We start from the raw sequence: 143,231 nt of genomic DNA, 5'->3' as shown, positions 1-143,231 counted from the left end.
TAACCATCTGTTACTTAGTAGCCATCTGTTTACTAAGCCCTGCAAGTAATCCTGTTGCATGCTCAAGTGTGAGAAACTTTGATCTTAGATAACCCCTTGAGCAATGTTGCTTGCGCATGTTGGTGCCATGTTTGACACAAGAGGAGCTTTAACAGACACCGATGCCTGATACCTTAAGAAGTGAGGGAACGTTACAGAACAATAGAAGTAGGTGTTGGGTAAGTGGACTGAGGAATGAATGGGACATAAAAAATGAGTATAGAGGACTCTTACTGAGCTTGGCTGGGAAGGGGATGAAGAAGTGAGTAGTTATAATGTAGAAGAATACAGGACTATAGGATGGTTTTGTGGGGAATAAGAGATAAATATATTTTATTTGCTGAGGAGGATAAAAAGATGATCACAAGAAATTGAAGATAGCAGAGAGGATGAGGGAAAATATAGCAAATGAAGTCAGGATCACCCATGACGGTATAGATAACCTCTATGAAGAAGCGCGGTTGCTCACGTCTTCCTTGGAGCCCAGAGGGAAGAGGTGAGGGCAAGTGCAGACCCATTTCTTGATGCAAGGGCGGGACCCTAGAGGAGGGGGAGGTTTGAGGGGTTTTAAATACTGATACCGAGTTTTCATTCCCGAGATTTAATTTAATTGGTCTTTTCATTGTTGTTGTTGTTGAAAGTATTACAGATGTCTCCCCTGTCCCCCTATTGACCTCTGACCTCCGCTCCCACGCCCCTCCTGCTTTCCCCAAACCATTCCTGTGTCCTTTGGTTGCACAAATATGCGTGTAAGTTTTGTGGTTTATCTCTTCCCAATGCCCACCCTCCTTCCCTCTGATAATTTAATTTGGTCCTTGAATGAGACCTGGGCATGTGGGTTTTTAAAAATCTTAAACATTTTTTTTTCAAATACAGTTGACATTCCATATTATATTAGTTTCATTATAATAGTTCATTATATTCAGTGTATAGCATAGTGGTTAGACATTTATATATCTCACGAAGTGATTCCCCCCAATATGTCTAGTACCCACCTAGCACCATGCCTACTTAATTACAATGTTATTGAATATATTCTCTATGCTGTACTTCACATTCCTACCCCTGCGCGTTTATTTCTGCTTTGTTTGTTCATTTATTTTGTTGTGTTTTTAGATTCCACATATCAGTGAAATTATAGGATATTTGTTTATCTTTGTTTGAATTCTTTCACTTAGTATAATACCATCTAGGTCCATTCATGTTGTCACAAATGGTAAGATTTTATTGTTTTATGGCTGGGATACACACACACACACACACACACACACACACATCTCACAACTTTTTTATTCACTCATCTATTAATGAACATTTAGGTTGCTTCTAAATCTTGGCTGTTGTAAACAATGTTGCAGTGAATATACGAATGCATATGTCTTTGTGAATTAGTGTCTTGAATTTTTTTGGAACAGAAGTGGAATTGCTGGTTCATATGGTAGTTGTATTTTTAAGTTTTTGAGAAACTTGCATACTGTTTTCCATAGTGCCTGCACCAATTGGTCATCACACCAACAGTGCACAAAAGTTCTCTTTTCTCCAGATCCTCACCAATACATACCTTTCTGACAGGTGTGAGATGTTATCTCCTTGTGGTTTTAACTTGCATTTTTCTGATGATTAGTGATGTTGAACATCTTTTCATATGTTTATTGTCCCTTTTAGAAAAATGCCTATTCATGTCCTCTGCCCATTTTGCAAATCAGATTGTTTGGTTTTTGTTTTGTGTGTTTATGTTAAGTTGGATGAGTTCTTTATATATTTTGGATATTAACTCCTTATTGGATGTATTGCTGGTGAATATATATTTTTAATCAGTAGGTTGCCTTTTCATCCTTTGTCATAAATTAATTGACCATATAGATCTGGGTTCATTTCTGGGCTCTCTATTCTGTTCCATTGATCTATGTGTCTGTTTTTATGCTACTACCATGCTGTTTTGATTACTACAGGCTTACAGTGTAGTTTAATATCAGGTACTGTGATACCTCCAACTTTGATCTTCTTTCTCAAGATTTCTTTGGCTATTTGAGGTATTTTGTGGTTCCATATAAGTTTTAGGATTATTTGTTCTAGTTCTGTGAAAAAATGCAATGAGTATTTTGATAGAGATTGCATTAAATCTGTAGATTGCTTTGGGTAGTATGGACATTTTAACGTTAATTCTTCCTATCCATGAACATGGCATATGCTTTCATTTATTTGTATCTTGTTCAATGTCTTTCTTCAATGTCTTATAGTTTTCTGAGTACAAGTTTTTTATTTCCTTGCTTAAGTTTATTCCTAGGTATTTTTTATACAATTGTAAATGAGATTCTTTTCTTAATTTCCCTTTCTGATAGTTAATTATTGGTACAATCAATTTCTGAATACTAATTCTGTTCCTTTATTGAATTCATTTATTAGTTCTAATAGTTTGTGGTGGACTCTTTAGGGGTCTCTCTATATCATGTCATCTGTAAATAATGACAATTTTACTTCCTTTTCAATTTGAATGCTTTCTTTTTTTCCTATATGATAGTTGTGACTAGGACTTCCAATACTATCTTGAATAGAAGTGGTGAAAGTGGTCATCCCTGTCTTGTTCTCGATCTTAAGGGAAAAGTTTTTATCATTTCACAGTCAAGTATGATATTTGCTGTGGGTTAGTCACATATGGACTTTATTATGTTGAAGTATGTTCCCTCTATTTCCACTTTACTGAGCATCTTTTTTTTTTTTTTTTTTTTTTTAAATCCTCACGTGAGGATAGAGTGGGAGGGAAGGAGAGGAAGAGAGAGAGAGAGAGAAACATTGATGTGAAAGAGACACATTGAGTGGCTGCCTCCCGCATGACCCAACTAGGACCAGGGACAAACTGCAACCGAGGTACGTGCCCTTAGCGGAAACCGAACCCAGGTCTCTCTGGACCACAGGCTGACGCTCTAACCGCTGAGCCAAACCAGCCAGGGCTTTTTTTAATTTTATTTTTTATCATAAATGAATGCTGGATTTTGTGAAATGCATTTTCTGCATCTACTGAGATGATCATATGAGTTTTATATTTTATTTTGTTTATGTGGTGTATCGCATAAATTGATTTGTGGATAGTAAAACAAACTTGCATCTTAGGCATAAATCCTACTTGCCCATGGTGTATTATCTTTTTAATGTATTACTGAATTTGGTTTGGTAATATTTTGTTGAACATTTTTGCATCTCAGTTCATCCGGGACATTGGTCTAGAATTTTCTCTCTCTTTTTGTTTTTCTGGCCTCTTAAAATTAACTTAGGAGCCTTCCTTCCTCATCAATATTTGGAATAGCTTGAGAAGGATAAGTACTATTCTTCTTTTAATGTTTGGTAACAATCACCTGCAAAGCCATCTTGTCTCGGGCTTTTGTTGGTTGGGAGTTTTTAAATTATTGATTTGATTTTGTTAGTAGTTATTTTTCTATTCATATTTTCTGTTTCTTCTTGATTTAGTCTTGGAAGATTGTATATTTATAGAAATTTATTAATTTCTTCCAGGTTGTCCAATTTTTTTGACATAGTTGTTCATAATATTTTCTTACAATCTTTTGTATTTCTGTGGTGTCAGTCGTTACTTCTCCTCTTTCATTTCTGATTTTATTTATTTGGGTCCTCTTTTTTTTTTTTTTTCTTGATGTCTGGTTAAAGGTTTATCACTCTCATTTATTTTTTCAAAGAACCAGCTCCTGGCATATAGATGAGAGCTTAGAACCAATAAAATAAGTAGATAATAATTTGATGTATCTAGAGAAGAGTATTGAGTATTAGTTTTGAGCACTTGGTTGACAGATAGGAATAAAATATGGATGAACAAGCAAAGTAAGTTTGAAAAAACAAGTAAATGTTGGGGTGGGGGGAGGAAACAGCTCCCAGTTTCATTGATCTTTTGTATTTTTTTTTTTTACTCTATTTTATTTATTTCTATTCTGATCTTTCTTATTACTTTCATTCTACTCACTTTGGTCTTTGTTTTTTTTTATTCTAATTCCTTTAGGCATAAGTTTAGATTGTTTATTTTAGATTTTTCTTGTTTCTTAGAGTAAGCCTGTATTGCTACAAATTTTCCTATTAGGACTGCTTTTATTGTGTTCCATAGATTTTGGGTCACTGTGTTTTCATGTTCATTTGTCTTAAGGTATTTTTTTTCCTGATCTCATTGTTAAACCATTCATTGTTTAATAATATGTTATTTAGCCTTCATATGTTTGTGTGTTTTTCAGTTTTCTTCTTTTAACTGATTTCTAGTTTCATAACATTTATTAGGGTTTGGCTGGTGATGCAGGATTGTGAAACAATTTCCAACAGAGAGAAGAGAGAGAAAAAGGAAGAAGTTTATTATTTTCCCCATAGTCATGGAAGGGACCAGTCATGCATTGCCTGGCAAGGAAGAAAAAGAGAGTTGCTCTTTTATTGGGGGCTTTAGGGAGGAAAGGGAAATTGGGGCAGGGAGGGGATCATGATGAAGTTGAACAGACGCCAGAAGGTTGCCTTGAGGAACTGCAGTTTGCTTGTTCTCCAGGAGACAGTCTGCAGATGCACCAGGGAGGTGTCTTTATCAGTATCTTTCCCATGTCTGTAAAACAAGCTTTAAAAGTTATAAAGAGTTCAAAAGGGAGAGGCCTGTCTGAAGGGGAAGGAGCGGTGGGGGAATGTAGCCCTGGTGCCTTATCTGTCCTGCTGTTCTGTTTGCACAGAGGAGGGTTCGAGTCACAGGAGCCAAGTACCATGTGCTTTTCATAAATTGTGGAAATATCATAACAAAAATAAAAACCTGTCTTCTGTCCTTATACCATTGTGACCAGAGAAGATACTTAGTATGATTTCAAACTTCTTAAATTTATTGAGACTTATTTTGTGGCCTACCATGTGGTCTAACCTGGAATATTTTCCATGTACTCTTGAAAAGAATGCATATTCTGCTGCTTTGCATGAAATGTTCTAAAAATATCAAACTTGTCTGGATTTAATTGTTCTTTAAGACCATTGTTTCCTTGTTGATATTCAGTCTGGATAATCCATCCATTGATATAAATGGGGTATTGAAATGCCCTACTATGGGCATCTGGATTTTTAAATCTATCCTTGGTGGTTTAAATTGAAGCCAAATTTGAGAGCCACTTACTTGTAGGATGATGAAGGAAAAGGATGAAAGGAAACTAGATCTCTGAATGACCGCATGGAGCAGAGCCTCCTGTTGACTTGTAACATTTGTTTGGGTCTTTGGTGTTAGAGAAAATTTTCTGTTCTTTAAGCCACATCATTGTTGTTGTCCTGTTAGAGCAATTTTAGCCTCACACAGGCTAAAATTCACGTTCGCGTAAGAACGTGAACCACAGTTAGTGGTTCGCCCTGCCATGCCCAGTATTATCTATCTTGATCACCTTAGATATACTGCTCCACTCCAGCTTAATCTTTGGATCCGAACTCTAGAGCAAGTCTAACTGATCCGTCTCAGCCACTATGAAAGGCCTTCTAACTAAGGGAGCAGCAGACACGCTGGAAGAAAAGGGATTGTTCAGGTCTAAGTGGGTGAAAAGTACGGGGAACAAGAAAGGAGTAGACTGGCCGAAGAAACTGGAGCTCCGGGTGAGAGAGTGAGGAGGTTATACTTCTAGGAGTGCGATAGCACCCGCTGGCTAACTTGCGGCAACAGCCATGGCTCTGAGCAGCCACCAGGTGGTGCAGGTGAGAGCCTTGGGGTCTCCGGAGTCTAGGAGGGTGACTGTTCCGGCCTCACCTTGCCCGGAGCTTTCCCGTTCCGTGCCCCACAGAAGGAAGGGCGACCACAAGCAGATTATAATAAAAAGGGACCTTTCCGTGACTTTGAGTTTCAAAAGCTAAGAAGGCCCTTAGGTGACATAGGCAATGAATTTGGGAGAAGAACATGATGAATAAGAGCAAGGATTTCGCCCTTCCTTAGGCTTGGGGTGTAGAGGGCACAATGAGAGTATGGCTCTGGATGAGCCTCAAAGAGACGGATCCTGCATGTTGCCTTCCGCGTCAGTGCAGAGAAGCCTGTGGAGTCTGAGCAGAGGCCAGCGATGAGGCCTCTTAGCACAGACCTGCCAGAAGCACCAGGGGTACTCAGAGCGAGGGGGTGAGTGGGATGTCTGAGCCAGGGGGGACCTTGGGTAGCTTCTCAACCCTCTGGATGAGGGTAGAGATGAAGTCCAGAGGTGGGGAGCAGTAGGGAGAGGAAAGCATACAGCAGAGTGGAGACACCTCCTGATCCCCACAGGGATAAGAGCAATCCGAGGTAACCAGCCAGGGAGGAGGGCGAGGACTTCCCGGGAGGGACAGCCCGTGCGAAAGGGAGCCTGCCCTTCAGACGCCCGCAAGGGTGGGGCCAGTCAAGACCATGACAGAAGGAGCCAGGAAGGCAGCCAGACCCTAAGAGACCGTACGACAGGGATGAAGGGCTCTTCTCCCTCGTGACCTGTACTCGTAAATGACACCGAGGACCAGAGTCTCTTTTCGCCACATTTTAGCCTGAGCTGTAAGAAAAGGAATAGAATCCGTGTTGACTAAGACTAGGATTCGCTCACTACTGCAGAGGGGGCTGGAATTAGGATAAAGAACATTCCTATCTCCTGTAGGCTCGAGCTGTGGACGGCAGTCCTGCCCACAGCAGGGGGCACGGGGGCCAGGAGAAGCAGATGGCAGAGGGTGGCTACAGGACTGCGCAGAGGGACAGGCAGGGACAGGGTGGATGCCACCCGGTCTTCCTGACTCCCCTGCCAGTGGCCTTGCTCTTGCAGAGTTATGTGCTTCTCACACCTCCCGGAGCCTGTCAGAGAGGGGTGCGGTGGGCAGGGAGGCACCCTAGAATCTGGCCGGCTGGCAGTGGTCTCTGTTCTGAGCTGCTTCCAAGATTCCTTTTGCTCTTTTCCTTCTTTTTTGTATGTTTTTTTGTTTTTTTACTCTCATGACCCAACAGCAAATCAACGGATCAACTCAGTGAAATAACCAGAAAGTGACCACCCCTGGCTAGTTCATTCATTCATTCAACCGACCTGTGTCCCAAGCAGCAGCAAGGGGGTGCTAGTTCTGCCGCCATCAGTGGGGAGATTCAGGGAGGAGGGCGCCACTGACAGGTGAGCCTCGAAAGGTGAAGATGATGTCATAGACGAGAGAGGGTAAGGTGGCGATGTCATCATCAAAGGAAAGGCCACCGGGTCAGGAACCTGGAGAGCCAGAGCATGGCTCAGCCGAGGAGCAGGGAGACACCTGGGGACATGGATAGGAAGATGAGTCCATGGATGAATGAAGGCACTGTAGCTATTTCAAACAAGGTAAAGAAGACTCGAGGAACCCAAAAGGAGCAAAATAAAATAAGAAGCAAACTCAAATTCATCATACAGTCAGCCGAGCCCTCAACGAATCCTTGTCTCATGCTGTGCCCTCTGCTTGGAATTCTGCGTCCTGAGGGGACGAGCTGCAGTTCAGGCTGACAGCCGGCACCGTGATGGACGCACAGGCCTCCCTCCCACCCTCTCTCGCCACCCAGCCACCGCCCTCCGGCCTTGCCCAGCTCCCTGTGGGCATTCCTACTCCTCAAGTGACCCAGACAAAGCAAGACATTTGACTCTGCCATTTTCACTCCAGCGACACTTTGACCAAATTGCCTGGGTCAGGAAGACATTGGTTAGAAATAGTCAACAGAAGCCTGGCTGTGTGGCTCAATTGGTTGAGCACCGTCCTGTGCACCAGGAGGTTGCTGGTTCAATCCCAGTCAGGGCACATGCGTGGGTTGTGGGGTCGATTCCTGGTAGGGGGTGTGTACGAGGCAGCTGATGTCTCTCTCCCTTCCTCTCTGTGAAATCAATAAGAACATATTTTAAAAGGAAAGAAAGAAAAGAGATTTTCTTTAGAGAATAGTCAACACAAAATACAATAGGTAAAACGGTATAAATAAAAATTTTAATTGACAAAAGAAATGGATGAATTAATGACAATAACAGTAACTCCTGAAGAAAAAGGTGGAAATCATCGTTATAGATTACTTTAAAACCCAATGGATAAATCAAATCTTCACTGAGAAATTTACAAGGAATATAATTTATCCCAGCTCAACACTTCGTGAAATAAAAACAGAGCCAGGGAATCGCCCGGCAGAGGGCAGCATGCCATTCCCCAGAGTGACCAGACTGTGGCAGCAAAGACCCGTCCTGGAATGGTCCAGGCCAGGGGCCCTCACCGCAGGCCAAGGAAGCCCCGCCTGGAACCTAGACATACGGATTCGACCCTGAACCAGAGCCGGCTGGTGGGGGCTCCTGTCCTGTGTGATTTAACAAGCCCCTCAGGTGACGCTGATGCCCACTCAGGAACCCCTCAGCCAAGCACGGGTCGGTTTCCTCCGAAAACAGTGGGCACTACTGCAGGCCTTGATTACGTTCCTTACTTATTTCACCGAACAACTCCTGCCTGGCCCCGAACCTGCGTGTCTGAAAGAAATACAACGCAGCTGACTCTGCCAGCCTGGGGAACTGCTACTTTCAACCTGTGCCCAGCTCTGAGCGGGGTGGGGGTGAGAGTCCTGCCAGAAGCGCTCCCAGGCTGGCCACCTTGTCCCCAGTGTCCTGTCGGGCACTGTGGCCGCCCGACGCGGGCCTAGCCCTCCCCCGCCTCAGTGCCTCTCACTCTGCCCACCTGAGGTGGCATGTTTCCTGTTCGTCTTGGCTGTCCTCCTGGAAGGGACCCCGGGGTCAACCCAGGAGCAGGCTAGCCCTGAGCCCTCCCTCCATCGTTCCTCGGCTGGGGAATCAGGGGGGAGCCTAGACCCGCCCCATCCTCCACAGTTCCGCCCTGGTTTCTCCTGGGACAGCCGGGGCTGCACCTCGGCCCCACCCCACGGTACCCTCCAGCGATGGCTGCAGGCAGGGGACCGAGCCCGGGCTCGCGGTCTGGGCGCAGCAGCTGCAAGAGCCTGGGCTGCAGAAGACAGGCCCGGTGCAGTGGGGGCTCCGCGGGCTCGCAGGGTTGCCAGATCCCAAGCCAGGCCGCTCCCACGGCTGTGAGAGGGCTGAGCTGCCTTCCTCAGGTGCACGGAACCACCAAGCTTACCGGCTCTGGCACGGCGCCTGGCACCTCGCGGGCTCGCGGCACACGCAGATCACCCCCTGACCCCAGGAAGCGGTGACCTGCGCCTGGCGGTGTGTGAGCCGAGACCCGTGCCGTTGTCAGGTACACGGCAGAGCAGAGGTTCCACCCTCGGGGGACTGACAGAAATGAGCAGGAGTGGATGGGGCCCGTGAGAGCTTCCTACCGCACGTTGTGTCGAAGGGGAGCTGTCGGGTGGAGAAGGGGGCCCTGGCTCATCAGACTTCATTGTTTTTCAGTAGAAATTGAGACGCTTCCGGGAAGCCCAGGCAGAGCCTGCCCCCGAAAGGCCTTCAGCAGGTGGGATCCAAGGCCCAGCTGCTCACAGCTGTGACTGCCGAGCCCATCGCCCAGGGCCACGGCAGGAGGCAGGAGCCACCCTGGCCCTGCGGCCCTGGCTCTCACCGACAGGTCGTGCACCACAGTGACCAGCGCAAGCCCCTCCCCATCGGGGAAGTGGGGCTGGTGATCACGCCTGCTCTGCTGGTCTCAGTGGGATTGTGAAACTGTGTGAGGCTTTGCGACTTGGATGTGGGTATTCCTGTTAATCAGGGATGACAAACCCCACTGATAAAGACCCCTAGAGACACACCACTACAGCCCCACAAAGTTAGGTTTGTGGACTTCTGCAGCAAGGAGATGGCACACCTGGGCAGCTGTGGGTCCCCAACCAGAAGAGTGACCAGGCCACTGAAGGACTGGGGTAAAGGCGGACGGCATAGGAACACGTTTCCATGAAAGAGTGTTTGACACAATCAAGACAGAGCACAGCTGTGTGTAAAGGGGGCTGCGCTGAGAGATGGACCCAGGGTCCTATTTTCTTAGCAGCTACAAAGGTAAGAGCGTGTGGGATGTTGTGTGTGACAGTCCCTTACCCAGAGCCCTACGCCTAGGTTAGAGATGGGGGCTGGTTCTCTGAGCCACCGTGAGCCCCGGCTCGGGTTCTCTCATGACGGTTGGGAGCCCCGTTTCTGGCCGTCTTTGCATTTGGAGGGCCCACCTCTCAGCACCATGCTGATTGCTCTTACCCACGTGCTGAGTTACCCAGGGCGGGGCCCCCAGGCTGCACAGGCCAAGAGCCTGTTATTGGAGCCGCAGAGCCCGCCCCTGAGCCCCAGTCTGCCACTTAGCTCTGCGATCTTTGCTCTGAACCTCTCAGAACCTGTTTGGAGACAAGTACAGACCCATGATCCCTAATCAGAAATTTCAAAATCTAAAACGCAATAAAAGCCAAAAGACTTTTAGTAACTCATGAGATTGTAGAACCTGTCTTGACCTAATTCATTTGGGGGTAAACCTGCCTGAACTGTGTAGGTCTATTTATGGTCTCTATTAATTCTGCAAAGTGAGCATATTTGCATATTTCTCTGCAGAAAATCCTGATGTAGTTGATTATGGGGACCTCCCCCAGACCCTGCCGGGGATTATAAAAGATACAGTGTATGCACTGTCTTATTTCCCTAGAAGATGGCAGATTTTCGATTCCCAAAGCCATGAAGCCCAGGGTTTCGGTAGGGATCTGCAGGCCGTTGGAAGCGCTCACAGGTGCCGGGAGTTGGTGCTGCGGAAGTTCTCCGCGTGGGGCGCATGCAGGTGTGCAGCAAATAGCATGCTATCTGCCCTCCCTCCTTGCCGGGGGTTCTGGGTGCTGCGCCCTCTCCCCAGCCCTCATGCCTCCTCCAGGCATCTCCAGTTTGGAAGCTGGCCTTGCAGGGGTTAGCCCCTCGTCCTAGGACAGCCCTATCACCAGACATGCCCCTCCCTCCCACCAGGACACCTCAGATCCCGCCCTCGTCTCACCCGAGCCCTCCTCCGCCTGCCTCCCAAATTCAGGAGTGAGACCAAGCCAGTGCTCTGCTTGGCAGCTTGCTCCCCCACCCCGGATCTCCACTCCCCTCCGCCGGTGCCGAAGGACTGGTCAGGAGGGAGGGCCTTCCGTGGGACTGATGGTTCGGCATCTCTGCCATCGTCATGCCAGCGCCCGCTGGCCCAGCACCTGACGCACAGGTTACTCGGAGTGGAGGCGGGAGGCTTCCCGGCAACGCCGGCTGTCTCCTGGGGTTCGGAGAGCTCTGTGCGGCTGCCGAGGACACCGCTTGCCACAGGAGTGAAGCCGAGCTGGTCATCTCCTTCAGAGCCCGTGAGGTGTGGCTCCTGATTTTCACCAAATCAGAGCCCACTGGGCTTCACACCCTGGCAGCGTTCAGCTCTGCTGGGCCGGGCCCTGACCCGCACCCTTCTCCAGGAGTGTGGCTGGCTCTGCTCACTGGGCCTTCCAGCCCTGCAGTCTTGAGCACTGTCGGGGAGCTCAGGAGGCGAGGAGTGAGAGCCACGAGCCCTAGAAAAGGTCACATACCCCCAGGCAGGGAGGCCATGGCGACAGTCTCGGGGACAGCTTTACAGAGGGCTGGCACCTGAGTGAGGTGTGGGGGACCCGTGGCCACGGGGTCAGAAGGTGTGGCTCGGGTCACCTGGATCATGCCCTGCGCATTCACAGTCCGCCGTGGGTAGATGTCATCAGTCTCCCCTTCTGTTTCCCTCTGAAAGTTCCACACCGTCTGCTCAGCTCACCCTTCGTCCCCACCTGGCCCTCTGGACCGCGCGCGACCCGCTTCCCTCGAACCCCACCTGGGCTTCCCAAGTCCTGACTTTCCCCAGGTGTTCCCCACCCTCCCGCTGGGTGTATTCAACAGCCCTCAAGGGCCTTGGGTTGCCAGCCCCTGCCACCTCCAGGACCCCACCAGGACCCCTTAGGACCCCCCATCAAAGGCCCATGCATTTAGCCCTGGCTGCATGTCATGCTTGTCACCCAGACTGGCCCAGTGACTTTCTGCATTAACACTGGGGGGCAGTGAGACCCCGGCCCCTCCCCAGAGCAGCAGAGGCTCAGACGCCAGGAGGCCTCCATTCTCCCCGTCTCTCCAGCCAGCAGCCAGTGCTGGCCTCTCCCCCATTCTGCACCTCGACCTTGTTCCCCTTGCCATGTGCCCTCCCAGGACACCTATTCGGGGGGAGACAGTCGGTGCATTTAGTCTGTGAACGGTGCACACGGCACACGCGCTGGGACAGCCTCAGGCAGCCACGGGGCCTGAAGTCTGGCGCAGCTCTAGGCCGGTGGTCCGAGGCTCTATGACAAGAGCACTGGGAGGGGGGGAGGGGCTGAGAGGCGGGCGGGCTGCTTTCCTGGCAGAGCCGGCACGAGGCCAGTAGGTGGAGCAGGCACGCCAGGACCAGCCAGGGCCGGTGAGGGTGGGGCCCCGCCCAGAGTGCCCCGCCCCCGGCTGGGGCAGGCCACCGCCTCCTCGTCGCCGAAGGGCAGCGATCGAACAGGACGGCACTGCTCCCGTTACTTGTTGTTGTGAAGGGAGCAGCTCCGGTGCTGCTGGGAGGGCCGAGGGCGAGAGAGCGCCTCCGTGGTTGGCGGGAGTGGACCCGGCCGCGTGGTTCGGGAAAGCCCGCGGCTGTGCGCAGTACATGTGAAGTGATTCTGCCCTTTGGACCAGTCTTTCCACATCTGGACTCTAACCTTAAGGAAACCCCCAAACATGGGGTCCTCCGACTCCCTTCAATCCCTGTGGAAAGCTAGCTGGCTCCCCAGGCCTGGCACACTGCCCCTCCAGTCCGGGGCTCTGCACTGCAGGGCCTCACGCCCCTGGGTTCGGGGCCAGCCTCCTCCTGGAGCACCAGCCTCCTCCTGGAGCGCCCTCCTCCTTCTGTCCGCGGACTTCCAGCCAAGGACAGCTCGGCCAGGCGCCACCCTGCTCAGAGAGAAGTCCTTGGAAACCCCCAGGAATGATCCTCTGCCAGGGCCTCTCTTAGTCCTCCTGCCGGGCTCGGAAGCTGGGCCAGCCTCTCCTCCTACCATGAATAGAGAATGTTATCTGGTGGTCCTCCATTAGGGGTACAGCCTGGGCTCTTCCTGGGTCCCCTGGGTGCTCAGTGGATCCCCGCCCACTAGGGACGGCTGAGAAGGGCCACTCAGGGCTTCTTGGCCCTGCGGTCCGCCCTCCTTCCAGACACTGGGGGATGGACAGAGGCTTTCTTAGCCCATCACCCACACAGGCCAAGCACTCCACAAGGGAAGCTGGGATTGCTCACTATCTCCGGTCAGATGAAAAGACTGTCCCAGGTCATCCGTTTGCTGCCAGACAGCATCCAAGAGGTTCAAGTGAGACAATGGCAACTGTCCACCTGTCACTGGTTCATTTGCAAACTCAGGGATGGTCCACTCTGCACCAGCCCAGCAGGGATGGAGCCCACAGATGCCAGGCATTCACTGAGCCCATGCAAGACAGACACATTCCTATGAGGGATGCAGACATGTGTCATCAGTATTAGTTTGAAACTAGCTTTAAATGAAGTTTAAGTAATCACATCTAATTTACCTGGAAAACAGTGCTGTGGTTAGTCCCCTCAACACCTGAAGCTGATCATGTTTGAGCTGAGTCAAAGTGCCCTGCCACTGACCTTCCCACAGCTGCCACCCCAACTGCTGGTCCCCACACACCTGTGGACAGAGACCACACCTGCATCCCCGTCTCCAGGTAGGACATCTCTGCCCGTGTCACCATCCGGAGCTCCAGGACTGGTCGGGGGTTCCCTCCCCCACTCAGATGGCCTTGAGCTGGGCCTCTGCGGAGCTGGGCTGCGGTGGCCAGGGTTAGGGTCAGCCAGGGTGTCCTGGGCCATCTGCTCTTTCCATCAAGAAATGCGCTTTGCCCCAGAACCTCCGACGTCACCAGGAGTTTGGGGGTCAGAATCCCCACTTTGCCGGCCCAGACTTTCTCCCAGAAACCTCTGCTCAGGGCTTCATCTCGCCACATGCAGGGTGCAGGCCCCAGGTTCTTCAACTGTGTTTTAACATCGTTCTAGCTGAGCAAGAAAGGTCAGGGCTCCAGTCACTGGCCTTCCTGAGGACACCCCCACAAGGAACCACTTTTTATCTGTTTGTCCCACATGTGCCAGGCACAGTGCTGGGTGCTGGGGACACGGCGGGGACAGCTGAGAGGGTCACTGACCACGTCTGTGAGGTGCTAGTCGTCGTCAGCAGTCACAGGCAGGGTGAGGGCATCACTGTCCCGCACTTTTCAGCCCTGCCGCGCACCCACCAGGCCTCCCGACACCCCTGCTCTGCCTGGTCCCGGCCTCGTTCCCCAGTACAGACCCAGGTGAGGTGAGGACTAATTGTGCCCCAGCTCTGGGGGCAGCAAAGGCAACACGCTGGCTGGAGTCCCCACAGCTGCAGCTGGGCTCTGGGGGGAGGGTGAATGTTCAGCTCTTTCTTCCTGCTGCCGCCTCCCCAGGGTGTGTGGGGGCAGGGAGCCAGCGCCACAGTGGGCTCTGCATGGCCTCTGTCCCACGGAGCCCCCCAGCCCCGGCCTGACCTATCAGCAAAGCCGCGTTTGTGGTGTGGAGCGTGGCTCCGGGGCCACTTGCCAGCCGGTTGCCCGGACAGAGCTCCGCAGCTGTGTCCCTGACAGGCAGGCAGCGGGTAAGAGAATCAACGTGACACGGTTGTGTGAGGAGCAAGCCGGCGCCCAGCTTTTCAAGCTGCAGGTGACCAAGCATTTGTTGGTTGTAAAATCAAGTTAGTGGGTCGTGACCAGCATCCAACAGACACAGCGGAAACGGGAGCAGGCCTTGCTCCAGGGGGTGGTGCTCGCATCTGTGTGCACGGGCCGACTGCTCCCAGCGGCTCTTCCGCCTGCGAGGCCCCGTCGTGGGCCTGGGCGCTGTTAGATGGAGTAGATGCAGGCCAGGGTGGGGAGAGACAGGCCGCCACACTGAGCCCCTCCTGGCAGTGCCAGGGGGGAGGCCAGGACGCACCCCAGCCGAGCACTGCGCTCGCTCGGCGGGGAGGGGGACACAGACAGCAGTGGGACCCGTGTGACAGCACCGTGCACACTGCCAGGGAGGGCTGGAGAGGGGCTGGGACTTGCCCCAGGCAGCGGGAAAGGAGGGCAGGAGGATGGCTGAGTTAGCAAACACCCACCGAGTGCGACTCTGAAGACATGTTTTACAGAGTTGACTGTGAGAGCAGTTCAGGGGTCAAGAGCTGGTGGCAGCAGAGGAGACAGGGGTCTACAAGAACCCACTGCCACGGTGCTAGCGGGGGACAGAGTAAGGCCAGAGGCCAGAATGTCTGGAGAAGGAGAAACAGGTGCAGCGCAGCCTTTGTACCTGGGGCTGGACGGTCCCCAACTCCAAGGGAAGGATTCCAGCCATGATCCTACCCACAGGTCGGGGGAAAGAGCAGGACTTGAAGGCCATGGAGGAATTCCATGGCCACCAAAACACAAATGCCACATGGTCAAGTGGATAGACCTATGGGCATGAATCAGACAAACAGGTGACCTTGGCACATTGCTCAACCCCTGCTCTGCCCATTTGTGAGATGGGGCCGAGAGGAGGACCTTGCTCAGAGGAGGGTTATGAGGTTGAAAGCTAATGATAATGGTAAAGCCTTCTACCGTGTCGAGGCAGAGCCAGGGCTCATGCCAGGACTGCTTCCTTGCCTTCCTCTTACATCACAGGTACACCCGGAGAACACACTGGCAGGCCGCCGGGAAAGGACTGACTTCCAGCCACTGAGACAGGGCAGCTGGGCTGACTTCGCAGTGCCCGGTGCCCTCCAGGCCCACAGTGCAGACCCGCCCACTAGGACTTGGAGCCCAGGGCTGGCAAGTGCAGTGCGTGGGCCCCGCCGGGCAGCCCTTCCAGCAGGAGGCCTCCTCCTTGCGTCTCCACTTCCATACCCGGGGCCCCTCTGAGAGGGAATCTATTTTTAGAGGCCCAAAGGCAGGTGATCTTGAGCCTGATGCCACATCATCCAGCACAGAGGGCTTCCACAGTTCTCGGGGAAGATGCTCACTACATCCCATCCAGAACAAGTATCTCCCTTGGATTTGCACTGCGCCCTTCTGTGTGCAGAGGGGCTGGTGCTGGGACGTAGGGGTGCTGTGGAGCGGGCTGCAGCCCCGCGCCGCGCACCTGCAGGGGACATCCGTCTGGGGCTCCAGGTTGGGCCTCCGAGATTTCCCCGCCCCTAAAAATGGAAGTGGCTCTCGCCAGTCATTGCTCCTTTCCTGATCAAGACAGGCCTCCCAACCCAGCAAAGACCCCTGGCAGCCCTTATCTCTCTTCTTGGGTCTCCCAACGGAGCCAGCCCTGCCTGTGCAATGCGGCTTCCCTTCGATATCTCTGCCCACTCAAATGGCCAATCCGGGGCGTTCCAGCGAGGCTGCGTGTCAACCTCAGCAAATGCACCCGGTGAAGCCAGGGTATTTGTCAGGAACGCTTTCATTTTCCTCTAAGTGTCCCTCTGTCCATCCCTGGCTCAACAGCATTTTGGCACAATGAGGAAGCCTTATTCTTTCCAAAAGTTCAAAAAGACTCATTCTTCGGTGGCACAGTGTTCTACGGGGCGTGTTGTGTCCCAGGCACTGAGCTTAACCCAGCCACCTCGGGCCTGTCTGCAGGGCGCACACTCTGGTGGAGGAAAAGGACACATGAACACATCCCCAAAATAAACTGTGACAAGCACAGTGTGAGACCCTTGGTACGAAGGAGAGAGAGCAGTTTTATTTGGGGGCCGTGAGACATGATCCGATCACAAAGGACGAGCAGGAGTCACCTACAGACAGGTGGGGCATAATTAACAATCACATCAACCGCAAAAGCATCTCATCCCATTGTCAGTGCACCTACTTTACAGATGTGCAAATAAGGTTTGGAGAAATTAAGTAACTTGCACGAGGTCAGAGAGTTAGAAGACCCGCCAAGAAGGAGATATTCTGTGTGCCTTTTCAAATGGCAAAACCTAGGTCCACAGAATTTAAGTAAATTTGCTCCAGTTAAACAGGTGGAAGGTGATGGAATCAGGAATCAAATCTGGGTATGGTATTGAGACCACAGAGGTAGATGGCTTATAGAGGCCCTGTTACATCAAGCTAAGGAATTTGGATGCTCTCCCACTGACGCTGAAGAGACTCTGAAGGTTTTTACTTGGTGTGGCAACTTTATATCAATTCTAATTTATCCTCCCCAACAGGTATAAGCCACAAATTCTAGTAGTGGAAAAAGTAATGACAATTTTTAGCTGGACATGTCTGGGGCAAAAATATTTTATTTAATGGTGTTATCCTATTTAATGATGGTGTTCTATCTAACGAGAATGCCTACAACTCAGGAAGAAAAAGACAAACAATCTAATAGAAAATGTTGCAAGAAAGTAACAGGCAATTTACCAAAATAAAAAATAAAAATAAAATGGCCAATGAACATAAAAAGTACTTAGCCAATTAAAACAATAATGAATACTATTTATCTCCCATGGGATCGACGAAGATTAAGAAAGAGATCGAGTCGACGAGGCAAGCGTTGGGAAGCGTGCCCTCTCATGCACTGCTTGCAGGGATGTGTATTTACGTAGACATTTTGGAAGGCAATTTGGAAATTTCTTTTAAGAATTTTTTTTTTATCCTCACCTGAGGACATTTTTCCACTTTTTGTTCAGATAGAGCGGGAGGGAGAGAGAGGAACATCGATGTGAAAGGGACACATCGAGTGGCTGCCACCCACACAACTCAACCATGGCTGGGGACAAACTGCAACTGAGGTACGTGCCCTTAGCGGGAACCGAACCCGGTCCCTCTGGACCACAGGCCAGCACTCTAACAGCTAAGCCAAACCGGCCAGGGCTTCTTTTAAAATGGAAAATGTGCGCAGATTGCTGGGATCCACCGAGCTGCTGCTGTGTCTCCTGGGGAAGTGCTTCCACACAAGCACAAGGAGCCCGCGCTACGCCCTCACACCTAAACGTGGGAGACAACCTAGATGTCCGCCACAGGACGATAACTGCAAACACGGCAGTATGTTCACAAGGAAAACCACTGTGGCAGCTAAGAAAATCCAGCTGTTCCTGTATAAACTAAAGTGGATACAGTGTTGCATGGAAAAGGAGAGGACTGCAGAATGATACATTTATAACCCTTTAAAATATATTTACTTAGCCCTGGCTGGTTTGGCTCAGCAGTAAGAGTGTTGGCCTGTAGACTGGAGAGTCCCGGGTTCGGTTTCCGCTAAGGGCATGTACCTCGGTTGCAGTTTGCCCCTGGCCCTGGTTAGGGTCGTGTGGGTGGCAGCCACTCGATGTGTCTCTCTCACATTGGTGTTTTTCTCTCATTCTTCCTCCCTCTCTCCCTCCCACTCTATCTGGGAAAAAAAATACACACACACACACATATATATACACATATACACATACATTTTCTATGGGTTTATTGATATGTTTGAAAAATCGTTTGAAAAAGGGCTTGGGCCTGGCCGGTGTGGCTCAGTGGACTGAGAGGTCCAGGTTCGAGTCCCGCTCAGGACACATGCCCAGGTTGCGGGTTTGATCCTCACTGCGGGATACACCGGAGGCAGCTGATCGATGTTTCCCTCTCACATCGATGTATCTCTCTCTCTCTCCCTTCCTCTCTCTAAAAAAATCAATAAAAACATTTTTTTAAAATGTTAAAAAGGGCTTGGAAAACCCATAAAAACAGTAACAGTGGTAGTTTCTTTTGTTTGTTGTTTCCCAGTGAAGAAAGACTGGCTATTTTATTGAAAATCCAGTGGTAGTTTCTGAGAGGTGGCAGAGGGGACCAGGGTTTGGAGCCACAAATGAACATTCATAATTTTCTAATTCCTATGAGCATCTCTATACACACTTTCTATTTGTGTATTACTGACATGGAATTTTCATATAAAAAATGTGGATTTTAAGACCAGTTCCTAGGGAAAGTGCCGTGGCCAGTGCCCCGCAAGCAAAGCCGAGTCCCACACACACAGGCAGAGCTTGCCCGCAAGGAGCCCTCAGGTCGGCGGGGGAGAGCACACCCACCGCACGCAGACTGCCTTCCTGGGAAGGAGTAGAACACGCACCGAGATCCATGGGGAGAGCGAGGGGAGGTTGTTCACAGTATTTCAGGAACCAGGAAATGCGATCGAGTCCTGTGGCAGCCGAGGAGGGGCAAGCTGGGCATGCGCTGAGGGAAGTGCAGGTCCCGGGGCCTGTTCGGGGGACAGGAAAGGTTGGGGCACACTGCGAAAAGCCGTGATTCGGGGAGAGCAAGCTGGACTCCAGCCAGGCAGCAGGGTGCTCTGTGAGGTCTGTGAGCATGTGGGAACTTGGCTGAAACTTTACAGAGAAAGGAAACTTGGTCTACCTGCAGGGTGGGTTGGCTGGGTCAGGGAGCACGGGGTAAGTGGGAGGTGATTGCCTGCCCCAGAGTGGGAGCCATTAGGGTTGGGGGAACATTAAGGGGCAGGGATGGTGTCAATGGAGGAGACAGATGACCCTGACTCGTTGGACTGGGATGGGAAGTGAGCAGAGGGAGTGAGAAACCAAAAATGTTGAGGCCCTGCTGCTACACAGTAATTTAGGGGAAATGTCAGGATTCGGAAGGAAAGCAGGAGGGGGTCCCTCTCTTGGACCTACAGAGAGGAGCTCAGATGCGTTCACGAGGCAGGTCCAGGCCCTGAGGACGGGCTGGCCAAGGGCAGGCGGGCTGGCACGTAGTACTCTGGCTTCCAGCCACCAGACTCACAGGCTTCCGGGAAGGCTGACAGGGAGGCTCTGTTCCTTTGAGTCTGAAAATATGTGGCTGGGGAAGCCTAAATTAATTAAGTGATGCTGAGGCCCCGAGGCCCTCTCGAAGAAGCACGAGGGTGAGCGAGCAGGAAGGCCAGCGTCCACTGCGCTCCCTTCCCCAGTGCTGGAACCCGAAGAGGCTCGGGGCTTTGTCGGAACTCAGCCTGCACTTAAGTGCTTCCAGGGAGACAAAGACATAATAAATCAAGAGCAGGTGCCCCGCCCACAGGCTGCCACCACCGTCAACCTGGTTTTTCACAGGAACATAGTCATTTTATGTCTCAGGGACCAGATGTCTCAGTGAAGCAACCATTGGCAGGGCCCTGGAACTGGCTGGGCCCATGACCCTCTCAGAAAACAGTCCAGGATCAGCTGATGCCTTCCTCCAAAGCAGTACCCCTCCTCACACAGCTCCCCCAAGACCACCCTTCCCGCACACACACACACACAAACCAGACCTCACCCAGGCACAGATGCAAGAAGGTTATCCTTCCCCCTTCCCAGGTCCCATGCACTGTGCCGGGAACGCCCACAACCACAGCAGGCCCCGCTGGCACTAGTCTAGCATGAAAGGGACTTTGCTCTAGCAGACTGAAGCCACCACTGTGTCCAGGATGAAATGAAAGCTCGTCATCTAGAAATCACTAAGGCATACAGAAGCGAAATTTAGCTAGATACTTCCAAAGAAGTCATCTCCGATTCTTCAGCACCCTGGAGCAGGACAGCTGGGGGGCTGAGGACTGGGTACTGAAGCCAGACAGTCTGTGTCTGAATCCTGCTTCCGGCACTTGTGAGCAATCTGACCTTGAGTAAATTATTATACCTTGGTGTCCTTGCCTGTAAAAAAATAATATGAAGGTTGGTAAGAGGATTAAATGAGTTAATGTTTGTAAAATGTTTAAAACTATGCCTGACACATTATAAACACTTCTATGTGTCTAATAAATAAATTCCTTCCTTTACTCATTTGACACATTTACTACCAGATAGGCACTTTGTAGCAACAGTTCCTATATCTGGCTGAGAAAGGAGAAGAAAAAATGCTTCCATTTTCTCCAGCAGGGTTGGAAGGGAAGTTCTCTTGTGCCTGTACATTATGCTCAGAAAAAGGAGTCTCCAGCAACTCATTTAGCAAGAGTCCGGTTGAAGAGGAAGCCACAGCTACAGGAAGAGCTGGAGGCAGGGCCCTTGTGGGAGGCTGGCTGGCAAGTGGTGGAGTCAGGGCCAGCACCCTGGACAGCTCCCCAAAGGCTAAAACAAAACAAAAAGGGGGTTGTTCCCTGAGCCCTGCCAGGTTCAGGCCCAATTCTTTTGCTGAAGCAGAGGGTCCTCGCTGCTCTGTAACTCCTGCACCCTAGCTCTTGGGGCTGCTAAAGGATGGCGGTGGGCAGTTGTGTTCTGAGCTTGAAGTTGGAAGGTAAAGGAGGTTAGTGTTTCATCAGGGAGCCAGCCAAGGACCTGCTTCCTTCCATGGATCTTCATCTGCCCCCTCCCCTGCACAGCCAGGCTGTGGCCACCTTGCAGATGGGCCAGCAGAAGCACACTGAGGTACAGGGTACAGGGAGGCAGTGTGAGGACCTCAAGAAAAGTCACACAGCCTGGGTTCAAAGGCAGGAGGAACAGCACCTACACTGCCCCAGGACAGAGTGAGAACTAAATAAAACAGCACACATAACACCCCTAGCATAGAATGTTTAATACACGAGTCTGTTTCCTGCCATTAAGGAATGGAGGACTGGGGAGTTAAGCATGAGCCCGGAGATAGCGAGGCTCCATGCTCAAGAGCAGCCTGAATTATGTGGGCCAGGGGGCTGGGAAGGGGGATATGTACCTTGAAGGCCTTGGGGGACTTTCTCTCCTCTAAGATTCCACCAAGTTCTACATTCTTCAGCCACTGGACAGAACACTTCTGCTTTATAGTTCACCTTTTAATAAGACAGGGCAAACAATGTGTACACAAACAATCATTGGTCTGCAGGCTGGAAGACTGCTTCTTTAAAAGCTTCATAAGGGGAGAGGCCTGGAGTTTCAAGCTCAGATGACTGGAGAGTCAAGCAGGTGACACAATGTGCAAAGCAGTTCGAGAGAGACTACCCGGAGCTGGAGAGTGTGTGCATACTGACTAAAAGTCCTCAAGTAAAATTTAAAGTAATTATCTCACCCCAACAGAACCCTTCTACAGCACCCATTTCTGGCCAAGGGCTTCAGTGAGAAGGCTCTCCTCGAACTCCTTCCCTTGCAGAGACCAGAACTGGAGCCCAGTGAGAAGCGATGACTTGCCCAAGATCATGCAAAGCCAGCCTCCCGCCTCTTTCTCTCCCTCACAGAGCACTGGGCTGCGGCTGGTGCTGGCTGCTCCTGGGTGGAAGAGATTCCCCTCCTTCCCTGCGGTGCCTGGGCGAGGAGAGATTAGACAGCAGGCTGCCGCCTCTCACCCGCATGCTCCGGTCTCCATCATCCCACAGCCGTCTCGGGGACAGAGCCAACCTTCCAACGGCCTCCAGCCTTCCAACAGCCAGGACAGAGCCTGGAGCACAGTGCTCGCCACGCTGGAGGGACTCGCCAGGGAGCGAGGCTGCCCTTGTGCCTTTTATGTGCTCTTCTCAACATGAAATAGCACATTTTACAGGTGACAATAATAACAAGAGCAAGCACTTAACATTTCTCCTATATGTGCCAGACGCCCTAGGTTCTATTACCCCGTATTAGAGATTAAAACAGACACAGAGGGATGAGATAATTCCCCAGCACCCTGACTAGTCAGTGACAGAGCTGAAAGCCACCCCAGTCGCCTGTCTCTAAAGCCCTAGAGACAGACACGGCATCAGGCGCTTCCTTGGGGTGGAGAGCATGGTAGGGGAAGAAGTGGACCTATGCTAGTTTGCTTTTGAGATGAGAGGAAGAGTCCTCTCTGACTCGAGGAGAGAGACAAACGATGTTCTCAACAACACAAGCCCCAGTCTCAGCTGCCTGGCCGGGGCTCGGACCAGATGTGCCATCCAGGGTCAACGCTCTTTTGCGGACGTACTGGATTCAGCGCGCAGCCAGCGCGTCTCAGTGGGTGCGGCCCTTTCAGGAGGTGAGCCTCCCTTAAGTCTGGTGAGAGCAAAGCGGCGGATCCAGGTCCGGGGGGTGGGGAGAGTTTGGGGCGTGGCGCCCAAAAGGTCTTTCTTACAGAGAGGACCCAGGTCACACCACTCCCGGAGCCCACCTGGGACTTGGAGGCAGCTCTGGAGATTAGGGGGTGAGGTGGGGTAGGGGGAGGGAAGGGGGCGGGACTCGCAGAAGCGGAGAAAGGGGATCCGCGGATGAGCACAGGGCTCGGGAAGAGTTCGAGGGAAGCGGGAGGAAGAGGCCAGAGAGAAGGGAGGAGCTGCGGGACCAGGACAGTTAGAGGAAAGGGGACTACTGGCTGGGAGAGGGTGGCGAGGCGGTGCGGGAGTGTGGGAAAGGCAGGGCTGATATTCCGAGCCCAGCGGGGACAAGGCGACTTTCCCCCTCCACCCCCAGATGCTCATAGTCAGGGATTCACTGCTGTGACATTTTCCCAAAGGGCCGGTCATCGGAACCCAGCCCAGCAGCCTCTGCGCTTCACCCTCCCTTCCTAGGGGTGGAAAGGGCCAGGGGGCGGGGTCAGAGGAAGGGTTGGGGTAGGGGCACTCTGCACCCCTCGGGTCTCGGCCCCACAGTCCAGCTGCCAGCACAGATGGACGCTGCCGCGGCTCACCTCGGGGGCTCCTTGCCCGCTGTGCGTGGAGATCCAGGCTGAGGCGGAGATCTGGAGCCCCCGGCGCCCCCTCTCCCGCGGGGCCGGGGAGAGCTGCGGCTGCTTGCCCTCTCCCCGGGAGCAAGGGGCTCGGCCGCGCGGGGTGGGGGAGGAGCAGAGAGCCAGCTCCTCTCGCTGAGCACCCGGTATCCTCAGGGGCTTGGCCGCGGCTCTCCGCACCAAGACCCCTTTCTGGGGTTTTCAGCCCTCGCGAAACTGGGAAGGAGACCCCCGCCGGGCCGCGCCCCGCCCCTGGCCCCCGCCCCGCCGACGTCGTATTAGCATGAGCGACGCAAGTGGCCGGGGCACCACTCGGGGGCCGAGACTCGCAGCGTCACAGCCCCGAGTGGAAAGGGAAAAGAGAGGAGGCGGCGGCGGAGGAGCAGGAGCCGGCGCTGAGGGAGGCAAGGCGGAGGCAGGGCGAGCAGCCGGCGGGCGGGCGACAGCAGCATGCCCCTCGGCCCGCGCGGGCGGGCTCTCGGCGTGGCGGCGGAGGCTCCGGGAGCGCCCAAGGCGCAGCGCGCTCAGTCTCCGGCCCCGACCCCCTGAGCCCCCGCCTTCCCTGACCACCCCTGAGTCCAGCGGCGGCGGGTCTGGAGTTCCACTCTGAACAGCAGCGGCACCTTGCGGAACAGGGTCCTTGCCTTTCCGGGGCGCAGGGCCATGAGCCCTACAGCCACCTGAGGCACAGGGGGCGTCGCGCAGCTCAGACCGCGACCCCGAAGTTTCGAGCTCTCGTCTCTGCCCTGCAGGGCGCTCGCGTCCGGCCCCGGCGAAGGCGTCCTCGTAAGAACGGCCGGGTGGGGGCAATGGAACCCGCGGGCCAAGCACGGGAGGCAGCCACCAAGCTGTCGGAGGCGGTGGGCGCAGCGTTCCAGGAGCCCCGGCGGCAGCGACGCCTATTGCTGGTCATTGTGTGCGTGGCGCTGTTCCTGGACAACATGCTGTACATGGTCATCGTGCCCATCGTGCCCGACTACATCGCCCACATGCGCGGCGGCAGCGAGAATCTCCTCCCGACTCCGGAAGTGTGGGTGCCCACCCTGCCGCCGCCGCCCACTCCAGCCAATGCCAGTGCCAACCCTGTCAACAGCTCAGAGTCCCCGACGGCTTCATGGCCGGCCGGGTCTGCCCTGCGGCCCCGCTACCCCACGGAGAGCGAGGACGTGAAGATCGGGGTGCTGTTTGCCTCCAAGGCCATCCTGCAGCTTCTGGTGAACCCCCTCAGCGGGCCCTTCATAGACCGAATGAGCTACGACGTGCCGCTGCTCATCGGCCTGGGCGTCATGTTCGCCTCCACCGTGCTGTTCGCCTTCGCGGAGGACTACGCCACGCTCTTCACCGCGCGCAGCCTGCAAGGCCTGGGCTCGGCCTTCGCGGATACGTCCGGCATAGCGATGATCGCCGACAAGTATCCGGAGGAGCCCGAGCGCAGCCGCGCGTTGGGCGTGGCGCTGGCCTTCATCAGCTTTGGAAGCCTTGTGGCGCCGCCCTTCGGGGGCATCCTCTATGAATTCGCGGGCAAGCGTGTGCCCTTCCTGGTGCTCGCCGCCGTGTCGTTGCTCGACGCGATGTTGCTGCTGGTCGTGGCCAAGCCCTTCTCCGCCGCGGCGCGGGCGCGGGCCAACCTGCCGGTGGGCACACCCATCCACCACCTCATGCTGGACCCCTACATCGCCGTGGTGGCGGGCGCGCTCACCACTTGCAACATCCCCCTCGCTTTCCTCGAACCCACCATCGCCACGTGGATGAAGCACACGATGGCGGCGTCGGAGTGGGAGATGGGCATGGTCTGGCTGCCAGCCTTTGCGCCTCACGTGCTAGGCGTCTACCTCACCGTGCGCCTGGCGGCGCGCTACCCACACCTGCAGTGGCTCTACGGCGCGCTCGGGCTGGCCGTGATCGGTGCCAGCTCGTGCGTGGTGCCCGCCTGCCACTCCTTTGCCCCACTAGTGGTCTCGCTCTGCGGCCTATGCTTCGGTATTGCGCTGGTCGACACCGCTTTGCTGCCCACGCTCGCCTTTCTCGTGGACGTTCGCCACGTTTCGGTCTACGGAAGCGTCTATGCCATCGCTGACATCTCCTATTCCGTGGCCTATGCGCTGGGGCCCATAGTGGCGGGCCATATCGTGCATTCGCTCGGCTTTGGGCAGCTTAGCCTTGGAATGGGCCTGGCCAACCTGCTCTACGCGCCTGTCCTGCTCTTGCTGCGCAACGTGGGCCTCCTGACGCGCTCCCGCTCCGAGCGCGACGTACTGCTTGATGAACCACCGCAGGGTCTGTACGATGCCATGCGCCTGCGTGAGTGCCCTGTGTCTGACCCGGACCGCGCGCCTCGCAGCCCACCTGGCCCGTTTGACGAGTGTGAGGATGACTACAACGACTACTACACCCGCAGCTAGCAGCCCCGCTCCTCCTCCACGCCACCCACCCCTTTCCCGCTCGGGTCAAAGTGGCTGCTCTCTGAGCGCACTCGCAGCGCAGGCTCAGGGCCCACCTCTCCTGCGAGCGTCCCCCTGCCAGCCCCCGTCTTGACTTCCTCTGCCCGGGTTTGCCCTCCATGACCGTTTCTGTGCCCCTCTCCCTCTAGTCCAGTGGAGTGCGGAACACTGGCACGCAAAGCGATGCTCTCCTTGCACAGAAGAGGCGTGCGGGCCTCCGCCTCGGGGCCACCCTGTGGAGGGCTGTGTGTGTGTCTATTTGTCTTCCCTTCCGTTCCTTCGCCCGCTACACATAGATGTCTTTGGCCCGAATCAATAAACCATATCTGTCCCAGACTGAGTCTCTTTACTGATGCGGGTGGGCGGCCAGGCACAGGGCCGGGACAGAGGGGAGGGTGAGTTTGGTCTAGATCCAATTCAGGTCTCAGCCCAGCGAACATGCGGAGCCCGCGGCTCTTTTGCTATCTGGATAAAGAGATATATACGAAAAGAAGCAAACCCAACAAAGGCTCGACATCCTAGGACTCTTAACCTTCTCGGCCCGCAACAGCCCCGCCCTCCTACGCCCGGCGTCGCCCCCCAGGGTGCGGCCCCGGGAGCCGGAGGACTCCCTCCGGTGCATAGGCCCCGCCTCCTAGAACACGCCCTGTATCGGACACTTACCTGGGAGGCTCTAGGGAGGGGTTTCCCTTAGAGCCCGGCAACCTACCCTGTTTAGGCTCGGAAAAGGAGTGGAGGCCCAGCTGTTCTGGGCAGAGGTCGGATCTCTGGAAACACATCGTGTGATGTGTGTGTTCGTTAGAGAGCCAGGCTCTGTCCTTTGAGGAGTGAGAAAAGTTGTGGTGTGTCTTGCTGTGTCCCTGCCATGCGGAACTGAAGAGGTGTACCCCACACCTCTGCACCCTCCCTTGTCCTGAGTGAAAGCAGTCGCCCAAGGCTGTCAGAGACGTCTCCCCGTCTTGAATGCGGTCCCCAGGAGTCCCAGGCAGGCATCTGTGTCCTGGAGGCTGTGGCCTGCTGACGGCCACAGAGTCCTTCCATTCCAGCGCGGAGGTGCCGCCTGTGCGTTAGTCACGGCCTGTGGGGATCTGCAGGGCTGTGTGTGCAGTCTGTCCTCGGTATGCGTGTCTGACTGTGTGTTTGTCTGGGCAGGGTCTGTCTTTGTGGGTCTGTCTGTGTGTTCGTGTGTAAGGATCTACATGTGGGGTGGGGGAGGAGTGTCTGCCTCTGGCTGCGTGTCTCTAAGCATCCCCAGGTCTGTATCTCCCCACACCCCAATAGTGCCAGTAGGGATGGGGAGGACCTGCAGCGATTAACAAACAGGTTGTTGTTGTTGTTGTCGTTGTCATTGTTGTTATTTTGAAAGGAGTTGTATGTAGTAGGGTTTGAGTCCGGCCTAAACTGTGGGGAGGGCATCGATTTCTCCCGACCCAACCTTCCCCAGGGTTCTGCAGAGGCAGCCGCGGCCAGGATAATGGGGTTGGGTGAGCCAGGCCTGGGGATGGCTGAGCTGAGGGCAATGGGCATGGGTGGGGCATGTTCTGCACGCCCTTCTCAAACGTGGATTCTGCTACCCTTGCACAAACTGGTCCGAGCCCGGGCGCGGGGCTAGGAGGTTGGATCCCGGAAGGCTGCTGGGAGTGGGGAGGTGGGGGGTTAAGGACGGAGAGGGGTGGGGCCGAGGACGGGAAGAAAAGGAGGGAGAGGAGGGAGGGGGAACAGGAGGAGAGGACAGGCGCGGCTGGATCGCTGGCAGCCAGCCGGTCGGGAGTCCGCGGGGACCCGACAACGTCGTCGGAGGCTCTGCCACCGACAGAGGTGGCAGCCCCCACCCTCGCTCTGCTGACGCGCCCCCACATCCCTTCAGCTCACATTCTCGCCCCCAGTCCTGCTCAGTGCGGTGCAGCGGCGGCTGAGCGCAGAGCCCAGGAGAGCAGGTGAGAGGGGTTGGGCGGGCGGCGCGGCCCGCGGGGAGCGGAGGGAGGCTCGGTCCAGAGACTGTGCCGGGACGAGAGGCCTCCGGACCCTCGGAGTCCTGCAAGCCCTGAACGGCAGCGGCCGTCGTGAGACCGCCAGCAGATGGAGGGACTCCGCAGCTCTGGTTTTTACCCACGCGGACTTAGGGGCAGGAAACTGGGGAGCTGGACGATGAGACGTTAGGGGGAAAGGGTTTGGGGAGGTTTGGCCATCAGGGATCCGCGGCTCCAGGTGCATGTTCTCACTTCTCCTGGACCTCCATCTGCTGAGCCCCAAGGGCTGCACTTTCGGCGCCCAGTCAGAGGGTCTGCAGGTCTCCCCCAGACCACCCTGCAGGGCCCCGAGCCCTCGCCTCTCTCCCACTGGAAGAGGCAGGAGGTGGGGAGAGGGCGACCATAGCAAGCAAGAGCCATGTCGGGGGGAGTAGCTGGAGCGCGGACAGCCTGCGGTGCTGGGGTCCAGCTGGGGGTGGGCCTCCAGGGCAGAGCGATCTCTGCCGGCAGAGTTCGGAAGCCAGGCCGGCGGGAGGGCACCAGACAGACAGACAGAAAGGTACATACACACATACACCCACCCTCTAAATGCTGGCCCGAGCCAAAGAGGACGAGCAGCTGGCTCAGGGACCGGGACTTCCCCTTGGGCTCCAGGAAACCACAGTGCTTTGATCTCCTGCACCTCTCTGCGACCTGGGGTCCCAGAGGTTGGACTAGTATCTTCGATCTATGGCGCTGGCCTGGGGCCAGAGCGAGACGGGGCATGCGCCTCGCGGTTTCTAGGGCCTTTACTAACCCAACCTTACCCTTCTTTGTCCCCTCAAAACCTCCCCGTGGTGAGAGTGGACCCTCACCTGGACACTGCTGCTTGGGGTAGGTAGAGGCAGCCCCTAAGCTCCAAGGTGCTGACGGTCTAGGGACACCCCTAGTCCAGAGGGCTCTGGTGCAGTGTCCCCGAGGACTCTACATTCTCTGCCTTCCAGGCAGCCCCAGGCTTCACTACCGTACTGGATTCATCCACCTTTCTGGATGCTTTGTCTTTGGTCAACTGTGCCCATGCCCAGCCCCCATCTGGACTGTCTGCCTGGGTTGTGGGTAAGGTAGGGGTGGAATGGGTGAGTAGAAAGCATGGGTGTGTGTCTCTACAGGCTTACACTTAGCTTAGAGGGATCTCTGAGGGTAGATGTTGGGCCCCACTAGCCTTAAAAACTGGCCTTTGCCCCCTGGGTGCAGGTTACTTCTACTGCCCCTTCAGAATCCATCCAGTGCTCTCCAGGCTGTCAGGTGGGCCCTAGGGCACTGGGCTGCCCAGCTTCCCTGGACCACCTCCCTCAGCATTCCCATGCCACCTACACTGGGAACCTGCTGACCAGAGACTGCCTAAGTCCCAGCCCATCCAACAGGCGCCAGGGTCCTGTTATGGCCACAGGCCATGCTCCCAATCAACCCAGAGAGCCTCCTGGAACCCAGAGCTTCGGACGGCCTAGCAGTCATGCAGGGTTGCATTCATCGATTGCATTCGCTGAGGCGTGCATTCATGCCTGCACACATTAACTCTCCTCAGGGCCCCACAATAACCCTATTGCTGCTGCTGGGGCGCAGGGGTGAAGCACTGAGCGTGGCAGGTATGGTCTTGCCCTGGAGAAGCTCACAGTCTAGTGGGAGAGAGATGTTTAATCTGCAAAGCACACATCTACTGGGCCCCAGGCAGGAGCATAGCGTGTGCTCTGCCAACGACCCCTTGTGAGGTAGAAGTGGGCAAGCCCAGCCCTGCTCCCTCCCACGCTGCCCTGGGGCAGTCAGTTGGTTCTGGGTGACAGTAGTCTGATGGAGCAGGTACCAGCTGGAGGCTCACTTCAGACCTCATCCTCTCTTTTTGGGCTCAGAGAGGACACTGGTCGGGGGGTTAGGCCAGAAGATTGGGGTCAGGCCTACAATGAGACCTACGTGCATGACTATACGGCTCTGGCCTCCTCCCAGGATGTAGGTGGGTGTCAGACTGTGGGAGGTGAAGGGTTCGTGGCAGGCCTGTGTGGCTGTTGTGTTAATGCCTGTCTGCTTCTTGGTCCCCAGATCTACACCTCTGCTTCCTCAGCCAGCAGTCACCAAGATACCCACCCTGGGAAAAACCCAGAAGATGGCAGCAAACACTCTCTGCAGTGAGGAGGAGGCTGTGAGTAACTCTCGGAGCCCTCTCCCTGCCCCTCTTCTCCCCACTCACACATCCTTGGCTTCCGGAACAGTCTTGAGTGGGACTTGCCCCCACACTTGCCTAGTCCCCAGCCCTTTCCTCTCCTGGGCTTGAGGACCAGGCTGCCGCTGTGCCCTGAGCCTGTTGGCCAACCCAGGAGGGATCGCGGGCTCTCGGAGTCGCTTCAAGGGGTGCTAGGAAATGCTGACAACCACATGTCCTAGCCCCAGAGTCCAGGGAGAGCCCCTGACCTGGGCCAGATACTCGTTTATCTCCCAGGACTCCCCCGCCCCCAGATTCCACGTCCAATGGCTTTGAGCCCAGTGGAGTTGCCTTGTCACATCCCAGCCCCAGCTGCTGTCACTAGTTCAGCCCTGGAGCCTTACACACCATCGCCCCCACTGGCTCCAGACAAGCCACCTCTCCCCGGCTGGGCCTTCTCCCCTCCACCCTACTTGCCGTCCAGAGAGAGAGCAACACGTCTGACCTCCGCAGTGCTGCACACGTCTGTCCCTCTGCCACACTTGTCCTCACGACACCTCCTTAACAACCACACCCCTCCATGCCCTGGACTTCATTTCACACCCTGCTCAGAACTTTCTGTCTTCCCCCCATGAAGGTGCTCACCACACTGTCCTGTTCAGGACACTATTGTTGCTTCTGCTCCATGGTATGTCCCTCCCTTTGGACTCTGGCTGCCTTGTCTCTCCACTGAGCCCGAGTCCATCCGAGGGCCTGGCTTGCAGGAACTGCCCAGGAAACATGTATTGACCTGAGACCCCAGGGCCCAAAGACCCTCATTAGTACTAATCCCTGCCTGTTTCCATTTTGGGCCAGAAGCGCATGAGGCTCTGGGAGGAGCCCCAAGGGGCGGAGACACACAAGCAGAGATGTACTGCCTCGTTCTTTTTTATGTATCACCAATTCCCCATGACCCAGGCTGAGTCCTGGGGCACTGTCGGGCCCCAAAGAAGGGTAGCAGGGGTTCCAGCCAGACCTGCTGGCCCTCTTGGCCAGGCCGCCAACTGGGCTGGGCTTTCTGTAGGCACCTGCCCACTCACCCACCATACAGATCCCCAGGCCCCAACAGAAGGAAGCGGGAACCAGAACAGGTGGGCAGGGGTGGACCGGGCTCTCTGGAGTGGGCTAGATAACCTGGAAGGCTGTTCAGACCCATCCTTGGGTGGTCCCCAGGGGAGCAACAGCACGTAGTCAGCACTGACGGCCTCCTCCCTCCAGGGCGTGGACTCTAGCTCGGGAGCATAGAGGTGGAGGATCCCCATTCATTCGGCGGTGCCCAGGGCAGCCGTGGGCTGCAGCCTGTGCAGCTGTCAGAGCAGAGTGGAGCAAAGCTTTCAACAGGCCCTTCACTCCGCGGCCTGCCTGGGACTGAAATGCACCGCCCCCCACACCCTAGAGAGGGGGACTCCTGAAAGAAGGCAGCCAGCTTCGTAAAATTAAGTGATAATATGAAAATCCCTAGTTTTCGATTGTGACTGGCTATGTGAGGGAGAAAGAAAGGGGTATAGAAAAGAGAGCGAGGGAGAAAGAAGAGAGCAGCCAAGGCAGAAGGAGCAGAATGAATATTGATGAAGACTGATTTCAGGTCCGGCAGGTGTGGCTCAATGGTTGAGTGTCGACCATGCATCAAGAGGTTGCCGGTTCGATTCCCAGTCAGGGCACATGCCCGGGTTGTGGGCCCGATCCCCAGTGGGAGGCATGCAGGAGGTGGCCGATTGGTGTTCTCTCTCATCGACGTTTTTATCTCTCTCTCCCTCTCCCTTTCTCTCTCTCTAAAAAAATCAGTAAAGAAAAAAAATTTTAAAAATAAAAGATTGATTTCAGGTCTCAGCTCTGCCACCAAATTGCCGGGTGACCTTAGAGTACCTCTCCACTCTCTGGACCTACATTTACAAGGCTAAGCTCTAAGTGGCTGCACACATATGTGACATCCCTGGTGACACAGCTGGGACCCCGGGAAGCATGGGGCCCAGATTCTCTCCACACTTTGGGGGCCCTCAGAGATATGAGTTTCCTCTTAGGAATTCCTCTGGATGGATAAGGACTCGGACATTTAACATTTAATAATGTGCCTATTTGGGGCCAGTTGTTTCTCTCATTTAATTCTCTCTGGGCCCATCTCAGGTAGGAATTGTTATTCATATCCTGCAGATGAGGAAGCCAAGACTTAAAAGATTAGGAGAGGACATGGAGCAGAACACCCCTCTCCGGGTTTCATAACTGGGGATTTAATAAGGTGCCCAGGGCATGAGTCACCTTCCCAGGAACATCTTGCAGAATTCTGGTCGTTAAGACAAGCGATGAACTGCGTCTCCCCCATCTCTCACCTGTCCGCATCTCTCCATTGGAATCACCCCCTTTGGGTCCCGAGTTCAGTTGGATTCTAGAGTCCCAGCTGGGAACAGTTTCTAAATTAAGAATGACCAGCAGTCACTGTCAACAACAAGACTCTTTCGTCTTAGACCTATTTGCTATGGTTGATAAGCACTTTTACATCAATGATCTCTTTGGTCCTCCGAGAGGTAGAGGTCATTCCCCCATCTGGCCGGGGAAGAAACTGAGGCACGAAGGCAGGGGTGATTTGCTTAAGATCAAACAGCTGGTCAGCAGCAGGGTCAGGGATAAATCCAGGTCTGTCTGGGATCAACATCAAGGTCTTTTCCTCTGCACTATGTCCCCCCGGGGGTCAGGGCCGGGGTATGGGGGAAAGCAAACAGGAGCGTCCTAGGTTCCCAGTTCTGCTGAGCTGAGCCCTGGAGACAGATGAGTCCCAGGATGAGGAACAAGGATGGTGGCAGGTGGACACAGACACTAGGCATCAACTTGGGGACAGGCTTGGGCCACCCATAAGGACAGGCACAGCAAGTGCCTGTGACCCTCTCTTCCAGGAGCTGCCCAAACTGCCAGTGCCCCCCCTGCAGCACACTCTGACCACGTACCTGCGGGCCACGCAGCACCTGGTGCCAGAGGAGCAGTTCAGGAGGAGCCAGGCCATCGTGCAGCAGTTTGGCGCCCCTGGTGGCCTTGGCGAGACCCTGCAGCAGAAGCTCCTGGAGCGGCAGGAGAAGACAGCCAACTGGGTAGGCGTTGTTGGGAGGGGCCTGAGGGGGTGGGCAGACAAGGGGCCCTTGGGGCAGGAGGAGGCAGGAGGCAGACTTGGAGACACAGGGATTTGGATAGGGACAGGTAGGTGACAAAGATAGGGGACAGGCGTGGGGGAGAGGTGGGGAGAGCAAGGGGCAAGGGCAAGGAACAGGTAAGATGTGCAATGTGAGGTGGTTATGGGGACACAGGGCTGGCCGATGAGGGCGAGGGATGGGGACAGACAGGGACAAGGATGGGGGTAATCCAGGGGACAAATGGGTGACAGAAATGGGGCAGCAGAAGACACTGATGAGGTCAGAGAAGCAGAGGGGGTGAAAGGCAGGAAAGGGACCCTCATAAGGGTGGCAGGGAACATGGATGAAGCTCAGGACACCCGAGAAGGGAGCCTGGGATGGAAGAAAGGAGAGGTGCACAGGGCGAGTGAAGCGCAGGCACGCGGCTGGGAGACAGGGCCGCGCACACAACGGGCGCAGTGATGTTTGTGGAAGGAATGAACGAAGTGTCCCGATTGGCCCTCAGGGCTGCCAGCATGGGACTGGTGCCCTTCCTTGGAGGGGGTGCCCGTGCCTGTGGGTAATGGCCCCTCCCTACTCGCCCGCAGGTGTCTGAGTACTGGCTGAATGACATGTATCTCAACAACCGCCTGGCCCTGCCGGTCAACTCCAGCCCCGCTGTGGTCTTCTCCCGGCAGCACTTCCAGGACACCAATGACCAGCTACGGTGAGGCGCTGTGTCCCGGCTCACGCTCTGTGAGTCTGCCTGGGGGAGGGGCCCGGCCCCGGCCCCGGGGAGGAAAGGCTGAACCTGTGTCTCGGCAGAGCTTTCTGAGACCAAGGGACCCTGAGACAGGGCCTTCCTGGCGTGAAGGCAGAAGGAAGTTAGGTGAGGTCAGGTGAGGCTACAGGTGAGAAACAAGCCCAGGTCTGCCTCAGAATGGATCTCTTTGGGGTGGGTGGGCACTAATGGAGGGCATGGGCCCCCAGGTGTCTTCGTGTCAGTCTTGTCCTGGCTGAGGCCCTGGGAGAAGGTGGGTACCCTCTGATCCTGCCAGTACTTGAGGCTGGGACTTGTCTGTGGGACACGCCCCAGGTGATCTGAGAGGCCCCTGCCGCCCTCCAGCCCCCAGCTGTAAACAGAGGCTCCGAGGGTTGGCAGGGATTTCTCCCCGCCAGCCACCTCTGCCAGAGTCTGTGCCATCTGCTGCAATTTCACTGCTCACTGAGCCACTGGAACGGCCTCTGGGCCCACTGATGACAGTGGAGGGACCATTCGTGTAAGGGTGGGGCAGGGAAGAAGGATGTCCCTGCAGGAGTCACTCAGACCCCAATCCTGGTCTCTGGTTTTAACACTGGAATGGGACAGTGTGGGGACAGCTCAGGGAGAGAAAGAGCAGAAGGCAGGGCCCATCTCACCTGTGGCGGGGCTCAGCCTTGCGGGGGACCCCAGCGGCTCTCCTCACCAGGACCAACCCAGCTCTGGGAGCAGCCCGCCCTCCCCCTGCAGCCGGGCCTCCTCTGGAAAAGGAGGTGTGTGGATGGGTGAAGGACTTCAGAGAACAGCCCTCAAAACTGCACCCATGTGGGCGTTTTCCTCTTGATGCAACTAAGCCAGGCTCATCATGAACAGCTAGATGACATGGTTTCGTGGCATGTTTCTCTGCCCCCCCCCCCCCACACACACACACTCGCTTTCCTTTTCATTAGCACTTAGAGGACCAAATTACTGGCTTTTTCCAGGAGACTGAGTTTCCTAGAAGCCCAGGGTCCTGGCCGCTCCAGCCCAGCATGAGCCTTTGCTGGGGAGACTCCCCCTCAGTCCGTCAGCCCGTTCCTGCCTGCTCCGTGGCGCCCCGGGCTTCTCTCCCTCCTCCCCTTGCTCCTCACTCACATTCCAGCTTCCTGTCCCCCCAGAAGTTCTTCCCAGGGGACCATTTTTAATCCCAAGCTTGTGAAGGACTGCCCTCGCCGAGGTGGGTGGGCGGCAGATGACCCATCTTACTACCCACTGAGACCCGGCGTGTGGTGGGGGTCGCTGAGTTTGGGAGAGAGTAGGCGAGAGGGAGGGAAGGAGGTGGGGAGAAAAAAAGGAAGAAGGGAAGAAGGAGAAAGGGTGAGAGGGAGGCAGCCTGGGCCCTGACAGGAGAGGCTAAGGCCCTATCTCTCCGCAGGTTCGCTGCCAACCTCATCTCCGGGGTGCTCAACTACAAGGCCCTGCTGGACAGGTAGGACTGGGCCCGGCCCGAGCAAGGTGGCGCCCTGATCTGGCACCGCGTTGACTCACCTCGCCCTGCCATGACAGACAGCAACTCCAGAGGGCGGGGGCCTTATCTTTTTCCAGCTGTGTTCTGGCTCCTGTCACAGAGTGGGCGGGACCACACCCACCCCAGCCAGCAGGATGACCTTTACACCAGCTGGCCCGACCATTAACAGTTCCTTTCCCTAGTGTAAACACTATCTGCCTTGGTCCCTTTCAAATGCCCCTTCTCCATGCTCACATGTCCACGAGTGTGTATGGGGTCTGGGGAACGCGGAGGAGGTGGAGGAGGGGCGCTGCAGGAGCTAGCCGGGGGCACCTGCCAGCTGCGGCTTGAGGGAAGGGTCTCCCCGGCAGGAGCCTGTGTACTTGGCTTCAGCTCCGCCTTCCTTTCTGCCTCCAGCGAACAATCTGTGCTGTTTGTAAACTTTATAAAATGTTTGCAAAACACTACAAAAATAAATCAGTAACAAATGGCACAAAGGTACAAAATGTGAGACCACTATTTTTAAATTAATGTCTTAATTTCATTTTTATTTTTTCCAATTACAGTTTACATACAATATTATTTTGTATTAGTTTCAAGTGAGAAAAATGAGTGGTTAGACAATGTATATACACTTTACAAAGTGTTCCCCTGATACTTCCAGTATCCCCCCGGCACCGTACAGAGTTGTTATGGTATTATTGACTGTATTCCCTGTGCTGTACTGTACATGCCTGTGACTGTTCTGAACTACCAATCTGTACTTCCCAATCCCTTCACCTTTTCCACCCCGTCCCCCAACACCTGTCTCCTCTGACAACTATCAGTCTGTTCCCTGTATCTATGAGTCTGTTTCTGTTTTGTTTGTTTGTTTATATTATTCTTTAGATTCCACATATAACCAAAATAATACAGTATTTGTCTTTCTCTGACTGACTCATTTCACTTAGTATAATACTCTCTAAATCCATTCATGCTGTCATAAATGCTAAGATTATATTCTTTTTCATGGTTAAGTAATATTCCATTGTATATATATGTACACCACTTTTTTATCTATTCATCAATTGATGGACACTTGGATTGCTTCCATATCTTAGCTATTGTAAATAACACTGAAATGAACATAGGGGTGCATATATTCATCTGAATTACTGTTCTGGGTTTCTTTAGATGTATTCCCAGAAGTAGAATCACTGGGCCATAAGGCAGGTACATTTTTAACTTTTTGAGAAAACTCCATACTGTTTTTTATAGTGGCTGCACCAATTTACAATCCCATCAGCAGTGAAGGAAGGTTCCTCTTTCTCCACATCCTCATCAACACTTGTTTGTTGATTTATTGATGAGAGCCATTCTGACAGGTATGAGGGGATAGCTCATTGTGGTTTTAATTTGCATCTCTGATGATTAGTGATGTTGAGCATCTTTTCATATGTCTATAGGCCATCTGTATGTCCTCTTTAAAGAAGGGTCTATTCAGGTCCTTTGCCCATTTTTTAATGGATTGTTTATTTGTTTTTTGGTGCTGAGTTTTATAAGTTTTCTATACATTTTGGATATTAACCCTTTATCAGATGTATCAATGGCAAATATGTTGTCCCATTCATGGGTTGTCTTTTCATTTTGTTGATGGTCTCCTTTGCTGTGCAAAAACTTTTTAGTTTGATGTAGTCCCATTTGTTTCTTTTGTTGTTGTTGTTTCCCTTGCCCAAGGATATATATCAGAAAAAATATTGCTATAAGAAATTTCCAAGATTTTACTGCCTATGTTTCCTGCTAGGATTTTAATGGTTTCAATTCTTACATTTAAGCCTTTAATCCATTTTGAGTTTATTCTTGTATATGGTGTAAGAAAGTGGTCTAGTTTCATATTTTTTGCATATATCTGCTCAATTTTTCACCATTATTTATTGAAGAGACTGTCTTTAACCCATTGTATGGTCTTGCCTCCTTGTCATGTATTAATTGGGTTTATTTCTGGGCTCTTTGTTCTGTTCTGTTGATCTATGTGTCTGTTTCTATGTCTGTGCCATGCTGTTTGGATGGCTATAGCCTTGTAGTAGAGTTTGATATCAGGTAGCATGATTCCTCCAACTTTGATCTTCTTTTTCAAGATTGATGTGGCTATGTGTGGTCCTTTGTGGTTCCATATAATTTTTAGAATTATTTGATCTAGTTCTGTGACATACACCATTGCTATTTTAATAGGAATTGAGTTGAATCTATAAATTGCTTTGGGTAGTATGACATTATAACAAAGTTAATTTTTCCTATTCATGAGCACAGTATATGCTTGCTTTTATTTATATCTTCTCTTCAGTGTTTTATAATTTTTTAAGTACAAGTCTTTTACCTCCCTGGTTAAATCTATTCCTAGGTACTTTATTTTATTTGATACAATTGAAAGTAGATTATTTCCTTAGTTTCCCTTTCTGATAGTTCATCTTTGGTATATGAAAATGCAACCAATTTCTGATTGGTTTGTATCCTGCTACTTTACTGAATGCATATATCAGTTTTAGTAGTTTTTGGTGGAGTCTTTAGGGTTTTCTATATACAGTATTGCATCATTTGCAAATAATGACAGTTTTACTTCTTCCTCTCCAATTTGGATGCCTTTTACTTATTTTTCTTGCATGACTGCTATGACTAGTACTTCCAGTACTATGTTGAATGTTATTATGCTGAGGTATTTTCCCTCTGTTCCCACTTTGCTGAGAGTTTTTATCATAAATGGGTGCTGGATTTTATCAAATGCTTTTTCTGCATCTACTGATATGATCATGTGGTTTTTATTCATTTTGTTTATATGGTGTATCACATTTATTGACTTGTATATATTGTACCAATCTTGCATCCCCAGAATAAATCCCACTTGATCATGGTGTATGATCTTTTTAATGTATTGCTGGATTTGATTTGCCAATATTTTGTTGACGATTTTAGCATCTATGTTCATCAGGGATATTGGCCTATAATTTTCTTTCTTTTTAGTGTCTTTATCTGGTTTTGGAATTAGGAGAATGCTAGTCTCGTAAAATGAGCTTGGAAGTCTTCCTTCTTCTGGATTTTTAAAAATAGTTTGAGAAGAATATGTGTTAGTTCATCTTTGAATGTTTGGTAAAATTCACCTGTAAAACCATCCATCCGGTCCAACACTTTTGTTTGTTGTAAGTTTTTGATTCCTGCTTCAATTTCATTGGTTTTAATAGGTCTATTCAAATTTTCTGACTCTTCTTGATTTAGTTTTGGAAGGTTGTATGTTTATGGGAACTTATCCATTTCTTCCAATTTGCCCAATTTGTTGGCAAATTATATAGTTCTTCATAACATTTTCTTGCAATCCTGTATTTCTGTGGTGTCCGTTGTTACTTCTCCTTTTTCATTTCTGATTTTATTTACCTGGATCTGCTATCTTTTTTTCTTGATAAGTCTGGTTAAAGGTTTATCAATCTTGTCTATGTTTTCTAAGAATCAGTTCTTGGTTTCACTCTGAACCTTAAAGATTGCACCAAAAAACTACTATTAACTGATAAATAAATTCAGTTAAGTAGCAGGATGCAAAATAAATATGCAGAAATCAGTTGCATTGTTTTGTGTATTTTTAGACTGTATTTCATATATTTCCACTCGGATCTTTTTTTAAAATTTAATTAATTAATTTATTTTTGTTACAGATATTTCTCCTCCCCCCCCCCCACTGATTCCCCCCTCCTCTTCCCTCCCTGCCCTGTCCCCAGCTTTGTTGTCCATGTCCATTGTTCATGCATACATGCATACAAGTTCTGTGGTTTATCTCTCCCCCACCACCCCCTCTTCTGGGGATTTTCAGTCTGTACCCCACTTCCACATCTCTGGGACTACCCCATTCCTCAGACTGTTATGTTCATTATATTCCACAAATAAGTGAGATCATATGATACTTATCTTTCTCTGTTTGGCTTGTTTCATTTAGGATGACACTTTCCAGGTCCCTCCATGTCGTCTCAAAGGATAAGAGATCTTTCTTTCTTACAGCTGCATAATACTCCATTGTGTATATGTACCACAGCTTTTTTATCCATTCGTCTACTGATGGACATTTGGGCTGGTTCCAGATCTTAGCTATTGTAAATAGTGCTGCTACAAACATGGGGGTACATATATTCTTTCTGATTGGTGTTTTAGGCTTCTTAGGATATATTCCTAGAAGTGGAATTGCTGGGTCAAATGGAAGTTCAATTTTTAATTTTTTGATGTAACACCATAGTGTTTTCCATAGTGGCTGCATCAGTCTGCATTCCCGCCAGCAGTGTACTAGAGTCCCCTTTTCTCCACACCTTCGTCAACACTTGTTGTTTGATGATTTGTTGATGGCGGCCATTCTGACAGGTGTGAGGTGATACCTCATTGTTGTTTTAATTTGCATCTCTCTGATGATTACTGATGTTGAGCATTTCTTTATATGTCTCTTAGCCATTTGTATGTCCTGTTTGGAGAGGTGTCTATTTAGTTCCTCTGCCCATTTTTTAATTGGGTTCTTTCTCTTCCTTTTGTTGAGTTGTATGAGCACTCTATATATATTGGAAATTAATCTCTTATCTGATATACCATTGGCAATGATGCTCTCCCATACAGTGGGTTGCCTTTCCATTTTGATGATTGTATCTTTTGCTGTGCAGAAGCTTTTGAGTTTGATGTAGTCCCATGTGTTCATTTTCTCCTTTGTTTCTGTTGCCTTAGGGGATGTATCAGTGAAAATTCTGCTGCGTGTGATGTCTGAAATTTTGTTGCCTACAGTTTCTTCTAGGATTTTTATGGATTCATGAGTCACATTTAAGTCTTTTATCCATTTTCAGTTTACTTTTGTATATGGTGTTAGTTGATGGTCTAGTTTCATTAGTTTTGCATGTAGCTGTCCAATTTTCCCAACACAATTTATTACAGAGGCTGTCTTTACTCCACTGTATGCTCTTGCTACCTTTGTCAAATATTAATTGAGCATATTGTCTTGAGTCCATTTCTAGGTTCTCTGTTCTGTTCCACTGGTCTATATGCCTGTCCTTGTGCCAATACCAGGCTGTTTTGATTACAGTGGCTTTGTAGTATAACCTGAAATCTGGTAATGTGATCCCTCCAAGTTTGTTGTTCCATTTCAAGATTGCTGTGGCTACTCGAGGTCTTTTTTGGTTTCATATGAACTTTTGAAGTATTTGTTCTAGTTCTGTGAAGTATGTCGTTGGTAATATGATGGGAATTGCATTGAATCTACAGATTGCTTTGGGTAGTATGGACATTTTAATGATGTTAATTCTTCCAATCCATGAACAAGGTATGTGCTTCCACTTTTTCATATCTTCCTCTATTTCTTTTTTCAATGATCTGTAGTTTTCTGCGAAAAGGTCCTTTATTTCTTCGGTTAAGTTTATTCCTAGGTATCTTAATTTTTTTTGCCACAATGGTAAATGGGATTGTTTTCTTAGTATCTCTTTCTGTGAGTTCGCCATTGGTGTATAAGAATGGCATTGAGTCCTGGCCAGTTTGGTTCAGCGGTTAGAGCGTCAACCTCTGGTCCTGAGAGACCCGGGTTCGGTTCCCGCTGGGGGCGCGTACCTCGGTTGCAGTTTGTCCCCGGCCCTGGTCGGTTGTGTGGGTGGCAGCCACTCGATGTGTTCCTTTCACATCGATGTTTCTCTCTCTCTCTCTCTGTTCCTCTCTCTCCCTCCCACTCTACCTGAACAACAACAACAAAAAGAATGGCATTGATTTCTTGACGCTAATTTTGTATCCTGCTACTTTTCCAAATTCACTTATTAAGTCTAGTGAATGTTTGATGGAGTCTTTGGGGTTTTCTACATATAGTAAGTATTATGTCATCTGTGAATAATGACAGTTTCACTTCCTCCTTTCCAATTTGGATCCCTTGTATTTTTTCTTCATGTCTGATTGCTGTGGCTAAGACTTCCAGTATTATGTTAAATAAGAGTGGCGAAAGTGGGCATCCTTGTCTTGTTCCTATTCTTTTTTTTTTTTTTTTTATCCTCACCTGAGGATATTTTTCCATTTTTTGTACAGATAGAGTGGGAGGGAGAGAGAGAGAAACATCAATGTGAAGGGACACATCGAGTGGCTGCCACCCACACGACCAACCAGGGCCAGGGACAAACTGCAACCGAAGTACGTGCCCTTAGCGGGAACCGAACCCGGGTCTCTCCAGACCACAGGCCGACTCTCTAACCGCTGAGCCAAACTGACCAGGGCTTGTTCCTGTTCTTAAGGGAAATGCTTTTCTTCTTTGCCCATTGAGTATGATGTTGGCTGTAGGTCTTTCATATATAGCCTTTACTATGTCAAGATATGATCCCTCTATTCCCAGATTGCTGAGCATTTTTATCAGAAATGGGTGCTGGATTTTGTCGAATGCTTTTTTAGCATCTATTGATATCATCATATGATTTTTATCTTTCATTTTGTTTATGTGGTGTATCACATTTATTGATTTGCGAATATTGTACCAGCCTTGCATCCCTGGGATGAATCCCACTTGGTCATGGTGAATAATTTTTTTGATGTATTGCTGGATTTGATTTGCTAGTATTTTATTCAGGATTTTGGCATCTATGTTCATCAGGGATATTGCCTTGTGGTTTTCTTTCTTTGTAGTTTCTTTTTCTGGTTCTGGAATTAGAATTATGCTGGCTTCATAAAATGAGTTTGGAAGTCTTCCTTCTTCTTGAATTTCTTGAAATAATTTGAGGAGAATGGGTGTTAGTTCTTTTTGAATGTTTGGTAAAACTCCCCCGTGAAGCCATCTAGGATTTTGTTTGCTGGGTGAGTCTTGATTATATCTTCAATTTCCTTAGTTGTTATTGGTCTGTTCAAGTTTTCTATCTCTTCCTGGTCCAGTTTTGGGAGACTATGTGTTTCTAGAAATTTGTCCATTTCGCTTAGATTGTCAAATTTGTTGCCATATAATTGTTCATAGTAGTTGTTAATGGTCTTTTGTATTCCTGTGGTGTCAGTTGTTACTTCTCCTCTTTCATTTCTGATTTTGTATATATGGGTTCTCTCTCTCTTTGTTTCTTAGTGAGTCTAGCTGAGGGTCTATCAATCTTGTTTATCTTTTCAAAGAACCAGCTCTTTGTTTCATTGATCCTTTGAATTGTTTTTTTGGAATCTATGTCATTTATTTCTGCTCTGATCTTTACTATTTCCTTCCTTCTACTTGCTCTGGGGTTTTCTTTTTGTTTGCTCTCTAGTTCTTTAAGTTGTGAGGTTAGATAGTCTATTAGAGATTTTTCTTGTTTCTTGAGGTAGGCCTGTAGTGCTACGAACTTCCCTCTCAGAATTGCTTTTTCTGCATTCCATAGATTTTGTGTTGTTGTGTATTCATTTTCATTGGTTTCCAGGAAATTTTTAATTTCTTCCTTTTTGATCTCCTCAGTAAACCATTTGATGTTTAATAACATGCTATTTAGCTTCCGTGTGTTCAAATGTCTTTGTATGTTCTTGTTGCAATTGATTTCTAGTTTCATGCCATTGTGATCTGAGAAGATGCTTGATATGATTTCAATCTTCTTGAACTTGTAGAGACTTACTTTGTGTCCTAATATGTGGTCTGTCTTTGAGAATGTCCCATGTGCACTCGAGAAGAATGTGACTTCTGCAGTTTTGGAGTGTAATTCTCTGTAGATATCTATTAAATCTATTTGGTCTAGTGCTCCATTTAAAGTCTCTGGTTCCTTGCTTATTTTTTGTCTAGAGGATCTATCCAGTGTTGTCGGCAGGATGTTGAAGTCCCCTGCTATGATTGTATTGCTATTGATTTCTCCTTTGAACTCTTCCAGAAGATTTTTAATATATTTTGGTGCTTCTATATTGGGTGCATATATGTTTATCAAGGTTATATCTTCCTGTTAGATAGATCCTTTCAATATTATGTAGTGGCCTTCTTTGTCCCTAGTTATGGCCTCCATTTTGAAATCTATTTTATCAGATATGAGAATTGCTACCCCAGCTTTTGTTTCTTTTCTGTTTACTTGGAAGATTTTTTTTCATCCCTTTACTTTCAACCTATGTGAGTCTTTTGTTGTGAGGTAGGTCTGTTGTAAACAACATATAGATGAGTCATACTTTCTTATCCAATCAGCCACTCTGTCTTTTTATTGGCGCATTTAATCCATTGACATTTAAGGTGATTATTGATATGTACTTATTTATTTTTGTTTAGTGTGATTCTATTTTTCTTCCTATTTCTCCTGCTACTTACAGCAGTCCTTTTAACATTTCTTGCAGTGCTGGTTTGGTGCTAATGTATTTCCTTAGCCTTTTTTTTTTTTTTTTTGGTCTGGGAAGCTCCTTATTTGACCTTCTATTTTGAATGATAGCCTTGCTGGGTAGAGTATTCTTGAATTCAGATCCTTGTTTTTCATCACCTTGATTACCTCATGCCATTCCCTTCTGGCCTGTAGTGTTTCTGTTGAGAAGTCAGCTGAGAGAGAGCCTTATGGGGTTTCCTTTGTAGGTAACCTGTTGCTTATCTCTTGCTGCTTTTCGAATTCTCTCTTTGTCTTTAATTTTTGGCATTTTGATTACTATGTGTCTTGGTGGGGCCTGTTTTGCTTCTTCTTACTTGGGGTTCTCTATGCTTCTTGAACTTGAATGCCTTCTTCCTTCACCACATTAGGAAAGTTTTCTGTCACTATTTCTTCAAATATATTCTCTAACCCTTGCTCATTTTCTTCTTCTTTGGGGACTCCTATGATGTGAATGTTATTACATTTCCAATTGTCCCACAGTTCTCTTAAGCTGTCTTCCTGTTTTTTAATTGTTTTTTTCCTTTTGGTTTTTTGATTGGTTGATTTTTTTCTACCCTGTCTTCTAATTCACTGATCTGGTCCTCAGCTTCCTCTACTCTTCTATTTAGACCTTCCAATGTGTTCTTTATTTCTGCTATGTCATTCTTCATTTCTTCTTGGTGGTTTTTAATTTCCAACTGTTTGATTTTCAACATTTCTATGTCTTTAGTCATGGTGCTTATGTCCTTACACATGCTCTTGAGCTTCCTCAAGATCATGGCTCTTAATTCTAGTTCTGTTAACTTGCTTAACTGCACCTCCTTTATCTCCTCTTCGGTAGAGGTCTCTTGTTCTTTCATTTGGCCTTTGTTTCTGTGTTTCACCATTTTGGCTATCACAGTGCACTTTGGAGCCTGCCAAATTTTCCCTGTGAGTGTTGGTGTTCTGCTGTTTGTGGCTCCCTCTTCTGGGTTTGGATGAGCCAGGAAGGACCCACAGAAAACATCACTGTCAGGTCTTACTTTCCTGGTTAGAGTTATATCCCAGGAATGGTACAGTTATTCTCTAGCTTTTTGCCTGGAGGCTATCAGTAGCAGTTACTTGAAGAGCCTTGGTTTCTCAGTTGAATGAAAAACTCCCTCAGGTGCTCAGCATAGGATGATTTCCCGAGGGTGGGTCAGATGCTGGTTGTTAATGGGCCCCAATTTGCATTTCAATGTCCACCGGGTGGGGTTGAATCTCTGAGGGAGGGGCCGCTGCTTCTCCCCAGAGCCCTGGGAAAGAGTAAGATGACCACTGTCCTGCGTGGCTGCAACTCAGCAAAAACTCTGAGCGCCCTCCAATCCCCGAGTGTCCCCACACCGTTGCAGTCCAGTCTGTCCTCCCTCTGCTGGAGCCCACAGTAAGTGGCTGTGGCTATTTTAGCATCTGTCCTGGCTCTGTGAGGTGGAGCTGCTTGGGAGTGTACCCCTGAGGGCGCTGCTCACAGCTAAGCCCACTGCTCAAAGCTAAGGCCGCTGAGGACTGTGGGCTCCCAGCCCCCCTCTCATGCCTCCGCAATTCTACCAGGATTGAGTCAGTGTCCCTGGTTATGTGGTCCTCCAAGGTGCTTTTCTGTTGCTTTTTCCTGACGATTTGTCTTTATTTTCGTTGTAATTTCAGTTTGGTCCTGGGAGATGGTCTGTGTAGCTTCCATTCACTCTGCCGCCATTTTGGAATTTTCCACTCTGATCTTTATTATTTTATTTCTCCTACTCTTTCTGGGCTTTTATCCCCCTAATCCTTTTAGGTGTAAGATTTGGTTGCTTATTTTAGGTTTTCCTTATTATTTCGAGATAGGCCTGTAATGCTATGATTTTCCCTCTTAGGACTGCTTTGAGTTGTTGTGTTCTCATTTTTATTTGTCTTAAGGGATCTTTTGATTTCTTCCTTGATCTCATTGTTAACCAATTCATTGTTTAGTAAGAATACCTCCATGTGTTTTGTATTTTTTGGTTTTTGCATAATTGATTTGTAGTTTCAAAACATTGTGTTCAGAGAAGATGCCTGACATGATCAATCTTCTTAAATTTATTAAGACTTCTTTTGTGTTCTAACATGTGATGAGACCACTTTTATTATTAAAACAAAAGACATTAAATTCCTTTGTTTGACTGCTACAAATGTTTCTGAAAGCTCTCTCTGGATTGCCATGCTCACCCTGTGTGGGTTGGTCTTTACAGTTCAGTTTAATACCTGGACTTGGAGCAGCGGGGTGGCCCACCACCTTGATTGGCTCCAGCTATTCTCATGGCTGCCTCTTACCCTCAGGGCTCAGCTGAAACATCTGGTCACCAGTGAGAATGTCATCCTGGCTCACGACCTGAAACCCTCCCATTTACCAGTTTGTTGCTTGTTATCTATGCCCAATCCACATATTCCAGGACCTACACCTCATTAGAGCAGAAAACTCATGTTTTGTTTGCTGTTTTATCTGTCCAAATCCCAGAATGATGCCTGGGACACAGGAGTGCTCAGTAACATTTGTTGTCTGAAAGACTGAGGGACAGAAGGGAGAGAGACAGTGAGGGAAGAAAGAGGAGGAGGAGGAAGAGGGAGAGGAGGGGAGGAAGGACACAAGACATGCTGCGACCACAGGAAAAGAACATTTTCTGCCTTGAACTCAGAGGAGGCTTCTAGAAGAGGTGATGAAGGAGTAGAAGGGGTTTTCTAATCAAATGAGTTGAGTGCAAGGTGGGGTGAAGGCAAGCTAAGCAAAGACTAGCATAAGCAAAGGCACAGGGGGCTAAAATGGTAAGATCTGCACTGTAGTGCGTGAGTCAGGGGTGAGGAAGACTCATGAAGGTGTGAATAAACCCCGAGGATCTTCCAGGCCACGGAAATGGGGCATTCCGCTACTTTAGAAGTGGAGAGTCAAGCTCTTTGACTACCATCATAATGCCGCTCTGGACTTTGTGCCCTGCTTTGCCTAGTAAGTTACAGTAGAACCAAGTCTGACTTCCTGCCTCCTTCCTGTGTCTCCCTCCAGTCACTCCATCCCCACTGACTATGGCAAGGGCCAGCTGTCAGGGCAGCCGCTCTGTATGAAGCAGTACTATGGCCTCTTCTCCTCCTACCGCCTCCCCGGCCACACCCAGGACACGCTGGTGGCCCAGAGGAGCAGTGTCATGCCTGAACCGGAGCACATCATTGTGGCCTGCTACAACCAGGTAAGCGGCCCCTTGGGCTTGGGAAAGACACATGTGTGCTCACCCATTCCTGCTTTTCCAAGGGTGCTCAGCCCCCTCCCAGAGTCACACAGTGAGCTGGAGCAGAGTGGCCACAAAATGGGACCTCCTGACTCCCTCTCAGTTCCCTTTCTCTCCACTGTTGGATTTTCAGAACTACCGGAGTCATCAGTTGAGAGCAGCTCCAGTGGGCTCCTGGTACAACCCTGACCAGCCGGGTCAGGTTAAAAGAGCTGCCTGGATAGACGGAGTCTGGGCCATTGATGACCCAGCATAGCCTCAGACCCTCCACATGCAATCACCCAGGCCGTGGCCTTCCCAGAAACCATGTCCAGATGGACAGCTTCGCAGATGTTGGGACCACCTTGCCTTTTTTCTCCACTCCCTAGTGTGTTTGAGACCTATCCCTATAGCTGTATGTAGAGCTAGTTCATTCCTTTTTTTTTGGTACGTGCCCCGAGTGGGAACTGAACCCGGGACTCTCTGGTCCACAGGCCAATGCTCCAACCGCTGAGCCAAACCGGCCAGGGCAGTTCATTCCTTTGAACTGCTGGGTAGACATGCGCTGGATGAGCACACCGTATTTTATTTAGCCATTCTCGACTGGAGACGTTTCGGCTCTCGCTACCATTTGCTACCGCACACTGCTGGTATGCACGTTCCTGTTTACGTCTCTCGGGTTACAAGGGCATATGTTTCTCTAAGCCTTAGGCTAAACTATGCATTTATAAGAGCAATTGCTGAATCACAGGGTATGCACATTTTTAGTTTTAATAGACACTGTCTCGCAACAGTAGTTGTCCTAATTTATGTTCAACTACCCATAAAAGTAATGGCTTTATATGAACTAAGAATCACAAAAGCAAGTGTTCTTTTCGCTAAGTTTAATCGGGACTTCTTTGAATCGGAGTGCTTGGAGGCCAGCACAGTTGGCAGAGTTGAGTTGGTCCCCAAACTGTGACTATTCAGAGCCACCACGTACCTTGGGGCCTGGGCCTGCGCACCTCCACCGTCTCCCAGGTGTGAGGGTTCAGTGGGGGCTGGCACCCTGGACCGGCTGCCATGAGTGACGTGTTTGACCTGTTTCCCCCACAGTTCTTCGTCTTGGATGTTGTGACTAATTTCCGGCGTCTCAGTGAGGGGGATCTGTTCACACAGTTGAGAAAGATAGTCAAAATGGCTTCCAACGAGGACGAACGCTTGCCTCCCATCGGCCTGCTGACATCGGACGCGAGGAGCCAGTGGGCTGAGGCCAGGACAGTCCTCGTGAAAGGTCAGCGTCAGTGCCCAGCATCTCCACGCTCATCTCATCCGCACGCCCATTGGCTTCCCTGCGCGGGGTCGGCACCATGCCATCCGCACCTGGCACTGCACGGGCGCTGAGGCCTCCCTCCAACTCAGGACCCGGCGCAGGTCGCGCTGCGGCCAGGGTCCGTGACGTGCGGCGCCTTGGCACCCTCTCATTCCGGTTGACAAAGCTCCAGCTTTCCGGGTGAAGCTGACTAGCCCTGGACCCCTGGGACGCCCAGAAACTCCGAGGGTGGGGAGATCAAGCTGGAGGAAGGCTGGCACAATTAAACAGCTTTGTTTTATTTGTTGGCAAGGATGGTTCTCGTTGGAGGGGTCTGATCTCTGGGAAAACTGTCAGATGAGGATTTGGGATGGAGCCCACCTCTGGGAGGGTGGATGGCTGCCTTCTTTATATGAATTTTCAGTCCTAAAATTTTTCATCTTTAAGCTGAAAGTTTCCAAGCAGCCCTATAAGAAATCCAGTTATAGTCTTCACATTTAAAAACCACCCTCTGGAAGTTACTTTTCAAACCAAAGCCAGCTGTATTCTCAGGAACTGGGCGGACAGCCTTCCTTTCTTGCCTGTACTAGAGAATCCTCGATGACCGGTGAGATTCCATGACCCTCCCTCTGCCCCTCAGGCGCTCATTTGGCCAGGTGTCCACCTAGACTCCCCAAGTGTCTGTAAGCTGAGGACTTGAGCTAGGCCTGGGGAGGGTAAGACAGAGAAAACGAAGCACCCTCGAGTTCACTGGATAGGAAGAGGGGAAGAGGGCGTGGGGGAGCAGGTTCGAATACGTGGTAATGCGACATCTACTCGTGTAAGGTAATGTAGGCAGCAGGTGCCAAATAAGTGCTTCAGGGCTTCGGAGCAGGAGGCGAGCCCTGCTAGCTGGGAAGACTTCCGAAGGCTTTGCTGGAAGAGGTGGAAACTGTGCAAAACCCTGTGACACGAGTGGGAGCGGCTGGGGGTGGCTAGCTTACAGACCCCGACTGTGGGCCATCTGCCCTGCCCAGGACCACGAGGAGAGCGGCCCGGCGGGCAAAGTGGCCATGCTGACCGTCCCGGGAGAGGGAGGAGGTAGTGGGACCTGGCTCTCGGGCAACAGGCATTTGCATTTTCTGGTCTCTTCCTAGAATGTGTTCCCACAGGGCTGGCTGGCTCTCGGTGCTGTCCAGAGTTCAGGCCAGCTGTCACCGCCTCAGGACCTCCTTGAGCATTTCTCCCTAGTCGTACTGTCACTCCATCCTGTTTTCTTACCTCGACTGCATTTCTCACTCTCCGAAGTCAGCTTTTCATTTGTTTGATTCATGCTGATTATCTGTCTCCCTCCCTCCCCAGCCACCAAGGTCCAAGAGAACAGGGCCGGTCTGTTTGGTTTAACTTTGAACCTGCTGTGCTGAATGCAATAAGGGCCAATTATATTCGTTAAATAAAAGAATGAAGGGTTATTGAGGATACTGGGCCCCAGACGTATTTCCCACTTACCAATGAACTATGCTTTCATTCAATCATTGGGCACCTGTGAATTCTTGGCTGTAAATCAGGGGTTGCACAGGCCTAGGCCTTGGGGAAGTTTGAGAGCCGAGGCTGTTCTCACAGACCTAGCCACCACGTTGGGGAATTAATAACATCAGTTGAAAGTGAATTAATTCCCTCAGGGGACCATGGTGTAATCAAATCCCACTCTTCCCCCCTCCAGGGACAGTGACAGGCATCCAAATAATTGCTTTTGCTTCCAGTATGGTTTCCACTTTATTAGCAGACTGGGCCGAGCAGCGTCCCGCAGGACAGCCGGGGATCGCCTTGGGCCGCAGTGCTCGGCTGCACGGATAGAATTAGTTTGTTAATGGCACTCAGTCTGGCTTTCTGAATGGAAGCGCGGTTTCTGTGGGAGTCGTGCAGAGGAGGGGAACGCTCGTGCCCGCCCTTCGGTAATCTGGTTAATCCAGTTACTCCGGCAGGAAACCAGTTCTTCCCAGAGCCTCCTCTGTGGAGCAGCCTTTCCCACAGGGGGCAAAGGGGAAAACATTCAGAAAACAATTTCAATATAAAAGTAAAAGATACGGCAGCTGGGCTAGGGTTAAACGGGAAGATGGGGAGACATGGATGGGGTCTAGGAATATTTCAAAGTGGAAGAGGAAGGATAAAAGAATTGAGAAATGTTGCTGGATCTTTGGTTTGAGCATCTGAATAGATCGTGGGGAGCCAGGCTGGGACAGTGGCGACGAAACGGAGAAGCCCTTTCCAAGTATTGTCAGGTCCGAGATGCCTTGAGTCATCTAAGTGGAGACGTCCAATTAGATCTATGTGTCTGGAGCTCAAGAGAGAGGTCAGTCCAGTTATAAATCTGAGCGTCATCAGCACATAAGTGATATTTGAAGTCATGGCCCGGGTGAGATCACCTAGAAGTGGAAGAACAGGGCCGCGGAGGTCAGGAGAGGAAGATGCCGAGGGGATTGAGAAAGAGCAGCCCGGAGTCAGGAGGAAATCAGATGAGTCACAAAGATCCGAGACGGAAGGAAGAAGCGGCCAGCCACACCAGATAGTGCTGAGAGCTCAAGGAAGGGTCACTGTGACCGTCCCCAGGCCAGACTGGAGCGGCGGGAAGAAGGAATGGTTGTATGCTGATGGGAGTGGTCCGATGCAGGAGGAACTTGCTGGTGAGGTCAGTCAGTGGAATCAGTGACTGTGATGACTCTTCTCAGACATTTTGATGTGTTTTTTTTAATCCTCACTCAAGGACATTTTTACTTTTATCTTCAGATAGAGTGGGAGGGAGAGAGGGGGGAAGAGACAGAGAGAGAAACATTAATGTGAGAGAGACACATTGACTGGTTGCCACCCACGTGACCCCAACCAGGGCCAAGGGCAAACTGCAACCAAGGTACGTGTCCTTAGTGGGAACCAAACTCGGGACTCTCTGGTCCGCAGGCCAACACTCTAACCACTGAGCCAAATAGGCCAGGGCCAGACATTTTGGTATTAAAAGGAGCCAAAAAATGGGGGAGTTGCTGGAAGAGATGGCAGTCAAGAGAGGGTTCAGTAGGAAACACAAGGGCGTGGTTGTATGTAGACAAATACATGGACATAACCCCGTAAGAGAGTGGTTGATAAGGGAAGAGCAAAGATCAGTGGAGGGTACAATTCCTACGAAGACAGAAGGAGGTGGAACCGAGAGCGTACAAGGCCTCCGGTTGGTGCTAGGAATGTGGACCTAGACGGGAGGCCCACAGACGGCCGTGTGGGGGAAGTACAAGCAGTTCCTCGCTGCTGGCTTCTGCTCAGATCAGCGCAGCCTCGGCCAACAGCTGGAGCAGAGGCTGGGATTCTGAAGACAAAAGAGAACACATTGAAATAGCCTCTCGGAAAGTGGAAGGAGAAGTTACTCGTGAAACTCGATAAGATTTATGAACTGTGGCCCTGGCCAGTGTGGCTCAGTGGTCAGAGTGTCAGCCTGTGCAACAGAGGGTTGCTGGTTCAATTCCTGGTCAACGGCACACACTTGGGCTTTAGATTTGATTCCTAGCCGGGGCTGAGGTGCGTGCAGGAGGCAACCAATCAATGTGTCTCTCTCATATCGATGTTTCTCTCTCTCTCTCTCTTTCTCTCTCTCTCTCTCCTCCCCTCCTTCCCTCCCTTTCACTTTTTCTAAAAATCAATGGAAAAAATATACTCAGGTGAGGATTAACCAAAAAAAAAAAAAAAGATTTCTGGACTATGTTGAGGTCTATTTGAAGACTTAGGGTCATACATTTAGGAAAAGCTCATTAGCATTGTTGTGCAATTTTCCCCTACAATGTTCAGCTCCTTGGGCTCAGGCAAGGAGAAGGTAAATTACCAGGCTCAGCCAGGTTGGTGACTATGACCGAGGGAAAGGGGGAAGGTGTGGCAAGGGAGTGGATCTAATGTTGGAATCTACACTAAGTTGCCAGGGCTGCCATAACGCAGTACCACATACTGAGTGGCTTAACAACAGGAAACTATTTTCTCACAGATCTGGAAGCTAAAGTCTGAGATCACGGTACCAATGGGGTTAGTTTCTTCTGAGGTCCCTCCCCTTGGCTTGCGGATGGCTGTCTTCTCCCTGTGTCTCCCACGGTCTCTCCACTGTGTCCCAATCTCCTCTTCTTGTAAGGACACCAGTCAAGTTGGAAGAGGTCCTACCCAAATGACTTTATTTTACCTTAATTACCTAAATAAAGACTCCATCTGCAAATCCAGTCCCATTCTGAGATACTGGGGGTTAGGACTTCAACTTGGGAATTTTGGGAGAACACAGTTCAGCCCATTGCAGGAGGGAAGTGAGAGACAGAGATGGATAATGGATGGTAGGGATGCGTAGTGGGGCTCATAGTTTTGGGGATGTCAGTGACATGAGCCTTGTTGCTGTGGGGGTAACAGAGAGGGTGACCCAAAAGGTCCTAAGTGTGGTCAGAGGGCCGGATGCTCGAAACTGAGACTTCAGGGGTGTCGTCGCTGGCAGTGATGAGTTCCCCGGTGTGATGGGGGAAGGAGGGCGAGGGTGGGCTGCCGAGCTGGGAGGCCGAGGGCCTGGGGGACAGGATGTGGGCGGGGTCATCCACAGGGACAGAGAAGCCCTCGGGACAGTGAGAGGAGGAGTGATGGGAGGAGGAAGGAGAGCCAGGCGTGCGTGCGTGAGGGTGAACTGTGAGGAGGCTGGCAGAACACAGCACGGAGGAGGTGGTGGTGATGGAAGGCAGAAGCCCAGCCGCTGCCGCTCCAAAGGGGAGGGGAGGCGGAGTCATTTAGAAGTGAGAACGGAGAGAAGAAAGTCCTACCTGACCTGGCCCTCGGGTACGTGAGCATCAAGGAAAATAGTCTGTGGAAGGGCACAGGGATGTGTCACCCCCAGAGGATGCCACCCTTCACCCGAGGCAGAAGGTAAACAGAATACTTTCAGAAGAGGTTAACGACGCAGGGGGACCAGCCGTCACTAGTCAGGCCTCAGGAAGGGTTCAGGAAGGAAGGAAGGAGAGGTGTGAGGCCTGAGCCCACGCAGGGCCCGGAGCACTGGGGCGTGGAGTGCCAACGGCAGACCCAGGGACGGTGGTCACCGCTGCAGACAGTACTCCCAACCCCATAGCCTCTGGGAAGCCACTCTTCCCTCGTTGCAGGCACGCCTGCCTGGCTGCGGTTATGGGTGTGGGGACGTCTTTCCAGCCCCCAGCAGTGTCACAATTCACACCACGGGTGGGTGCTTTTCAGGGCATTGCTGCTGGAGTCCCAAGGTCTCCGCCTCCCTTCCTGGGACTGGGCAGAGACCAGTGCCTGTGGCTGTGGGTCTAGGCAGGTGCTGTCCTACCGGCCCAGCTGCGCTCAGATGAAATCTGCCTCTAAATTCTCATAGTCAACAAGGCAGGGCAGTTGATTTCACTAAGCCTCTGTCCTTGAGAAAAGAGTGGTCCACCCCACCCCCTGGCTCGCTTCCTCTGTGGGATCCCAGTTCCTCGGGCCAGCCTCCCTGCTAGGCCACTGAGAGGGTGGAGCCCGCCGATGTCCACCGATGCCGCCGTGGACAGCCCAGCAGCAGTGGAGCCAGACATCTGCTGCAGAGCCATGCCCTCTGTGCCCATGTCCCCCACGTCCCCAGCCCCTCACACAGCACTTGTCCCCCAGAGCTCCCAGAGAACGCGGTGCAGGGCACACGTGTGTGTCATCTCCACGGGCAGCCCGCTCACCCACAGCCAGTCCCGAGAGCCCTCCGTGGGGTCAAAGTCACAGCCCCACCAGGACCATCACTGCCTCAGAGGACTTCGGTCTTCACTGGGGAGACTGGAATAAGCAGAATGGTTAGGACACGAGTGGACAGGATGAAACCAAGGCAGTTTCTCTGAAAGGAGTCCCAAGGGCATTTGTGGGCCTCACCCTCTGCTGGTCATAGCCCAGGACTTGAGGCCAACGCCCACTGACGTCCGCGTGACTGGGGTTGGCCGATAACATCAGGTTTCTCTAGCGAGCTCCTTAAAAACACAAACGCCAAAAACCCAGATTCCTCAGTCCTAGTGACTCCCAATGGGCCAGGCCAGGCCCAGGAATCTGCATTTAAGCAACATCACGTGCAGCGCAGGTTGGGACCCCCTTGTTCAGATGTTAGCAGCTTCTGCGCATGGAGGTCCCCCTTGACATTGGTTCCTGTCCTGGGCACTCTGTCCCTGTGCTCTAGGTCCTCATTATGTGGCCCACGAGGGGGAATTGTACCCCCATGGAATGGAGGAGGCTGTGTCTTCCACGGGTCCAGGGAACCCCCCCGTAGAGGTGTCAGCTGCGGAGCTGGGACTGACCCAAAGGCGTCTGCACCCCAGGTCTGAGCTCTGCAGGGCCTGGCAGGCAGACAGAGGAGTTGGGGCCTTGGGAGGGATGTTCATATCCTCTGAGGACCGTCCTCCCACCGAGCTGTGGCTTCCTGACCCCAGGAGGAGCCAACACTGTTATCCCGGCCTGGAAATGTAATTAGACATTTGGCCCCGAGTCTGGAAGACTACAGCGCTTGTCAATTTGTGGGAGAAGGATAGCCAGCTCAGGCCGCCCGCCCGCCAGCCGCTGGCTTTCCCGGGCTGCCGTGGAGATGCTGCCAGCAGCCCTGGAGACAGATGCCCCCGCTTACACAGCCCGGCACATTTGCCCCAGTCGGCGCGGGAGACGGCTTTCGGGGCTGGCAGAAGGCGCCGCATCTGCAGAAGCTCTGCCGTGGTTTGCAGGAGCCACTCAGCGCGGGCGTCTTGCTATTTACATATTGTCATCCAGAGGTAGGCAAGTCTGCTGATTTTAAACCAATTACACATTAACAACCTCTCTGATTCAATTCGCCCAGAAATATCTCCTGGGCTCTTGAATGCTGTTTTTTTCCTGGGGTGGGGGGGTGTCTTGAGCCAATGCCTCCCTCCCCACATGGGAGCATGAAGACTGTATGGCCAGAGCATCCACACGGCAGGGGCATGTGGTCTAGGGCCAGAGGCCTGGCCTTGACCTGCGTTCTCCTGTAGATAAGACAAAGGGGTGCAGCGGCAGAGAGGGCGTTTGCTAAAGGTACCTGTATTAGGTTTGGGGGAACACTCTGGAGACACAACCTCTCCAGAAACATCTAGTGAACTGGAAATAGGCACCTGCTGGATGGGCACTGCCCATGCGGTCAGTGACGGGCACTATCTGTCAGTCAGTGACAGTGGCCGTGGCCCTAGACTGAAGGGCCTGTGTTCCTTGCGTGGAACCCTAACTTTATTAGCTCCGGGATGCTATCCTGCTTCCCTCGGTCCCCCACGTCCACGGCCCTGTGTGCGTAGACTACGGACACCTCTCTTCTTTCATTTCTCCTTGGTTGCCATTTCTTTGGCCTTCACTTTCCATGAACCTGGACAGCACAATGGCATTTGGGGTACCAGGCAGCTGGGAGGTGCTTGTGGTAGCTCCTGCTTGTCTTTACTCGCCCCCCTCCCCCGATTCTAGAAGTAGGGTAGCTCTTCACCTTGGCCTTCCTGGGAAGGGCGGGTGGAGCACAGTGGGGGGAGCAGTTCTTGGCTCTTGAGTTATTTTATTTTATTAAATGACTGTAAGCACATTTGGGGATGATTGCAGATGCGTGTGTCTTTGTAAGAAACAATCCTGACTGTACCCTTTCCCTGCCCAGTGCTAACATCTGCCACACTCTAGTACAGCATCGCGACCAGGCCACCGGCACGGAGACCCTTAAGATGCAGGACATTTCCAGCCCCACAAAGACCATGTCTTTCACTTTATAGCCACATGCCCTCCCCCCTCCTCCTCCCCCTCCTTATCCCTGGGCAACCACTCATCTGTATTATTTAAAAAATGTTTTTTGTTTTGTTTTTTAAATCCTCACCTGAGGATATTTTTCCATTTATCTTCAGATCGAGTTGGGGGTTGGGCAAGGGAAGACATGAACATGAGAGAAACACATCGATTGCCTCCTGCATGACCCCGACCAGGGCCTGGGACCAAACTAAAGTGCTTGCCCTTGACTAGAACCAAACCCATGACTCTTTGGTCCAAGGGCCAATGATCTAACTGCTGAGCCAAACCAGCCAGGGCTCAAAAATGTTGTTTCTTTATTTTTTAAACCTTACCCGAGGATATTTTTCCATTTATCTTCGGGGGGGGGGAGAAATATTGACGTGAGAGAGACATCAATTGGCTCCCTCCTGCAGAACCCCGACCAGGGCCGAGGATTGAACTATAACCAAGGTACTTGCCCTTGACTGGAATCAAACTGCAGACCAGAGAGTCCTGAGTTCGGTTTCCACTAAGGGCACGTACCTTGTTGCAGTTTGTCCCCAGCCCTGGTTGGTGTCGTGCGGGTGGAATCAAACCCACGACTCAGTGGTCCACGGGCCGACACTGTAACCACTTAGCCAAACCGGCCAGGGCGAGAATGTTTTACGACTGGAATTAGACAGTATGTTACCTGAGATTGGCCTTTTCTCCCACTCAGCATGATTCTCTGGAGATTCATCCAAGTTGCTGCAGGTGCCAGCAGTTCACTCCTTTGACATGGTCCAGGTACAGACGTTATCACAATAGTGATACATTGATGTGAGAAAGACGCATTGAGTGGTTGCCACCCACACGACCCCAACCAGGGCTGGGGCCAAACTGCAACCAAGGTACGTGCCCTTAGTGGAAACCGAACTCAGGACTCTCTGGTCCGCAGGCCGATGCTCTAGCCACTGAGCCAAACGGGCCAGGGCAGATACATGGCTTTATATTTTCTCCCAATCTGTAGTTTGTCTTCTCACCTTCCTAATAAGATACATCACTGAATAAATGTTTTCATTTGGATGAAGTCCAGTTTATCAAATTTCCCTCTTACAGATTCTTATTTGGTGTCAAGTTTAAGGATTCTTTGCCTAGCCTTAGGTCCCAAAGATTTTCCTTTTTCTAAAGTTTTAAAATATCACATTGCTCATTTAAACTGGTGATTCCTTCTTCTCCCCTTTCTTGCTTTGTTGCACTGGCCAGAGCTTCTGGTATGATGCTGAATAGCTTTGGTAAGAGGGGGGCTATCCTTCCTTGCTCCTGATCTTAGGGGAAGGCATGCAATCTTTCACGTTAAGTGTGATGTTACCTATAGGCTTTTTTGTAGATGCTCTTTATGAAGGTGAGGAAATTCCCATCCATTTCTAGTTTTTTGAGATTTCATTATGAGTAGATGTTAAATGATGTCAAATACTTTCACTGCATCAGCTGATATGATCACACATTTTTTGGTCGTCTGTTAACATGATGGATTGCATTGGTGGTCCTCCAACATTGAACCAGCCCTACATCCCTGGAAGAAGGCCCACTTAGTCATGGAATCTAACTCTTTATATATTGCTTAATTCTATTTGCTTATATATTGTAGTATTTTTGTTTTTATATCACGAGGATTACTGGTCTGTAGTTGTGTGTGTGTTTTGTCTCATTTTGGTGTCAGGGTAACACGGGATTCGTAAACTGAATTGGGAATTGTTTCCTTCTCTTATAATAGCCAAAGGAAATTGTGTATACTGGTGTTAATTCTTCTTTAGATGTTTGGTAGAATTCTCCAGTGCAACCATCTGGGCCTGAAATTTTCTTTTTCAGAAGTTTTAAACTTACAAGTTCAATTTCCTTAATAGTTATATAATTATATAAATTTTTTATTTTATATTTAGTGTATTATAGTAGTTTATACTTTTCAAGAGATTGGTCCATTTCAGTTAAGTTGTCAAATTTATGTCTGTAGAGTTGTTCATAGAATTTCCTGATTATCCTTTTGATGTGTGCAGGGTCTGTAGCAACCTCTCTGTTTTACCCTGATGTGTCTTCTCTCTCTTGGTGGTGTTGTTAGACTTGCTAGAGATTTGATTAATCTTTTAAAGGAACCAGCTTTCTTTTCATTGATTTTCTATTTTTTGTCTGTTTTGTTTTCAATCTCATTGATTGTCTTCCTCCTTGCTTTGTGTTTGTTTTGTATTCTTTTTCTAGGTTCTCGAGGTGAGAACTATTATTCATTTGAGACTTTTCCTCTTTTCTAACATCATCATTTGTGTCGTACATTTTTTTCTCTCAACCATGGTTTAGCTGTGCCTCACACATTTTGATAAGGTGTACTTTTATTTTCATTCATTTCATTTTTAGAAAATTTTCTTTAAGACTTCCTCTTTGACCCATAGATTATTTGGAAGAGTGCTGTTCAGATTTCAAATATTTGGAACTTTTTCTTTTACTTAATTTTACTTTGATTCCAATGGTCAGAGAACACATTTTGTAGGATTTCAATTCTTGTCAGTTTGTTGAGGGTGTTTTATGGCTTACGGTATGGTCTACCCTGGCGTACATGTCCCACGGAACTTGAAAAGAATATGTGTTCTGCCGTTGTGCGGAGTGCTCTATAAATGTCAATTAGATGCTGGTGATTGATTGTGTCGTGTTTTTCTATATCCTTGCTGACTTTCTGCCTAGCTGTTCTATCAATTACCAAGAGAGGGGTGTTGAAGTCTTCAAATGCAGTTGTGATTTGTCTATTTCTCCCTTCAGTTCTGCCAGTTTTTGCTTCACATGTTTGTAGTGTGTTTGATATATGCACATTTAGAATTGTCACATCTTCTTGGTATTTCTTTACATGTAATGTCTGTGTAATTTTCTTTACTTTGAAGTTTACTTAATCTGATATTGATATAGCCACTCCTTTCTTTTGATTAATGTTTGTTTGATATATCTTTTTTCCTTTCTTTTAATTTCATCCAACTTACATCATTATATTTGATGTGAGTTTGTGGATAGCACGTGACATGTTTTAATCTGCTTTGTCAATTTCTGTCAATGTAATTATTGATATGCTGGGGTTTCATTCTGCCATTTTATTTTTTGTTTTCTCTTTTTAGTTCTTGCTTTCTCTTTCCTGCCTTCCTATGGGTTACTTGAACATTTTCTAGAATTCGGTTTAAATTTATCTGCAGTGATTTCAGTCTATCTGTTTGTATAGCTTTTTCCTGGTGGTTTCTATGGGTATTACCTTATATATATGTGTGTGCATAATTTATCATAGTCTACAAGTGTTAACATTTAGCTACTTCCAGGGAAGTGTAGAAAGTTTACCACTCTTTACTCTCCTCCAATTACAATATAATTGTCTTAACTATTTCCTCCAACATAAATTTAAAACCACATCAGGCAGTGTTATATTTTTTTGTTTCAAAAGTAAAATATAATTGAAAAAAATTCAAAAAGAGAATAAAACTTTGTTTACTAAGAATCTTGGGAACAGAGCCCTGGCCGATTTGACTCAGAGGCTAGAGCTTCAGCCCGTGGACCAAAGAGTCTCAGGCTCGAGTCTAGTCAAAGGCATGAACCTCGGTTGCAGTTTGTCCCCGGCCCCATCAGGGTCGTGCAGGAGGCAACCAATCAATGTGTCTCTCTCACATCGATTTTGCCCCACCTCTCTCTCTCTTTGCCCCACCAGTGTGGCTCAGTGGCTGAGTGCTGACCCATGCACCGCCAATTCAATTCCTGGTCAGGACACATGCCCAGGTTATGGGCCAGATCCCCAGTCGGGGGTGTGCAGGAGGGGCCAATAGATGTTTCTATCTCTCTCTCCCTCTTCCTTCCTCTGTCTCTAAAATCAAAAAAGAAAAAAAAAGAATCCTGGGGACAAATTCTCTTAGAGTTTCCTCATCTGAGAACGTTTTCATTCCCTTTATTCCTGGAGAATGTTTTGCTTGATGTAGATTCTGGGGAGACAGTTCCTTACTTTCAGCACTTGAGAAAGATCACACCACTTCCCACCAGCCTCCATGGTTCCTGACAAGAAATACGCTGTCATTTTAAATGTTTTTATTTTTCTGTATAGATAAAGTCTTATTTCTATCTCTCTGCTTTCCAGATATTTTTTTCTTTGTCTTTAGTTTTCAGAACTTTGATTATAATATGCCTTGGTGTGGATTTCTTTGAATCTGTTCTGTTTGAGATTAGCTGAGCTTCTTGAATCTTTAGGTTTATGTCTTTTGCCCAGTTTGGGAAGTTTCCAGCCATTCTTCTATTAGTACTTTCCTGCCCTGTTAGATCTTTTGTCCCATAGATCCCTTTGGCTCTGTTCGTTTTTTTAATCCTCACCCGAGGACATTTTTTGTTCAGATAGAGTGGGAGGGAGAGAAAGGAAGAGAGAGAGAGAGAAACATCAACGTGAAAGGGACACATCGAGTGGCTGCCACCTGCATGACCAACCAGGGCTGGGGACAAACTGCAACCGAGGTACGTGCCCTTAGCCGGAACCGAACCCGGGTCTCTCAGGACCGTACCGCTGAGCCAAACCGGCCAGGGCTGTTCCTTTTTTTAATAGTCTATTTTCCCTCAGTTCAGATTGGCTAATTAAATTGCTTTAATCTCCAAGTTCACTAATTCTTTTCTCTGCCCCTTACATTCTGCTGTTGAGTCCATCCACTGACCTTTTTATATTGGCTATTTTATTTCTTAGTTCTAAAATTATCATTTACCTTTTAAATTTTTCACATTGAATTTATTGTGGTGACACTGGTTAATAAAATTATATAGGTTTCAGGGGTACAAGTGTACAATACATCATCTGTGTATTGTGTTGTGTGTGCACCACCCCAAGTGAAGTCTCTTCCATCACCATGCATCCCTTTCCCCTCTTTGCCCTGATTCACTGTTACTGCACTGAGCCTGTTGATGTAGTGGGAAGCTGTAGAGAGGAGAGTATTCTATACTCATGATTAAATCTCTTTTATTGGGCTTATGTTCCGATGGTTGTACTAAGCTGGAAAACTGTTGCTATTTTATTTTATTTAAACATTTTTAGCTTTATTATACACCAGATTGATACAGGTACAAACTTGGTGCCAGGCCCTGGCCGGTTTGGCTCAGCGGTTGGAGTGTCGGCCTGCGGTACAGAGAGACCCGGGTTCGGTTCCCGCTAAGGGCACGTACCTCGGTTGCAGTTTGTCCCCGGCCCTGGTTGGTCGTGCGGGTGGCAGCCACTTGATGTGTCCCTTCACGTCGATGTTTCTCTCTCTCTCACTTCCTCTCTCTCCCTCCCACTCTATCTGAACCAAAAATTGAAAAATGTCCTCGGGTGAGGATAAAAAAAAAAAAAGAATGGTCAAACTTGGTGCCAGTGCTGGGTCTGAGGCCACTCAGCAAAAGTCCCAGTGTATGCCAAGTCTAGCTGCCCACCACCAGGTGCCCACAGACCTTTCTGGGGGCAGGGTCTCAGGGAGTCATCAGGGTAAGGCCAGCAGAGTTTATCAAGCCAAACAGACCACAGTTTGGCCATATAAAGGGAGAGCTTTGCACCTGTTGGGCATGTCAGGGAAAATGGCTCCTGGAGCCACACAGTTCAGTCTGACCCAGATTCTGCTGGGACTTCCTGAAGAATCTGAGCTCAGCAGCGTAGGGCTGCCAGGAGTCTGGAGGGCGGGGCTAGTGGATCTTCTGTGAGGAGGAGGTGCCAGTCAGGCTTGTGGGAAGGTGGGGGACATGGCCCCCGTCCCACATCTACACAACTTAATCTGTCTCAGTTTCTACCTCGACTGCCTTTAGGGTCAGAACACCGCAGGGACGCCAGGAGTTAGGGAGGTGGGTTTGCCACTAGCCCAGAGGGTGGGGCTGTTGGATCTTAGGTGAGGGAGAGGCACCAGTCAGGCTCCGAGGAATTGGAATGGCCCCTGCCCCAGAGCCACACAACTCAGTTACTGACACCCTGGAGTCTGCCCAGACCTCAACACCAGGCAGCTGACCCCTCCTCAGGTGTGAGCTTGGCAGGGTGGGGCAGCAAGGAGTCCAGAGGGTGGCACTATTGTGTTCCTCCAGGCTGGTGCCCGAGGAGGGGCACACCCAAGAAAGATGGCTGTGCCATGGGGGAGAGGGACCTGGCACAGGGATCCCGGCAGCTGCCCCTTTAGCTCTCTCCCCAGAGCCGCAGAACCCCCATCTCTCCTCACATGACTGTAGTTTGCTCTGCTCCCCTTCACTGGAGCCAGGCTGAGTGGCTGCAAATGAGATTTTGTGCGTTGGACCTTTAAGAGGGTGCCTGGTCTCTCGCAGACTCAATCTCTCCCTGGCAGACAGACTCCCTGATGATTTTCACAGCCAGACGTTGTTATATGGGCACCTCTTCCTGGCTCTGGTGCTCTGGGCTGGGCAGCTAATTCCTCAGGGGGAATCAGCAGCTGAGACATCCCCCCCAAATCTCAGCCGCCGCGCGTGGGATTCGCGCCAGACTTCTGTGCATCTCTGCCCTTTCTACCAGTCTCTGTGTGGCATCTTCTGTAAATCCTTGGTTAAAAGGCTTCTGTTCAGTTAGGCTTCAGTGGTTGTTCAGGATGAGTGTTCTAAATATTAAGTGTAATTCAGTCCCGGGAAGAGGCGAGTACAAGTCCACAGGCTCCACCGCCTTCTTGGATCTCCTTCTTATTTTTTATTTCTTTGTGGAGACTCTGTTTTTTTCCCCCTATTTGTCTCAAATATGTTCATCATAGCTTTATAAAGCATTTTTATGATGGCCAATTTACAAATATCTGTCAAATAATTCTAACATTTCTGTCATCTCAGTTGGCATCTACTGATTGTCTTTTTTTTTTCTTACTCTCACCTGAGGACATTTTTCCATTTTTTGTTCCGATAGAGTGGGAGGGAGAGAGAGGAAGACAGAGAAAAACATTGACGTGAAAGGGACACATCAACTGGCTGCCACCCACACGACCAACCAGGGCCGGGGACAAACTGCAACCCAGGTACGTGCCCTTAGTGGGAACCGAACCCGGGTCTCTCTGGACCGCAGGCCGACGCTCTAACCGCTGAGCCAAACCAGCCAGGGCTGACTGTCTTCTTAAATTCAATTTGAGATTTCCCTTGTTTTTGGTATGACGAGTGATTTTCTATTGAAACCTGGATATAATATGTCCTGAGACTCTGGACCTTAGTTAAACCTTTTGTTTTGTTGTTTTCTTCTGACACGGCTCCAGCAGGGGCAGGCGTAGGTGCTGCCGTGTTACAGTCGAGTGGGTGTAGAAATTCAGGTTCTTCATGTAGTCTATGTTGACATGCCAAGGGAGGGTACTCTTTGTTACTGGTGGGGGGTAGGAATTTAATCTCCCCACCTGGTCTCTACTAAAGCTGTGGTGGTGTGGGGGGACACGGTGGTGGTGCCCAATGGGGATGGAAGTCCCAGCTTCCATTTGAGACCATGCCTTCTCTGAAACCACCCAAGAAGAGAGGCCTCGTTACAGACTGGTGATGCTAGAAGTCTATGCTCTCCACTTTCTATTTGCTGGCAAGGGGGTGAGTGGAGTAGATTATTATCTAAAAGTTTTCTGTCTTGCTAGTCTGTTCCTTACATGGTCCTTTGGCTAAAGAGAACAGGTTTTTATCAGACTCTTCTTTTTTTTTCTCCACACTTGTTTGTGCTTTTATGTTGCTGCCTACATCAGCCCCCAGTCCGAAGTTTTCTAAAACAGAAAACCCAAAAGCTCAGTGGCTTAAACAACAGACATTTCAGATCAAGGTGTAGGCAGGGTTGGTTTCTCCTGAGGCTGCTCTCGCGGGCTTGCAGATGATCACCATGTCACTGCACCCTCCATGGCCTTTGCTCTTTGCACACACATCCCTGGTGCCTCTCTCTTCTCAGGAAGGACAACAGGCATATCAGTTTAGGGCCCCACCCTTATGACCTCATTTAACCTTAATTAACTCTTTTTTAAAAAACTTATCTTTATTACTCAATGTATTACAGATGTCCCCTTATTTCCCCCCATTGACCTCCTCTTCCCCGCTTCCATCCCCCTCCTGCCTTCCCCACACTATTGTCTGTGTCCATTGGTTATACATAAATGTATATAAGTTCTTTGGCTTATCTCTTCCTGTCCTCCCTCCCCACTTCCCTTTGAGGTCCATAAGTCTAACAACAATTTGTGCTTCTTAGTTTCTTCACCTTTTTCACCAATCTCCCCAGTCCCCTCCTATCTGGCAACCAACAAAATGTTCTCTGTATCTATGAGTCTGTTTCTGTTCTGCTTGCTCATTTGGTTTGTAGATTCAATTGTTGATAGATATGTATTTATTGCCATTTTATTGTTCATATTTTTGTTTTTCTTCTTCTTCAAAAAGACTCATCAACATTTCATAAAATACTGATTTGGTGGTGATGAACTCCTTTAGCTTTTCCTTATCTGGGAAACTCTTTATATATCCATCGATTCTAAACAATAGCTTTGCAGAATAGAGTAATCTTGGTTGTAAGTCGTTGCTTTTCATTACTTTGAATATCTCTTGCCACTCCTTTCTGACCTGCAAAGTTTCTTCTAAGAAATCGACTGACAATGTTATGGGAGCTCCCTTGTAGGTAACTAACTGCTTTTCTCTTGCTGCTTTTAAGATTCTCTCTTTGTCTTTAAGCTTTTGCATTTTGATGATGATGTGTCTTGCTGTGGACCTCTTTGGGTTTATCTTGTTTGGGACACTCTGTGCTTCCTGGACTTGTATGTCTGCTTCCTCCATCAAGGTAAAGAAGTTTTCTGTTATTATTTTTTTCAAATAGGTTTTCAATTTCTTGCCCTCTCTTTTCTCCTTCTGACACCCCATGATGTGAATATTGGTATGTTTCAAGTTGTCCCAGAGGCTCCTTACATTATTCTCATTTTTTGATTCTTTGTTTTGATTGGGTGTTTTTTGCTTCCTTATATTCCAAATGAATGGTTTGCTTCTTCTTTTTTTTTTTTTAATCCTCACCCGAGGATATTTTTTGTACAGATAGAGTGGGAGGGAGAGAGAGGAAGGGAGAGAGAGTGAGAAACATCGACGTGAAGGGACACATCGAGTGGCTGCCACCCGCACGACCAACCAGGAATGGTTTGCTTCTTAGCTTCAGCTACTCTACCTTTGATTCCCTGTAAATTATTCTTTATTTCAGTTAGTGCATCCTTCATTTCTGATTGGTCTTGTTTTATGGGTCTTGAGGTTCTCACTAAGTTCCTTGACATTCTCACTAAGTTCCTTGAAATTCTCACTAAGTTCACTGAGCATCCGTATAACCAGTGTTTTGAACTCTGCATCTGTTAGATTGCTTATCTCCATTTCATTTCATTCTTTTCCTGGAGTTTTTTTCTGTTCTTTCATTTGGGACATGTTTCTTTGTCTCCTCATTTTGGCTGCTTGCCTGTGATTCTTTCTATGTATCAGGCAGAGTTGCTATGTCTCTTAGGCTTCCTAGGGTGACCTATTATAGTCAGTGTCCTGTAGGGACCAGTAGCACAGCCTCCCTGGTCTCCCCAGCTGGGCCCTCGAGGTGTACCCCTAGTGTGAACTGTCTACCTTTCTGTTGTAATTGAGTCCTGATTACTGCTGGCACATCAATGGGAGGGATTTACTCAGGCTGATCAGCTACAAGGACTGTCTGTGCCCACTGACCTCTGACTACAATGGAGGATCATCTGTTCAGGGCCCACCACACAGAGCAAGACTTAACTTCAGCAGGGGTCTGATACACACTTAATCCACTCCTTGAGTGTGTCACTTGTGGAGGTGGTTGGGTGGTGGTGCTTCACCATGGTCTGAAGCTGTCCACTGGGTGTGCTGGCTCTGGGGAGAGGTCAGCCTCTGCCTGTGTTCCACCTGGGACTACCAGGCATAAGCTACAAAACAATCTACAGCTGGCTGCTTCTTGTGCTGGTCTCGGAGGTGCCCATTCAAAGCCAAGCTGTGAACCAAGCCTGGCTGCTTCTAGTTCTAGGCCTGGGGCCCGTTAGCTAGAGGTATGGGGCTTGCTGAGGCCAGGTGCTGTTTGTTTGAGAGAATTTAGGAAAAAATATTTATTAACTCTCTTTAAAGACCCTGTTTCTACAGTTACATTGTGGGTAGGGCTTCAACATATAAACTTGGGGGAAGGGAGAGGGACATAATTTGGTCCATCACAGCCAGGGAAACCACTATCATGTGTTCCTTGGTTGTGAGGTTCTTAGTAACTCTGCCTTCCTCTTTCCATCTTTCAGGGTCTTCTATGTTTGTTTTAAATATAATATCCAGAGTTTTTAGTGGGAAGAATAGGGAAAAATCCACTTGATATTCCTAGAATCATAAGTATCCTCCTTCTTGAGCTTTTTTAAAAAAAATATATATATATATGCTTTTATTGATTTTTTAGAGAGAGAGGAAGGGAGAGACATATAAACATCAATGATAGAGAAACATCGATCGGCTGCCTTCTACCCACCCCCTCCTGGGGTCCGAGCCCACAACCCAGGCATGTGCCCTGACTGGGAATCAAACCAGCACCTCTCACTCTGTGGGGCGATGCACAGTCCACTGAGCCACACCAGCCAGGCATCTCCTTCTTGAGATTTTTAAAGAGGACATTGTAACTCAAGTCAAAGCAGATCTGATTTGCAAAAACCATGTATAATTGAGCAAGAAATACATTTCTTAGAATTCTCATAACCCATGAAGATGTGACTCATAAAGATAACCCCATAAGCCACAGAGTAGAGAAGTATATGGGATATGTGCTGGCAGATTTCCCTCCCAAGGGAGACATGATCCCTTCATCCGAGGAGGAAGGATGCTCAGATGGAGTTGACAATGGTTTAGAAACTAGAAGCCTCTGAGAATGTTCTAGTTGCCTCCATCTCCCCAGACTGTATAAGGCTGACCCAGGCCAACTTCCCAGGGAATAGATCAGAGCAAATAAGTGTCTCAGAGAATGCTGTGTGCGCGTGCTCGCTTGTGTGTGTGGCACCTGAGTCTTCTGCACACCGCCAAAGGCAGAGGTGCTGTGCTGATCTTCGTTTTGCTCACGTTAGTCACAGCCTGTAAGCTTTCCTGCCTCCAGCAGAGCTGCAGGGCCCTCCAAGGTCCTGTGGCCTCTGGAGTTCCTACATCACCAAAGCTGTCAACTCCGCAGGCGTGGGCGGCAGAGTCGGCTCCTCCTATTATCCAACTCCGACTTCTCACTATTAAGCAGGGGCTCCTTGAGGAAGATTGATTTACCACATTATCCCTGCGCTCGATGACGATGTCACAAGACAAACAGCCCCTGCCGTGTGCCTCCAGCCCACCGCTCCATGTTTCCATCACATTTGAGCCAGAGTCATGGTGAATGAGTTTGGCTATAGTTTATTTTCTGCCTGACACGATAAACTTGTCAGCATTTGACCGATCAGCTCCTTGTATGCAGGGAGTTCATTTGCAAGGCCACCTGACATGCCCATTTGGCTGTCCTGCTCCCATTTCACTCTGTCTAATGAGCCAGGACCGGGTTCCTGTTGGTTGGCCCGGAGCTCCAGGGCCTTGCCAGCCAGCATGCGGGGCAGGGGTGGCTCAGCCCCTCCCAGGAGCCCCTCTTCTGTCGGGGGGGGGGGGGCTGGTGCCTGGGAAGCTGTCCTTTTTGCTGCCTCGCTGGGAAGGAGTGTGCCAAGCCTCCGTTTCCTACCCACAGGCTCTGCCAGGCCTCTGGCTGGATTCCCGGGGACCTGCAGCCTTCGCACCCCACCTTGGCCTTAGACCTGTTCCTAAGGAAACCGCGCTGTAGGCAGATTCCAAACCTGGGCTCTCAGAACTTGCTGAGACGTGGCCAACGGGGCCAAGGGCAGCACTGGGGTTGCTCATTGCCCCTTGTCCGGCCTCCGGGCCCAGGCCCTTCCCAAGCTGCTCAGCAACCTAGACTCTCTGACCACATCAACCTCTGCCCAGATCCTCAGTGGCCCCCTGCTGTTGCTAGGTGAAGTCCATATTCCCCGTCCTACCACTCCTTGCGGATCTAAGCCTTGGCATTAGGTGTGGGTCAAGTTCAGCTCCCTACTGGGTTACTTTAGGTAGGACATGTAGCTCCTCTGTTCCTCACTGTGAGTGGGGATGATAATGGTGCCTAGTCCATACGCAGCTCCAGGTGTCTGTCTGTCTGCTCCCACTATGCCTGGACATAAGGCCAGCGCTGTTAGAGGGTCAGGGAGCTGGACGGGGTTCTACAAGCAGAGCTTTGATAGACAGAGTGGGAGGAGGGCCCCCACCCTGGGGACAGCCTGCATAGGGGTGCACAGGTGCCCAGGGAGTGGCAGGAGGCTGGTGTAAGACCCATGCAAAGAGTCAGGGGGATTGAGCCCTGAGGGGCAGCAGAGGCTAGCCCTGGAGCCCAGGAGCTGTGTTAAAGAAGAGGAGGAGGAGGAGGAGGAGGAGGAGGAGGAGGAGGAGGAGGAGGAAGAAGTAGTTTGGTTTCTACCTGGTGGGCAGGAGGAGCTCTTTCAGGTTGAAAGGGGAGCCAGGTACTTCACTGCACTTAGGAGGAGAGGGAAGGTGGGCCACCATGGGGTCTCTGGGGTCTCACTCATCCTTAGCACCTCAGGGCAGGCTCAAAGCTTTGAAGGGCATCAGATTGAGGCAGGAGAGCCTAAGAGGTCATGTGGAAGGTGATGAGTCATTCTAGCCCCATAGGGATCCAGAGGCATCTGAAAGTTCAGCAGTTCCCAAACCCTCATCCTTCCAGACGGGAAGCAGGGATGGACGGCAGAGAATGGGCTGCTTGCTGGTCATCTTCCTTCCTAGAGTAGAAGTTCTGCTCTAAGTGATAGTTCCTTCCCCCAGAATTTTCAAAAAGAGGGAGGAAGGAGATAACTCGGGACTGGAAACTCCTTTCTCCTGAAGACTGTGGAAACGTCTCATGAACGTGGAGGAATCGCCTGGGAACAGCACAGGCGGCCTTAGCATCGCGTGCCCAGCTGGCGTTGAGGAGACCCAGGGGACGGCCTTACTTATCACCTCACTGAGGCCGACAGCACCAGCAAGGGGAACTTGCCACATGCCAGGGTGAGGGAGGAACCCAGAGAGGATAGGGCAAGGACCGCATCTATGACCACTCCAGGTTCCCAGATGCACAGGAGAAAGGACAGGCATCTTGATGTGGTTCCCCACTGACATCATCGGCCTGTGGGCTCTCAGCCTCCCATTGCCTGGAGCAGGTGCTGCTGGGCGTGGCTCCAACCACGGGCAGGGCGGGGCTGGTGAGCAGAGTTTTTGAGGAGACCCTGAGCCTGAGACCGGAAGCAAGTAGAAGCTCTGCCTGCTCCCACATGTTCCCCGGACTTCAGGAGGGCAGGTTCCCGGTGACTGGACAGATGGTGGGCATCATGCTTGGCCTGAGGCTCTGGAAGGACAGAAGCCTCCAGAGCTGAGCTCTGACAGGGGTGTCCTGACTCAGAGGATACTGGGATCCCAGCGGGGAAAGGGAAGGGCAGGAGCAGAGAGGGGCAGTGTACCTGGGCTCAGAGTCAAGGGGCACAGGGGACGGAAGGGCCAGCACTCGGGACCAGGACCACTCAAGTGACTGCCTTGGAGCTGAGACAAGAGGGAGGAAGGCGGGGCTGGCGGTCATCTGAAAAGAACTGCCAGCCCCCAGTACTCAGCGAGAGAGCAGCCTTCTGATGAGGATTGAAAAACCTACAGAACCCAAGGGGCTAAATAAATGAGAGAGGACTGTGGCCAGCCGAGGGTGCAGCCCCTGGGCTCCGGCTAATGCCTGCGCCGGGAGAGTGAACCCAGTGTCATGAGCCACATGTGAGGGTGGATACGGCCACAGAAAAAACAAAGAAGCAGTGGCTTTGAAAACACAGAGGTTCTTCTCTCGTTCCTGTGTGCCAGAAGTGCTCAGAGCTGACACGTGGCCGTGAGGGTTCTTCCGCTCACTGCCAGGGTGTGGTCCTCTCCCTAGTGGCCCCAAACAGACGAACAGAGCGCTCTGGGCCTCAGCCTGTGCTGCAGGGGGGAGGGGGAGGGAGGCGGGACGAAGGGCAAAGAGCACGTGCTAGTGACCTTTAAGGAGGTTTCTCAGGAGCTACTATGTAGTGTTTGTAGATCCGGTTTGTAGAATTTAGACGCAAGCTTACCCCCAGTTGTAAGGGAGGCTGGGCAATGTAGCTTTACTTCCGGTTGTCCCTGTGCCAAGCTGAAAACCAGGTTTCTGTGGCGAAAAGGAGAATGGGTATCGCAATATGCAGCCAGCAACCCCCGACACATGATGCCCCTCTGCCTCCAATTCCCACACCCCGCACCTCCCCTCGCATGTACTATTCTGGTGCTGGGGTCGCAGTGGTGACCCTGATCCTGTCACAGCATCCAGCCCAAGAGTCTGGATCTTGGGCGATGTGCAGCCTCCCCTCGGGTCCTGAGGCCACACCCTGTATGGGAAGGTGGAGGAGGAACAAAGTCACCACCACAAAGACTCCCGACTGGGAGAAGAGACGGAGCCCAGCCCTGTTCCTGTGGGCAGGCTCTGGGAGCCTTCCTGTGCCAGCCATCGGGCTGACCTGGCTCTGCTCCCGGAGAAACCCTGACCCAGTGTCCTCGGGGAGGGGTCCAGCTCCCTGGGCAACATGCCCCCCCATCTCAGTGGCTTTCAGTCTCTGTAACCTATTTGTCCTGACGAGTCCCGCTGGCCCCTCCATTGCCCCTGCATCGGCCGAACTGCTGGGTGGCCGGGGCCACGGAGGACAGCACCCTTCCTCTCGTACTTCAGATTTCCATGTGAAATGAACTCGTTTTAAATTTCCAGAAACTAAGTTTGGAAGCCGCCGTTCAGGACAGATAGACATGCCGCGAGCCAGAGTGTGGGTGCAGGTGGACGGTGGGGTGGCGCTCTCCCCTGGCTCGAGGCTGATGCCCGTGAGAAGGCCCGACCCCAGCTCCCTTCGCCCTGCGGGCAGGGCCAGAGACCACACCTCTGGAGGCAGCACTGGCCACAGCGAGAGGGACTCCGGCTGAGCGGGGCCCTGGGGTTAGTCCAGAGGCCCAGGACAGTCTGGCTGACTTCCCAGAACCCCATTGGGACAGGGGAGGGGTGAGGACTGGCTCCAGATGGGTGTCTGTGTGTCTGCCTGAGGCGTGCGAGGCTGTGCAGAGGGACCCCAGGCCCCGAGTGGAACAGGTGATAAGGCCTTGCTTGCCTGCCCCACAGACTCAACCAACCGGGACTCGCTGGACATGATCGAGCGCTGCGTCTGCCTGGTGTGCCTGGACACCCCGGGGGGCTCGGAGCTCAGCGACACCAACAGGGCGCTCCAGCTCCTCCATGGTGGAGGCTGCAGCAAGAACGGGGCCAACCGCTGGTACGACAAGTCCCTGCAGGTGAGCCTCCCCTGAGGACGTGGCCCAGGATGCTGCCTGTGGGCCGAGGGTGCTGAGGGGCTGGAGATGTGGCCTTGGTGTCATCCCTGGACTGCCCAGGACTCTTCAGGAGCAAGTGGCCAAACCCCACCCCAACTCACTGCAGCCTGTGCCAAGCTGGGGCCTCTGGGTCGGATGTGGGGCTCACTCCCCACCTCCCATAATATACATGCCAGGGGCTCCCCCCAAACAAATTCGCAACATGCCAGCAAGAATCACATCTGATGCCCAGAGAGGTCAGCGTTCCTGAGTTTCTGTCACCCTGGCCTGGCCATTTTGACACACCTCCCTCCATCCCTGAAAAGTAGGGCAGCCCAGCATCTCCAAAGCAGGAAAGTCATAAAACAAAATAAAACAATTCATTGTGTTCATTCATGTGATGTCAGCCCAGACCAGACACGCACTCTGGCCTCGAGAAAAACACTCAGTGCAGATGGGGATGAGGCCGGGGTTGGGCCACTCATTCCTGTTCTTACCTCCTGTCCCCCCAGTGCCAATCCTGAACCTAATCATGTTTGTTTTAAGGTCACCACACTTTCCAGTGACCTTATTAACCAGCGGCCGAGATCTCTGTGCTTTGGGATGGCGTGCTCACACGTAATGAGCACCAGGCTTGTTTTTCTCCCGGCCCCTGCGTCTGCAGGTTCCCCTTTGCGTGGGTGTGCATACCCATTCTGCCACTCCCAGCGCGCAGGCAATGCTGCCGGCTGTAACCTTGCCCGGAGCAGGTGTGGGAGTGAAATGGTACAATGAATGTGCAGGACCTGAACCCCAGTGCGGCTTGGTAGCAGTTTTTAAAAGGCACTGTTGGCCTGCCTTTCTTTTAGCGACAGGGACAGAAAAGCAGGAATGTGTGAGTGGGCACAGTCCTTCCCTCCCTGCCTCATGTGGGTGACTGTACCCAGCTCCGGGTTCTTTCCAAAGGAGGAGCAGATTGTCAGGTGAGCTGGAGAGGCCCAGCGGGCTTCGTGGACGGAACCGAAAGGCCTGAGAGCTCTCACAGGACAGAGGGTCGGGGACACGGGGGGAACCAGGAGAGCCTGCAGGGATGAGTTCCGAGAGCAACTCTGTGGGAAGTGGGAAGGAGGGGAGCTGAGATTCGGGCAGCTATGTGAGCCACTGCAGGGCGCGGGCAGCTGGCTCGGGTGTGTGCCCTGTGCCGCAGCAGGGGCAGTCAAGGTCTCGGTAGCTTGTTCGCGTGCTTGTTGGGTTATGGCTGGTAGGTACTGTGTCCTGAGTGTCCCCTGTGCTGGCCGAGCTACAGGTGTGGCTCTACAGGTGGCCCTACTTTATCTGGATTGTGCTTTAGGAACCAACCCTTGTCCTTCCTATTTCCTTCCAGCACTTCTGAGAGGGTGGGACCCTCTTCCGCGTCAGCTAGCTACCGCCTGGCAGGCTCATGAAAGCAGTCAAGGGATTTCCAGGGCCCAGGGTCCTTCCATACCCGTCCCCCAGCCCTCAGGCCAGGCCAGTGCGCTGCCCTGCAGGATCTGCTCAGAGAGCCCGCTGGGGCCCGAGGCGAAGTGCCTTGCGGGAGCTCCCGCCGGCGCCCCCACAGCAGGCTGGACTCCGGGTCCCTGGCACCAAGCCCAGGCACAGTGAGGGGCACCCCCAGCACACCTTTCCTCACCCCGTCACGGGGGCTTTTCTGTCTCCCTAGGAATCTGTGCACTGTCCCAACTGGATTATCTTTCGTTCAGTCCTCCAACAAGATTACTGAACACCTACCATGGGGGCCACTGGTCTAGGTCCTGGAATAAAATCAGCGGTGCCACCAGGCGTGTCATCACTCAGAGTGCCCAGGGAGGGGGCTGACAGCGCTGTGAAGGGGACGCAGGCTGAGAAGCGGAGGGAAATTGGGTGCGCACAGCTTGTGGGATCTCTGGGGCACTTCGGCCAGGGACCTGTGGCTGCGCCTTCCCTGCCCAGGGCCTTCCTGGGAAGGAGGTCGCACAGGGCGGCGCTGGGTGCGACCCGTTCGCAGGCCCTGGCGGCGTTCTTCCCAGGAGAGACTGCTGCCGCGTCCTTGAGGAGGGACCCCTGGCGCGGCCAGGCCCCCGGAGCCAGAGGCGGGTGGTGTGGCTCCACCAGGGGTCAGCTGGGCTCGCTTCCTCGTTGCAGTTCGTGGTGGGCCGCGACGGCACCTGCGGCGTGGTGTGTGAGCACTCCCCGTTCGACGGCATCGTCCTGGTGCAGTGCCTGGAGCACCTGCTGGAGCACCTGTGAGTGGGGGCGGGGAGCCTCGGGGGCGGGCCCCGCGGCCCGAGCCAGAGCCGGGCTGCCACGCCTGGCCTGGGAGCATGGGGCGCCACACACCGGGCGCGTTCGCGTGGAAAGTGTCTCCGCAAAAATGAATGTGCAAACCAGCTTGCGTGAGACACTGTCCACTATCAGCCGTGGACAGAAGGGGCCATGCGGGCCCATCAGCGCAGCTAGGGGAGGCTTCCTGGGGAAATCTTAGCAAGGAACGTGGGCTTCGACCCAGGGAAGCTTCCATCAACCCTTCGCTTGTCTGGAGTCCAGGGTGGGCCGAGGATGGCCCCGCACTGAGGGAAGGACTCGGGGTCGCACCTCTTCCCACCCTCTCGGGCGGGTCTCTCTCCCTCGCTTCCGAACTGGCCCTACTCCGGGCTTCTCCACCTTTAAGCACCGTTTCCTTCCTCCGTTTTGACTTTGCTCATTCTCTCCTAGTCTTCTCCCGGAATCTAAGTTCTAAACTTCTTCCACGATTTGGGACTCTAGGGTCTCTGAAAACCCAAACCCACCCTTGCAGACGGAACAGCACAATTGCTTCCATTTATCTCCCGAGGTTTTATCATGGTCAGAGGTGTGATGTAGTCAAGCAGGAAAACTCCATAATAATAGTACAATCGGCTTTGGGGTCAGGTGGGACTGGATGGAATCCCGCTCGGCCGCCTGCTAATCTGGGGGCCTCTCGGAGCCTCCCTCTCGGCATCAGTGCGGTGTCGGGGGCAGCTCGCGCCCACTGAACCTGCAGGGCGAGCGGACTGCAGAGGGCGCTGCCCGCAGCCCCCGCTCAGGGCTGCAGGTCACCCCTGTGCCTGCAGGATGAGGAGCAGCAAGAAGCTGGTCCGCGCCGACTCGGTCAGTGAGCTGCCGGCCCCCCGGAGGCTGAGGTGGAAATGCTCCCCGGTGATCCAAGGCTTCTTAGCCTCCTCGGCAGAAAAACTGCAGCGGTAAGGAGAAGCCGGCCCCTTTGGGCATTACCTCGTGTCCCCCTTCCCACCCGGGCTGAAGTCCCTGAAAGGTTCCAGCCCCCAGCTCTCCGCCCCGCCCCTCATGGAAATGTAGTCAAACTCGGGGGAGCTCTGCTCCTAACCTTGCGAAGGAGCCATCATTTCCATAACATGCAAACTGCAGCTATTTTTTCCCAAGGGTTTCACCTGACTGAGCAGAGGCAGGACGGGGAAATCATCCTGGTTGGAGGAGTAACAAACAACTGGTTTGAATAGGTCATTTGAATCCAAGCTATTTCGATTTGCTTGAATTTACAGTGAGACTTGACAAGGTGCTTTTATTCCCAAGGGCAGTTCGGGCCCTGATGGGACCCAGGCAGGGGGGCCAGGGCTGGGTGCGGCCCTGGGGGTGGGGTGCAGTGCTGGCAGGGGCAGGCGTGGAGGGAGCCCCCGGCTGACCACTGCATCTGATGGTCAGTGAATGTGAATGCATTCACTCACTCATTCACTCACTCACTCACTCATTCACTCACTCACTCACTCACTCATTCACTCACTCACTCACTCATTCACTCACTCACTCACTCATTCACTCACTCACTCACTCCTCATTCCTCATTCACTTTCACTTCATTCACCATCCTCATCACTCACTTCACTCATTCACTCATACTCACTCACCACTCACTCACTCATTCACTCATCTCACGCATCAGCACTCATTCACTCCCCTCCATCACTCATCTCACTCATTCACCATCACTCACTTTCACTCACTCACTCACTCACTCATCACTCACTCATCACGCATCACCTCATTCACTCACTCACTCACTCATCACCACTCACACTCACTCACTCACTCCTCCTCACTCACTCACTCACTCACTCATTCACTCACTCACTCATTCACTCACTCATTCACTCATTCACTCACTCATCACTCATCACTCATTCACTCACTCACTCATTCACTCACTCACTCACTCTCATTCACTCACTCACTCATTCACTCACACACTCACTCACTCACTCACTCATTCACTCACACACTCATTCACTCACACACTCACTCATTCACTCACTCACTCATTCACTCACTCACTCATTCACTCACACACTCACTCATTCACTCACTCATTCACTCATTCACTCACTCATTCACTCACTCACTCATTCACTCACTCACTCACTCATTCACTCACTCACTCATTCACTCACTCACTCATTCACTCACACACTCACTCACTCACTCACTCATTCACTCACTCACTCATTCACTCACACACTCACTCATTCACTCACACACTCACTCATTCACTCACTCATTCACTCATTCACTCACTCATTCACTCACTCACTCATTCACTCACTCACTCATTCACTCACTCACTCACTCATTCACTCACTCACTCATTCACTCACACACTCACTCACTCACTCACTCATTCACTCACACACTCACTCACTCACTCACTCATTCACTCACTCATACACTCACTCACTCACTCACTCACTCATTCACTCACTCACTCATTCACTCACACACTCACTCACTCACACACTCACTCACTCACTCACTCATTCACTCACACACTCACTCACTCACTCACTCATTCACTCACTCATACACTCACTCACTCACTCACTCACTTATTCACTCACTCACTCACTCACTCACTCACTCACTCACTCATTCACTCACTCATTCACTCACTCACTCATTCACTCACTCACTCATTCACTCACTCATTCACTCACTCACTCACTCACTCACTCATTCAACCAACATGTGCAGAGCTCTAGTCTGTGCCAGACCTGTGGTGAGGCTCCGAGGACGCAGAAATGAATGTGCCAAGGGGCCTGCCTTTGTACTTTAGTGGGGGAAGTGGACCCCTAGACCAAAGATGCAATAACAGGAACCCACAGAGGACACAGGAACTGAATTCTGCCTGGACATTGAGGGAGGGCTTTGCAATGATGGGTCTTGAAGGATGGAGAGGAGTTTGTGTTGCAGGCAGCTGAGGGAGGGGTGGGTTCATAAAAGATCCTGACTGCTTTGGAGACTGGCGAGTGAGAGAACGGCCAGAGTTGGGGGGCACTAAAGGGAAGCTGAAGCCCATGGGGAGAGCTCACTCCCCACGTCAGGGCCTGGGGGCGGAGAGGAGCCCTGGAGGGTTCTGTGCAGGGGTTTCAGAGAGCCAGGGAGGAGACTGGGAACAGGGCAGGTGAGCTGGACAATGTGGCTGGGCTCGCAGGCTGAGGGCTGGGGAGGACAAGCCACTGTACGGTGGTGCTGACATCTCAACCTCACGCAGCTGCTGGGGGATAAGCAGGCCACTAGCAGGGTGAACTGGTTGCTGAGCCCCAGGGAAAGGAAAAAGCCTGCTCACTTTCCAGGATCTGAGCAGACCCCACTTGACCCTGAGGCCCCCAGCTCCCCTCTCTGGAGGAAAGAGGCCTGTAGAGGGAAGCAAGGTGGTCCTGTGCTGCACATGGCAAAGGGTGAGTCTGAGTGGGCAGAGCCTGGGCGAAAGGTTTCCAGGTGCCTGTGGGGTCGCGCACTCAGCCTGCGTGGGGATGGTGACTGAGGGTTGAGTTCCCAGGGGAACTGGCTCTCCGAGTTCTGCTGAGTCCCCAGAACCTGGCATGGCCCCTCCGAGAGCTGGGCTCATGTGAGGCAGAAGAAGTATTTCCGGGAGGGGCAGGCAGGGAGCATCAGGTCCTTAGGGAGTGAGTGCAAGTGGGGCCCAAGGTTGCCCCCAGGCTCTGCGCTTACACAGCTGGTGGAAAGATGGTGTGGACCTTGTGGCTGTTGCTGCGGCGTGCAGCCAGCCCAGACCCCAAGCTCAGTATGAAGGAGGAGACCAGTCACTGTGGGGGCAGGAAGGGAGAGACCAGTGCTCCAGGGTCTCAGTGCAAACTCAGGGGATCTTCCTGCTACTCTGACAGTGATGCACAGGCAGCAAGACCTGGGCGTGTCATGGCAGCCAAGCAGCAGTTTCCTGGGTGAGGTGGACTTTTGGTCACCGGCAAGCAGAGTTCACTGTGGTGACCGTGACCAGCGGCCCTGCCCCAGGCCTTTCTTCCCAGAGCTCAGCAGGGATGAGTCTCAGTGAGGAGCACTACTGGCCACCACCTGAGAAAGGGCTTTTCCCTGGACAAAGAGGGTTTGTGCATCCGGCAGGAGGCCAGGATGCCCAAAGAACCCTCAGGGATGCTGCACACACCCCCAAACATGTGGAATGAACGTCCTCTCTCAGGCTTACTTCTGCGAGCAGCGGGCTCCTGTTTGGTGGTGTTCTCCCTGCCCATGCAAAATCCTCTCCTGCCCCCAAGTCCCTCCCTGCAGCTAGACCCAGCCCCCCTGAGCCCCAGAGCAGGGCCACCGTCCCGCCCAGCCAAGCCTCACCTCAGCTCAGAGTAACCCTGGTCCAGCATGCCCTCTGCCACTTCCAGGTGCCCACAAGTGTCTACACTCCAGCCCATTCCTGGAGGGCAGGGGCTGTGCCCTGACCTTCGTGCTAAGACAGACCAGGCTCAAGGAACTTGGTGACAGCCTGATGTATGCATTCTGTTTTGCGTGAAATAAAAACATGTTTTCTCTCCCACAGAATAGTACAGAATCTCGACTTCATTGTGTACAAGTTTGATAGCTACGGGAAAACATTCATTAAGCAGCAGAAATGCAGCCCCGACGCCTTTATTCAGGTGGCCCTCCAGCTGGCCTTCTACAGGTGAGCAGAGCCTGCGCGGCTGGGCCGACTCACAGGCTGCGCTACACTCTGGAGTCTGGACAGACCCTGGAGGGGGAGGCTTTCTGTGGGCCTAGAGGGAGGGAGGAAGACCAGGGCAGACTGCTGGCAGGAGGTGCCACCTAATGGGGTTTCAAGGTAGAAAACCTCAGAAAAGAGGAGGAAAGATGTCACAGTCAGTCAAGGCCTAAATGGTGGCCCAGGGGCACCGAGATCAAAGGGCAGGACCAGAGGCCAGGCAGGCGATGGGGACATCACATTGAGAAGATGCTACCCTCCTGACCCACCCAGTCCACTGGGGCCCTGTAGCTGTGATGTGACCTCCCCTGCTTTTCTGGCCTCAATAATGAAATGGAATGAGCATCCCTCAAAGGGTCAAGTCAAAGATTTTGGACTCACCCTTGATTCTTCCCTGTCTCTCATTCCCCACCAGGTCAGTTATTTTCCATGCGTTTCTTTGCCCTTCACCTTCACCTGTACCTTCACCACTGTCGGCCCCTCTCAAGGCCCTGCTGTCTCGTGCTGGGTCGACGGCAGCATGCTCCCGGGGGCCTTCCTCCCGTCTCACCCACTGTATCCCGTCTTAATAAAGCATGAACTTGGAAATACACAAATCGCATTCCATCATTTACCACCTTGAACCCTCCCAATGACTTCCCACCATGCTTAGAACAAAGTCGAGGCCTAGAAAGGCTCCCTGTGAGCTGGTCTGTCCTGGGACCCTCCTGAAGTCCCCCCATCTCTGGACCATTGCCCCAGCTGTGCCTCTGCCCATCCGCCGGCCACCACTCTCCACCTGCCAGCTGCTCCCCCACTCAGGTGTCAGCTGCACAGGCCTCTCATGACCCCTCACCTGAGCGTGCACCTCCGGCCCCTCACCCAGTTCTCTGTCACACAGTTGTGTTCTCTTTTTCTTTTGTGGCTGTTGTTATTCATGTGAACTACCTTGTCCATTGACTTGTTGACTGCTCTCCAGAAGTCTCTCCCAAGCATGACTCTGGGTATCTCGCACACCTGGCACAGAGTAGGCCTCAGGTACTGGGCAAGCACGAGAAGACACCACGTGAGTGTTAGCTAGGGGTGGCGCGATCAGGCCTGTGACAGAAGAACCTGTACAGTGAGAGGGAGTAAGGTTGGAGGCGGAGTAGGGCAGCTGACTCGCCTTTTATAGGACACGGAAACTAACACGCAAAGTAGACCTTCCTCAAGGTAGGCGGGCGTCAGTGTTCCATAGGCAGCAGCTCATAAACTGGCATGACCGGCAAACAGTAGTCCCCGCGATCTGCTCGCGGTCTGCAGTGTCCAGGGGAGCATGAAGGCCTCTGTCTGAAGCCAGAGCAGGGGAGCCTCACTCAAGAGCAGGCAGCACCTGTGTGGGCACAGCATCGGATTCTAGTGTCCCAAGTGGGGCTGTAATTCTAGGGGGAGGGGGCAGCCGCTTTGAGCATCTTTCCCCTTACAACTTATTGGGGAGGTCTGACGTCACCTCACATTGCTGGGACACAGACCTTGCTGGCATAGAACCGTGGCAGACCCTGGTGTCTGGAACTGCATGCAGTCAGTGCCATTCTGATACTCATAGAGCAATGGACTGACATGGGCCATGAGGTCAAGGTCCTGCTGGAGCCATGACTGGGGACACTACTCAATGAGCACGTCAGAGCTTCAGAGCAAAGCCAAGAAGAACCTACACAGAGTACCCCTCCTCATGTGACCTTGGTTGTCACTGGAGACGCCCAGGAATGGATGTGGCCAGAGGCTTCTCGGCTTGTTGAATAGCCAAGACATGATCTGCTTCCCATGGGGAACATTCTTCAGAGTCCATGCTTTAACAATTTTGTTTTTCTTTTCTTTTTTTTTTTTACCAGATCTTGGTTTTCATTTTTTTATTACTGATGTCCTTCCTTTTCCCCCCATTGGCACTGTCCTCCCTGTTCCCCCACCCCCACCCTGCCTTCACCACACTATTGTCTGTGTTCATTGTTTATGTATTTATTCATACAAGTTCTTTGGTTTATCTCTCCCCCCCCCCACACACACACACACCCATCTCTCTAAGGTTTGTCAGACTGTTCCCTACTTCCAGGTCTCTGGATCTATTTTGTTCACTATATTCCACAAATAAGTGAGATCATGTGGTACTTGTATTTCTCTGACTGGCTTATTTCATTTAGCATAATACTCTCCAGGTCCCTCCATGTTGTCTCAAAGGGTAAGAGATCTTTCTTTCTAACAGCTGCATAATATTCCATTGTGTTAATGTACTACGGCTTTTTCATTCACTCATCTACTGATTGACACGTGAACTGTTTCCAGATCTTACCTATTGTAAATAGTGCTGCTATGAACATAGGGGTACATATATTCTTTCTGATTGGTGTTTCAGGCTTCTTAGGATATATTCCTAGAAGTAGAATCACTGGGTCAAATGGCAGTTCCATCGTTAATTTTTTGAGGAAACATCATACTGTTTTCTGTAGTAGATTTTCTAGTCTGCATCCCCACCAGCAGTGTACTAGAGTACCTCTCTACATCCTCGCCAGCACTTATTGTTTGATGATTTGTTGATGGCAGCCATTCTGGCAGGGGTGAGGTGATACCTCATAGTTATTTTAATTTGTATTTCTCTGATGATTAGTGATGTGGAGCATGTTTTCATGTCTCTGGCCATTTCTACGTCCTCTTTGGAAAAGTGTCTATTAAGGTCCTCTGCTCATTTTTAAATTGGATTTTTTGTCTTCCTTTTGTTGAGTTGTATGAGTACTCTATATATCTAAGAAATTAACTCCTTATCCAATGCATCACTTGCAAATATGTTCTTCCATATAGGGTTCCCTTATTATTTTGATACTGTTTTCTTTTGCTGTGCAGAAGCTTTTTAGTTTGATGTACTCTCATTTATTAATTTTTTTTCTTTGTTTCTTTTGCCCTAGGCACTGTATCAGTGAAAATTCTGCTATATGTGATGTCTGAGATTTTGCTGCCTACATTATCTTTTAAGGTTTTTATGGTTTCACAACTTACATTTAAGTCTTTTGACCATTTTGAGTTTATTCTTGTGGATTGTGTAAGTTGGTGATCTAGTTTCATTTTTTTGCATGTAGCTGCCCAATTTTTCCAACACCATTTATTGAAGAGATTGTCTTTACTCAATTGTGTGCCCTGCCACCTTTGCCAAATAGTAATTGAGGTATGATGTCTTAGGTCAATTTCTGGGTTCTCTGTTCTGTTCCATTGATCTGTCTACCTGTTCTTGTGCCAGTAGCGGGCTGTTTTGATTACAGTGGCTTTGTAGTAAAACCTGCTATCTGGTATTGTGATCCCTCCTACTTTGTCCTTCTTTTTCAAGATTTCTGTGGCTATTCGGGGTCTTCCTTGGTTCCATATAAATTTTTGGGCTATTTGTTCTAGATCTGTGAAATATGCCATTGGTATTTTAATAGGAATTGCATTGAATCCATAGATTGCTTGGGTAGTATGAACATTTTAATGAACATGGTATATGCTTCTAATCCATGAACATGGTATATGCTTCTACTTTTCTGTATCTTCCTCTATTTCTTTTTTCAATGTCCTATCGTTTTCTGAGAACAGATCTTTTACCTCCTTTGTTAAGTTTATTCTTAAGTATCTTAATTTTTTTTATTACATTGGTAAATGGGATTGTATTTTTAGTTTCTCTTTCTGTGTGTTCATTATTGGTATATAAAAATGCCAACAATTTCTGGCTGTTAATTTTATATCCTGCTATTTTGCTAAATTTGTTTATTAAATATAGTAGTTTTTTACGGAGTCTTTAGGGTTTTCTATGTACAATATTATATCATCTGCAAATAATGACAGTTTCACTTCCTCCTTTCCCATTTGGATTAAGCTGTAACAAATTTTTTAAAACCTACTCTTAGATTCAGCAGAAAACCTGAAAGCTGCCTAAATTGGGGTTGTTCAGTACCCAGCCAGTGACGGCATCTATTTTTGTGCTTGGCATAGCATTCACCTCCAGAGGCCATAGAGGCACAGGAAATGAGCTCCCTTCCAGTGTCTTGGGAAAATGAGATATAAGTATAATGGAAGTTTATTCACTTGCTTACCAAGCAATACAGATCTAAACACTGTGCCCAATCAGACCTGGCCATCCACTCTCCTGGAGCTCACCCAGTGCGGGATAAACTGCCCTGAGGTAGCCAAGATGTGGGTCATAACTTGCTCTGACTTTGGGCTGTCACTGCTCTTCTCTGAGTTCTGTGTCTTTGCCTTCCCTCAACCCAACACTCACGACTTTACTGGCTGGTAAAGAAAAGTGTGTGGGAAAATGATAGCGGTGGGCAGGACTGGAGCAAGGGTGAGGTGTGAGAGTATGAGAGAGTGTGAATGAACATGAGTGTGGACAAGCAACCTCAAGCAGTGCAGAAACATGGGGCAGAGGGTCCCTATGCTGTGGACAGGGAGCAGCTAGCTACCATGATAAGCAGCTTGTCAGGGTGCTGCTCCCTGCTCAGCCAGAAGACCCCACCATCTTGGAAGATCCCTGGTTGGTCTTCTTCTTTGGGAGGAGGCAGCAGGAAGCATCTAGGGCCAAGCAACCTGAGTCCACAAGTGCGCCTTGCAACATAAGACCAGTGGATCCCACTGTGTTGATGCAGACCAGCACACAGTAGCAATGCTGTCAAGGTGCCTGCTTGGGGAAGTAGCAACCAACCTGGAGCTGAGCATCATCCCTCACAGTAGCAGCCTGATCAGAGCCGAGTACAACCCCCAGCAGCAGCACCAGCTTGGGAGCCCAGCACCTTCCCCCATGGCAGCAGTGACAGGAGGGAGTGGAGCCCCACCCCCAACAACAGCTGAGGCTCTGGAGCTGAGACACAACCCCAGCAGCAGAGGCTCTGAAGCAGACATCCATCCCCAGGCAGCAGCAGCACAGATTGGCAGCTGAAACCTATCCCCGGCAGCATCAGCAGAGGTTGATCAGCAGCAATGGCCCAGCCCAAGCAGCAGCAAGACTCAGGCAGCCGAGACCAGCCCCTGACAACTGCAGTAGTGAATTTTGGAGTGGAGCCCCTCCTCCAGCAGCAGCAAAATCCCAAGAGCTGAGCATCCTGAGCCCCCAACAGCAGCAAAGGATTGGGAGCTGAGAGCACCCCCCAGCAACCGCAGCAACAGTAGCAGAGCAAACCAGGAGCTGACATTCATCCCCAGCAGCATCAGCAGTGACTGATCAGGAGCTGAACCCCACTAGGCAGCAGAACACCCCAACGGCACGTTAGCTGGACCCACACACCCCAGCAGTGCACCAGTGGGAACCATGCACCCCAGCAGCACCTACAACAACAGACCAATACCAGCTGCTAGTTGTCAATTCTCCAGGACCCACAGCAGGCAAGAGGCACCAAGCACCAAAACAGTCTGGGAGGCACAATAGCCTTATTTCATACACATTGACCTGCCTACACACCCCAACATCCCTCGCTGGTCCTAGAACTACCAGACGGCTAAAATGGTGAGACAAAGAAACAACACCCAAATGAAAGAAAGGAGGAATCACCAGAAAAGGAACTACATAAAATGGAAGCAACTTGTCAGATAAAGAGTTCAAAGCAATGATTTTAAGGCTACTCAAACAATTTAGTAAGAACTACAAGCAACTTAATGAGAATTATCAAGAGCTCAGTGGGAACTACATCGGTTTAAAAAAAGAGGTAGAAGCTATGAATACAAATCAAATGGAAATAAAGAACGGCATAGCTGATATGAAAAAATACCTTAGAACGTCTCAATAGTAGATTAGAAGAACCTGAAGACCAAATCAATGAGTTAGAAGACAAGGTACAAAAAAACCCCACCCAAATAGAGAAGCAAATGGGAAACAAATTAAAAAGGAGGAGGAGAGTTTAAGGGAGCTTTGGGACAATATGAAATGTAACAACATTAGCATCACAGGGGTACCAGAAAGAGAAGAATCGGAGAAAGGAATAGATAACCTGTTTGAAGAAATAATGACAGAAAACTTTCCTAATTTGGTAAAGGAAGAAGTCACACAAGTCGAAGAAACACAGAGAGTCCCAGCAAGTTGAACCCCAGAAGACCCACAGCTTGACATATCATAATAAAAATGGCAAACATTAAAGACAAAGAAAGAATCTTAAAGGAAGCAAGAGGGAGACAGAAAGTTACCTACAAAGGTGCTCCCATTAGACTGTCAGCTGATTTGTCAATAGAAACACTGCAGGGCAGAAGAAAGCGGCATGGTGTATACAAAGTAATGAAAGGCAAGGTTCTGAATCCAAGACTACTCTATCCAGCAAGGCTATCATTCAAAATTGAAGGTGAAATAAAGCTTCACAGACAAAAAATAAAAGAATTTACCACCACCAAACCAGTACTGCAAGAAATGCTAAAGGGACTGTTGTAAGAAGAATATATATATATATATATATATATATATATATATATATATATATATATTTGTGGAGAGAGAGAGAGAGAGAGGAACACAGGCATAAAGTAGAAATGGCAACTAATAAGTATCTATCAATAATAACCTTAAATGTAAATGGCTTAAATGCTCCAATCAAAAGATATAGTGTAGCTGATTGGATAAGAAAACATGACCCATATATATGCTGTCTACAAGAGACCCACCTCACAACAAAAGACTCACACAGGATGAAAGTGATGGGATGGAAAAAAATCTTCCAGGAAAATGAAAGTGAAAAAAAAGCTGGTGTACCAATACTCACATCTGATAAGATAGACTTCAAAATTAGGGCATTAATAAGAGACAAAGAAAATCACTACATAACATTAAAGGGATCAAACCAACAAGAGAATATAACTGTGGTAAACATATATGCACCATATACAGGAGCACCAAAACATATTTTAAAACTTCTGGAGGACTTCAAGGAAGAGATCAATAGCAATACAATCATAGTGGGTGAATTTAACACCTTACTGACACCACTAGATACATCTTCTAGACCAAAATAATAATAATAATAATAATAATAACAAGGAAACAGAGTCCTTAAATGATGAAATAGATCAGTTAAACTTAATTGATATTTATAGAACATTTCACCCCAAAGCTGCAGAATATACATTCTTCTCAAATGCACATGGGACATTCTTGAAGATAGACCACATGTTATGACACAAAGTAAATCTCTACAAATTAAAGAACCTAAATGTGACTCGTGAATCCATAAAAATCCTAGAAGAAAATGTAGGCAATAAAATTTCAGACATCATATGCAGCAGAATTTTTACCGATGCAATGCCTAAGGCAAGAGAAACAAAGGAAAAAATGAACACATGGGACTACATCAAACTAAAAATCTTCTGCACAGCAAAAGAAACAACCATCAAAATGGAAAGGCAACCCACTATATGGGAGAGCATAATTGCCAATGATACATCAGATAAGGGGTTAATTTCCAAAATATATAGAGTGCTCTTTCAGCTCAACAAAAGGAAGACAAAGAATCCAATTTAAAAATGGGCAGAGGACCTAAATAGACACCTCTCCAAACAGAACATACAAATGGCCAAGAGACATATGAAAAAATGCTCAACATCACTAATCATCAGAGAGATACAAATTAAAACGACTATGAGGTATCATCTCACATCTGCCAGAATGGCTGCCATCAACAAGTCATTACACAACAAGTGCTGGCGAGGGTGTGAAGAAAAGGGTACTCTAGCCCTGGCCGGTTTGGCTCAGCGGTTAGAGCGTCGGCCTGTGGTCCGGAGAGACCTGGGTTCGGTTCCCGCTAAGGGCACGTACCTTGGTTGCAGTTTGTCCCCAGCCCTGGTTGGGTCATGTGGGTGGCAACCACTCGATGTGTTGCTTTCACGTCGATGTTTCTCTCTCTCTCTCTCCCTCTCACTCTATCTGAACAAAATATCGAAAAATGTCCTCGGGTGAGGATAAAAAAAAAAAAAAAAAAAAGGGTACTCTAGTACACTGCTGGTGGGAATGCAGACAGGTGTTATTTCCTCAAAAAATTAAAAATGGAACTGCCATTTGACCCAGTGATCCCACTTCTAGGAATATATTCTAAGAAGCCTGAAACACCAGTCAGAAAGAACATATGTACCCCCATGTTCATAGCAGCACTATTTACAATAGCTAAGATCTGGAAACAGCCGAGTGTCCATCAGTAGACAAATGGATAAAAAACCTGTGGTACGTATACACCATGGAATACTATGCAGGTGTAAGAAAGAAAGATCTCTTATCCTTTGAGACAATATGAAGGACCTGGAGAGTATTAAGCTAAGTGAAATAAGCCAATCAGAGAAAGACAAGTATCACATGATCTCACTTATTTGTGGAAGATAATGAACAAAATAAGGTGATGAACAGAATAGACCCAGAGACATAGAAGTAGGGTTCAGACTGACACTTCAGAGGAGGTGGTGGGGGAAAGGAGGAGGTAAACCAAAGAAGTTATTAATATAAGCATAACCAGTGGATATAGACAACACTGCTGGGGGAGGGGGGCACAGGAGGAGGGTGTCTTTGAGGGGAAAAGGAGAAACATCTGTAACAAAAATAAATTAATTTAAGAAATTTTTTTTTATTTTTATTCAGATAGAGTGGGAGGGAGAGAGAGGAAGAGAGAGAAACATGGATGTGAAAGGGACACATCGAGTGGCCACCACCCACACAACCCAACCAGGGCCGGGGACAAACTGCAGCCAAGGTACATGCCCTTAGCGGGAACCGAACCCCGGTCTCTGTGGACTGCAGGCTGACGCTCTAACCGCTGAGCCAAACTGGCCAGGGCTAATTTAAGAAATTTTAACAAAGAAAGAAAAGTGTGTGCCAGCCAGGTACACAAGCCTAGGGTGCTTGTTCAGCTCATGTGCACCAGGAAGAGACCTTCCCTAGCTGCTGGGGGGACTGGCCAGTGCTGCTCCGGTCACAGCTCTTTCCTCTTGCTGCAGGCTTAGGGAGGAGAGGCACACCCACAGTGCCCATGGCCTGTGGAGGCCCAGGCGCCCCTGGACGGTGCAGGAGTTTGCACCAGATCGCGGAGGCTGCTCCCTGCCTCATAGTTCGTTCTTGAATTGTTGATTCTCTCAAGGGTGTGAATGATTAATTACACAATTATTCCATTCTGTGCTATTAATCAAACATTCATCAGGTCTTGCAGAAAATTCTAGGTTTCCCACCAGATTGGGTTTTTTTTTTTAAGCTACCAGTCATTTCTTTATTTTATATCTGTGCAGTATCACCAACGTATGGAGATCTACATAGCTCTTAATATTAAACTCTCCCCAAAATTCATCTCTGGGGAACCTCCTCTAGAATTCTGTTAGTGTTGAAATGAAATGCTGTGCCCAGCGAAGTGGAGACTCTGCGGCTGTCCTCCCGCGGTTCTGAGTCCGGGGAAGGCGTCACCATTTGCCACCCATCCCTCATCTGCCGCAGGCTCCACGGCAGGCTCGCACCCACCTACGAGAGCGCATCCATTCGCCGATTCCGGGAGGGACGGGTGGACAACATTCGCTCGGCCACGCCAGAGGCGCTGAGTTTTGTGAAAGCCATCACTGACCCCAAGGCTGCTGTGCCGGTAAGTCCTCTCGTCCAGGAGTCTCAAGGAAGCCGCCCCGCTGCTCCACTGCGTGACCTCCAGCCCCTTTGGCCGGTCACTGAGCAGCCTCTTGAAACCCCTTGTGCTTTGCGTCTGGTCTGTTTGCAGGCCTCGGAGAAGCTGGTGCTCCTGAAGGATGCCCTCCGCGCCCAGACCGAGTACACAGTCCTGGTGAGTGATGAGGCGCCGCCTCCCTGAGCTCCTGGCTGCGGGCTGTGCTAGAGCAGGGCCACAGCACAAGCGGGGTGACAGCTGAGCCACCAACTGTCCAGCCACTCGGCAAGGCCGCCTGCCTCTCAGAGCCTCCTTCGTATTTCTGGGACCTAGGTAGCACAGCACACCTGCTTTCTACACATTTTCACGAGAATACAAGGAATGGTCTTTGAAACAACAACACTAAGAATAGCAGCAAGCGTGTAGAGCATTGTACTTGACACAACAAGAGAAGTCGCGTGTGAGGGCTGCGCCGGGCTGGCAAGCTGCAGTGGCTGGTGCCCGCGCAGACACAGGGGAGGCAGCACCTGCTCCCCCCAGGGCTGATCTGCCTTCTTATCCTCCGCGCTGTTATTTATACTGCTGTAAATAAAAAGTCTTTTCTGAAAACCGCGGTGACATCAAGTTGGTAAGGGAATGCTTCTGTAGTTTAGAGACAATTATTCTCTAGCACTGCAAGCGAGCATATGAACAACAGAATAAGCTGGCCTGGCGATCAATGTATTCACTGCAAATCATTCTGACACAGTATTTGAAAAGTTGTTGACCGATTTCACTGTATATAGTTGAAAGCAAGTACTGTACAATGCAAATCTGGTCTCAGAGCTAGCTAATACAGACTTTCCTCTAATTCAGTAGATTCTCTAATATAGATCCCTAATTCGCCCGAAGGCGAAGTGTTTGTTCTGTTTGGGGAAAACCAAGCTCACTCGTGTATTCAGTGGGTAGCTTTGGTTTTCTGTTTTATGCCAGATAAAGTGCGTGGTGTTAGGAAATAAAAGGTGCAGTCCGTAAGCCCTGTCACTGGGGAGTTAGGTGGGTACTTAGGAGGAGAAGCCCTTCAATGATAAATCCAATCCCATGTAAAAGGATCCCTCAGGAAGTAGTAGAGAGCATGCAAGAGCTGCTTGTTTCTCCTCTTGGGAAAGCCAAGAAGACTTCCTGGGGGAAGTGGTGTTTAATATGAGACATGAAGGAAGAGGAGGGGCTTGTAACAGTCATAGAAGGGAAGGATGCCCCAGAGATGAAGTCTTGAGAGAATAAGACACATTGGAGGAAAAGCAAGTAATTCAATGTGTGCAAAGAACAGGAGCAGGAGAGCTCACGGTGTTGGATTGTCCTGTCACAACGCTACTCTGATGACCAAGTGGAAGGAGGATTGGTTGGAGCACGTGGTGGTCTGCCAGGAGACCCCAACACTGTTCATAGAGGAACCTATATATTTAGAAAGAGTTAAGGTAAGGACTGAAGTAGAACAGGAGCAGGGGGCTGAAGAGGAAGCACAAGATTCTGATTAAACATGGTGGACTGAGCCCTGGCCAGGTGGCTCAGTTGGGTGGAATATACACCAGGGAGGTTATGGGTTTAATCTCCAGTAGGGGTGCATATGGGAGGTGACTGATTGATGTTTCTCTCTCTCTCTCTCAAAACTAAATAAATAAATAAATAAATAAATAAGCAAACCCTCAGGTAAGGATTAAAAAAAACTGTGGTGGGTTGAACACACAAGTTTCCTGTCATTCCCCCTAAAGCCCTCAAAAATACAAGCAAAGGGATTTATAAGCCACAATCCAGTAGGACAAAGAGAACAGGAAGGAGCTGGCAGCAGGGTTTGGGGCTGAAAAGTGAAGCAGAGGGCAACTCGTTTAGCAGACCAGAGAAAACTGAGCCCAAGCAAACTGTGAGGGAGGCCCAGGAGCTCAACGAACTACTCTGCGGAACCTCAGACACTGGGTTGCCCACGAAAAGTAGGGGTGCATGTGAGACTGAAAAGAAGAGGATTGTTTGATGATCTGTATAAGAAACAGACTTCCAGTTCCTCTTCACTACCCCATGCAACCAGGCTACTACCCTCCCTTTCTCCAAGGGTGGACTAGACGCTTATCTCCCGGAGAGGTTGAAGATGAAGGACTCTCGACATGGGGACACCAGGTACTGCTGAGGGAATGGATACTGTCCCCAAAATAGGGGATTCATCAAAGACTGCTTACTTAATAGTAAATGCTCCAGCCACTTAGCTCCAGGTACACTGGTAACCACCTTTATTACCACCTCTCCCCAAGCAGGATATTGGAAGAGTTCTAAGTGGTGAAGCTGACCAGGCCAAGAGAACAGTGGAAAAAGTCGAGCCAGGACCTCACAGTGAAGTCCACCAGTTGACAAGCACATTGCCACTCCTCTATGCATATTTTCAGAACTTTGTTTTCAAGCATAAACAGATAGCCACAAATCATCAGACACCGAGGAGAGCTGCTAACATAAAAGACTAAAACCAGTACAAACCAGTAGTTTTGTTTGATTTTTAAAATAATTTAAAAGAAACTTAAAGGGAATAAAAACAATGCAGCAAACAGAAGGACATTTGTTTTAATATGTTTTTATTGATTTTTTAAAGAGAGAGAGATAGAAACATCAATGTGTGAGAGAAGTATCGATTGGCTGCCTCTTACCCACCTCCTACTGAGGATCAAGCCCACAACCCAGGCATGTGCCCTGACTGGGAATTGAACTGGGATCTCTCAGTCCATGGGACAATGTTCAAGCCATTGAGCCACACTGGCTGGGCCAGAGGACTTTTTTAAATTATAATTGAAATCCTCTGAAAGATAAGGGATGTTATTGCATCCATAAATAAAAATAACTCTGGGGGAAAACATGGTGATGGGACTTCTCAACAGTATCTCTGGAAGGTGGAAGGTGGTGGAGCAATGACTTCAAATTCTGAGGCATAAAGATTTTTAACACATATTCCATACCCAGCTAAACTATCATCTATTTTGAAGATAGAATAAGGACATTTTCAGACAGATGAGGTCTCAAAATTTTTACTTATTAAGCTCTCTTTTTTTTTGAAGCTATTGGAGGATTTAGACCACTCAAGTAAAAGAATAAAACAAAAAATAAAAAGTCAGAGGATCCAAAACTGAGAAGATTCACTACAAGAGGCAGAGAAAAAGGATGGTGGTAAAGGGAGATCCCAAGTTGGCAACTGTTTAGCAGAAGTAGGGAGCAGTCAGTCCATAGAAGAGCAAGGAGTGAGAGAAATGAAATGTAAATTTTCAGATATATTTTAATGCATCAAGGAAAGTTTTATACTTCTGTCTGAGAATTTAAGAATCAATTAGCTATAGATACATAGAAAGCTTAGCAAGGGGGAAAATCATTATTTAATCATTTTAAAATAATCAATTCTAGAGAAAATTTAAAAAATTATGAAAGCAACTCTAACCGTAATACACTAAGGACTCCGCTGTGAATATACTTGCACAGTTTTAATTGTGTAAACACTGAATGTTGATCAAGCAACAAAGAGTTAAAAGGTAACAGTTGGGAAGATGGGAAAGTATGACTGTCTTTGGGGAGCCAAAGTTCATCTTCTATAGTAAGATCATAGGTAGAAGTAAACAGTGCAGGCATGGCTGTCCGCTCATGTTATTCAGAACTAAGAAAGTAAATGGCAGAACCGTTGTGTGTGGTGCCTCTGTGGTGTGGGCAACATTGCTGGCAAGGTGACATAGCCTTTGGTTTATTTGGGTTTTTTAACTATATAAATATATAACTTTGATAATAATTTCCATGTTTAGGGAAAACATTTACAAAACTATCCTCCAAAGCATTGCCAAAGAGTTATTTTGTGTGAACTAGTTTAAGTTGATGGGGACAACTAATGTAAGAAATGGGGGCCGGGAGAGGAGAGCTATGTAGATACTCTCGGTCAGTTGTGGGCCTGCCTGGCCACGCAGGTAAGGGACAGGGGAAAGCACCAAGGAACCCTCCAAATATCTGGCAAGTGTGCTGGGCAGCGGTGGTGGAGAGAGGACACTGCAGTGAAGGAACAGTGTGCCCCAGACCTCCATCACATCCGTTCTCGGCTCCCTACGGCTCCCGCACAACGACCCCAGTTTATCTGAGTGGTCGGTTACTGCCTGCCTCCCACCACACACAAGGCTCCGTGGAGTCCAGGACTGCTCTGTGCTCTGCTGTCACTTGTGCCCAGCAACACTAGGCACATAGTAGGCACTCAGTTAAGATTCTCTGAATGATGAGTCGTTATACTCACTACTCATGGCTCTAATCCAAACAGTCTGTAAGTCAATCCCAGTTGCTCCTGTGAATTCAGAGATGGTGAAGACAGAGGTGGGTTGGCTGCTGCACAGAGCGGCTGCTTCCTTGGATCTAGAGTCAGCCAGTGAGCAGAGGTAACCAGAGAAGTCAGCCGTGTTGGAGACACGGGGGCCTCTGCGTCACCCTTCTGTATTTATTCCCAGCCGGAGGGCAACAGCTGGCAGATCCCCAAACGTGCCTTGCAGACCTGAACAACGTTCACTGCGGTGGGAGGTTTCCTCATACGTGGGGCTTCACAGCTAAGTGAACCCCACCCCACAACTGCCCTGATGTTGATCCAGAGGTTATCACTGTAGGCCAGAGGTGGCCCCCACCAAACTGTCCCAAATAAACACGTAATGCAAGCAAAGCCAGTGTGTGAGCTGTACCTGCAGCCTCGAGTGGGAGAGATGTAGACTGAGCTCCTGGCCCACTGCTCAGCTGCCCGCCACCCCACCACCCTCCTGCAGAGAGATTCCGGAGCCCCTGTTGCTAGTGTCTTATCCTTTGACAAGAACTCAAATACCTTGTGATATAAAGAAAAAACCTTTCTTCATTCAACAAGCTTTCCCCATGAAAACGCTAGCTGAGCCTCTGCTAGATGTCTACTTTCTGTTCTCAAAATGACTTCTTAGATTTTGAATCCAGTGGAGTTGAATTGGTTCTGAGCCTAAGAAATAGCCGCTGAGATCCAGGAAGAGATCTAACACCCTCCGTCCTCAGTCCTCAGGCTCCTGTTGGAGGCTAAGGTGTCGGTTGTGGTGAGAGTCTCCGAGTGGCAGCCCGGGCGTCTCTCCCGGGCTTGTATGGGGCTTGGCAGTCCCCGGGCCAAGCCCTTGCCCTCCCTCCCCAGATCCGTCCACACCTGAGACGGAACCGGGGGTGGCCCCGCCAGCCTGCCGCGTTCACTTAGAGCACTACGCGGTTACCCGTGGCCCACGTCAGCAGGGACATGAGGGACACAGACTCATGCTAGAATACCACACTGACCAATCCGCAGGGGCCCAAGGAGCAGAAGCCGCATGATAAAGTGGTCAGTCCGGGCTGCTGCCCACACTGTCCACAGCGAGCACTGAGCCACGGTGGCCCCTGGAGTCCTGTCAGCGCTGTGGACTCGAGAGGAGGGGAGGCACGTGGGAGCCCACATCTCACGTCCTGTTCTTTGTTCCCTACCGCCCAGGCCATAACAGGGATGGCCATCGACAACCACCTGCTGGGGCTGCGGGAGCTGGCCCGGGACTTGTGCAAGGACCTGCCCGAGATGTTCACGGATGAAACATACCTGATGAGCAATCAATTTGTCCTCTCCACCAGCCAGGTACAGACCTCGGTGGCCGTCGCCCAAGGCGCCACTTAGTGTGATGAGTGGTCTTTCTAAAGGGCTTATTGAATACAGCCCACTGGTTGGAGTCAGGCAAGTCCCGTATCTGAATCTCACGAGCATTGGGTTTCATCTTCTAAATGGGAGTAGTCACAGACCACCTCAGCAGAGGTGGACAGGACAGGAAAGTGCCCATTTTAGTGCCCTAACTGTGACTCTTACTATCTTTCGATCTGTTACCTCTGAGGCCTGACAGGCCCAGAGTGAAGTCCTGGCTCAGCTGGTGCGGTGATGTAGGTGGAGAGCCCAACCCAGTGCCAGACATGGACAGGACCCTCCAGCAGGTCACAGCCCTTATTATAAAGGGCCACGCGACCAATGGCGGGCATTTAGCTGCCAGCACGGCATCTCCTAACCAGCACCGCGGGCTTGTTCCGTGGGAGGACCTGTCACAAGCACAGAAGGAAACCATTAGACTAAGGCAGTCGTTCAGGAGAGAAAGCACCCCACCCCGAGGTCAGGTTACTAGAACCCCACCACATCTGTGGGAAGCCGGACAAGGGCAGTAACAGGAGCTCATAAAAGGTGTTTGGGGATAACAGCCACTCAGTAATTCGATGTTCTCATCACTGCAGTGAGCTCACAGACGTGCTACACGAGGGCACAACATAAATTCTCAGGAAACCATCCCTGGGCAAAAGTGCTGAGTGGCTTTCTGGCCTCCGGCTGCCGCATGGCCAACGCATCTAACAATGAGGCGACCCTATTAGCAGGGCTAACGGTTTGTTCTGCCCTGTTAAACCAAGCAGAGTCACTCCTGAGGGCCCAAGTGCACGGTGCCCGACCCTGTGGTTGAAACACACCCACCTCGCACCTGCCCCAAATGTGGTCTCTCCCCCTCGGACCGGCTAGTGAGATTCACTGGGCTGCGGTGGCTTGGGTTTTTTTGTTGGTTTGTTTTGTTTTGTTTTCAACTGGAAATGAACAGTTATGACTTGGATGCTTTCAGAAACACATTTTCTTGGTTTGTGATCAGATTACAAAATCTCAGCAGTCTGAATTCAAAACATTAGGTGCATAACTAAGTCTCCAATTAACGGCAAACTCTGAAACGCCAGCGCTGGGTAATTGTGCGTGGCCAGGCTGCGGGGAGGAGAGCAGACCGGCCAAGCAGTGCTGACAGTAATTAAGGATGCGGGGGAAATCAGCAGAGGAGACAGGCCAGATTTCCTCCAGTTCACAAATTACTCCCTCTGCGAAGCCATTGAACCCGTGGGTGTCACCGGGGTGCCATTTAGTAAATTACCCTGATTGCCTCGGTGCCTCAAACGGCCCCCAGGTGAAAGAGACACTCAGCCAAACCCGGCAGCAGGTGAATCTAGTAGCTTCTGACTCCACAAGTTGAGCGGATTTCACGCCAGGAGTGGCTTATGGCCCCTTCTGACATCACACAGTTAGCGGGGTTCGTTGTGAAGACTCGGCGGTGGCCATCCATGCTGACGCAGTCAATTGATTTGGTAGAAAATAGTCAGAGAAGCAAATGCTCCATCGAGGCCCCGGGTTGTTAGGGTGCCCTGCATCCTAGCAGGCCCGCAGGCTGCCTTTCATAACAAGCAGCTTCTGACCGCTCCTCTCCTCCAGGTGCCCACCACCACGGACATGTTTTGCTGCTATGGGCCTGTGGTGCCCAATGGGTATGGTGCCTGCTACAACCCCCAGCCCGAGAGCATCCTTTTCTGCATCTCTAGCTTCCACAGCTGCAAAGAGACCTCTTCGGCCAAGTTTGCAAAGGCTGTGGGAGAAAGCCTCGCTGCAATGGGGGACCTCTGCAGCCCCCCGCCACCTGCGGCAGGCAAGCCCCTGGCCACAAAGGAAAAGGCGACAAGGGTCGGCCAGTGCCACCAACTGTGACTCCCGACACTTCACGTCACCTCCCAAACCTAGCATTCTGCAGCTGCCAGACCCTGCTGAACCCCTGCTCCCGTCCCTCACCCTAGCTCTCTGCAGCCCCCGTCCTCAGGGCCTGAGGCGCACACGCAGCTGTGTCTGGAGGGACGTCCCTCACTATGCACGGGGACTGCCTTCAGTCATAGAGCTGCCCGAGCCCTGCTACAGCGGAGCCGGGAGCGAGGGCTGCCTGGCGCAGCTGGCGGGGTGGGGAGCGCCCTGACTTCCCCGCATGGCTCAGAAGCTCCTGCCGGTGTTTGCTTCCCTAGTGGGACCTAGCATGGCCAGGTCATGATTTTGCCCAACAGAAGAAGACGTTACCTTATTAAGTGCAATGTACCTAATGAATCATGAAGGAAGAGGCTAACTCCAGCTCATTACTTCTTTTCTTTCGGAGAGGGCTTTGTTTTCGGATTCAAAGCAGTCTGATCATTCAGAGCAGCTGCCCTGAGCCATCCAGTTCTGTGAGCACTCCCTGCCCCACACACGGCCCGAGTGAATGTAAAGTACAGCGACCTGGGCCCAAGGGCACGCTTCATCTTCGCTCCCAGGGCGGCCGTCCACTACGCTCAGATCGCCATCCAGCTCCTCTGGAAGGAACCCCTGCCGCTGCCCTGGAGTGGCTGCTGCTCCTGCTTCCGCCGTGCCCATGCCGGGACGTCTGGCACAAGTGAACAGCACACCCGGGGCAAGCAGTAGGGATGGAGGGAGGCCCGGTCCACTTTCCCAAGGAGCTTGCCACTAGCGTTTTTTCTGGTGCTCTCTCACTCCCCTTCACACAAAACATGCCCGATAGGTGATCCTCCTTCTAGAGGGGATGAGAGAGGGTTGAGCTGGGAGTTTTCTGTTATTTATTTTGTTTCATTCATCCGTAAGAGAGGTTTTTGAGAACACTGCTGGGACATGAATTTCAAGTGATGATCTCGTGGGCCCAAGCAGGACATCCTTGGACAGCCGCGTTCCCTTATGTGGAGGATGCTGTCCAGGGATTCTAGCTAAAACCCACGTGGAGGAGCCCAGGGCAGGCCTCTCCTCTGGCCTCGGGGCCAAGGGGACAGCTGGCAGGAGCAGGCCAGCAGAGGGGAAGGTCCAGAGCCAACACTGATGGAGGAGCAGGCAGTCCACAGAACCAGAGTTAAGACTGTCCTGAGAGGCTGTGACTGCCGAGAGCTTCCCATTGGGGCATGTTTTCCCGGGAAATCTAAAAGAACAACGGAGTGGGGAAGCAACCAGAAAAATCAAACTGCGAACAGCTGAGGCAGCCTGCCTCCCTCTAGAGAAGGTGCTGAGCCAGCTCTCATCACTGCAAGCCTTGGGTGGGGGCAGGGAGAGTCCTGAAAAAGTCGTCCCCAACCCATCCTGCTGTGCTCTGTGACATTCGGAGCACTCCGCTCTGGCCCAGGGACCTTGTACCTGCCGCTTCTTTGGGCTACTGAGCATGCTGTCTGCACTTTGACCTGTGTTGAAGCAGGCAGGGCAGAGATGGGGGCAGGCATTTTGACCTTTGCTCAACTCTTTGAAAATACAGGCAGCCCCCAAGCAGTCAATTCCTCGAGCCCCTGGTTTTGGATTGCGGACTTCTATTGGATAATCTGGGAGATTCTGGCACCGCCCATCGAAGTCATTGGTCTGTAGGTCCATGCTCCCGCCCTCAGACACCCGCCTTCCTGCTTCCCTTGGGAATGCCTGGGGAACTGCTGCCCACCTGCTGTAAGTGGACCCAAAGCCACGTGTCTGTTCTCACCCAGTGACCACAGTGCAGATCTGAGTGCCTTTCCGGTTTCCCTCCAGGGATTTCTGGGCAGGCAGAGACAAAACATCCCAACCTTCTACGGCTGAGGATTGTAGCTCATGTGTGTGCAAAGGGCTTTGCCCATGCAGGCGGGCACTGGTACCCACTGTCAGGATGACATTTCCCCATGGGCACCGTTTGAGTGATTTTTATTTCAAACTTTTTATACTGATTTGACAGAACCAAACTCACATCTGTCATTCTCTGAGCATAGGGAAAGGAAGCTGACTTTATATTCAGTTATCAACCGTGCATTGTGAGGGCTTCGAGAAGTGTTATGGGGGACATATGGCAGGAGGGACCCCCACTCTCGGAGGGAGAGGCTGGAAGCTGGCCTTCCACCTCCAAGCAGAAATTGGGTGCACAGAGTCTTTATGCAAAGGCGACAATGAGCCATGGCCATGGGGATCTCTATGGGGACCCTGGTAGAGAAGACTGTCCCCAAAGATATGGGAAATAAAACCCGGAGACAGTCATTTTGGGACAGTGCTGCATAATAAAAATGTACGTGGCCACCTTACAATACTGCTATGTTGCCAAAATATATAGTTATTTGAGTTCTATTTTTATAAAATGATTTTAGATTTATGGCAATATTGTACATGTGCATTTATAGCTTCCCATTCTAAGTTATAGTTTTGTGCTCTAAATAGCTCTATATATGACTAAATAATTATAAATTGAAAACACTATATTTAAATGATTTAAAGACTGTAAGTCAGTATTCAATAAAAAGTAATGCCAAGAAAGATGGTGTTGAGCATTGTTTCTACTCAGAAACGCTATGAAAATGTTGGCATAAATTTTGGGAGCTGGGTCAGCAATTCCTTTGCCTTTGCCTGAGGTCTGTCAGCAGCAGTGGTCGATGTCTTTGGATACAGGGACCGAGAGGAAGGGGAGGAAGGAACTTTGTCTCCTCCAGTGTGTGGGCATGGTGTGCCACCACGAGGGTGGTGGGGTAAGGGCAGAGAAGCTTCACGGGTGTTTGTGATAAGGTTGGCAGAAAGCTGGGAGTAGAGCTGGGTGTCCATTTAGGCTGCACAAACATGCAGAGGCAGAATGGTGTGGAGGGAAAAGCACCAGGCACAGAGGTGGGGTGCCCGATACATGAACCCAGCTCTATCTCTAACTTGCCATGGACTTGAAGATATCATTTCACCTGCCTAACCCTCAGTTTCCTCATCTGTAAAATGGGAATGTTGATAGCAGCTTTACCCGCTTCCAGGGTTGCGATGAGATGACCTAAGATGGTCGTCGTATGAAAACTTAGGAAGTGATATGAAAATAAGCATTCTCACTGCAGGTCACAGGCACCTGTGCACACAGACTCCCTCAGCCTGCGTGGTCCAGAGATAGACTCCAAGCTGCATGACTGCTCCACAGCAGAACTGAACCACAGAACCAGAACTGAAATTCCTCGACATAGAAGGCTTAGTCCTTTCCAATCAGAGCCTAAAAAGAACCTCAAAGTATACGATTTGTGTGACTGGGATGCAGAAAAAGCATTATCCAAAAAGATAAGGGCCAAGAATGTTCCACAGCAAATGGAAGGGATAGGAAAGTTCGGGAGCTAGGGTTTGTTCTTATCACATATATCACTCTTGGCCCTGAAATAATCAGATGTAGACAATGGAGAAGAAGTATGAATGGGCAACATACAAAAGAATGCCCCCACTCCCTGTTGTCTTGAAGGCCCTGTGGGGTAGATGCTGGTATGTGCAGGTAAGATGCAGGGAGGGGTTCCTCCCCGTTTCACAACAGCAACCAGAAATTTCCCAGTTACTCCCAAGCAATTCTCCTTAGGGGGGAACCAGTGCCTTGGGTTTCCTTTATAAATTTCCGATTTCCCTGATCTTGTTTCTCTGAGTTGTCCTTTTAAGGAGACCTCTTGAGTTTGCAGGATGAGCCACGTGCCATCCCTGGGAAAAGCTGGCCTCGCATCACATAAAAGGACCTTTCTAAAAGCTCTGTTCTTTGTTTCCTGAGGACCAGCTCTCTCCTTACTTTTTTCCTACTGCCTCTTCCATCTCCTTGTGGAATTTCACTTCCTATTTCTGTACCTTATATGTCATTGGGGCCCAGGATTCTGTCCTTGGTCTCTAATTTCTTACATTAAAGGAGCAACAAAATGGTAGGCTGAGCTGATGTAGATGGGCCCCCTACACCTATAAAAAACATACACACAGAGAGAAAATTATTTTAAACATATAGATTAGTTCAAGAAAGAAATCCTCACATGCCAAGAAATAGGAAGGATGTCCAAAACCGAGCAGTGAGCAGGAGCTAAAAGTAAATCCAACCAGATACAGACTCTAGCAAGTTTAAAAGGACATAACCTCAGCCCATGCAAAGTAGGAAATGCAGCCAAACTTTCCATATAGAACCACAATCTCAAAAGTGCCCCAACTCTATAAAGAGGGCTAGAAAACCTTTTCCCATCCACCCAGAGGAGCATTGAGAAATCATGCATTCACTTGAAGCTTTAGATAATGGAAAAAGACATCAATGGGAAATTAAACTATAAACTTGTGTCATATGTGGATGCGGATTCTGAATTTATACAATTTAAATGTAAGGCAGGAATTCCAAGTCAATAATTTGTTTAAATTGCCTCGGTTAATAAGACCCAAAGGGCCTCAGAAGAAGCAAATACAAAACCACTTTCCACAATCCTAGACACACCAAACACCCGCGGAGGGAAAATACTCCATTAACGATGAGCTCACAGTGAAAAAATACAAATGGTATCAGAAATGGTTCACAGGAGGGAAAGCAGCAGATAAACAGGAGAATTAACATTATAAAGGCTGGAGAGAATAGATGACTAAAAAAAGCTACACAATAGATATGTTAAACATTAAAAAGAAATAAACATACCGAGAAGATATATGTAGGAGTTAAAAAAAGAAAGATTAGAGAGAATGGCAGTGGGTACCATTCAAAGAGAAAATGGCTAAGAGTATTCCACAATCAGAAAAACACATCTTTCTAAACTCATGGTTCAAAGAAGAAATAATAAAAATTTTAAATTTAGAGTAGAATGATAATAAAGATAGCTCATAGTAAAACCTCTATTATATAACAAAAATCATGCTTTCAGGAAAATTTATAGCTTAAAATACTTTTATCAGATAAGAAGTCTGAAATTTGGTGAGCTAAGTGTAACTTAAAAAAATAAAATAAACAAAAAAGGACTAAACAGTAAACTCAAAGTAATAAAGATTAAAAACAGCTATCAATGCAGAACTAGAATATTCCAAAAATTTATATGGAACCATAAAATAGCCCAAATAGCCATAGCAATCTTAAGAAGAATAAAGTTAGAGGAATCGTGCTACCTAATATCAAACTATACTACAAGGCCATAATAATCAAACCAGCATGGTATTGGCATTAAAACAGACTTACAGATCAATGGAACAGAGTAGAGAATCAAGAAATAAACCTCCACCTGTATAATCAATTAATATTTGACAAAGAAGGCAAAAACATACAATGGGGTAAAGACAGTTCAATAAATGATGCTGGGAAGATTGGACAGATAATGCAAAAAATATAAAACTAGAAAAACTTATTACACCATATACAAAAATAAACTCAAAATGGATTAAAGACTTAACTGTTACACTCGAAACCATAAAAATCCTGGAAGAAAACGTAGGCAGTAAAATCTCAAACATGTATCCTAGCAATATTTTTTCTGATACATCTCTTCAGGCAAAAGTAATAAAGGGAAAAATAAACAAATGAGAGACTACCTCAAACTAAAATTATTTTGCACAACAAAGAAAGCCATCAACAAAATAAGAAGACAACACACTGAATAGGAGATCATATTTGCCAATGATACATCTGATAAGGGTTTATCTCCAGAATTTATAAAGAACTCATACAACTCAACACCAGAGAAAAACATTCCAATTAAAAAATGGCGAAGGACCTGAATAGACACTTCTCCAAAGAGGACACACAGATGGACAGAAGACATATGTAAAGGTGTTCAACATTACTAATCATTAGAGAGATGCAAATTAAAACCCACATAAAATATCACCTCACACCTGTCAGAATAGCAATCATCAATAAATCAACAAACAACAAGTGTTGGCGAGGATATAGAGAAGAGAGAATCCTCGTGCACTGTTGGTGAGACTGCAGATTGGTGCAGCCACTGTAGAGAGCTGTATGGATTTTCCTCAAAAAATTTAAAATGTAACTGCCTTATGACCCAGCAATTCCACTTTGGGAAATATATCCAAAGAAATACAAAACACTAATTTAAAGAATATATGCATTCCTATGCACATTGCAGCATTGTTTACCATAGCCAAGATTTGGAAGCAACCCAAGTGCCCATCATTAGATGAGTGGATAGAAAACTGGTACATTTACACAAGGGAATACTGCTACCGGACTGTGAAAAGATGACAGTCTTAACTTTCATGACAGCACAGAAGGACCTGGAGAATATTATGCTAAGTGAAGTGAGTCAGTCAGACAAAGACAATACCATATGATTTCACTTACATGTGGAATCTAAAGAACAAAATAAACTAACAAAATAGAAACAGACTCAGGTACAGAGAACAGCTGACAGCTATCACAGGAGGGGGCTATTAGGGAGCTGGGTGAAAAAGGTGAAGTGATTAAGCAAAAAAAAAAGCACAAACATACACACACAACTCCTAGACACATTCAACAGTATGGTGGTTACCAAAGGAAAAGGGACGTGGGGGGAGGTAGAAGAGGGTAAAGGGGGATAAATGGTGAGGAAAGGAGACTGGATTTGGGTGGTGAACACACAATACAATATACAGATAATAATTTATAAAATTATATATCTGAAACCTATCTGATTTTATTAATCAATGTCACCCCAATAAATTCAATGTAAATAAATTTTAAAGCAGCTATCATTGAAGGAGAAAACAAAAGAACAATAGAGAAGCCCCAGCCAGTTTGGCTCAGCGGTTGAGCGTCGGCCTGCGGACCAGAGAGTCCCGGGTTCAGTTCCCGCTAGGGGCACATACCACAAAGAAAGAAAGAAAGAAAGAAAGAAAGAGAGAGAGAGAGAGAGAGAGAGAGAGAGAGAGAGAGAGAGAGAGGAAGGAAGGAAGGAAGGAAGGAAGGAAGGAAGGAAGGAAATCATTGTCTTTAAAAAAAAAAAAAAAGAACAATAGAGAAGATAAAGCAAAAGTTGGCTCTTTAAAAAAACTAACAATACAGATAAGTTTCTGGTAAAACATATTTTAAAAAGGAAGTCAGAAATAATATTATTAATAAAAAGTTGACATAACTACAATAAAGTAGACATTTAAAATAAGAGAATACATCAACCACTGAATGCCAATAAATTTAAAAACTTAGATAAAAATAGGAAAATTCTTTAAAAATCTAATTTGCTAAAGCTAATGCAAGAATAAAATTTCTGAATACTCTTGTAAATCTTAAATAAACTAAAGTAGTAGTTTAAAATCTTTCCATTCAGTGAAAAAGGGGGGGGGGGTGACCTAAAATTGTATAGACATGTTCTACCAAATATTCAAAGAAGTGATCATTTTTATGCTATGCAAAACAAATAAAGGGATATTCCCTCTTCTTCTATACTGCCTTATTTATTCTATGAATCTCTAAACCAGATTAGGACACACAAAAAAGAAAAACTACATGCCTGCTTCACTCATACATGTATATCCAGAAATCCTAAACAAAATATTAACAAATTCTAACAGTATATCAAAAAGATAATACACCAATGACTGAGTCAGGTTTATCTAAGAATGCAAGGTATTTTAAATATTAGAAGATATCCTAACGTCATTTACTCATCAACAGCTTAAAGAATAAAAATAATAGTATCACATCCTACTTTATTATAAAAAGGGTACAGCAGATTTGAAAAGGCACCAAACTAAAATTCTAGAATTTAAAATTAAATAACTGAAACAAACAATTCTGATTGGTGGCTTTAACAACAGTTAAGACACAATTGCAGAAAAAAATCAGTAAACTGGATTACAGGTAAAAATGAATGAATGAATACTCATGTCCATACATACAATCCCAAAAGAAGCATGGAAGAAAAACACAAATGAAAAGAGACATAAAGAATACAGTGAGAAGGTCTAACATACATTTAACTGGAGCCCCTGAAAATCAAGAAAATGGGACAGAAGCAATATGTGATGAGATAATAGCTCCAAATTTTCCGAAACCAATGAAGGACTTAAATTCACAGTTTCAACAGTCTCAACAAATCCCAGGCAAGATAAATAAGAAGAAATCTATACATAGGCACCTCCCAAGGGTTTCTAATCCATATTACCCCCCACCCCCATGAATCATCTGGGAAAGTTTCTTGGCCCCTCTGAGCCTCTGTTTTGTAAATACAAAATAAAAAAGTACAGCTTACTTTATTCGGATGGTAAAATGATTAAACGAGATAACGTATGAAAGTACTTAGTATGTTGCCTGATACATACTTACGGTAATTGGCTGTAAATATTGGCTATTGATGTTTATTAAGACTTTCCATACCAGGTAGAAATTCCATGTTTACCTGGCTGTCAGGGTCGCTAAAGCAAGTCGTCTCTGACCACCACCACCGTTTTTGCCCCCCAGGAGTGGGCGCATATTAGATGGTGCGGGTATCCAGGAAAGGAAACTCCTGGCCCTCACCCATTACACCAGGCGCTGAGCAGAGACGGGGAATCTAGAGGATCCTCAAGCTCCACCCTCACCGGTCCTGACCACACCCAGCCACGCATGGCCACGCCCACTCCTACGGGCCTGCGGAGCAGTTGCTTAGCAGTGTGTGTTGCGCAGTCGCCGGGGCAGGAGGCCCAGCCATGCCCGAGAACGCTGTGGTCACCTTGCGCTATGGCCCATATAGCGCAGTCGGCCTGTCTGTGGAGCACCGCACCTTCCGCCTGCAGGGCCTGCAAGGTGGGCAACTGAGCGTGTGTGTGTGCCCAGGTGTATCCTAGCTTCTGAGCATCCCTGCAGGTTGTGCCTTCTGTCTAGACCTGCTTCCTTCCTCAAAGCCAGACTAGTTCCACCTCCCCTGGAAAGTCTTCCCCGAGCCCTCACAACCCTGGGGTGGCTGAGCCCCTTCCTCTGGCTCCGCTGCTTCAACATGGGAATGGGAAGAAACAAACATGCACTAGGTGCGGGCAGTTTACACACGTTACTGGATAGAAAGAATGATATACTCTGCTCTGCACAGTGGGAACCTGAGAATAAGAAATGGTAAGTGACTTTTCTAAGGTCATATGGTTGGCGGGAAAATGGCAGGGAGTCTATCCCTTGATCATTCATCCATGCAACATACCTTTATTGAACACCTAATATGAGTCAGATATTCTTTTAGGTACCTAGGACATACTGATACATATCCTTGAGGTGACCTTCTCATTGTTGACCACTAATTGACAGATTCTGACAGAAGAACCTATCAAAGAGGGCCCTGCCACTGGCCATAATTGGAGGGGAGAGGGAAAGATCTGGAAATGTTTATTTGCTGCAATTATGCTTGAGTTCAGCTTTAGGGTAAGGAGAAACTAATCAGGTAAAGAGAAGAAAGAGCATTCTAAATGGAGTGACTACTATCTGTAAAGGCTGGAAGCATAAGCAAATGATACATTTGTTGAACTGATGGGAAGATGAGGTTGGAGGGGTAGGCAGGGGCCAGATCCTGCAGGGCCATATAAAAGTCTTAGGCAAGGGGGTAAAACCCTGGCTGCCGTCAGAACAACAGATTAGAGGGGGTCAAGAATGGAAACACGGGAACAAGTCGGGGGCTGCTGGAGTGGTTCATGGGAGAGATGACAGTAGCTTGTCCCAGGATGGCCATAAGGGGTGGTGGCTGAAAGTAAAAGCATGGTACTCCCTTAAAAAAGTAGAGGGGAGGAAAGGGTCAAGAGGTTGCCCTCTGGATCCAGTCAGTTCTGGCTTGAGCCAAGTGCTGATGGATGGACGTGTACTACACGAAAAATGAGAACACCAAAGATGTCCAGTTAGAGGGACATGCTTCATTGTGGACATTATTAAAACTTAGTGCGCTTTCAGCTATATAGGTAGAGGTTCTGAGTCAGCAGCTCTGCAGTTCTGAGTTCAGAGAAAAAACACTGTGCTGGAGATAGAAAGGTATGAGTCATTGACTTGAGGAGAACACATAGAATGAGAAGAGAGCCTCAGACCGAGTCTCCATGAACTCCATTATATGACCCAAACCGAGAATCTTCCAGGCAAATGCTGCGGGAGTCCAAAGGACACAAAATCAGCAATCATGGAAGGCCTCCAGGAAGAGGTGGCATTTGAGTTCTAAAAGAGGTGATTGATAAATTTGTTGTAAATAGGTCAGTATTATTTGCTAATGCTTAAAATGTTTTGTAGCCTTAGCTAAGAACACTGAATAAATAATTGACTTTTTATTTTTCCCCATCTGATGAATTAGGCCCACTCACCAACCCTTCACCTCATAACCCACTTTTAGTTTCTTCAATAAATGATGAGACTAAGCAGCTACAGCATCTCCTTAAAATTAAGGTAGATCTGGCTTCCAATCAAGATGGTGGTGTACTCAGAACACGGTACTTGGAAACTCCCACAACCACATCAAAATTACAACTAAACTACAGAAGAACCATCACTCAGAACTGCCTGAAATTTAGCTGAACAAAAGTCCTATAATTATGGTATAAAGAAGAAGCCACATCAAGATTGGTAGGGGGGCCTGGCTGGTTTGGCTCCGCGGTTAGAGCCTCAGCCCACGGACCAGAGAGACCTGGTTTTGGTTTCCACTAAGGGAATGTACCTCGGTTGCAGTTTGTCCCCAGCCCCGGTTGGGATTGTGTGTGTGGCAGCCAGTTAATGTGTGTCTCTCACATCAATGTTTCTCTCCCTCTCTTCCTCCCTTTCTCTCTCTCACTCTATCTGAAATGCAAAAATGTCCTCAGGTGAGGATTTAAAAAACAGACTGATAGGAGGGGTAAAAACACAGAACAGGCTGGTCCCACACACACATGTGGTGGTGAAGAATTGGGGGGAAGATTTCAGCTGCTGAGGTCTCTCCTGAGAAGCCAAATGTCCCAGCCCTACACCAGAACCCTCATCCCAGGGTTCAAGTGCCAGGAAGAGAAATCTCCAAAACTTCTGGCTGTAAAACCAGCAGAGATTGTGGCTGAGTGAGAAAGGGGGCTCCTGGAGTCCCAGTCTCTTAAAGAGCTCCCACGTAGACTTTTTCACTCTCATTTGCTCTGAGCTCCAGTGCTGGGGCAACAGTTTAAAAGGCACCAGGGACATATGGGAGGAACTTAATTGTCTGGCTTCAGACCAAGGGCCAGAGGAGCAACTTTCTCCCAGATAGAAGTGCTGGCAGAAGCCATTGTTCCTTTGCTGAGCCCTCCCCCAACAGAGCCAGCTGGCAGGCACCATACTTGAGTCTCCATCAACTGTGTTGACACTGTTTGCTCTATCCTCCCAATTCCCACAGACCCAACCTCACCCAGCTTGCAACCCACCTAAGCCCTTTCCATTGCCTTTCCATACAAATGGCCTGCCTTGGCTCATTCTGCCTACTTTCCTAAAAGCTCCCAAACAAGCAGCATCTGACCTCTGTGTACCTTGTATCTCATGCTAAGTGGCCCCTGGTCCAGCACTAGCAGCAACTAGCCGTGGGTCTCAGCTTGGGTTCTCCCATGAAGCTTCGAGCCCTGCACAAGTAGCAGCCATCTGTGGATTGCCTTATAGACCATGCTAGGTGACCCTGGGAAGGACACAAGTGGCAGCTGACCTTGACCCACACTTCCCAGAAGGCCCCAGAGCCAGCACATATGGTGGACGGCTTCAGACCATGCTAAAGCACCACCCAACAACCTCAACAAGAAACACACTCAAGGGTGGACTCAGTAATACCTGAGACCTAGTGAAATGAGTTCTGTTCCATGGGGTCGGCCCCTGCACTGCTGATTCTTCATGGTGGCCATAGCCAGTTCTCAAAGCTGATTAGCCAGGAGGTAAATCCACCTGATCGATGTGCCAACAGCAATCAAGGCTCAACTGCAAGAGGAGGCTGCACACAACCCAAATGGGAGGCATACTTGGAACACCCAGCTTGGGTGACTGGGGAGGCTGCATGAGACCTACATTGGAACCTTGGTTCACAAACTTAACTCATTCTGGAAAGTTGTTTGAGAAATTATTTGTTCAAAAACGAAAGCGTTTTTTCCCATTTAGAAATCATGTAAATTGAATTAATCTGTTCCAGACCCCCAAATCAGTCCCTATTTTAACCTTTTTTTATATACAGTACATGGCTAATGTACTGTTTAATCTGTAAATAAACACTCTAAAAACAAAAAGAAACACACAATATAAATTTAACAAAAAAGGAATGAAATGTACAGTAAAAAATGAAAATTTATGGATCACAATTCCATGAAACTAGAAATTAGCTACAATAAAAACATTCAAACACATGGAGGCTAAATAATGTGTTATTAAAAAATGAATGGGTTACCAATGATATCAAGGAAGAAATAAAAAACTTTCTGGAAACAAATGAAAATGACACACAACACTAAATCTATGGGACATAGCAAAAGCGGTCTTGAGAGGGAAGTTCATAACATTACAAGCCTCTCTCAAGAATGAGAAGAGATTCCAATGAACTATGTAACCCTACAACTAAAAGAACTGTAAACAGAACAACAACAAAAAGCCCAGAGTAAGTAGAAGGAAGGGAATAACAAAGATCAGAGTGGAAATAAATAACATAGAGACTATAAAACAATACAAAAGATCGATGAAACAAAGAGCTAGTTCTTTGAAAAGATAAACAAGATTGATGAACCATTAGACAGACTCATCAAGAAACAAAAGAGAGAGGGCCCAAATAAATAAAATCAGAAATTAAAGAGATAAAGTAACTAAGAAATACAAAGGATTGTAAGAAAATATTATGAACAACTATATGCCAATAAATTGGACAACCTGAGAGTAACAGAAAAATTCCTAGAAACTAAACAATCTTTAAAAAATCAATAAGGAAGAATCAGAAAACCTGAATATGTAGACCAATAGCAACTAATGAAATTGAAGCAGGAATAAAAAAAACTCCTGTAAACAAAAGTCCTGGACTGGATTGCTTCACAGAGGAGTTTTATCAACCATTCAAAGAAGCACTAACACATGTCCTCCTCAAATTATTCCAAAAAATGTAAGAGGAAGGAAGACGTCCAAGCTCTTTTTACGAGGCCAGCTTTTCTCCTAACTCCAAAACCAGATAAAGATACTACAATGAAAGAAAATTATAGGCCAATATCCCCAATGAACATAAATGCTAAAATTTGCAACAAAATATAAGCTAATCAGATACAGCAATATATTTAAAAGGCCATACACCATGACCAAGTGGGATTTATTTAAGGGATGCAAGGATGGTACACTATTCAAAAATCATATCAATGATCATATCAATGACTTGACGAAATCCAGCACATATTTTTTATGAAAACTCTAAGCAAAATGGGAATAGAGGGATTAAATCTCAACATAATAAAGGCCATATATGACAAACCTACAGCCAACATCACATGCAATGGGAAAAAACTAAGTGCTTCCCTTAAGAACAGGATTAAGACAGGGATGACCACTTTTACCACTTTTATTCAACACAGTACTAGAAGTTTTAGACACAGTGATCAGACAAGAAGAAAAAATAAAAGGCATCCAAACTGGAAAGGAGGAAGTAAAACTGGCATTATTTGCAAATGACATGGTATTGTACATAGAAAACCCCAAAGACTCCACCAAAAGACTACTAACTAGAGTTTGGCAAAATAGCAGGATAGATAATTAACACCCAGAAATCAATGGCATTTTTATACACAATAGTAAACTCTCAGAAAGAGAAACTACAAAACAAAACCCATTTACCACTGCAAAAACAACAACAAAAATAAGACACCCAGAAATAAACGTAACCAAGGAGGTAAAAGACCTGTATTCAGAAAACTATAGGACGTTAAAAAAAGAAATAGAGGAAGATGCAAACAAGTGGAAGCATATACCATGTTCATAGATTGGAAGAATTAACATCATTAAAATATTCATACTATTCAAAGCAATCTATTGATTCAACATAATCCCAATTAGATAACAACAGATCTAGAAGAACTACTCCAAAAATTTATATGAAACCAAAAAAGACCCTGAATAGCTGCAGCAATCTTCAAAAAGAAGAACTAAGTTGGAAGGATCACAACACTGAGTATCAAATTATAGTACAAAGTCATAGTACTCAGAACAGCCTTATACTGGCACAAGAACAGGTATATAGATCAATGGAACAGAACAGAGAACCCAGAAATTGACCCAAGACATTATTCTCAATTAATATTTGACAAAAGAGGTGAGAGCATATAATGGAGGAAAGACAGTCTCTTCAATAAATGATTTTTGGAAAATTGAACAGGTACAAGCGAAAAAATGAAATTAGACCACCAACTTACACCATGCACAAGAATAAACTCAAAATGGATAAAATACTTAAATGTAAGGCATGAAACCATAAAAGTATAGAAGAAATCATAAGCAGCAAAATACTGAACACTTCACGTAACAAAATTTTCACTGATACATCTCCTAGGGCAAGAGAAACAGAGTAAAACATAAATAAATGAGACTATATCAAACTAAAATCTTCTGCACAGCAAAGAAAACCATTCTCAAAATGAAAAGGGAACCCATTGTATGAGACAACATATTTGCCAATGATACATCTGATAAGGGGTTAATTTCCAAAATATATAAATAATTCATACCACTCAACAACAACAAAAAATAAGCAATCCAATGTAAAAATGGGCAAAGGACCTAAATAGACACTTCTCCAGAGGACATACAGATGGCCAAGAGACATATGAAAAAATGCTCAAACTAACCGGCCAGGTCTCAATATTTACTTTAAATATAAATGGACTAAATGCTCCAATCAAAAAATGTAGAATTGCCCTGGCCGGTTTGGCTCAGCGGTTGGAACGTCGGCCTGCGGTCCTGAGAAACCCGGGTCCGGTTCCCGCTAAGGGCACGTACCTCAGTTGCAGTTTGTCCCCGGCCCTGGTTGGTTGTGTGGGTGGCAGCCACTCGATGTGTCCCTTCACATCGATGTTTCTCTCTCTCTCTCTTCCTCTCTCTCCCTCCCGCTCTATCTGAACAAAAAATGGAAAAAATGTCCTCGGGTGAGGATAAAAAAAAAAAAAAATGTAGAATGGCTGAATGTGTGTTTGTGTGTGTGTGTGTGTGTGTGTGTGTGTGTGTGTATCCCATACATATGCTTCCAACAAGAGACCCACTTGAGATGGAAAGACACATACAGACTAAAAGTAAAGGAATAGGAAAATGGGGGGAAATTTTCATGCAAATGGGAAAAAAACTGGGGTAGCAATACTTATATAAGACACAACAAATTTAAACCAAAATATATAATAGGAGAAAATGAAGGGCATTTTATAATAAAAAAGAGATCAATCCAACAAGAGGATATAACTGTTGTAAACATCTATGTACTCAATATAGGAGGACCTAAATATATAAAAGAAATATTGATAGACAAAAAGAGAGAGATTGACTGTAAGACAATAATAGTAGGAGACTTTACCATCCAATTTACATCAGTGGAGATCATCAAGACGGAAAATCAATAAGAAAATAGTAACTTTAAATGACACATTAGACCAGAAGAATTTATTGATATTTTTAGAGCATTTCACTCAAAACCAAAAACATATTTCAAGAGAGACCACAAAACAAGTCTCAGTAAAATAAGAAGATTGAAATCATATCAAACATCTCTTCTTCAATCACAATTGTATAAAACTAGAATTCAGTTACAAAAAGAAAACTGAAAACCACACAAACACATGGAGGTTAAATAACACGCAACTAAATATTGAAAGGATTAACAAGGAGATCAAAGAAGAAATCAAAACATACCTTTGAAGCAAATGGAAATGAAAACACAACCACCCAAAATTTGGGGGATATGGCCAAGAGAGTTCTAAGAGGAAAATTCATAGCAATACAGACCTACTTGAGGAAACAAATAAACAATCAAACTTTACATTCAAAGGAACTAGAAAATGAGAAAGTCCAAAGTGTTTAATAGGAAGGAAATAATAAAGAACAGCATGTAAATAAAATGTAATCTAAAAAATACAATAGAAAAAAAAATCAATGAAACCAAGAGCTGGTTCTTTGAAAACAAAATTGAGAAACCTTTAGCTAGACTCATCAAGAGAAAAACAGAGAGATCTCAAATAAGTAAAATTAGAAATGAAAGAGAGTAAGTGACAACCAACTCATAGAAATACAAAAGATTATAAGGAAAAACTATGAACTATTGTATTCCAACAAATTGGACAACCTGGAAAAAATGATAAATTTCCACCTGGCCAGTGTGGCTTAATGGATTGAGCATCCTCCCATGGACTGAGTTTGATTCCCAGTCAGGGTACATGCCCAGTTTGCAGCCTTGATCCCAAATAGGGGGCATGCAGGAGGCATCTGATCGATGTTTCTCTCTCACATCAATGTTTCTATTTCTTTCTCCCACTCTCTCTAAAAAATCAATAAAGTATATATATTTTTAAAAATGATAAATTTCTATAAACACAACTTTTCAAGACTGAATCAAGAAGAGACAGAAATTTTTAAAAGACTGATAACTACGACAAGATCAGATCGCTAATAAAAAAAAATACTCCCAACAAACAAAAGTCCTGAACCAGGTAGTTTCAATGGTAAATTTTATGAAACATTCAAAGAATTAACACCTGTCTTTCTTAAACTGTTCTAAAAAACTGAGGAAGATGGAAAATTCCCAAACTCATTTTAAAAGTCCAGAATTATGCTCCTACCAAAACCAAACAGAGCAGTACAAAAATAAAAGTAAAAATAAAAACTGTAGGTCAAATCCTTTATGAACTTAGATGTAGAAGTTCATATGTAACAAATCCACAACTAACATCATACTCAACAACAAAATTCCGAAAGCTTTTCCTTTAAGATCAGGAGCAAAACAAATGAGGTAAAAGACCAGTACTTGGAAAACTGTAAGACACTGAAGAAAGAAGTTGAAGAAGATACAAATAAATAGAGAATACACTGTGCTCACGTACAGGAAGAACTAACATCGTTAAAATGTCCATACAACCAAAAGCAAGCTACAGATGCAATGCCATCCCTATCAAAATACCAATGGCATTCTTTCAAGAACTAGAACAAGTCATAAATATGGAACTACAAAAGACCCCCAATAGCCAAAGCAATCTTGAGATAAAAGAACAGGGTTGGAGATATAACACTACCTGATATCAAGCTACAGTAATCAAAACAGCTTAATACTGGTGTACAAACAGACCCATAGATCAACGGAACAGAATAGCGAGCCTAGAAATAAACCCACACCTATATGGTAAACTAAGTCTTTGACAGAGGGGGCAAAAATATACAATAGGGTAAGACAGTCTCCTCAATAAGTGGTGTTGGGAAAACTAGACAGATGTATGCATGCGGGGGGGGGGGGGGGGGGGCTAGACCACTTTCTTACACCATATAAAAAATAAACTCAAATGGATTAAAGAATTAAATATAAGTTCTGAAATCATAAAAATTCTATAAGAAAACATAGACAGTAACACTTTGACATTGTTAGCAATATTTTTTGGATATTCAAAAAAAAAAGAAAAGAAACAAATGGGACTACATCAAACTAAAACGTTTTTGCACAGCAAAGGAAACCATCAACAAAATGAAAAGGCAACCTACTGGTACATCTGAGAAGGAGTTAATATCTAAAATATATAAGGAACTTATATGACTTAACACCAAATAAAACAAACAATCCAGTTTAAAAATGGGCAGAGGATCTGAATAGGCATTTCTCCAAATAGGAAATACACATGGCCAATAGAAAAAGATGCTCAACATGACTAATCATGGAGAAATTCAAATTAAAACTACAATGAGATATCACTTCACACCTGTCAGAATGGCTATCATCAATAAACAAGTGTTGGTGAGGATGTGCACTGTTAGATTGTAAATTGGTGCAGCCACTATTGAAAACAGTATGGAGGCCCTGGCCAGTTTGGCTCAGTGGTTAGAGCGTCGGCCTGCGGTACAGAGAGACCCGGGTTCGGTTCCCGCTAAGGGCACGTACCTCGGTTGCAGTTTGTCCCCGGCCCTGGTTGGTCGTGCGGGTGGCAACCACTCGATGTGTCCCTTCACGTCGATGTTTCTCTCTCTCTTCCTCTTTCTCCCTCCCTCTCTGTCTGAACAAAAAAATTCAAAAATGTCCTCGGGTGAGGATAAAAAAAAAAAGAAAACAGTATGGAGGTTCCTCAAAAAATTAAAAATAAAACTACCATATGACCCAGCAATTCCACTTGAGTATTTACCTGAAGAAATACAAAGCAGTCACTCGAAAAGATACATGCAACTGTATGTTCATTGCAGCATTATTTACAATAGCCAAAATATGGAAGTAAACTAAGAAAAATGAATAAAGAAGATGTAGCACATATATTCAATAGAATATTACTCAGCCATAAAAAAGAATGAAATCTTGCCCTGGCCGGTTTGGCTCAGAGGTTAGAGCATTGGCCTTCGGTCCAGAGAGACCTGGGTTCGGTTCCCGCTAAGGGCATGTATCTCGGTTGCAGTTTGTCCCCGGCCCTGGTTGGTCGTGCGGGTGGCAGCCACTCGATGTGTCCCTTTCACATCAATGTTTCTCTCTCTCCCTCCCACTATCTGAATAAAAAATGGAAAAATTTCCTCGGGTGAGGATAAAAAAAAAAGAATGAAGTCTTGCTATTTATGACGGCATGGATGAACCTAGAGGGTGTTATACTAAGTGAAATAAGTTAGAAAAAAACGAGTACCATATGATTTTACTTACATGTGGAATCTAAAAAATAAAATAAATAAACAAGACAGAAACAAACTCAAAGATACAGAGAACAAATTCATAGTTGCCAGATAGAAAGTGGTTTGGGAGGATGGATTGAAAAGTGCAAATTGGCAGTTATAAAAATAGTGTCAGGGATATAAAGCACAGCATAGGGAATATAGATCAATTATATTGCAAAAACTATGTATGATGCCAGGTAGGAATTATTCTTACCCGGGAGATCACTTTGTAAGTTATATAATTGTCCAACCACTATGCTGTGTACTTGGAACTAATATAAAACAATATTGAATGTCAACTGTAATTAAAAAATAAATTTTTAAAGATATTATGTGAATATCCAGTTTTTCTAGTACCGTTTGTTAGAGACTGTTCTTCGTGCATTAAATCATCTCAGCACTCATGTCAAAACTCAGGTGGCCATACAGGAGATGACTGGTTTGTGGGTTCCCGTTCTGTCCACTGGTCTCTCTTGTCCTATGACAGTGCCACACTCTTGATTATGGAGCTGAGTGAGTGTTGAAATGAGGAAGTGTGAGTTCTCCCACTTCGTTCTTTCTCAAGATTGTTTGGGCTCTTCTGGTTCCTTGAAGTTCCCTGTGATATTTAGTTTTTCCATTTCTGAAAAATACATCAATGGGATTTTGAAAGGAATTTCATTAAATCCGTATAATGTTTTGGGAAGTACAGCTGATCTTTAAAAATGCAGGGGTTAGTGGTGCTGACCTCCCCGCCCCCCACACACACAGAGTCAAAAATCCAAGTATAAATTTTGACTCCCCCAAAACTTAATTACTCTTCGGTATCTGTGAGGAATTGGTTCCAGAGCACCAATCTCCCCCCCCCCCCCCACACACACACACACATCCTGTCCTGGATGCCAAAACTGCGGATATTCAAGTTTCTTATGTAAAATGGCATAAAACAATGCATGAAGTCCACCTTCCACATTTTTGATTTCCAACCACACATAGAAAATAGCATTTTTGATATGCAGTTGATTGAATCTGGAGATGCTACAGAGGGCCGACTCTATTTATTGAAAAGTAATTCATGTATAAGTGGGCCCATGCAGTTCAAACGTGTTGTTTAAGGGTCAAATGTGTTGTCATCTTAACAATATTAAGTCTTTCAATCCTTGCACATGGGCTATCTTTTCATTTATTTAGACTTTCTTTAATTTTTTAAGCAATTTTTGTAGTTTTCAGTACACAAGATTTGCATTTTGTTTGTTAAATCTTTCACTGTGTTTTGCTTTTTTAGATGCTATTGTACTTGAACTTGTTTTCATGATTATCTTTTCAGATTGTCCATTGCTACTATATATAAATACAACTTGTTTATTGTTGATTTTGTATCCTCAAACTCTGCTGATTTTGTTTATTAGCTTAAACTGTTTTTGTGGACTGTAGGATTTTCTAGATATAAGACTATGCCATCTGCAGATAGAGGTCGTTTTACTTCTTTCTTTCCAATTTAGATGCCTTTTCTTTCTTTTCCTTGCCTCATATCGCTGGCTGGAGCTAATGCCATGTTGAATGGAAGTGGCCAAAGCAGGCATCCTTGCTTGTCCCGACTTCGGAAGAGAAGCCTTCATTCAGCCTTCCTCCCTGGAGCACAATGCCGGCTGCGGATGCTGCACACGTGGTGTTTATCACAGTGAGAAAGTTTTCTTCTCGCCCCGTTTGTTGAGTGTGTTCATCATGACAATTTTATTTTGCCAAATGCTTTTTCAACGGAGTCAACGGAGATAATTATGTGGTTCTGTGCCCTTCCTTCTAGTAGTGAGGTATATTACATTTATTGATTTTCATGTGTTGGGCGCTCTAGCCTTCCTAGGGCTAACCCACTTGGTCGTGGTGAATAAACCTTTTATTATGCTGCTGAATTCAGTTTTCTAGTTTCTTGCTGAGGATTTTGCATCAATATTCATAAGTAATGTTGGCCAGTAGTTTTCTTTTTTTGTAATGTCATTGTCTGGCTTTGAGATCAGGATAACACTGGTCTCAAAGAATGGGTTTGAAAATGTTCCCTTCTCTTCAATTTCTGGAAGAGTTTGAGAAAGATTGGCATTAATTCTTCTTTAAATGTTTGGTAGAATTCATTAGTAAAGCCACCTCGTCCTGGGCATTCCTTTTTGGGAGGTTTCAACCTCCTTACTAGCTATAGGTCTGTTCAGATTTTCTTTCTTCTCAAGTCTGTTTTGGTGGGTTTGTGTTTCTAGGGAGCTGTTCATTTCATGCAGGTTATCTGGTTTGTTGGTGTAGGAACTGTTAATGGTATTCTCTAATACTCCTTTTTATTTCTGTATTTTCTTATAATCCTTTTTTTGTAAAGTCAGTTGTACTATACCCTCTTTCATTTATTAATTTAGTTATTTGAGTCTTCTCTCTTCTTTGTCAGTCTAGTTAAAGGTTTGTCAATTTGTTGATCTTTTCAAAGACCCAACTTTTTGTTTCATTGATTTTTTTTTTTTTTTTTACTTTTCTACTTTATATTTTGTGTATCTCCAGTCTAATTTATCTTTTCTTTTTTTGTCCTCACACAAGGACATTTTTCCTTTTTTGTTCAGATAGAGTGGGAGGGAGAGAGAGAGAGAGAGAGAGAGAAATATCGAAGTGAAGGGACACATTAAGTGGCTGCCACCTGCACAACCAACCAGGGCCGGGGACAAACTGCAACCGAGGTACATGCCCTTAGTGAGAACCAAACCCGGGTCTCTCTGGACCACAGGCCGACGCTCTAATCGCTGAGTTAACCGGCCGGGGCCGTCTAATTTATCTTATTTATCTTATGTTGTTCCTTCTGCTAGCTTTGGGTGTGTTTTGCTCTTGTTTTTCTGGTTCCTCTAGCTGTCCAGTTAGATCACTGATTTGAGATCTTTTTTAGTGCAGATACTTACAGCTCTAAATCCCCCTCTGAGCACGTTCACTGCTCCTGTGTTTTAATATGCTGTGTTTTTCTTGTAATTCTTCTCAAGATGTTTTCTAATTTTCCTTGTGATTTCTTCTTTGATTCATTGGTTGTTTAAGAGTGTGTTGTTCAATTTCCAAATATTTGTGATGTAGACTTGTTTTGTGGTCTAGAATATGATCTATTCTTGGAAATGTTCCATATGCACTTGAGTAGAATATATACTCTGCCTTTGGAGGAGTGTTCTATTTATATGTTAGGTCTAGTTGGCTTATTTATTTATGTATTTTTTAAAAATGTTTTTATTGGGTTTTTTTTTTTTTTAGAGAGAGAGGAAAAAAGAGATAGAAACATCGATGTGAGAGAGAAAAACATCAACTGACTGCCTCCTGCACGCCCCCTACTGGGGGCCGAGCCCACAACCCAGCCGGTGCCCTGACTGGAAATAGAACCAGGACCTCTCAGTCTGTGGGACAATGCTCAATCCACTAAGCAACACTGGCCGGGCTCTTTTCAGTATATTTTAAAATTACTTTCTTTGTGGTTACTTTGGGGATTGCAATAAACATTCTAAACTTATAAACACCTAGTTAAATAATACCACCTTAGTGTGCGTTAGTATACAATCTGCTCCTATACATTCTGCTCCTACAGTATACAATCTGCTCCTATACGTTCCCATCCTCCTCGCTTTACATTGCCGTCTTTACACATTGTGTGCCCGTTAACATACACTTATAATTATTGTACTATTCATTTGCCTTTTAAATTATATAGGGAAAAGGAGGAGTTATAAACCAAAAGTGCAGTAACAATTGATCTTACGTGTAGCTACCTTTATCAGTGAGCTTCAGTTCTTTGAGGGGCTTCATGATACTCTCCAGTGTCCTTTCGTGTGAACCTCAAGGACTTCCTTTAGCCTTTCTTGTAGGGCAGGATCTATTAGCAACAATTCTGTCGGCTTTTATTTACCTGGAAAGGTCTTACTTTCCCTTCATTCTTAAAGGGTAGTTTTGACAGTCATAGAATTCTTATTTGACAGTGTGATGGTCTGTTTTTGTGTTACCTTTCAGCTAAGCTATGGCACCCAGCTGTCTAGATAGTGCTACAAGGGTATTTTTTAGATTAAGATTTATAATCAGCAGACTTGATATAAAAGATTACCTTCCATAATGTGAGTGAGCCTCTTCCAGTAAGTTGGAGGCCTCAAGAGAAAAGAGTTCAGGGGTTAGTGGTGCTGACCCCACACACACACACAGTCAAAAATCCAAGTATAAATTTCGACTCCCCAAAAACTTAATTATCCTTCGGTATCTGTGAGGAATTGGTTCCAGAGCACCAATCCCTTTATTGTAAGCTTCAACAGAAAATAACATGCTCAAAAATTTTGCTACAAAGGATGCTATGGTTTTTTATTGTGACTCTCCCGCCTTGGAAAGTCCGTCTCAGAAGTTTCGGATCGGGTTCACGTTCTTGGAGAACCGTGGGCACCTGCCCCGCGCACAGTGCGCACGCGCAACCAGCAGTGCGGCTGCTGGGGCTGCTGTCTGCCCTCAGCACCCAGGCTGCGCGTGCTCTGCCAGGCCCAGGCGGCCCATTCACTGTTTCGTCCTTCCATTTCGCTTTGCCGTATAAGTTGTCTTTAGCACGCCCCTACAGAATGTCTTCAATTCATGATGCGATCGGTTTGATCCACAGCTCGAGGTTTTCACCTACAGTTCTTCAGATACCTGCTGGTGTGTGAGCGTGGACACTGCACAGGACCACAGGCCACCTCTGCTGGCGGCCGAGATGCCTGAGCACCTGGCAGCTCCGACTCCTCCTCTGTCAATGTTGCACGTGGCCTGAAAAGGGTCAACTTAGTTTGCTTACACTTTCAAGTAAAATATTTAGTTTCTTTTTCAATACTAAATATGATTTTATTTTATTTTTTACAACAAAGACATGCTCAGGACAAACATCACAAAACCATACACTCAGATAAATGATCAAAAAATACAGTTGAGCCTTGGCCGGTTTGGCTCAGCGGTTAGAGCGTCGGCCTGCGGTACAGAGAGACCGGGGTTCGGTTCCCGCTAAGGGCATGTACCTCGGTTGCAGTTTGTCCCCGGCCCTGGTTGGTCGTGCGGGTGGCAGCCACTCGATGTGTCCCTTCACATCGATGTTTCTCTCTCTCTCTCTTCCTCTCTCTCCCTCCCGCTCTATCTGAACAAAAAATGGAAAAATGTCCTCGGGTGAGGATAAAAAAAAAAAAAAAATACAGTTGATTTATCTCCAAATACAAATTTTAAAAATTTCTTTTCTTTATTGATTTTTAGAGAGAGAGGAAGGGAGAGGGAGAGAGAGAGACAGAAACATCGATGAGAGAGAACATTGATTGGCCGCCTCCTGCATGCCCCCAACTGGGGGATCAGGCCCACAACCGGGGCATGTGCCCTGACTGGGAATCAAACCGGTGACCTCTTGGTGCATGGGTCAATGCTCAACCACTGAGCCACACTGGCTGGGCTCCAAATACCAGTTTTAAAATTAAGGTCTTCAAGCCTTTGCTCATGCACATGGATCCCTTAATTCTATAATATATTGTTCCACATCATCATTTTTATAGTTTGACAAAAACTAGAATACATAGCCTTAAATGAGAGCATATCAATATCATTGAAATTCATTACTGTGTCAACCAGTGGCCATTGGTACCAATTCAACACCAACAGGAATCCCCAATTTGGGTTGTGGTGAAGAAGAAAACTTTATTCAGTGCAAAACAGCTCAATTGTGATACAGTGTGGCTATGAGAACAGCCCAGGTGGTCCTGGGGCCAGGCTCCTCTAGGCTAGAAAGCTGTACTCCACTCTTCACTGCTCTGCTCGGCCCTGTGCTCGTCTGCTCCTCTCTGCTCTGCTGAGACAACTGGGTTGTTTCAGCACCAGCCAGGGAAATAAAGTCTCCAGTGGAAAGGGAAAGTTTGTCCCAGAACCAGAGGGGACCTGACTTATATAGACAGAAGTCGCTTCATTGGTCCCTGATTGATCTGTCCTCATGAAATGAGGGCTGCATACCCTCAAAGTTTGATTGTTCCAAAAGACATTGTCCTGATTTGTCAGATAGAGCCTCTCTGATTGATCGGTGAAGAAGCTAATGGTGATATAGCTATGCAACTCTGATTGAATGGGGAGTTTGTTTCTTTTGTTTGTTCATTTGTTTAGTTTTTTAGGTTCCACATATAAGTGAAATGATAGAGTATTTGTCTTCCTCTGACTTATTTCACTTGGCATCATACCCTCTAGGTACATACATGTTCTTGCAAATGCCAAGATTTTACTATTTTTCGTGGCTGAGTAATATTCCATATATATGTGTGTGTGTGTGTGTGTGTGTGTGTGTGTGTGTGTGTGTATATTCAGTTCTTTATCAATTCATCTATTGATGATCACCCAGGTTGCTTCCATATGTTGGTTATTGTAAATAATGCTGCAGTGAACACAGGAGTGCAAATATATTTTCAAATTAGTGTTTCATTTTATTCAGATAAGCTTCTAAAAGTGGAATTGCTGGGTCGTTCTTTGTCTCATTATAGCCTTTGTCTTAAAGTCTATTTTTTTCTGAGAGATCTCTTATCCTTTGAGATGACATGGAGGGACCTGGAAAGTATTATCCTAAGCAAAACAAGCCAAACAGAGAAAGACAAATATCACATGATTTCACTTACTTGTGGAATATAATGAACATAACAGTCTTAGGAACAGGGTAGACCCAGAGACGTGGAAGTAGGGTACAGACTGACAACCCCAGAAGAGGGGGTGGGGTGGAGGAAAGATATAACCCACAGAACTTATATTCATGTACACATACCCGATGGACATGGACAACAAAGCTGGGGACAGGGTTGGGGGGATGGGGAGAAGGGTGTCAATGGGGAAAAAAGGAGAAACATCTGTAACAAAAATAAATAAATAGTCTTATTTTTTCTAATACAAGTATTGGTATCTCAGCTTTTTGTTTCCATTTTAATAAAATAATCCTTTTCTATACTTTACTTTCAGTCTGTGTGTCATTCAATGTTTTTTGTAGACAGCATATGTTTGGGTCTTCTATTTTTATCCATTCAGTCACCCTATATCTTTTGAATGGAGCACTTAGTCCATTTACGTTGAAAGTAATTATTGGTAGGTATGTGCTTACTGCAATTTTAATTGTTTTCATATTAGATTTATAGGTGGTTGGTCTACTACCTTTACTATATTCTTGCCCTTACTAGTGAGATTGTTTTCTTTCATATATTTTCTTATTTCAGTTTTGGACTTTATTTATTTATTTATTTATTTATTTATTTATTTATTTATTTATTTCAGATGTTTCTCCTTTTTCCCCCATTGTCACCCTCCTCCCCTCCCTCCCCACTCTGTCCCCAGCTTTGTTGTCCATGTCCATTGTTCATGCATACATGCATATAAGTTCTGTGGTTTATCTGTATCCCACCACCCCCTCTTCTGGGGATTGTCAGTCTGTACTTTACTTCCACGTCTCTGGGACTACCCTGTTCTTCAGACTGTTATGTTCATTATATTCCTTAAATAAGTGCAATCATATGATATTTGTCTTTCTCTGCTTGGCTTATTTCACCTAGGATAATACTTTCCAGGTCCCTCCATGTCGTCTCAAAGGATAAGAGATTTTTCTTTCTTACAGCTGCATAGTACTCCATTGTGTACATGTACAATTTTCGTATCCATTCATCTACTGATAGACATTTGGGCTGTTTCCAGATCTTAGCTATTGTAAATAGTGCTGCTATGAACATGGGGGTACATATATTCTTTCTGATTGGTGTTTCAGGCTTCTTAGGGTATATTCCTAGAAGTGAGATCACTGGGTCAAATGGCAATTCAATTTTTAATTTTTTGAGGTAATACCATAGTGTTTTCCATAGTGGTTGCACCAGTCTGCATTCCCACCAGCAGTGTATGAGAGTCCCCTTTTCTCCATACCCCACCAACACTTGTTTGATGCTTTGTTGATGGCGGCCATTCTGACAGGTGTGAGGTGATACCTCATTGTAGTTTCAATGTGCATCTATATCTCTGATGATTAGTGATGTTCAGCATTTCTTTATATGTCTCTTGGCCATTTGTATGTCCTGTTTGGACAGGTGTCTATTTAGGTCCTCTGTGAATTTTTTAATTGGGTTCTTTGTCTTCCTTTTGTTGAGTTGTATGAGTACTCTATATATTTTGGAAATTAACTCCTTATCTGATGTATCATTGGCAATTATGCTCTCCCATACAGTGGGTTGTCTTTCCATTTTGGTGGTTGTTTCTTTTGCTGTGCAGAAGCATTTGAGTATGATGTAGTCCTATGTGTTCATTTTTTTCTTTGTGTCTGTTGCCTTAGGGGGTGTATCAGTGAAAATTCTGCGGCGTATGATATCTGAAATTTTGTTGCCCACATTTTCTTCTAGGATTTTTATGGATTCACAAGTCACATTTAAGTCTTTTATCCATTTTGAGTTTCTCCTTGTGTATGGTGTCAGTTGATGGTCTAGTTTCATTTTTTTTGCATGTAGCTGTCCAATTTTCCCAACACAATTTATTAAAGAGGCTGTCTTTACTCCATTGTATGCTCTTACCAGCTTTGTTGAATATTAATTGAGCTTAATGTTTTGGGTCAATTTCTGGGTTCTCTGTTCTATTACATTGATCTATGTGCCAGTACCAGGCTGTTTTGATTACAGTAGCTTTGTAGTATAACCTGATATCTGGTATTGTGATCCCACCTACTTTGTCCTTCTTTTTCAAGATTGCTGTGGCTATTCGGGGTCTTTTTTTGTTCCGTATGAACTTTTGAAGTATTTGTTCTAGTTCTGTGAAATATGTCGTTGGTATTTTGATGGGGATTGCATTGAATCTATAGATTGCTTTGGGTAGTATGGACATTTTAATGATGTTAATTCTTCCAATCCGTGAACAAAGAATGTGCTTCCACTTTTTTGTATCTTCCTCTGTTTCTTTTTACAATGTCCTGTAGATTTCTGCAAATATGTCCTTTACTTCTTTGGTTAAATTTATTCCTAGGTATCTTTTTTTTTTTTTTTTTTTCTGCGATGGTAAATGGCATTATTTTCTTTTTTTAGTTTCTCTTTCTGTGAGCTCACCATTGGTGTATAAGAATGCCATTGAGCCCTGGCTGGTTTGGCTCAGCAGTTAGAGCATCAGCCAGCAGACCAGAGAGTCTCAGGTTTGGTTCCAACTAAGGGCATATACCTCGGTTGCAGTTTGTCCCTGGCCCTGGTTGGGGTCGTGTGGGTGGCAACCACTTGATGTGTCTCTCCCACATAGATGTTTCTCTCTCTCTCTCTTCCTCCCTCTCTCCCTCCTGCTCTACCTGAAGATGAATGCAAAATTGTCCTCGGATGAGGATTAAAAAAAAAAAAAAAGAATGCCATCAATTTCTTGATGTCAATTTTGTATCCTGCTACTTTGCCAAATTCATTTATTAAGTTGAGTAGATTTTTGATGGAGTCTTTAGGGTTTTCTATGTATCCCCCATGGATAAGGGGTTACTACTCTATTGTATTTTTCAACTTCAGAATTTTCATTTGGTTCCTTTCTAGAATTTCTATCTTTACTGATATTCTCATTTGGTTCATGCGTCATTTCTCTGGTTTCCTTGAGTTGTTTGTCCAGGTGTCCTTTTGCTCTCTGAGCACATTTAAGATAGTTAACCCAAGTCAGTCTGATGTCTGGATTTCCTCAGAGGTAGTTTCATCAATTTATTTTTTCCTTTGAGTGTCTAATACTTTTCTGTTTATTTATATGCTTTTTAGTTTTTTTTTGTTGTTGAAAACTGGATATTAGAATATCATTATAAGGTGGTAACTCTGGAAATCAGATTCTCCCCATTCCCCAGGGTTTGCTGTTCTTAACTGTTGAAGGGATAGCTTGTGTCAGCCAGTGTTCCAATAGACATTTCCACAAACGCCAGTAGCTTTAAAGCCAATCAAAAGAAAACAAGAAAGCCTGTCCCATTCTGTATGTATTTGCTCTGTACTGAGACATTACTTTAACACTTAGTTTGGGGATTTACAATGCCTCCGCCTTTACTTCCTGCTTTCACTGAGTCTATAGATCACCCAGGGGTGAAATCCTGGGATCTTCCCATCTTTCCTGAATTGCATCCTGTTCTGGGCATGCACTTGGCTTTCTAAAGCCCCCGTCTACACCAGTGCTTGTAAATGCTCTAACTTCCCAAGCTTCGTGAAATGTATCATGTCTCAGCAGTCTTTTGTCCGGACAGCTGAAAATGTCCACTTGCCGCACAGTGTTTTTGAGCCCTGCCCATGGATTTTCCACCCTGTGTGAGTTCCAAGTTAGGCACCTGGTGTCAATCCTTCGGGTAGTTCCCGGACAGGTTAGAGCAGACAAACACACAAATGTGCATAGAAGGTCTATTCTGCTGCCTCTGGGAACGGGGACCAGGGTCCCCCACTACGAACAAGGGCTGCTAGCTTCATGGCTGCCACGGAGCCAGGGAGGAGCTGAGGCCAGGGCAAGGGTGCTACCATGCTTTCTTACCCATTTAAAGTTGCCTTTTAAAAAATTTTTATTTCTTAATTACAGTTGACGTTCAGTATTATGTTATATTACTTTCAGGCGTACAGCATAGTAATTAGACATTTATATACTTTACAAAGTGATCCCCCTGAGTAAGTCTAGTTCCCACCGGGCACCGTACATACGTATTACAATGTTATTGACTATATTCCCAATGCTGTGCTTCACATCCCCGTGAGTATTTTATAACCACTAATTTTTACTTTAAATTCCTTTACCTCTACGCCCAGGCCCACTTGCATCTGGCAACCATCAGTCTGTTGTTCTAGCTATGAGTTTGTCTCTCTTGTGTCTTAAAATTTTGTTTTTGAGAGTCTATGTATAAGTGAAACCATATGGTGTGAAGAACCCGAGTGCCCATCGATGGATGAGTGAGTGGGTGAAGAAGATGTGGTGCCCTCGGCTGCAGTTTGTCCCCGGCCCTGGTCGGTTGTGCAGGTGGCAGCCACTCGCTGTGTCCCTTTCACATCGATGTTTCTCTCTCTCTCCCACTCCGTCTGGACAAAAAATGGAAAAATGTCCTCTGGTGAGGATAAAAATAATAATAATAAGAAGAAGATATGGTGCCTATCAATAATGGAATATGACCCAGCCATCAAATGAAGGAAATCTCACCATGTGCAACACCGTGAATCGATTTACAGGGCATTATGCTAGGTGAAATAAGTCAAAGACAAAGTTGCCTTTTTCTTGATTCAGCGTTCATTTGCCACCTTTTACTTTTCTCCAAAGTGCCGAGAAAGTTGGTTCCAACAGTTTTGGGTTTGTTGGTGGCTTTTCAACGTTTCTGTGGGTACCTGGGAGTTTGGAGCTGCCCACTTCATTTTGCTGATGTCTGCAGATACTTTTTAATTATATTTCTTACTGCTGCCATAATCAACATGACTGTATAGCATTCAATTAGATCATTTACACGGCAAGAATTATATTAAAGCAGAATGTATCCATGAACACTGTTATAATGTAAAATTTGCAAGTATTAGAGAGGAAAGACTCCCCATTTATTTTGTACAACATATTTACTTTTCTCGTCTCCTAGGTCGGCATGTAACGCTGTGAACACCCTTCCTCCGACTGCTTTCTCTGCGGCCTCTAGAGTTGGGTTGTTGTGTTCTCACTTTCAGTTATTTCAAAGTATCTTTTGATGTCTTCCTTGATCTCATTGTTAGCCCATTTGTTGTTTTGTAACATGTTACTTAGCCTGCATGTTTTTGTATGTTTTTCTTGTAATTGATTTCTAGTTTTATACTGTTGTGGATAGAGAAGATGGTTGATATGATTTCAGCCCTCTTACATTTATTAAGACTTGTTTTGTGTCTTAAGATGTAGTCTATCCTTGAAAACGTTCCATATGAACTTGAAAAGAATGTATATTCTGTAGCTTTGGGGTGAAATGTTCTGAATATGTCAATTAAGTACATCTAATCTAGTTTGTCAGTTAAGGCTGCTGTTTCCTTGTTGATTTGCTGTCTGAAAGATCAATTCTTTGATGTCAGTATTTGTTAAAATTCCTTCCTATGACTGTGCTACTGCTGATCTCTAAGGGAGCAGGGATTCTTCTCTGTTCTGTTCTCCGCCACGTGCCAAGGTCCAGGACTGTGCCTGGCATATCTTAAAGATCAAAAAATATTAGTTAAAATGCACCTACATGGAGCTGAGTGCTAGAACCACCGGAAGTGAGACTGCAGAGAAAGCAAGGAAAAACAGGTCCAGACAGACAGCAGGACATTGGCAGTGGTCCCTCAGGGGGTGCTGAGGAAGGAGAGAATCTGGAGGCACGGGACAGAAATGAGAGGAGAATTTCGAGAAGATAATGGCTAATGGGCTCCAAACTGTTAAGCAGGAGTTATCTCTAGAAAAAGATGAATTCATGGCTGATGAAGGGCCTGGAAAGAAAGTGTTCTCAAAGATTTGAGGTGGGAGGTGAACTGGCACCGTACCTCCAGAGGGCAACTTGGCAGTGTCTTAAAGTTCAATCCTATACTGTGGAATCCAGCTATGCCCTGTCTCAGTTGTACGCGCACGCGCACACACACAAATTTGCACATGTACATAGAGGTATGCTCTTCCCTTATGTTTCTTGGTGACAGTGAAAAATTGGAAGCCACCAGAAAAGGAATGGCTGAATACATTGCAGGACATTTGTCTCACGAAATGCCATACAGCAAATCTACGTACAGTCACAGTGCTGGGTCACCACTACAGAGTTAAGGGAATGAAGTATGTTCCTGAATTCCATGTATATTGTGGTCCCACTTCTATTGGGGGGGGGGGGCGGGTAAAGACAAAGGGAAGGGAGGGGGAAGAATTAGGGGTGACTTAAAAATTGTTATCCACTTCTATAATTTTTAAGTGTTTTTTAAATCGTGGTTCTGCTTTACATGTATAATCTGATAAAAATTTTAAAGTCAAAGTGTTTTAAAGCAATAATGGAGATGGGTCAGCACGTCCATCTCCTGAGGGGTGAGGGAGAAGGCGGTGAGCCAGTGACGTGCCGAAGGCTCTTCACCTCTGCGCACAGGCCCAGGAGAAGGTGGGCTGAGGACCCAGGTGCAGGAGGTAAAGGCCTGGTAGAGAAAGCAAAGAACAGGGCAGCTCTTCCCACAGGAGGGGAGGAGACGAGTATTTTGAGAAGATCAAGAGGAGAATTTTTATGGTTGAAGGAGACTTGAGTACTGCAAGGTATCAGCAGGTGGTTGATTTCTAAAGTTAGCTTTGTATATTCCTGAATGATGGTTCATATTATACAGGCAGCCAACATTTACTGGCAAATGCCAGTGTTAACAGGAGCAAAGCAGGGAGCGCCTGCCCCCCCCACTCCCCTACCACTGCAGACTCAACACTAACTTCACACCAAGCACAGAGCCCTGCATTAGCAGACCCTCATCTATAAAATCTGCATCTGAATTCTGTGTGTTTCTTTAAAAATCATTGCTCTTTATCACTTCCCGAAACCCTGCTGGCTTTGGAAATATGTTTGATCTTTCTTGAACTTACTATGCCTTAAGCAATCTGAACATTATTGTTCTTTCTTCATTACCCACGAATTATAATAGCTCAGCAAAAATGTCTCTATTATAGCCTCACTACTGATGAAACTTAACTAATGCTTAACAAAAAGTTCTAAGTAATTCCCCTGGCCATGTTGCTCCTTGCTTGCTGTACTTAAGTATGCCAAATGACCAGCTAAAGGGAACTAGGAGGAACTGAAACTGACCCATAAAAATGGAGTCTGCCTATTTAGTTAGGATGCTCTGTGTGACGTCCACCCATCACTAACTGTGCACAGGAATGGTCATTGGCATTGCATCGGTGCAAAGCAGAGGAGGGGAGGGGCTTGTCTGTCTGTCTGTCTTGACTTCCTAACCAGCAGTGTTTAAATCATTCACAGATGGTGCACAGCTCCCCCAGCCCTGAGAAGAGGGAGGCTTTTCCGTGTCCCTTCAGTTTGCTCAGATCCCACATGAAGAATGAGGTGCCACTTCAAAGAAGCAGGCATTCTGCGGGTGGCCTTATAGCTTCTGGTTGATTTATGCTGGAGTTTATCCACTGCCTTTGCAAAGACTTTGTTGCATAGAGTATATTTATCTGACCTTTCTTTGAATAGACAGCCCCACGGCAGCTCATGGGAACAAACGGGCCCTCCATGTAGAGAAGTTGGCATTTGGATGAGCTGCAGGAACCTGGTGCTTCTGCAAGTGCTCTCCCTTAAGCCTGCCCCGGCCACCCTGCCTCTGGGCGCAGCGGGCCCAGACCGATGAGAAAGAATGGGTGTCCTCAGGGTGACATATGCTCTAGACCCTGAGATGGCTCATTGCTTAATAAGAATCAGACTTTGGTCACTTGGGGTCCAAAAGAGTCATTGGACGTGCCCAGTGCCATTATGAGCTTGTTTATTCGATGAGCTTTATTAGCCCCATGCGCCTGGGGAAGGAAGGGAGTGCTGTGGTCAGCGAGGGAGACGCACGCCCTTAAAGGCCCAGGAGCCCAGGCTTCATGATCATATAGGAGGCAAAGTGGGAAGCTTTTGCTCTTAGGATTTCTCAGACGGACCCCACTGTTCGGCACCGTGGGGAGAGTTTAATTATTTGATGGATCAAATTCAGTTTCTTAGATATACCTTGTCACGGAAAGTGCTGCTGTTCTCCTAAATCAAACCCCAAACCCACGTGCTGCATGAGGCTTGGTCGGATGGGGCCCTGCGGGAGAGGCCGTGGCGGCTGCAGGGTGCACCCCTTCCTGGGGTCTCCCCTACAGAGCCCCCTCACGTACACTGCATTCGCCGCGACCAGCCCGGACAGGCCTGCGTCCTCCTCTCCAGAAACCCAGGGCCTTGGCCCCTACACCCCAGAGGTGGGGGTCAAGTGGGAATGGAGAAGTTGGTTTCCAATTTTTTTGGTCATATTGCACTAGAGCTCCCAGAAACATCTTCAGACAAGGGAAAGCCAAGGTCACAGAAGTCGCATTGCTTCCCATCTACCCACTCGGAGCCACCCCCCCTCCCCCGGGGGAGCACATGGTCCCCAGAAATCTGCAGAGATTACGGCTTCCCAGATAAATCACTGGCCATTTCAAACTAGGTGGTCGGCTCCATTTAAATACGTCATTGGTCCGAGCTGAGGGCCTTCCTTCAAAGATATTTAGGAAGAAGGCATTTAAATAGGAGGCAATAACATAAATATGCCGAGAACAAGGTGCGGTGTTGTGTGGCGCCGGCTTAGCTGACGCAAAGTCAATTAGGGCCTCCACTGGGCGCCCAAGGAGCGCGCTCTTGTTAATGGAGATCCTCGCTGAGTTACTTTCTGAAGTTCCTTTCCAGAAGTGAAATTAAAATCACACAATTAAAATGTTCACAGTTGGGGCTTGCTGTTCTTGAACTGATTGAAAGATGAAGTGGACATGCCAACATTTTGAAAAAGCAATTGTCTCTGTAATTAAGTGCGATGAACTGACATCGCTGTCTGCTTTTCTCCACTAAGACTGACTGAAATGCTGAGACTTTAAAAAACACGTCTGCGTCTGATTTCTCTTTCCATCCTAACCCGAGTTCTCACCAACGCATGAAGCCTGCCAAAGGGGTGATTTAGCAACCAACTCTAACTCAATGTTAGAGGTAAACACATCAAAAAAATTGGAGAGAAACGTTTTGAAAAAAACGAGCCCCAGGCTGTTCATTGCACATCATTTCTCCTGACCCATGAACTCCTGCATTTCCCCAGCAGAGAGTCAACCTAACAGCTTTTCCGTAGCCGATCTCTAAGGACGGAGCTGTTGAACGTGATAATTAACGTGCAGATTCCAAAGGTGAGAATAAAAGCTTTTCAAAAAGCATTTTTTCTAATTATTATAGAAAATATGGAAAATAATCAAGAAAATAAAGAGGCCCTGGCCAGTTTGGCTCAGCGGTTAAAGCGTCGGCCTGCGGTCCGGAGAGACCCGGGTTCGGTTCCCGCTAAGGGCACGTACCTTGGTTGCAGTTTGTCCCCGGCCCTGGTTGGTCGTGCGGGTGGCAGCCACTCAATGTGTCCCTTCACGTTGATGTTTCTCTCTCTCTCTCTCTTCCTCTCTCTCCCTCCCACTCTATCCGTACAAAAAATGGAAAAATATCCTCGGGGAGGAAAAAAAAAAAAAAAAGAAAATAAAGAGATAAATCTTGCCCTGGCCGGTTTGGCTCAGCGGTTAGAGTGTCGGCCTGCGGTCTGGAGAGACGCGGGTTCGGTTCCCGCTAAGGGCACGTACCTTGGTTGCAGATTGTCCCCGGCCCTGGTTGGTCGTGCGGGTGGCAGCCACTCGATGTGTCCCTTTCACATCTATGTTTCTCTCTCTCTCTCTCCCTCTTTCTCCCTTCCACTCTATCTGTACAAAAAATGGCAAAATGTCCTCGGGTGAGGATTAAAAAAAAAAAAAAAGAGATAAATCTTTCTGATAATCTCGCCATAGAGATAATTATTATTTTCCTTTACATATACATATTTTAATTAACATTGAATATATATATATAGTTTATCTGTTGGCTGGTTTTTGCTTATATTACAAATATTTTTCTGGCTACTAAAAATTCATAAACACTTTTCGAGCTATCCAAATAAAATCTCATCATATGGACTTACCACTATCTACCCGATCATCCTGTTATTATTGGGCATGTGAGTTATTCACAGTATTTTTTTTTTTTTTTAATCCTCATCCGAGGACATTTTTCCATTTTTTGTACAGACAGAGTGGGAGGGAGAGAGAGGAAGAGAGAAAGAGGGAAACATCGATGCGAAAGGGACACATCGAGCGGCCGCCACCCGCACGACCAACCAGGGCCGGGGACAAACTGCAACCGAAGTACATGCCCTTAGCGGGAACCGAACCCGCGTCTCTCCGGACCGCAGGCTGACACTCGAACCGCTGAACCAAACCGGCCATGCTATTCAAAGTATTTTGCTATTATAAAACTACAGAATGAAATACCTTGTTGAAAACAATCTGCAAGTATTTCTTATTTTTTCCTTAGGAAGCCTTCTAATAAGTACAATTTCCTGGGCCAGAGATTAGAATCATTTTTTAATTCCAATTTTTTGAGGCTTTAAGGTTCCTGTTCTAGACTGTCACATTGCCCTCCACGGTGGCCATCAGCAGGGTGAGAAGTTACTCAACTTCACACATTCCCTAAAAGACTGATAGTGTCTCTATAAGAAAAACTCAAAACTCTTCCCAGGGAAAGCTCATATTTTCACAAATCATATAGGTCTTGAACAAGCCGCAACCAATCTTGACATGCTCCTGCCTGTGGCTCTGCTTCTCAGCAAAGGTGAGGGCGCGCGTGGGCAGCACAGGTAGGTGCCCGCAGGACGCTGAGTGACACCACGAGCGACGGGAGAGCCCAGCTGCTGTCATCCGCGAGGACGTCTGCATATCACGTTCCTCTGGAGTCCGCCGTCGCCCACACCCTGTCCTGTCTTTTCCAGTCGTGCTGGCTGAAGATGGACACAAGGTCATCCTAGAGAAGATAGAAGACTGGAATGTGGTAGAACTCATGGTGAATGAAGAAGTTGTTTTCCATTGTAACATCAACGACTTGGAATTTGGTAAATCCTTCCGACCGGCGTTTTGCCTTCTCTCAAGTGTCCTCAGTTTCCAGTTGAAGTGGGCCGTGAGTCAGGCCCAGATTCGAAATGGGTTTCTTTCTGAGTCTTAAATTCTGAAATCCCTGTGCTCTGTGGCACGTGGGTGAGCACACTCTCAACCACACACAGGGACGTGCTTGATGCTCTAGTCTTCTTCCCAGGACATGGGGAGCAGAAGAGGGACAAAAAGAAAATGGAGTTTTAGCTCAAATAATGTGATGGGAATTTAGGGATAATAGGTCGTCTGGGGGATTTTGCATTTTAATAATGTGCGTTTTATTATTAGTTGTCTTCAAAACAGTTGTTTCCTGTGATTATTCTATCTAGGCTTCATAAGACAGAGTCGATGTGCCAGTAGTACGTGGTATTATCAGCAACATGGTGAGGATTTCTTAGCTGGGAGCTCCTGGCTGGCAGGCTGGCGCCAGGCATACCGCCCTCTGCTCAGAAGCAAAGGTGTTCACAGCCCTCTCGTGCTCCATTGGAGACTAGTTAGCATTAATATGCCTGTGGCTTTGAACATACCCTCCTTGTGGGACTCATACGTGTGTGTGATAGGGCGTTAAATTGTATGTAAAGCTGGCCACCAGAAAAGTCTATCTGTTTTCCTAGGAGGTGATGGTAAACTCGACCCTCTGTGCCAAGAAGCCAGGGTAGCCGTGCTCAATGCCTACTGATCTCCTCACGTGAACAGGCATCTCAAGAGGACAGCGCCTGCCTCAGCCGTCCGGTGATGCAAACGGAAGCAGCCCTGGAGCCGGGCTCCCGCTGTACCCGTCAGAACAGGCCGTGCCAGCCTGTCCCTCGGCGGCACAGGGAGGGCTTCTCACCTGGCTGCGAGGCAGCCGGCTCCACGGAAACAATAAAATCACATCATTTGCAGTGTGTCTCCATCTAAACCCACAGGGAGAGCCTCCAATATCAGGTACATGTTGAGCTGAAGGAAATAATAAAGTGCAATCTAATAACAAAGCTCCCTCTCGGCAGTACCGCACAGCTGCCCTGATCCGAGGGCCGCCCTTCAGCGGGAGAGCCAGGAGCAGGCACAGCTACGGGGGGCCGGGGGGGGGGGGGGGGGGCAGGGAAAACAGCCAATTTGAAACCTGAACCAACAGTTAACGTCAGTATTTGGAAACCTGGCTAAACCTACAGGTTTACTTCTTGTTCCCCATGGAATATTACTTAAAATGCTAATAGCCAATTACCTGAAGTCAAATCTTCAGTGATTCTCCTTCCAAACAAGAAAAGAATCTGCCTTCTTTTGCACTAGCCAGTCCCACAGGCCGTTCTGAAAGGGCCCGAGGGAGGCCAGGGTGGAGGGTGAAGTGGCGCCCCTGCCCCTGTGGAGGCTGACGGCCCTGCGGAGTTAGAGGTTTTAGTAAAGGTCAACCGTGGCCAGTGTGGCTGGTTGGCTGAGCATCGTCCCATGAACCAAGAGGTTGCCGGTCCAGTTCCCAGTCAGGGCCCAAGCCTGGGTTGTGGGCTCAGTCCCCAGGAAGGGGCGTGCAGGAGGCAGCCAATCGATGTTTCTATCTCCCCCAAAAGCAGTAAAAATGTATTTTTAAAAATACTAATTCAAAATAATCAACCACATCAAAATGGTGCTCTTTTTGCTTCTGGTCCATGCACCAACCTGCAGCATACGCTGTTAGGTACAGAACGAAGAAAAGGGAGAAGGGCGGACACTGACCTAATGGCGGTGAGTGTGAGGTCACGGTAAGAAGGCAGCACACCGTGGACCAGGAGGGCACGCGGGAGACTGGCACGTGCTGACGGGCTCTGAGCTCCGCGAGGCGCAGCGGCCTCCGCGCTGTGCCCCTCGGAACCGGCCACCCTGCTCCCTGTGGTTCGCTCACCTGGGAGCCCATGCTCTCCATTGCTCCAGGCGACCTCGAACCCCCTGCACCCCAGAACTTGAAAGGCATCTAGGACTTGATGGAACCACTGTACAGGTTCTTTCTCACATGTGATACCATAGGAGAGAGAGCTCTGGCCAGTTTTGCTGAGTGGTTAGAGCGTCTGCCCACGGACCGAAGGGTCTCGGGTTCAATTCCCAGTCAAGGGCATGTACTTGGGTTGCAGGTTCAATCCCAGCCCTGGTCAGGGTCGTGCTGGAGGCAACCAATCAATGTGTCTCTTTCACATCGATGTTTCTCTTTCCTTCCCTCCCTCCCTCTCTCCCACTTTATCTAAAAATCAATGGAAAATATCCTTGGGTGGGAATTAACAACAAAATAATAATAATAGGAGATGTAATTTTCATTTTCAGCCCAAACTTATCAGACTTTACTCAGAGATGATGACTCACTTAGAACTCTTTGGAAATATCTAATATCTAATATTAGAGAAATATCTAATCTCTTACTGAGAACCTGAGGCTGAAAAAATCCTCCCTCCTGGCGTCTGACGGTGCCAGTTTCCACACATTTTTAGGAACTCTAGAATTAACCCCCTTTTCTCAAAGACCAGTCGGTCATTATCAGTGTAGCCTTCTATGTTCTTATATGAACGTATTACTACAAAAGAAATGCAATTTCACCGCAGGAAATAGAAAAATAGAGGTAAGAATAAAGTATACATGTGATAACATTCTGGTATATTTCAATTTGGGTTTCTTCTCTTTCGGTCTGGGTATTTATGAAGAGAGAGACATATACAGAGGTTGATTTCACCAGTCTGGGATCGTGTTGCATGCACCAATCCCACAGCTTTTCTTTTTAACTTACGGTTTTATGTCGCGCTTCTGCTGTGTGACTGAAATGCGTGTTGACTGTCCACGAATCTGCCTTCACTCAGGAAGTGTCCTCCTGGAACATGACCCCTGCCTCCATCGGCAAAGCCTTTCCTGCTGAGAAGTACATGGCAGGCTCTCCCCTCTGCCCCTGGCGCTGTGACTGCAGCTCCAAAGACGGTGGCCGTCCTCGGGCTCTGGGACATCAGTGTTGAGCTGCCCCGGCAGCCCCCTGCCCTCCTCCCACACAGCCCCTCAGCCTGTCCTTGTGCGCTCAGAGCAGCCCCCCGGAGCCCAAGGACACCGAGGCAAGGTCACAGTGAATCCTCAGGAAACCCCAGTGCACAGAGCTGCTGGGGGCGCCTGGGCCGGGGCACTGGGCTCCAGGCTCAGTCGGAGCTCAGAGAGGCATCAGTCAGCACTACTGGGAAGTCAGGGTTACCTCTGGGCCGTACTTGGAGCAGTGGGGTGTGGGGGCAGTGCAGGGAGGGGCTGCAAGACTATCATTTCTTCCACACTGGAGATATTTTCTTTCAGTGGTAGAACTGATCTTTACTTTGCATGGTGGGGGATGGGTAGAGCAGTACTTTTCAAATAAACTTTTTTTTCCCAAATTAACATGTAAAATAAAATCAATTAAGCCAAAAATAAAGATTTGACATCAAGGTCATCTGTCTCTATGAACTAACACTTATTTGTCATGGATTAGGAAGAACTTTCTCTTTGAAAATGTAGTCTTTTTTTTTTTTTTTTAATCTGAAGAAATACGCCCTCACGCTCTTTGGCCCCTTCTGTCTCCCGTCTTCTTGCAGAGACAGGAGACACGGCTGGCTCCCGGTTACGGCCAAGACAGGCACTCAGGTGCCTTTCACACTCTTAAAATACCACTTAATCAGATCACATTTTAAGTTCTGTAAGATGTCAAACAGTTTGATTGTTATTGGAATAGGTAAAGAAGGTATCTTTTAGAATAACTCTATCTTATTAGTTTTTCAATGAAATGTGAGATCTCTAAGTTTTTTCATCTAGTTTAAAAATAATTAAACAATGGAGATTTGTAGGGGCCTCCCTGGGCTTACTGCCTGGGGCCTCGCTGCTGTACCTGTTCCCTTGGTAAGTTCACTTTGAAAATATTAATAAACAATACTTGTGACCAGGCCAGATACATAAGAAAACTGCTAAAATATCAGTTCCCACAGTGAGCTGCTGGGACCTTTGAACACTGGGGGAATGAAGAGGACCCCAAGGACACTACACACCCTTGGAAGCAAAAGCTAAGCCGTGGACACGTGTCCCAGGCAGTGATACTGGGACTTGATACTCAAATTTAGCTGCGTCAAACGTTCAGCCCCCGCTTGTGGGTTTTGTGGGCATCATGGGTGAGAACATCTCAGGTGACAGCGTGTATATACCCTGTGGGTGCCAAGCTTCCAGAAAAAACACACATTGGCCAAATCCAGATGAAAGGCAAGACAGTGCTTGCCCTGGTTGCTGGCGCAGGCGTGGAGAATTTTCTCCCCAGACGCCATGAACATTTCATGGAGAAGTCTGTGTGTGGCTACTGGTTAGCAGTGTGATCCGCTGCCCTGGTCCTGGTGGGGAGCTGAGGTTCTGACTCAGGAGGGGAGACCTGAATTCTCCCCTGCGTGAGCCCAGGACCCGCTCCTCACCCCCGAGGGAGAGACTCAGGACAGGGAGTCTGAGGGGTGCGGAACCGGCAAAGGGAAACACTGTACCGACTGCCCACGGACACTGGCCTTGGGGGGTGCCGGGGACGGGCTCACCGCGCGGGAGGAGGTAGGACTGCTAGCATCAATCTTCTAAACTTTTCCAGAAAAGCCAGAACTCTGCATTTTCATTTGAAACTTTTGGTTTTATAGTGTTGGCTCAATTTTTGGAAAAACACAATGGCAATCACAAAACAAAAAGCACAACAGAACCACCACATCTGGCCCGTTCCAAACGGTCATCTGTTCCTGTTTGCCCGGGACACCCCTGCTTACACCTCCGGTCAGGGTGTAATTGTGCCCACAGATGGCAGGGCCACCCTCTCGCAAGGCCCATAGCCCTCCTGTCCACAATGCTGGCGTGAGAAAAGCCAAAGCGGTTTGCACATCTGGACACGAAGACAGGCAGGAAGCCGAGCCCCCAGACAGGCTTCCTGTTCCCTCGGATAAAGTACAAGGGGCCCAGCTGTAGGCAGAGCTGTGCCCAGATGGCGTCTCCTGGTAGGAACTGTCCTTCTCTAAGTGAGGCCTGGACACCTCCACCTGCGGGGTCCCAGACCTGTGAACGTGTGTTGCTGTGCGGATGGCGGCTGGGAAGTCGAGAGCCAGGACCCAGGAGGCTGACAAGGATGGTGAGCCAGGGCCCTCTTCACTCGGGACCCCAGGTGGGTGACGCGCAGCTAGTCTGTATCGCCGATGCCCCTGGACACGAACCAAAACCAAACCCAGGGGGTGCGCGGTGGCGCAGTCTCTTCTCGGCAGATTTTGGGCCCCATCCCCACGCTGCGCGACGCGTCTGCGGCGGCACCAGGAATCTGCAATGAACCTGTGCTCGGCTGAGTCCAGTGCTGCCGGCCATCCACTCTGAGAAAGGTGACCTCGGGGGTTAGGGCAGGACCGCATCCCTGTAGAGAGAGGTGATGGGTGCCCTCCCTCAGTCATCCGGGCAGGGCTGGGAAGACTACCCCTAAACAGGTGACATGGAATGTTTCTTCCTTCGGCCCCACGTTTTGGGTCTAGATTCCCAGGAACCTGGAAGGGCTTGGAGACCCTGGAGGGTGTGAGAGAAGCCGGTCTCCAAAGCATGGACGTAGGAAGGGGTTCGGCTGGGAAGTGCCCCGTGGCTTGTACCGCATGAGTGTGGCCGGTTAACCCGTGAGGTCCCAGCACACTCTTAGCATGTGAACTGGATGTGGCTTAGGGACCTAAGGGTCTCTTCTTCTGGGTCTGTGTGCTCTTGGGCTGGAGGGAAGGACAGGAGGGGAATATTCCCACTAGGTGAGCACAGCAGCAGCGGGCAGCAGTCCTGGACGCTGCTGGAGGTGACTGCAGGCCGTGTGGACAAAACCCTCTCCGAGTCCGGCCGGTGTGGCTCAGATGTCGAGCACTGACCCATGCACCAAGAGGTCGCAGGTTCGATTCCCATTCAGGACATCTGCCCAGGTTGTGGGCCCAGTCCCCAGTGGGGGGCATGCAGGAGGCAGCCAGTTGATGTTCTCTCTCATCGATGTTTCTATCTCTCTCTCCCTCTTACTTCCTCTCTCTCTAAAATAAATCAAGGGGGAAAAAAAAACCTCTCAGAGGCCCAGAGCACTGTGGGAGAGCAGGGAGGTGCACCTCCCCCCACACTCCTGTCCAGAGAAGGGGGCACGTGGAAGAGTGTGACTTAACCGTGCAGGAGGACACTTCTGAACACACATGGGCTTTTGTTGCTAATCTTTCATTTGTACCCATGAACCCAGAAGGGGCAGGTAGCATTTGGGTTATAGATATTAAACTTATTTGCCTTTCTATAAATATCTATCGAAAACCTGCACTTACATGAGAGGTCTTACAGTCTGGATAAAAATCAATCCTCCTCACTTGGCAGAAGAGGCCGGCTACAGCCAGGAGCAGCGATTCGAGCAGGGCACGGCCGAGGGGAGGGCGCACCTCCCGCGGACGGGTCAGATTCTGCCTCTTAGACCTGCAGACCCTTCTGCGAAGACTGAGATGAGACCCTGCCCTTCCCAGGGGGTGAGCCTGCGGCTAGGAGAACCGCTGTCACTGATGTGAGCACCTGTTGAATGAGGAAAACCAAGCTGACAACCACAGCTATAAAGTGCTTCTTTCACCATAACTTTTATTTGAATTTAGGAGTATATTTCTAACTAGCTGCTGTGCTACAAATCGGTCCCCACATTTATTATGGCTTTGCATTCCTTCTGAGCCCTGCCACTGACTTAGCCCTTTATCCTACGCACACACAGCCTGGTTACCCCAAATTTCTCACCGTTCTCAACGCAAGCCACACCTGCCTTTTTTCTGCCCGTCTCATGCTGCTTTCTCCTCCCGGGACGTCCGTGCAGTGTCCTCTGGCTGACGAAATCTCGCTTAGCCTTCAGGTCCCCTGTCACCCATCAGGCCCTCCTCACAGTGGTTGAAACCAGTTAGAAATGGGAATTTGTAGTGGTTAATGTTATGTGTCAGCTTGATGGGGAGGTGGGCTGCTAGAAGTTTGCTCAGACGGTATTCAGCCTATGAGGCTGTTTGGAGATGAGATGAACATTTAAATCTGTAGACCGAGGCACAGGGACTGCTCTCCGCGGTGTGGGTGAGCCTCATCCAGCTGGCCCAGGACCTCACCAGAACAAAAGGCGGGTAAGGAAGAGTTACTCCTGCCCTGACTGCTTCTGAGCGGGGACAGGGTTCATGTCCTGCGCGCAGGCCAGGACTTACACCATCAGTCGGTTCTCCTGGTCCGCAAGCCTGTGCGCTCAGCTGCACGCTGGCTCTCTGAGTCTCCAGCTTACAGACGGCAGATCATGGGACTTCTCACCTCCAAAGTCACGTAGGTCAATTGTAACAATAAATTTATATATAACACACATAAAACACACACAAATGGAATAAATGTGCAATTCCCTATATATATGTATACACACAAATATATATACACATATATCCCTATATATGTGTCTATACACAAATATATATACACATATATCTCTATAGACACATATATTTATAACATTTGTTTAGTGTGTGCATATATATCTATATAGACAAATAAGTTTATTACCAGGAACTGACTCATATTACTATGGAGGCTAAGTCCCACGATCGCCATCTGCAAACTGGAGACAGACATGTATATCCTAGCGGTTCTGCTTCTCTGGAGAACCCGACTAACACAGAAGTCCGTGCTGTGGCCGCTCTTCAGCCACCAGAACCCTGGCTCCATCTACTGCATGGCTCCATCATCTTAGCACGGAGCCTCCCGGTCCCTGATGGCTACTGAGTTGCAGCCACCAGATCTGTGTTGCAAGCAGCCAGGAGGAAGGGGCAAAAGGAAAAAAAAAAAAGGTTTTTCCTTTCCTTTATTTATTTATTTTATTTTATTTTTTATCCTCACCTGAGGACATTTTTCCATTTTTTGTTTAGATAGAGTGGGAGGGAGAGAGAGAGAGAGAGAGAGAGAGAGAGAGAGAGATCGACATGAAAGGTACACTTTGAGTGGCTGCCACCCGCACGACCCAACCAGGGCCAGGGACAAACTGTAACCGAGGTACGTGCCCTTAGCAGGAACCGAACCCAGGTCTCTCTGGACTGCAGGCTGACGCTCTAACTGCTGAGCAAAACTGGCCAGGGCTTCCTTTTCCTTTAAGAAGAATTCTCAGAAGGCTAATATGATCCTCCGTTGACATGGCCACACATAGCTCCAACAGGGACTGGGAAATGAAGATGTTTGCACTAAAACATTACTAAAAAAGATGGGAATAATGGCTAATGGGAAGCGATTCGAAGCCAGATGTATGCATTAAAGGGGCTCAGTCATCACTGAAGGCTCATGATGCCGGTCTTGTGATGCTCTGGGTGTAGTCGGTCTGGGAACATTTCTAGGCAGTTCAAAGACCCTGTCACTGTACCTCCTTCCTCTCCAAGATACTACAGTCAGGCTCATGGTAAAGTATCAAGTCCCCTTAAGTCAATCTATAAATGTAATGCCAGCCCAATTAAAATGTCACCAGGATTTTTGAAAACAAGAAAAACTAATGATAAACTTTAAATCAAAATATAAACAAAAAAGAATATGAATAAAATTCTGTAATCGACAGGAATGGAGGGCATGATGAAAAGCTTTGCAAATCAGTGGGGAGAGTCCTTCTTCTGAAAAGTTGTTGGACAACTGGGCTGCCATCCGGAGGGAAGCTGGGCTCCCGTTCCACCTCATCCTGGAATACATTCCACATGGACCAAACACTTCACGTAGCAAATAAAACCACACAATTGAAATCTTTCTTAAACTTGGAGTGGAGGCCCGGTTGGTGTGGCTCAGTGGTTGAGTGGCGACCCATGCACCAAGAGGTCGCAGGTTCGATGCCTGGTCAGGGCACATGCCCAGGTCGTGGGCCCGATCCCCAGTGGGGGGCGTGCAGGAGGCGGCCAGTCGATGTTCTTGCTCATCTATGTTTCTGTCTCTCTCTCCCTCTCCCTCTCTCTCTCTCTAAAATTAGAAAAGAAGAAAAAGATTTAAATTTAAACTTGGAGTGGAGGCCTTCCAAAGCATGACTCGAAACCTAAAGACATAGTAGAACAAATAGATAAATTCACTTCATAGGAGTAAAAATGTTTTCTGTGTTTTAAAAATTGTAAATAGAGGACTTCCGGTCAGGATGATGGGTAGGTAAACGTGGTATCGCATCCTCCCACAACCACATCAAAGTTACAACTAAACTACAGAACAACCATCATTCAAGGCCGCCTGACACCGAGCTGAATGGAAGTCCTACACCTACGGAATTAAAGCAGCAGCTGCATGGAGACTGGTAGGAGGGCGGAGGGGCGGAGGCAAACAGGCTGGTCCCACACCCACGTGTGGCGGATAAAAATCCGGAGGACACCTCGGCTGGGAAGGTCCTCCCTGAGGACTGAGGGGTCCCCGTCCCACACCAGGTGCCCCGCTCAGGGTTCCAGTGCCAGGAAGAGAATCCCCATAACTTCTAGCTGGAAAACCAGCGGGAACTGAGGCTCAGGGAGGCTGAAGCGGCTCCTTAAAGGGCCCGAGCACAGACTTATCGGACTCTCTCCCTCTAAGCTTGGAGGGGAGGCAGCTCGAGGGGAGCCAGAGACATACAGGGAAGAACTGAGCTGTTTATCACTGGAGCGAGGGCTGGAGAGGGGGCTTTCTGGGGGACAAACGTGCTGTCAGAGGCCTTTGATCCTTTGGCGAGTCCTGCCCTGGGGCAGCAGACAGCCACCATATCTGGGACTCCAGCAACCTGGCTCACACTGGTAGCCCCGCCCTGGTGACTCTCTGAGGCCCCGCCCCACCCAACTTTCAGGCCCACCCAAGCTGTTGCCACTTGCTTAACCATAAGATTGGCCTGTCTTGGATCCTGCTTCAGGTTTTCCTAAATTCTTTCAAACAAGCAGCATCTGGTCTCAGCTAGCTCCATACCACTCGTTAAGTAATACACAGAAACAAACACAGGGAGGCAGCCAAATTGAGGAGACAAAGAAACAGGTCCCAAATGAAAAAACAGAACAAAACTCCAGGTAAAGAGCTAAGCGAAATGGAGATAAGCAACCTAACAGATGCTGAGTTCAAAATACTGCTTATAAGGATGCTCAGTGAACTTAGTGAGGGCCTCAAGAGCATTAAAAAAGACCAGTCAGAAAGGAAGGAGGCACAGTCAGAAATGAAGGAGGCACTAAATAAAATTAAAAATAATTCAATAGTATAGTAGGTAAAGCCAAGAAGCAAACCATCGATTTGGAGTACAAGGAAGCAAAAAACAATCAGAACAGCAAAAAGAAAACAGAATCCAGAAAAATGAGGATAGTGTAAGGAGCCTCTGGGACAACTTCAAGCATGCCAACATTCACATCTTGGGGGTGCCAGAAGGAGAAGAGAGAGAAAAAGAAGTCAAAAACCTATTTGAAACAATAATGGCAGAAAACTTCCCTAATTTGGTGAAGGAAACAGACATACAAGTCCAGGAAGCACAGAGAGTCCCAAGCAAGATGAATCCCAAGAGGCCCACACCAAGACACATCATCATCAAAATGCAAAAGGTTCAAGACAAAGAGAGAATCTTAAAAGCAGCAAGAGAAAAGCAGTTAGTCACTTACAAGGGAGTTCCCATAAGACTGTCAGCTGATTTCTCAAAAGAAACTTTGCAGGCCAGAGGAGAGTGGCAAGAAATATTCAGAGTGATGAAAAGCAAGAACCTACAACCAAGATGACTCTATCCTGCAAAGCTGTCATTTAGAATTGATGGCCATATAAAGAGTTTCCCAGACAAGAAAACGTTAAAGGAGTTCATCGCCACCAAATCATTATTATATGAAATGATGAAGGGTCTTTTTGAAGAAAAAGATAAAATATATAAACAACAAAATATATGAACAAACATATCTATCGGCAATGGAATCTACAAACAAAATGAACAGGCAGAACAGAAACATTCTCATAGATACAAAGAACATTTTGTTGGTTGCCAGATGGGAGGGGGGTTGGGGGAATGGGTGAAAAAGGTGAAGAGATTAAGAAGTACAAATTGGTTGCTAGACTGACAAACCTCAAAGGGAAGGGGTTGGAGAGTGGGAAGAAATAAACCAAAGAACTTATATGCATAACCAATGGACACAGACAACAGTGTGGGAAAAGGCAGGAGGGAGGTGGGTGTGGGGAGGAGGGGGTCAATGGGGGGAAAATGAGGAACATCTGTAATACATTCAATAATAAAGATTTTAAAAAACGATAAATAA

The 143,231-nt window shown here is 48.0% G+C and overlaps 3 protein-coding genes across 3 annotated transcripts; all 3 read left to right on the top strand.

The window, feature by feature from the left end:
- The first annotated feature begins 24,039 nt into the window (after positions 1 to 24,039).
- Positions 24,040 to 26,062, top strand: SLC18A3 (solute carrier family 18 member A3). The gene has a single exon (XM_036265663.1). It carries the CDS (start codon positions 24,362 to 24,364, stop codon positions 25,952 to 25,954), a length of 1,593 nt encoding a protein of 530 aa, XP_036121556.1. The 5' UTR covers positions 24,040 to 24,361; the 3' UTR covers positions 25,955 to 26,062.
- A 3,852-nt stretch (positions 26,063 to 29,914) lies between these two features.
- Positions 29,915 to 95,639, top strand: CHAT (choline O-acetyltransferase). The gene is made up of 15 exons (XM_036264857.1): positions 29,915 to 29,946; positions 30,037 to 30,136; positions 33,064 to 33,255; positions 33,882 to 34,000; positions 35,448 to 35,501; positions 46,827 to 47,007; positions 48,121 to 48,298; positions 71,271 to 71,440; positions 73,601 to 73,701; positions 74,548 to 74,676; positions 78,291 to 78,413; positions 87,871 to 88,012; positions 88,142 to 88,204; positions 93,531 to 93,668; positions 95,313 to 95,639. The coding sequence occupies exons 1-15, from the start codon at positions 29,915 to 29,917 to the stop codon at positions 95,580 to 95,582; spliced, it is 1,992 nt and encodes a 663-aa protein (XP_036120750.1). The 3' UTR covers positions 95,583 to 95,639.
- An 8,619-nt stretch (positions 95,640 to 104,258) lies between these two features.
- On the top strand, positions 104,259 to 132,697 carry CUNH10orf53 (chromosome unknown C10orf53 homolog). The gene is made up of 3 exons (XM_036264563.1): positions 104,259 to 104,355; positions 131,862 to 131,981; positions 132,633 to 132,697. The coding sequence occupies exons 1-3, from the start codon at positions 104,259 to 104,261 to the stop codon at positions 132,695 to 132,697; spliced, it is 282 nt and encodes a 93-aa protein (XP_036120456.1).
- The last annotated feature ends 10,534 nt before the right edge of the window (positions 132,698 to 143,231 follow it).

This window comes from Molossus molossus, unplaced genomic scaffold (genome assembly GCF_014108415.1).
Source record: "Molossus molossus isolate mMolMol1 unplaced genomic scaffold, mMolMol1.p scaffold_m16_p_17, whole genome shotgun sequence".
Classification (NCBI taxonomy): domain Eukaryota; kingdom Metazoa; phylum Chordata; class Mammalia; order Chiroptera; family Molossidae; genus Molossus; species Molossus molossus.
This window is presented reverse-complemented; position numbering and strand designations above follow the sequence as displayed.

What these genes read in the sequence shown, in the direction of transcription:
- SLC18A3 (XM_036265663.1), top strand. Translation starts at nt 24,362, where the DNA reads ATGGAACCCGCGGGCCAAGCACGGGAGGCAGCCACCAAGCTGTCGGAG.
- CHAT (XM_036264857.1), top strand. Translation starts at nt 29,915, where the DNA reads ATGACTATACGGCTCTGGCCTCCTCCCAGGAT. An exon ending in GAGCACCTGCTGGAGCACCT is followed by an intron (nt 73,702 to 74,547) that starts GTGAGTGGGGGC and finishes CTGTGCCTGCAG; the next exon opens with GATGAGGAGCAGCAAGAAGC. An exon ending in TCGGCAGAAAAACTGCAGCG is followed by an intron (nt 74,677 to 78,290) that starts GTAAGGAGAAGC and finishes TCTCTCCCACAG; the next exon opens with AATAGTACAGAATCTCGACT.
- CUNH10orf53 (XM_036264563.1), top strand. Translation starts at nt 104,259, where the DNA reads ATGCCCGAGAACGCTGTGGTCACCTTGCGCTATGGCCCATATAGCGCA. An exon ending in CCGCCTGCAGGGCCTGCAAG is followed by an intron (nt 104,356 to 131,861) that starts GTGGGCAACTGA and finishes TGTCTTTTCCAG; the next exon opens with TCGTGCTGGCTGAAGATGGA. An exon ending in CATCAACGACTTGGAATTTG is followed by an intron (nt 131,982 to 132,632) that starts GTAAATCCTTCC and finishes CTGTTTTCCTAG; the next exon opens with GAGGTGATGGTAAACTCGAC.